Source organism: Anabrus simplex, chromosome 1 (genome assembly GCF_040414725.1).
Source record: "Anabrus simplex isolate iqAnaSimp1 chromosome 1, ASM4041472v1, whole genome shotgun sequence".
In the NCBI taxonomy this organism is placed as follows: Eukaryota; Metazoa; Arthropoda; class Insecta; order Orthoptera; family Tettigoniidae; genus Anabrus; species Anabrus simplex.
Window position 1 is genome coordinate 889,009,934 of NC_090265.1, and position 144,179 is coordinate 889,154,112.

The 144,179-nt window shown below is 38.8% G+C and overlaps 1 protein-coding gene across 1 annotated transcript; it reads left to right on the forward strand.

Annotated features, from left to right (window-relative positions):
* Positions 1–21,636: 21,636 nt before the first annotated feature.
* On the forward strand, positions 21,637–79,719 carry Sec61alpha (SEC61 translocon subunit alpha). The gene is made up of 9 exons (XM_067136555.2): positions 21,637–21,793; positions 22,105–22,172; positions 22,270–22,335; positions 22,424–22,634; positions 56,565–56,822; positions 57,837–58,003; positions 58,455–58,595; positions 66,271–66,519; positions 78,912–79,719. Exons 1-9 carry the CDS (start codon positions 21,787–21,789, stop codon positions 79,173–79,175), a joined length of 1,431 nt encoding a protein of 476 aa, XP_066992656.1. The 5' UTR covers positions 21,637–21,786; the 3' UTR covers positions 79,176–79,719.
* Positions 79,720–144,179: the final 64,460 nt, after the last annotated feature.

The window sequence follows — 144,179 nt, forward strand, 5'->3', positions numbered from 1 at the left end:
GACGGTTGAATGAAAGTTTTGAATCAAGCATAACACCCAGATCACTTACAAAATTACACCTCTGCAAGATCTCACCATTTATACTGTAGTTATGCACAGTCACATTCTTATTACGAGAAAATGTCATCACAAAACACTTTTTAATATTAAAAAAGCCTGTTTGCAACACACCATTTGTAACAGTTGTTCAGATCGGCTTGCAATTCCATAGCATCATCATACCCGGTAATTTACTTGTGAATCTTTAGGTCGTCAGCAAGGAGTGAGCATTTTGAATATTTTATTACATTCGGTAAGTCATTTATAAATAATAAAAAAATAACAATGGACCAAGGTTTGAGCCCTGAGGGACTCCAGAATTAACTTTGAATTGGAATGAAGTATTTTATGCGTAAGATACAAACAGTTTTCTGTCTAATAGATATGAAAAAATTAATTTCAGAAACTCAGAAGATAAGCCAAATAATGATAATTTACTCAAAAGTACACCATGATCAATTTTATCAAAAGCTTTTGCAAAATCAGTATAAACTGCATCGATAGGAAGCCTTTCATTAAATGAATCAGATATCCTGAATAAAGTTCATAAGATTATTCGTAGTAGAACGCTTAGGGTAAAACCCATGCTGAAATTCTGATACGTATGGTTTGATATGATTAACTATTCTAACAGAGTATTTGTTCTAAGAGCTTCGCTGGAGCGCATATTATTGAGATAGCTCTGTAGTTCTAAATTTTCGAACTATCACCAGATTTAAGGATCGGAGGTATTTTACTTATTTTCCAAATCTCAGGAAATATTTGCGTCTTTAAAATTAAATTATATATGGCATATAGTGGAACCATTAGCACTTCTGCACATCCTTTAATAATGTAAGGAGGTATGTGATGAATTCCCGACGATTTATATGCCTTCAGTTTTGTTACTGCATCTTTGTACTCAACTTCGCGTATAGGACCCATCTGCAAACTGTGAGCAGTAATCATTGATACTGACTCAGAGGCTATATATAAAGAAGGCTGGGGTGCATAAACAGTTTGAAAATAACATGCAAACGCGTTGGCTATTCCTTGCGCAGTTACCAAATGGTTTCCAGCATATGTCATACACTGTTTGAACAAACTAGTACTTCGTTTACTTTTTATGAAACCCCAAAACGTTTTCGGATCATTTTTTATATTATCCTGTGACTGTAAAATATACAATTTATATGCCCTTGCAATAAGTGTCCTAGGCTGTTTTCTTAATTGTTTGTACATGTGAGCATTGTATTCAGAATGCTTCATGTGCTTCCTGTGAATCTCCTTTAATTTCAACATTTTAATTATATCTAATGTAAACCAACAAGGGTACATTCTTTTATTATTCACTGTTTTTAGGACCATATTTTGTGAAAAGGTTATTAAGGACTTCATGAAAATAACTTACTGCATTATTAGGGCCTGCACTCAATTGTAACTGATTCCAGTCATATTTTTGTAACGATGCATACAACTCATAAAAATCGGCCTTCTGGGAATTGTAGATGCTGACAGGTAATATTTTTACTCGCTCAATGTTAGTAACCAGTTCGAAATATAAAGCAGAATGATTAGAATCCTCAGGCACAAGGGGCTAATCTCTTCTGAATTCATTAATATTTTCTACATAGTTGGACAGAACTAAATCAAGTGTTTTACCACTGGCATTTTTTACATTAATAAATGAATTCAGATTGAATAAAGCAACAAAATTAGCCAGAGCAAGATATTTGGTCCACAGTTAAGTAAATTACTCTGTAACCATGATCACGTCATAATTACTAGCAAGGACACTTGTATATATGTCACTTATTTTGGTGTTCAGCCCTCTAACATTCTAATAGTAAAATGATAACTATTTATCCCTTAAGGTCGGTCTCCACTGATTAACTTTTAACAACAACATGTTAAATGTTAAAAGTGTTAAATGTTAACAGGTGACAACATCAGCATGTTCAATGTTAAATGTTGAATACTGTTTCATTTATCATTGTGTTCACACTTAATAAACATATTAAATGTTAAACTTGAATTTCTTTGATTATATATAGGCCCTACGTAATTCATCATATCAATTTGTGGTAATACATTTAGGTGGTGTCTAGTATTTTCAAATAAGGACAATGGACTCAGATGAAGAGGATTTGGCCCTTTGTTATTGCCACTGTTGCTTCTTGTTATGACTTTAGAAAAGCAGTTTTATTAGACACATTTCCTCCCCCTCATCCTGCTCATTGCTTCAAAAGCAAACCACTTTGAAGTATAAACTTCGTCCGCTCCCGCACCCGACTTCTGATTTTTTTTTGCAATACTCGACTGTACTGGGAGCGGAGGGACGCTAGGTTTTTTCAATTCACTAGCAGGAACAATTATAATAATTTAGAGTTCCTGGAAACTGTCGGCCTTCTTCTCTTTATCTCTGTATTCCTTTGATGGGACATCCCATAAACAAGGCCTTTCTGTTATATCATTAATTAAGACAAAGTAATCTTGCTCCACTCTATTTCTGTCTATAAATATGAGTATAGTGCAGAGAGAACGACACACGTGCGCGTACCAGTACTGGTACTGTATTTGTAGCTTATAACAAAGAGAATGAGTGTTGCGGAGTGTTGTAACTATAATCCTGCCTCACGAGAAGCACGTCGTTTGGCTATCTGTTAACATGGAAACGGCAAGGAAGTTGCCAAAGCTGTGCCAACTTCTCACGAACAACGAATTGACTTGACATGTTTTCCACTTGGAGCGGAAAACACGCCAACATGTTAAAAGTGCTAACCTCAACATTCTGAGTTAACATGCAAAGTCAATTGGAAGACTCAGTCACAATATACATGTCAATTGTAACATGTTAAATTTAACATGTTGGTGTTAAATGTTAATCAGTGAAGACCGGTCTTTACAGCCATCTATATCATGCCAAATTCTTAACATCATCAATCGTTCCAAGAGTATATACATAAGTGTCACTTGCTTTCTTCCTAAGTTTAATATTTCCTGCATTATCCACCCACAAATATGCAAAATCTCTCTCCCTTTTCACCTTTCTCGCTTCACTGAAAATAATCCTTCTGTTTAAAGTGAGATTTTGGTTGACCCCAAGATGTAAGTCCAATGTCAGCACAGCTCAAGTTACGTTTAATCTTACGCCTCTGGAGAAACATATCCCTGTCAAATCTAACAAATTTCTAGATAACTCCTGCGTGAAGTTGACTTACTGGCTTTTTTAACCTATGATATGTGTCAATCATATTATCAGTCACAGTAACATCTAATGCCTGACCTACATTTTTCACTAAGGAGATCACATCTTCATTTGGCGTTTCAGGAATCCCATGTATGTCCAGTGTATTCCGCCTTCCATATTGGTCTAAGTCATCTATTTGTTGCTTTAAGTTGCTGATCTTGTTCTTTAATGCACAGTTCTCTGATTTAAGGCTCTCAATAACTTCCTTACATTATTTCAGTTCTTCTCCATGACTCGTGAGTAAAATAAAGTTTTCCTCCAGTTTCTCATGAACCGAGTTCAGTGATTTACCGAGCTCTACCTCAACATTCTTACACGATTCCTTAACTTCTTTACTAATTGAAAGCGGAAGTCGATATATCTAGCTTACAGTCGGTATATTTTCTACAACTTTACTGCCCTCCTGACCACTCACATTACTACAGGCAGTTTTCTCACAATTACTGCATAATCACATCTCATCATTTGATCGCACGTTTTTCACGTACTCTTCCGTAAGATTTAAACATGCACTATGAAATAGATTACTGCATAACTTGCACTGAATTTTTTCATTTATATCCTGACGTGCCACATCTTTTGAACAATTTCCGCACACACCCATTTTACAACCCTACTTGTGCTCTGTACAGATAATCTTTCGTAATGTTGGCAGTACTCGTTGTAATCGATTCAATACAATACACTTTTACTCCTTGTAAACATTGAACATTGAGTTTGATAGCAGTTTGTAACAATCGATAGTTCACTTGACGCCACAGAAATGTCAACACTCTATGTTGGTAGCAACTTTGTAAACACTGTTATAGATTGCACTGAATCTCACTACAGTTTAAAAACTGATTTAAAGCACTTAGTTGAGCTACAATTGAAATGTTTTTACGTCAGTACTTACAGTTTGAAATAATTGCATCCTTTTCAGCCAAACATCACTATATCCTCTATAAAATCTTGAAAGCCTAGAGCACAAGTCACTGCCTGTCTACCTCGCAATTACAAACATTTATTTATTTGTGATCCTAGTTACCATGCGCTGACTGCGAGGGGTGGAGCAGGCAGCGGGTACTCCCTTTGGTTCCTGCTCGGGTTCCCAGTGCGTGGTCTTTGTGTCCCTTTTGTTGCATTTGGTTTGGGTGTTGGTCCTGCTTTGGTTGTTTGAGACTGGATTTCTGTTGCCCGAGGGGTTGTTTGAGTTTGATCCTCGGGGTGTCTGTTTTGTCTTGTTTGTTTATTTTGTGTCTTGCCTCGGCCTGAGGGACCTGTTCCATTAGCAGGGCCTCGATTTCCTGGTTGGCCAGGTTTACTTGAAGGGCCTGGTTGGCTAAGGGGACTTTTGTTGTCTGAAGGACGTTTTTGAGCCTCAGGGTGGCCACGCGGTTGTTCTCTTCCACCCTTCGGTCTCTCAGCTCTGAGGGAGCTTTCGTAGTCCCTGCGGCTCGGGTATTCACTGTAGTTGGCCGCGTGTTTCCCCTCGCAGTTACAACATTTACCATATTCCCTGTCTCCGCCATTCGGACAGTCACGGGAGGAGTGGGACCCAGCGCACCACCTGCATCTGGGGCTAAGCTTACACCCCACTTGAGAGTGACCGAACCTTTGGCACACTTTGCACTGAGTGCACGTGGCTTTAGGCCGGTAAAGCTCCACCTTCACAGCCATGCTTAGGAGGGTGCGCAGACTGTCCATCTTCTCCCCTCCCGACTGGTGCGATAGCGTGACAAGGTAAAGTGGGGCTTGATTCCTCCCCTCCCTTGTTCGCATCCGCTGTACACCCAGGACTGGCATTTCCTCAGCAAAGATGGCGTCTGTAATCTCATTGAGCGTGTACTCGTTTACGGGGGTTCTGAGTACATATCTCTTAGTCCTCCCGTAGTTGAGCAATGTATACTGAATTTCTTGCCCGTCAAGCGCGATAGTTGCCAGGTGATAGCTTTTTTCTGAATATAGTATCAGCTTGTCAGCTTCGTGTGAATCGCTCCAGGGTTTTACGAACTTGTAGTTCCTTTCGCTGTGCGGGAGGTATTTGAGCAGCGCAGACTCAATTTTCATTAGGTCGCTGGAATATATGGTGATAGTGTGATTTCTCATGTTGTTGTGGGGTCTCTTGGGTTGCTGTACTGTTGAGTTTAGGGATCCTTCAGAGCGGACAGGGCCGTTGGGTTGATCGTTAGTCTAGGTTTCCTTACCCTGCTTCCGCTCCCTCTGGCGTGTCCTTCTGCTCTTGACTACTGCATAGCGCCCCTGCTGGCTCTCCTGTTCAGGGGCCGTGGCCTGCGCGGTGGGCGCCATGAGCTCACGTACTGCCCTTCCCCCTCCTTCTCAGATGTTTCCTTGGTCTGGGTGATGAGAGACTCATCTATCACCAGCCTCGAATTGTCTGAGTTGGAGTCCGTGGCTGAGCCGTTCCGGTCTGTAGCCTCCATCGATCCCTCTAACTCTTCTCCTTGGAGAGGTCCGGCTCATCTGGGCGTAGCCCTGGTTCCCGTTCGCTCTCCAGCTTCACGTACCACTCAGTTCCGCTTTCCCTGTGCAGCGCACTTCTAGTTCGGGGCTCTGCTATAATGCTTGCCGGCCGGCTAGGTACCGCTTGCACTGGTATGTGCGTCCCTGAGGTTACGGTTGTGGCGGGGGTTGTGCGTGTTGAGGTGGTAGTGACTGTGTAGGTTGTTGGTGTGTGCTCCATGTTTGCAATGTATCGCCCTGTAAGATGGATATTCTGTTCCAGGTATAGTGCCTGCCCCTCATCTGATGTAACCGGTGCCAGGTTTGCTATACCTGTCCGCAGTGATTTTTCCGATCTCGTGCGGCGTTCAGTGTGCGTCGGGGGCTGCCCGCTATGCGGTACACTCCCCGTGCGTGCCGCAGTACTGCCGTCTGAGCGCGCGGCGCTTAACGGTGTACTTGCAGCCTGGGGGGTAGCCGGCATAGTGGCCTTTCTCCATTTTAGAGTCTCGGTTGTGGAACCGATCACCGGACAATTGTGTTTAGTGGGGGGGCATAGTTACACTCTGACAAGTGCGCAGCGGCGCTGGTCTGGGTGGCTACCAGCTCTTGGAGTCCCTGCAGTTAGAGAACAGCGCTTCGTTCACGACCGGCGAAGTGACGCCCGCTACTTGGATGGGGTGCTGTGATAACAGCTGCTCCGCCCTAGCGTCCATCTCTGGAAGTTCTCGGCGCTCAAAGTTTGTCTGTGAGGTATCTACTGCTTAATTGGCTTGTCTTGCATACGACTGGAGCTCATGCGCCATTAGATGTCGTGATTCTTAAAAAGTGGAATAATGCGAAAATACCTGGGTGAATTTGCTTGAAACTTGCTATGGTGAACGTTCACATAATTCCCTACAAAATGACGTATCTCTTGAGTTGATACGTCTATTATCACATAAGTTCTTGAAAATTTCCGAACCGAGTGTCTGGAAGGCATGACGTTTATTCTGGAACACTCGTCCATGTCGCGTGGCAAGTAGCTGAGCGGGCGGGTAGCCTATCTCGCTCCTGCACCTACGTCTCTCGCAACTGTTTGCGCTTCATGCTGGCTCACTCTGCTAAACGTAGACCACCAAGCTTGCAGTTAATGATGCGCGTGACGATCAAATACCATTCATCTTAAAAAATACAGCATGTACCGTGCGTTCCTGGTACAATACCTCACGTCACCAACTATGTTGGTACATATACCAGTTTGCCTTGCGTTGTTGGTGTCAACGTGAAACACTACCACGTCCTCCTTTCCTACCTCCCTCTCTTCTACTTCCCTTAACATCTGCCTTAACCTAATTCCTCGATAACACTCTGCCCAGATTCCGTTTCCTCCACACATTTCTCCCCCGCATGTCTAACAATGGAATCCAACATGACCAGAGCCACAACACTACCGGCACCCACATCATTTCATCCCCTCCTCTCCTGGTCAGTCCTATCTTTCCTAACTGGTGCAGAAGCTATTTCCTCCCTTTTCTCCCGCCCATGACCCTTTTCCAACTATCTTTCTTATCTTCTGTTCTACATTTTCCTTTCCTTCCTTTTCCTTCCCTCCTACTTCCAAACATCTCAGCAATATTTCCCTGTTCCTCATTTTCCCTCTGTTGTTCTACCTGCAGTGATTCGTACCGATTTCTCGCAGACACCTGTCCTAAATTCTGATCCTGAATAGAGCCCTTATCCTGCAATCTCTTTGACCTTAAAACATTAGATCATCTGTCTTCTACAATTCCCCCTTTCCTTCCCATCCCTCTTTTCCACCTACTGTATCCTGTACATTGTTTGAGGGAGGCCTACTTTCCTTCCTGTACACTGAGAGAATCCTAATTATCTTTCTCAAACTCTCCAATTCCTCCCTCATACTCCTCAATGCCTGCCCATGCCCACAGATCCTACACTTGGACTCCTTATCCATTCTTTACAAAATAATTAAAATAAAATAAAAAGAAATAACTTCTTCTGTGCGAAATAAAAATGAAAAACATTGCCTAGGATGGTCCACAAAAATCACATGACTCTCTCTGTAATTTTGTGATTAAATAATCCAACCCTCTCTACCAATAATTTTGATACTGAAATGAATGAGTAGGGTATATTGCTGCATGACCTAACCCATCACTGTCATTAACAGTGATTTCCTATGAATCAGAATCTTACCTGTCACTACCAAAAACCATGGGGGGAGGGCATTAGGGGGCCTATGGCCATCTAGGAGACGTTATGACTACGGTAACAGTAATATTTGACTACAGTATGGTTAGTGCTCTATGCATTTGTTACATATACAAACATGTTGAACCATTGTCAGCGCCCTGGGCGGAGACCGGTACAGTGTGATGATAGCTTGACATCAGTATCATTATGACAATACTTTACTCTTAAGTTCACAGTACACAAATTATCAGGGCTAATTATCATGAATTTCATATGTTAGTAATAGAAAAATCCTATTGAGTTGTGAAGCTTTGTAAGATATATATATATATCTTACAGCTGACTTCAGTCCAATACTGGTTATGGGGAAAAGGAAGCGAAGCTGCATTGGATATCCGAAAATCTCTGTTATAATGTTACATTTCTAGAAGATATCATATTTTTTAAGTATTTCATCGCATTTCCTATTCTCTTTCACATTAAGGACCGCTATAACAATCCCTGATTTGTTTTCTTAGTCAACGTTTAGATTAGTAATCTTCTTATTTCGAAATCAAGGCAGCAAACAGTTAGATAGATAGATAGATAGATAACTTTTTATTGCCACCCTAGTTTGCACCATCGGTTACAGACAATAAAGAGCATAAAATACACATGAACCCAAAAAAACCAAACAAAACAATATAAACCAAACAAAACAAAACCATATAAACTAACATACTATTATATATAATATAAAGCTCTAACTATCTACACTAAAACTATTAACTAAGAACCCAAAAAAAACCCGCACAAAATAATATAAACCAAACAATACAATTACTATCTACTCTACTTATTTAGTGGTGTCAATGTCGACGGAATCCAGCCTAACACTGCACCAACTTGTCTAAAACTATTGAGATGCCTCTGGTATGCGAGGAACTCCTCCGCATGTAAGGGCATCCCCTATCTACTCTCTACAGCTAACTATACATAAAAAAATAAAATAAAAAACCTCGGCTGCATGCGGCATTCCCTGTGAGGAGAGAGCCATCCCACCCTGGCCGCTTCAGCCACTCCTCCCGGGTTAGATATTACCCCCACCTATAACTCGTACTTCTCTCCTCATCTTACGTGGCGAATCGTAGAGGCGGTTTCCGGTCCATCATACGATCCGTCACGCATTTATCTACTGCTCCGCCTATAATCGTGTCGTCTTACTGCCACCATCTTGATTCACTTGTTATTCTGTGAGCGGACATGTTTCCTCTTTCACCTAGGAATGGGACTGTACCATCCCACCTTTCTGTCTCTTATACCCCTCCCCCCTTGCATCCCCAATCTTCCCCTCTTACTCTTCCTAGCCTCTGTCCATCTCTCTTATAATACTTATTCGCTAACTACTAACTACTTTCCACTATACCGTATAGTTAATATTTATACACTATATACAAACGCACTTGTTGACAATTTCCAGTTCCTTGCTCATCGCTTTTCTTTCTTATTCTTGCTACTTCCTAATTGCATTTTTTTAAATAGTTTAACTTACATATTAAACCACGGAATTGCCACAAAACAAATCTGTCTTTTCCTTGTTTCCTCACATCACTTATCAATCCTTTCCATCTCTAAACAGTCCAACAGTTCCTCTTCCTTACGACCACTCATTACTTCTTAAAATTTTTAAGCCAGAGTTTAAAATTATCTACTATTATGTTATCCAAACACCTTTTTTTTGTCCACTAACCCTATCATTCATATTCTAACACTGTTTACAAATGTATTTGTTGACAATTCTATAGCTCCTACGAGTCTTAGACTAAAACTAAAAAACTACTCTCTAATTTTTTTTAAACTTAAATCTTAAACCATCGAATTGCCAAACAATCAAACCTGGCTTTCCCTTATTCCTTCTCTTTCTTCCGCTTATTTCCGTTTCTAAACAGTCCAACAGTTCCTCTTACATCCCTCGTTGCTTTATTATTATTTTTTTTCTAACATTAACTACCACCTCCGTTTTCTCACACATGCAATCCTCTCCAAATATATACAAATCTTCTTTTCATCATACAATCAGATTGTACTTCAAACTCCTCTTATTGTATTCAATTTTTATATAACCTAGCAGTTTCGTCTACCTCCTTCCTCTCCTTCCTCTGTAACCCTCTTTTACCCCTTATTCTCTTAATTTCTTTATAAATCTCATTCTAACCATATTTAAATACTTCGAAATATTTGTTCCTCTTCCCCATTCTCTGGCCAGCCAAACCGTCATCTTTTCAATTTTTTCTACTTTTTCTATCTCTTTTTTACTCAACACTTTCTTTTTCAACTCTTCTAACTCCCTACATTCGATGAATATATGTAGGTCCGACCATTTTTCTCCACACAGAATACATCTACCTGCATTTTCTGTACCTATCCACCCCCTGTTTGTAGGAGTTCCAAAAATCCACCAGTATAGACCTCTCTTGCCCTTCCGGTCCTCCATTTCGATTATCGGGTTCATTATTATTGATTTAAGCCCACTAAGGAGCGCTGGTGACTAGTTCTTCCTCGATGCTCTTCTTTGTTCCCAATATCTCTTGAGCCCTGCTGATAATTTCTCCTTTCTCTCCTGTGAAAGGGGCTTCCGACTTCTAGGAACTCTAGGTGGTGGGGTCCAAGACTGTACCATAGCACAAAATTTGGAACGATCTTCTATATCAATATCTGAAATCCCAGCCGAATCCAAGTCCTTCTGTACTTCATTAAGCCACAAGCTTCCAGTCTTGTAGCTTTTAACCAAAGAAAAGATCTTCTTGGTTCATGATTTCTAACAATTTATTAAATACTGATAGTGAGGCTCTTTCTCTACATTCCATTATTAAACTCTGTCTCTCTATATCGGCAACTCTCCTTATAACCCTTCTCCATACCCATTCTTTCTTTTCTCTCCACCTCTCATATCCTATATCTCCTAACCCCAGTTTTCGTAATTTATTTTTGCACTTATTTACCCAATACCTCTCGTTCTCCATATTTTTCTGGAACCTATATGTGTCTTGTACTAAATCCCCTCCCTTCCCTTCTTCCAATCTCATCCAATACTTCATCACCCTCTTGGCTATAGTAGTGTCTATCGATTCCTTACATACTAATCTAGCCCCCACATTTGCAGTACAGTTTGGGACTCCCATGATAATCTTACTAAATTTCGCCACTACCTGGTTTAGTTCTTTTCTATTTTCCTCTAATCCCCATATTTCTACCCCATATAACATTTTTCCTTTGACCATTGATTGGAACACCAATCTCTGTATTTTGTACTTTATATCCGGAAATTTATTTTCTAATATCCCCACTACTGCCAGTGCTCCCCTCCCTTTATATCTGGCTCTTCTAATCTGATTTTCCCACGTGCCGTTACTACTAATTATAACTCCTAAATACTCCATTTTTTCTGGTCTGATTTCTTGCTGCTCGACTGTCCAGAATTTCTTTTCTTTTTTGGCTTTCCTCTTCCTACATATCATTATCTGCGTCTTCCGTACATTTATCTTGAGTGCCCATCTTCTAGTATATTCCACTACCTCATTTAGTCCTTCCTGCAACCCCTTTGCTGTTAATGCCAAGATCAATAAATCGTCTGCAAATAGCAGCCCCGGTATCTCCCTCTTCCCAATCCAAGGGCATTGCCATCTCTCGCCTCCATGTCTATCCAATATATTATTTATAAACAGTAGAAATAATATGGGTGATAGCTTACAACCCTGCCTCACACCCCTTTTCGATTCCATACACTTACTCAACCCACCCCCTTTTAGTTTAATCATCACCAATACTTTCTCATATATTCCTTCTATTGCCATCCTCATTTTTACCGATAACCCAACCTCTCTTAATCTAGTAAATAACGCCTCTCTATTCACTGCATCAAAGGCTTTCTCTAAATCTACTGCTGCTACATATAATCTCTTCCCTGCTATTTTCACATACTTCGTAATTAAAGTATCCAAAATCCATATATTATCCACAGTATTTTTCTCTTTACGAAATCCATTTTGATAGTCCGAAATCCTTCCATATTTCTATGCCCAATTTATAATCCTATTAGCTAAAATTCCTGTATATACCTTCGACAGCGAGTCCAGGAGTGTTATCTATAGTTGTTTGGATCACTTCGACTTCCTTTGTTCTTATATATAGGACAAAGTACTCCTTTTCTCCACTCGCTAGGGAATTTATTCGTTTCCCATATCTTGTTAAAAAATTTCACCATCACTTTCAACATTACTTCATTTGCTCCTACTTCCTTCCATATCCTGTTGGTAATACCATTTGCCCCACCCGCTGTTTTGGTTTTTACTTTACTTAACACCCTAACTATTTCCTGACTTGTTATCTCCTCATCTAGTAACTGTACTCCTGTTTGTACTTCCTTTACAATATACGTCTTTTCCATACCCCCCTGACCTTCTCCCCTCCCACCCAAAAGCTCTGTAAAATATCCTATCCACTCATTTTCTGTTATCATTGTTCCTCCCCCTGTCGATCTAGTTCTCTTTATCTTATTTATAGTTTCCCAAACCCTATCAAATCTTTTCTCTTTGCAATACCTGTTCACTCTCTCAGCTTCCGCCTCTTTCCAGCACTTTTTTTTCTCATTTAGTAACTTCTTGTAATCTTAATTTACAATAATCCTCTCTTTTCTCTTGTTCCCCTCCGCTAGAGCTGTCATTACAACCATTCGTTTCCTCTTACACTCTTCATCAAACCACCCCGCGCCTATGTTTCTGTCTATCTCTTCCCTTATTCTCACTTTTTTACCCACCTTCCATACTGGGCGTTCTATTAGTTTTAAAACTTCATCCACATCCCCTCCTTCCAACATCCTTTCACTTTCAACCCTTATACTTTCTTCACTCTCTTTTAACTCTGTTCTCAATCTCTCGATCGTGATATCATTCCAAATGTACTTCCATCCCTCCTTATATCTATCTCTTTTTCCTACCCTTCTCTTCACTCCATCATACTCCCCCCTTAATTTTATCTTGATGGGCATATGTTCTGTTATCACACATTCTGTCACCTCAAACCTTATTATCTTCTTTAGAGCTATTTCCGTGCTAACTCCTATATCTACTACACTCCCGCCCTTCGATGAGATGAATGTCAGTTCACCATTATTATCTCCCTTCATCCATCCATTTAAAATATATAATTTTTCTATAGCACATAACTCTAATAATCTTACCCCATAGCTATTTATATCTTTGTCTTTACTATTTCTTCTGTACTCACTCACTTCCTTATCCTCTCTCCCATAATCGGGTAACCTATTACTCACTCTTGCATTCCAATCCCCTAACAATATCATTCCATCTTCCACATATAATCCTTTCATTTTGTTTATTTCTTCAATCAGTTCTTCAAAAAATGTTTTATTAGCATAAGTTGAGTCTTTAGGATGGTTGTATAATAGAGCCAGGCAAATTGCCTCCTTCGCTTCATTTCCCATTTTAATTCTCAGCCATACCACCCCTTCTACCTCATTCTGTATTCTCTCTACTCTCTCTACTAACTCATTTTTTATTAAAACTGTTATCCCACCCGGATGTCTTCCCATTCTCCCCCTTTTTTCTTTTATCACGTTGACTACTCTATACCCATCCCATTCAATTTCTATCCCTTTTCCTAACCACGTCTCTACTAGGGCAATAATCTCATACTCCTTTACTGTTTTCTCCAATTCTTTATTCCCTATTTTCCCCATCAACCCCTCAATATTCCACAACCCTATCGTCATCTCTAGTTATTTATTCCCTCCCACTCTTTGCACCTGTGCTTCTCCATTTCCACCTCTACTCCTTGTCACTCTTCCCTGTGAGTCCTCTCCAGATCTCTCCTCGTTCTCTTTTCTCCCGTCATCCTTCCCTTTCTCCATACCTACGCCTTTTTTCTTTCCCCACAGATCTTTCAAACTTAATGATCTTTCCTTATTTAGCGCCTGTCTTTTTTCCATTTTATTTTCAGTGTTCCTTTTACTCGGAGAGGATGCATTCTTACCCTGCCTACTGTTACCTTCATTCACAATTTTCACTGTACTCCTCACCAGTTGTGGCACATTACTTGCTTCCTCCATCTCTATGTTGTGATGACTCTTCAAGGACTCTCCATTTCCGCCCACCTGGTTGCTGGCACTGCTGTTCAGCACATCCCTACTTCCCGCACCTGATGTGATGTGGACTTCGCTCACTTCCGTAATATCACTCCTTTCTACGTCACTGACCTTCCTTGCTACTTCCACTGTTGCCAAGGACACGTTCTGCTGCTGTTGGTGTTCTTCATCAAGTTTTTTCAGCCTTCGCGCCCCCCACACTCGATTCCACCTTCCATTTCCAACCACCAGCTGCTGCCCTCTAATATATGCCTTAAGACCTTGTTTTCTTGCCTCTCTTAAATGTTTATTCAGAATTCTGTTCTTCTCTATGGCTTCCCTGTCCATCTCCCGTTTTATCCACACTTTCTCTCCTTTCAGATTACTCGAATTTCTTATTACAATGTCCGCCATCAGTGTCGATAGTAATTTCACTCTAATTGGTCTCTTACCTTTCACTCTCCCCACACGCTGTACATCGTCAATATCAACTTCACTGAAGTTGATCTTCATCCTGTTCTGGATAACTTCTACCACTTTGTACACTAGTTCAACTTTAGACTCTCTTTCTTCTTCTTGGACACCGTATATGAAGATATTTTTTCTTACGTTGTCTTGTAAACTCTTCTCGACTGCTCTCTTCGTTTCTCTCAGGTCCCACTCCAGGCTTCTTACCTTCTGCTTCAATAGGTCTAATTCATCTTTATTACACCCTTCCTCTTCCAAAAACTTCTTTACATCTTCTTTGACACTCAATTTTAGGTCCATAAATTCCCTGGATAACTCTCGGAACATTTCTTTTATTTGCTCCGTCTGACAAGCCTCTCTTATCATCTCTCTAATCGCCTCGTACTCTTCCCATCCAATGGAACCTACTGGACCTGGGCCGGGATTAATCTCTACTCCTCCTATTATCAGCAACACCATCACCACCGCCGCCACCAGTAACGTAGCCACCATCTTCCTTTTTTCACCCTTTAACTCCATTCTGGTTTCCATTCTGCTTCCCTTTTTACAGTTCCATCTGCCGATCGCTATCCTATATTGTGTCAACGTGATACCCATTGCTCCGCGCTCCACTCAGCGCATCCGCTCAGCTCACTGTCTCACAGACGACTGAGCAAACAGTTACTTGGATTTATTTCATCAGCTGAGAACATTCTAATCCGTGGTCTGCAATAGAATACTTTAAATGTAGATATGTAATGAAATTTTGTTGTGAATGAGTGTGGACTTACACATAGGCCTAGTTGAATTCCAAGTTCCAGCTCAGTATTCAACAAGTAATGAGACTCCCAGTGTGAGCCGTAAGTTGCTCGGGATACTGGGATTTCAACTTATATAAGGCCTATTTAAGAAATTTCAGCTCAAATGGTCCGATAGTTTCCGAGCCCGTCCGGAACAAGCAAACAAACAAACAGTCATAATCACATCAACTCTAGTAGTGTTTGTAGAGATTCAGAGTCCGGTACACAAGCCGACTATCTCCAGTTTGGGTCTCAGAACTTTTTTAACCTGAAGTGCGAATTCTGTCATATCCAAATAATTTAGTCGGGCATGCGCAGTAGCAAAAATTCGGACTTAATTTTTGGATATGCATTCCTTGACTCTCTCTAAAACCCTATGACGTGAGATATGTCATCACCCCTCAGGTATTAACTAAATATGGTTGCTATGTACTCTCCTAGTCATATATAGTGTACTGTTCTGTCATATATGTCAGCTAATAGTACACAAAACCAGTGTGTCCGCAGCTCTACTCCTTCCTTGTACCCTAATGAATATATCTAATAGTATTTGACGGCGCCATGAAGTGAACTGGCGACTGTCGGCTTGTGTACCATAACCGAGATTCAAGAACAGTTGTCATGAAGGAAGAAGGCCAACAGTGAGAGAAACATACCGTAACTCATACATAAATTCATCTTCGTTACAGACTGTTGTCTTTGAGTGCTCATTATACGAGCATCAATTAATTTAAAACATCTCCACAATCCTCCATTTGTAACTAGCACTGTGGCCTTGTTTACTTCCATACATCTTATCTTTAAATCGTTACAAACTGACAAACTGACTGTAACCTTAATCGTCCTGATATTCCTCTACTTCTCTTACTCTCCACGACAGAGACCATTATTCTCCTGTGTAGTCTATCCTCCATTCGCCTCACATGACCCTGACACGGAAGTCGGTTTATCCAATTTAATCTCAACCATTGATTGAATATCTTACCGGGTATAATGATCCTAAACCTTCTTACTGTCTATTGTTTGGAACATTTCACTACTTATATCCATGTTCTTCTGTATACGAGGGCCATCCGGAAGGTAGTACCCGTTAGCGCCGCATGAAGCGCTGACGACTCGGTTAGCTGCTGGGCAAGCTCAGATCCGTTGCCTACGCTATACTAATTATAACGTAGGCAACGGCCAGACCGCGTCAGTGGCTTGTCTGCCTGCTCTGTGCGAGGTTGCGTGACGATAGCATTGCCTGTGTTGTGTCTGTGATCGTTTAAAATGTTCAAAAAAATTAAGAAATCCGCCAGTTGTGAAGTGAGGGCCGTGATTACATTTCTTAATGCACGAAACGTTCGACCTTGTGATGTTCATCGCCAATTAACGGAGGTGTATGGAGACAATGTATTGGACGAGTCGTCTGTTCGGCACTGGTGTCGCAACTTCAACCTGGCGAGGGGGAATACACGCGACCGAGAACGTTCAGGGAGACCATCTGTCATTACAGACCAACTGCTGAGCGATGTAGACGACTGCGTGAGGAACGATCGGCGCGTCACAATTGATGAACTCCGTGAACATTTTCCTAATATGTCTCGAACAATTGTTCATGAAATTGTCAAAGACCATCTGCATTATTCAAAAATCTGTGCAAGGTGGGGTCCCTCACATGCTTACAGAGGAGCACAAAACCAAGCGTATGGCTGCAGCACTGACGTTTCTGGGACCTTATTCCGATGAAGGAGACTCTTTCCTGGCTCGCATCATTACTGGGGACGAAACATGGATTTGGTATGCATCACCTGAGAGTAAACGACAGTCAGTGGAGTGGCATCATGCTCATTCACCAACCAAACCAAAAAAATTCAAGCCAGTTCTGTCCACCAGGAAACTCATCGCAACCGTTTTCTGGGATCGCGAGGTGTACTGCTCATTGATTTTATGGCCCGTGGAGACACAATTAATGCTAATGAGTATTGTGAAACATTAAAGATTTTACGGCGGGCAATACAAAATCGACGGCGAGGTCTGCTGTCTGCAGGCGTCATTCTCCGTCATGACAATGCCAGGCCTCATGCAGCTGCGAAAACACAACAAGTTTTACAGCAATTCAAGTGGGAAACCTTCGACCATCCCCCGTATAACCCGGACTTGGCCCCTTCGGATTTTCATCTCTTTACGAAGCTTAAAGACTTTATGGCGGGAAAAAGATTTGACAGCTATGAAGAACTTAAACGAGCCATGACTACGTATCTCAATACGCTGGCGGCGGAGGACTATGACGCTGGAATACAAAAACTCGTCCCACGTTATGACAAATGCCTAAATTTGCTTGGAGATTATGTGAGAAGTAGTGTAAAATATGCTCTTTCCAATAAAAATGTTTATATTTGTTAATATTTACTCCTGTGTCTTTATTGAGCAAACGGGTACCACTTTCCGGATGGCCTTCGTAATTTTCTTGACGAGGAGATTCTGTACCCTTATTTGTCTCTGGACAGAGTTCACTTTCTCTATAATATGGCTATCCTAGGTAACAAATGCTGATGTTTCTACAGGTCAGATAGTGGTGTGTATCACCAAGAAAAATCTAAAGAGAATAACTAAAGGATCATCCATGCACCAAGATTTCTAGGCTCACTTCACGACTACGGAATGAATGCGTCCATGTCCATTCTTTAAATACTTGTCTTTTGGGTTGGTGCACTGTATATTAATTCTTATTCCATGGTTTCCACTACAGTGATAAACTCAAGAGACGGATGAAGCGGGAAAAGGTCTTGCCAGTGCTGCAGATGTCAGGCCTTGACCATAAAGACATAGGTGCTCCCCGCAAGAAGGTTCTTCTGAAGACTGCAGAGCAGTACTGTGAACAGACCTGGAGAATGGCGCTGAAGGTCGATAAAATGAAGGGTAATTGCAAGGGTCTTCAGGAGATGTTAAGAAGAAGAACGTTGTGGACATCGAGGAATTTCTGTCACCTGGAGTGTAGTTATTGATACAGGGCGAGCTCCAGAATTTTTCACGACAGCCATGTGGAAGGAGATGGTTTTCTCAACAGGAAGCTTTACTTTGGCAGCGTACAAGAGGAGTAAAAAAATGTACCAATTCCTTCAGTGCATAATGACTCTACCCAGTGTACAGATACTCTTAATGAACACCCCATTACATCTAGGTTTCAGTGAAGTTCTACTTCAACACCTGAAGTGTTTCATGGAGAAGCTCCCAGAAGACGACACGAAGTGTATACTGATGTTTGATGAGGTGGTTCTGCAGCCTTGGTTGTATTACGGTGACAACAAGGTATATAAGGGAATTAAGAGGGGAATTCCTCAAGGCTGTATTAATGGACCCTTATGTTCTCTTTTATATATGTAATCAATGGTCTGAGTAAAGAATTGGAATCAGTGATAAGGCTTTTTGCAAATGATGTTATTCTGTAAAGAAGAGTAATACGTACCGGTAAGTTACAAGACTGTGAGCAAATGCAAAATGACTTCGATAATGTTGTGAGATGGACAGTAGGCAATGATATGATGATAAACAGGGTTAAAAGTCAAGTTGTGAGTTTCACAAGTAGGAAAACCTCTTCCTTTTAATTACTGCATTAATGGAGTGAGAGTTCCTTTTGGGGATCATTGTAAATATCTAGTGTTAATACAAGGAAAGATCTTCATTGGGGTAATCACATAAATATGATTGCACATATAGGATACAGATCTCTGCACATGGTTATGAGGATATTTAGGAGTTGTAGTAAGGATGTTATTAGTCTCTGGTAAGACCCTAACTAGAGTATGGGACCATCACCAGGATTACTTGATTCAAGAACTGGAAAAAAATCCAAGGAAAAGTAGCTCGATTTGTTCTGGGTGATTTCCGACAAAAGAGTAGCGTTACAAAAATGTTGCAGAATTTGGGTTGGAAGACTAGGGAGAAAGGAGACGAGCTACTCGATTGAACAGTATCTTCCAAGCTGTCCGTGGAGAGATGGCGTGTAATGGCATCAGTAGACGAATAAGTTTGTGTAGTGTCTTTAAAAGTAGAAAAGATCACCATATGAAGATAAAGTTGGAATTCAAGAAGACAAATTGGGACAAATATTCGTTTACAGAAAGAGGAGTTAGAGATTGGAATAACTTACCAACCGGGATGTTCAACAAATTTTCTTTTTCGTTGAAATCACTTAATAAAAGGCTAGGAAAACAATAGCTATGGAATCTGCCACCTGATCGACTGCCCTAAACGCAGATCAGTAGTGATTGATTGATTGATTGATTGATTGATTGATTGATTGATTGATTGATTGATTGATTGATTGATTGATTGATTGATTGATTGATTGATTGATATTAGTGGGGATAATTGGAAGGGGCCCGACACTCTAAAAAATGAAGGCATCGGCTAACGATAGACAAGGTTCATGAAAGGCGTGGAAATGTAGGACTCCCTAGGCCTCGACATCTAATACCGTCGGGGTCGCAAAAGAACCAGCGTTGACCGGGGGAGTTTGGGTTTGATTGATCAACGTTAGGAGCATGGCACATGTTGATTCAGTGTTAGAACTCAGCTAAGAGCCGTGTGGTCACCATCCCTCGCTTCCACGTTAAGAACCCCTGGGTCCCCTTTTAGTCGTCTTTTACGATAGGCAGGGTCTACTGTTAATTTTATTCTACCACCCCCACCCACATGAGGTTGCTGTTTGAGAACCGATTTCTTTTCACTGTTAATGTGAGATAGCTTTCTCAAAATGTATGGAACCCATTTCCAATTTCTTCCAATGTTAAGGTGAGATACCTTTCTCAAGATGTGTGGAACTCACTTGCAAGTACCGTAACTGTTTATCGCTGCTTTTTTGAGGGTTGCTGGACCGGTACCTCAGAACCTAGGCCATTTTTGGCACAATGAAGCTATTTGTAAGTGTTAAACACGAGTATACTTTCAGTTAGCTTTGTGCATTATGCATTGCGCCAATGACCTACATGTTAGGCCTCCAACAACAAACCAAACAAAACACATTATGTATTTGTTATACAAAACAATTCTCCCTACAAAATATACGAATCAAGTTTACAATACAGAAATATGTAATATCTTAGAATGTATCGGTGTTTAGTTACCGGTAGGTCAAACTATGTCGTAAATTTAATAAAAACTGGTATTATTGGTTAACTGTCCTGCATAGCCGGCAGCCTATTTGAATACGACTTTCCCAATTGTACCCGTATGTACTTGTTTTCATCGAGCTCCAGCTTCCATCAAAGAAACTTTCGACGTTTTAATTCCTACCACGTAAATAATTAGCGTTTGTCGTGTCATGTCGTATATGAACATTGCGGAGAGTTTTGGAATTTAATACCTTACAGGCTTTTGGCACACAATCTAGTATTTGGAAATTTTGTACCACCACCCTATCCTACCCAGTCGACGGAAACCCCTGTGAGTGGGAGCGGTAGAATAACACCCGCGGTATCCCCTGCCTGTCGTAAGAGGCGACTAAAAGGGCCCCAGGGGCTCTGAACTTTGGAGCGTGGGTTGGCGACCACGGGGCCCTTAACAGAGTCCTGGCATTCCTTCCACTTACTTGTACCAGGCTCCTCACGTTCATCTACCCTATCCGACCTTCCTTGGTCAACTCTTGTTCTTTTCCGATCCCGACGCTATTAGGTTTACGAGGGCTAGGGAGCCTTACATTTCACGCCCTTCGTGTCCCTTGTCTTCCTTTGGCCGATACCCCAATTTTTCTCTGATTAGTGTTATATAGAGGATGGTTGCCTATTTGTACTTACTCTTAAAACAGTAATATCCCACCCACCGACGGACATTCTGACGGTGAATTTTCTTTCCATCAACAGGACCCTAACCGGCTAACCACGCTGTCAGTCCATAAAGACTTGGCGCATGAATGATCATGGTATCGGACGGGCTAATTAATAATTTAAATACGTACGGTACTTTCGTGCAGTATTCTCAGAATATGATTTATCCGGAATGATATACAGTTATGTCTTATTTTCGCCTCCATCATATACTGCCATCGTGTTAATTTCAATCATCATTGATATGCATTTAGCCTGTCGTCCAGGCGATAGTTTCCCTGTCCATTTTTTTTTTTTTTACCTCGGCTGAATCCTTTCTAAAATTATTTCAGTGATCTTCGTTATTTCGTTTACTTCATGTCGTTTAGTGTATTTCAAATAAGTTTGAGGATATTTCAATTATTTTGAAGTGGTCATTGTTGTCTACGTTGTAAACTCCAGGAAAGGGCAGTACTGCGCCGGATGTACGTCAGGTAAGTATTACGGAAGTGAGTTTCTGGCAACTTGCAACCAGCCCAGCCAACATCACCATCCGTCATCAGCTCTCACTTGTCACGTGATCCGTTCTTCTTGTCTTTGGTGTAGACGTGTAATGCCGACAGGTCTGTTTCGGGTTCAGGTAGAGGCAATTAGGTCCTGAACCAGTGTGTGATAGACGATTCCTTTGAGGGAATCGTACTGTGGTAAAGTTGAATTAAACAATTCATCATGGCAAGTAAGTAGTTACAGAAGTTTTAAGTAAGTAATCTCGAAATTTAAGTAGTGTGTTGTGATATGTGAAAGTTTACTTCTTATGTAGTCCAAGTACGTTATATCGTATGTAACTACACTAAAGTTTTGTACACCCTACCTTATTCAACTATATTCTTGCTGTATTTATCCAGGATTCAATCTGATTGTTTGTGTGATTAATATTTGTGAAGATAGAGTTACCCATATGAATCGCGATGTGTATATAAGTAGGTTATATCCTGATATTGGCATTAGCTGAATCCTGATTATTTATGTATGCTTTCCTACTTTCAGTAAAATTCCTTGAGGTTATTAAACCTTTCTGCAGTATTTTGCCTGAAATAGCTAAGCCAGAACGGAAGGTAAGTTACGAAATCGGAGTATTTACTCTGTAGTTGGAGTATTTGTTAACGTGTAACGGTTGCATTACAAACGGGACATTGCTTTAATCTTTTCTAGATCCAGTTTAGAGAAAAAGTACTATGGACCGCAATCACACTTTTCATTTTCCTCGTATGCTGTCAGGTATGTTTCTTTATATCCTGGATACATTTTTCAGAGTAACATCTCGGTTTTTAAGAAATCACTTATTCACTGCAATATTTCCATTTAGATTCCTCTATTTGGAATAATGAGTTCCGACTCCGCCGACCCATTTTACTGGATTCGAGTAATCCTGGCCTCCAATAGGGGTACTCTTATGGAATTGGGTATCTCACCAATTGTCACTTCAGGCCTTATTATGCAGCTGCTTGCTGGTGCTAAGATCATTGAGGTTGGCGATACACCAAAGGATCGAGCTCTCTTCAATGGTGCCCAAAAATGTAAGTATTGTATGGTTTGAGATGTTATTTATTTTTTCACGTACTTATTGAAAACAAAGCTTGTCTTATTTGAGAAGTTACTGTGAAAATTTAATCCTTACATTCTAATGGCCAAAAGTTGTCATAATGAAAAAGAATTAGAATTGGTTTTGTGTATGTTCAGTAGATTGATTGGAACAGAAAATTCTCCAGTGTATTCATTATTTTGTTGGTGCTTCTTACTTGTATTCCATGTTTAAGAGAAAAATGTTCCGAAGTAATATCTGAAGCAACGGATAAGATAGATCCTTCACTTACGTGTGTCAGGGAAACATTAACTTGGCTCTATGAGTGTTCCTACCTATATAGAATAATTGAAGACGAAATTATGTTCATGTTGGCTGGCTGCAATGACAAGTTTCCTATTCTCTCTCATAGAGCTTCCATCACAGCTGGACACAGAGCTGCCACATTCTGTGAACATGAGGATACTACAAAGTTTGAAATTGTTATGGTGTGGGTAGGGTATATTTCTGTTAACATCTGTTTTCATTTTCAGGTATTTTCCAAATTTGTTTATTCATTAATTAGTTTTGACAGATTGAAGAGCCTAACAGTTACAAATCAATTCATTTAAAACTGAAAAAAAAAGTCTTCAGATATTGCAAAATATTCTATCATTGATGTGATTCCCTCAGCATATATTCTGTAAATAGACCAGTGGTCTAAAATTTCCCAGACTAATGGTTTTGTCACTCGCCAGACCTATCCAAAGCAGACCAGTGATCTTGTTATTCAGGATACTAGAGGCATAATGCCGCTTGTGGCCCTCCGTGGGGATCTTGTGTTCCAAGATTCCTTTTGCTTGTTGTACATCTGGAACCTAACCAAATTAATTCAAGTTTTCTCCAATCTCGAACATAGATTGTGCTGCTGTTGCTTTTTTGCTATAGTACCCAGTCTGCTCGGTGCCTTGTGACTTTGTCCGAGCCGTGCCATCCTGGATCTCTACCTTGCCTTTCACAGTCTAAGGATTTTTGTTATTTAACAGTGTGTAGGGTGTATCAGAAATGCTCGGATAAACAGCGGGGATGTGTTCTTCACGCCAACCATACATACATACATCTTCATCAGTGGCGTATGCTGGGATCAAGACGTGGGCTACCACTAGATTTAGGTTACCCCTTTTCGATACTTGGTTTAGTGAACGTCAGGCCTTAAGCATTTTGAGCTGCAGCCGATAGCCAATGGAGAAGCCTGCTGTGTTGTCAAGGCTGCTTCACAAGCTACTGCCCTGGCCTCGGCCACTGCCAATACTCAACACCTGATCAGTCGAGATGGTAGCCTAATGTTTAGCAAATTGAAGTCCGGCTTTGTGGCTAAATGGATGCCTTTGGTCTGATGGCCCCAGTTCGATTTTCAGGATCAACCCTCTCATACTTTTAATTCCCCTGGCTTAGGGACTGCTTGTTTGACATCTTCGCCATTCATTTTATCCTCATAAGGTCGTCACCAAGCCTATACAGAACCGAGCTCAATAGCTGCTGTCACTTAAGTACAGCCAGGATCCAGTATTTGGGAGATGGTGGGTTCGAACCCCACTGTCGGCAGCCCTGAAGATGGTTTTCCATGGCTTCCCATTTTCACACCAGGCAAATTCTGGGGCTATACCTCAAGGCCACGGCCGCTTCCTTCCCACTCCAAGCCCTTTCCTGCGCCATTGTCGCAATAAGACCTATCTGTGTCGGTGCGATGTGAAGCAACTTGCAAAGAAAAGTTTAATGCAGATGCCATGCGCAATTATTATTATAATAAAAATGTTGAATTGCACAGCGGTTGTACCCATAGTTCACTGGTTAATTGGCTTCCTCAGGAGATCAGTGGTGGTGTCTGACCCATGATCATGAGTTTGATTCCAACCGACAAAAGAGAACACTAACCTGAAAGATTGCATTTAATTTTAGCAGGTCTACCTATAAAAATAAAACTATATTACTCCTACAAAAACAGCCCTGCAGTGTCTTCTTACAACGATGTAGAAGTAAACGGGAGTGTAATACCAGCACTCTTATCAATATAATTAAGTCAGAAAAATGAGTTGAGGAGGTATACCAATATAAATGGTCCGTCATTGGACATATTGGACGGTATGCACTAGCCAGCGTATTGGTAGGTGTGCTAGGTACCAACTGATGAGCCCACCCTAGCACACGAGGGCGAAACGCTGGCAACTAAGAATGAGTTAGCTGGAAATTTTATAATGTCCAATGACGGACCATTTATATTGGTATTATAAATTTACTCATTCAGGACAAATATTTCAGATTCCCAATGGGAATCAACATCTATGTCAATTGAGGAGGTATATACGATGAGTAACGCATGGTTGATAGTTAGCAGTGGCGATCTGACGGACCAAAGTCTAGTACACCTATCCTTCCCGGTCCCCGCGCTTATCAGGCATACAGCAGGAAGCCACGTGCCGTGAGTTGAGGGGAGAGGGACGAGAGTCTGGGTTGCAATATCAGTCTCCGAAGCCTTGTTCTCAGAAATACGTGCGTCGTTTTTTCTCATTGCTTTCAAGTTCTGTAAATGGAACAATGTGGCATTTGCTTACATTATAATGTGCTTTAGATTTCCATCATTCTCATTTGAGGTTTGGGCTTCACTGATAGCCTTGGTAGCCCTCAGTATACGCCACTGATCTTCATTATGGGCTGTCTTTCAGCATTCAGTTTGCAAGCCTCTGTGAATTTACTATACTTCACCACAATCCTCTGTTTGTAAATAGTAAATCATTTACTTCTGTACCTCTCATTTTTAAGTCATTAAAAATTGAATTTAATGACAGTCATCTTAGTCTACCTCTGTCTCTCTTACTCTCTATGACAGAGTCCTTCATTGTCCTAGGTAACCTATCCTCCTCCATTCGCCTCACATGATCCCACCATCGAAGCCACTTTATGCATATAACAGTATATCAGTAGACTTCATTCCTAACTTGGCCTTTAAATCATTGAGTACCTTACTGCCATTAGTCCCACCTTTTTGCACCAGTGATCATTCGTGGTACTTTAGTGTTTGTTACTGCTGACTTATAAGATATCCTTAGTCCAACCAGCCTTCACTCATGTAAAGCAAAGTTGGTCTGAAAACAGACTGGTGTAAAGATGATTTCGTCTGGGAGCTGATATGTCTTTCGTACAGAATACTGTTGATCTTAACTGCAACCTCACTGCGTTAGCTTTGTTGCTCTTTGATTCAATCTCTCTCACTGTACTACCATCCTGGGAAAATACAAATCTTAAAAATTTGAAATTATCTACCTGTTCCAGCTTTGTATTCTCAACCTGGCATTCAGTTCTCTAAGGTTTCGTACCTACTAACATCACTTTAGTTGTGTAAAGGCTAAATTTTCATAGCGTGCTCATTGCATGTATTTTAAAGTTCCACTACATTACTATATTAGTGCAAGCTTTCAGCACAATCTGCCATTAAAACCAAGTCGTCGGCATGTGCCAAAATGCTTACTACATTTCCACCTAACTGAATCCCTCCCTGCCGCTTTATACCTTTCTGTAGATCATCCTTGTAAACTATGAACAACAAAAGTGAAAGATTACAGCCTTATGTAAAACCACTAAGTACCTTGAACCATGAACTCATTCTACTATCAGTTCTCACTGTAGCCCAATTGTCAACATACCGGTAAATGCCTTTGATTGCTTTGTAATAATCTTCCCATAATCACCCAGTACGGCTAACATCTTTCTCCTCTGTACTGTCACATAGCTTCTCTAGATCACCGAGTGAGTTGGCCGTGTGTTTAGAGTTGTGCAGCTGTTGGCTTGCATTCGGGGGATAGTAGGTTCGAACCCCACTGGTGGTAGCCCTGAAGATGGTTTTCTGTGGTTTCCTATTTCTATACACCCCTGTGGTTGGGAGATGCAAATGAAAAATACACCCACAGTGTCCCCTGCCTGTTGTAAGAAGCTAAAAAGGAAGCGACCCATGGATGATTGAATTAGAACCAAGGGACTACTTGTGATTAGTACCATCACACGAGGAACACCATGGGTCAACTTTACTTGCAAATTGTACCACTGTGAGGTACACAATAGGTTTGTGATTAGTAGCAATGTGGGTGGATCCCTATGGTTTTACAGTACCCGTAATTAGTACCACTATATGCGGAACACCATGGGCATATGTTGCATGTGATTAATACCATTATGTGAGAAACACCATGGGTCTGGGCATTCCCTGTGATTAGTACCATTATATCAGCGACACCGTGGGACTACGTTGCCTGTGATTAGTATCCACTATGTGAGGAATACCACTGGATAGTACGGGTAACTGTGATTAGTACCACTGTGAGGAACACCATGGGTTTGCTCGTTGCCTATGAGTGGTGCCGTTATGTGAAAAACACAATAGTTCTCAGTTACCTATGTGTAGTCCATTACCTGTGAGTACTACCACAATGTGTGGAACACCGTGAGTCTACGTTACTTGTAATTAGTACCACTATGCGAGAAACCATGGTTCTACTGTTCTAGCAATAAGTACCATTGAGGGGGCGTTGACCTGGATTTTGGACTTTTAAACATGAAGCATCATAGATTCAGGATTGTGCTTTGGAAGCAGCTCCTTGGTCAGTATATACCATTGTTTTAAGTTAGTTCCTGGGAATGTGGTGCATTGCAGGCCAGATTCACTGATTTAAGTTTATAATCATTGTTCATCATCTTTTTGAATTCTAGTCGGATTGATTTTGGAATTTTTAACTTTCAATATTGTGAGTTGGATCTGCTGATAATTTTAAATTCACTTTCATCCATTCATTCTTAATCATCAAGTTTTGAATTCTGGTCAGTGGATGAATTTTGGAATTTTAAATTGTCATTACATTTTGTCTCATTTCATACCATTAGGGGTCGATGACCTAGATGTTAGGCCCCTAACAATCATCATCACCATTTTTATACCAGGCAGATGCCATGCTGCACCTTCAGGCCACAGCCACTTCCTTCCCACTCCTAGCCCTTTCCTGTCCCCCGTCGCTATAAGAACTATCTGTGTTGGTGCGATGTAAACCATGGGCATATGTTGCATGTGATTAATACCATTCCAAGCATTCCCTTGATGTTTCTACTACAGCATACCTGTATGCCATTCTTTCTATATCTTGAATCTGTTTACTTTCTATCTTGAAATTTTTGCTAATCATATCCATGTACTTCCATCTAATTTCCTCATCCTGGAGATTTGGAGTAAATTCCTGGCGTTCCAGGTATAGCTACCTCACAGAATATACGGTACCTACTTTCTGAAAGCCTCTCTTCAGGTCACGAGGAAACTTGTCAGCATGGAAGGCGTGTAGCCGGGTGCGCTCTGGAGTTAGCAGATCAAAGACAAACATCAGAAAGCGAGGATTTGCCTGCAATTCCACGCTATGCAAATGCGGTGAAGAGCAGATCATGAACCATCTTGTCAGCAAGTTGTGCCAATTACATGCTCTTGTCAGAACCTGATTGATCCCACCAAAGAAGCGTGCGAATTGGCTAAATACTGGTCACACTACATTTGAATTTTGCATAGGTTAGGCCTCTATGATGTGATGTTACCTTATTACTAGAGATGATAATATCCTTGTAAACAAGTAAAATCCCTCTATTTAAAGAGTCGTATTATGTGTCTCAAAATATTCCCGGGCAAGATTGGTATATGAGATGGCAAGGGAACCTTCCTTCATCGAGGATTTGAGATATGAGATGACGTTGCCATGTATATGAAAAGAAGAATATTCCTGTAGAATTCTACGCAACAGAAGCTATGGCATGTATTGAATGGAAAAGCACTACCGTTAAATATGAATTGAGGCATCCGATTACCTGTTTTGCGGTACATGGATTTCACTTCAAGGTGTGTACAAATATAAAATTCCATGACCCAACCTCAGATTGCAAGTGTAAATGGTGTGGGGGACAATGTGACAGATATCGCGCTCTAGTATGTAATAAAAGGACTATCTCATTAAGGCAACTTTGTAGTGAGAAATAGCAGAATTGCATTAATATGTATCATGCACATTGTGCGCTTTCTATTTAATAAAATCATACCCTTGTAGTACCAATTTTTGGATGTATTTTATGTTATCTTCTAATATCTTTGTTATATGTTATGTTTGTGACATATGGTTAGCGTGTTGCACCTGTAATCCGAAGGTCATGGGTTCATTCCCAGATGGGATCGGTGATGTTTGCACGGTGCCAAAAACACGACGAGCCATGTCATACTTTTTTTAATAACCGTTAGATTCTTCAGTCTGCTGAAACTAATTTTGAATAATAAATTTAATTATAAACCACCTGCAAGAAAACATGGTAACAGTATTATACTTGAAAAAGGAAAAAAATTAAAACAGTGTTAAAATTCTGGAACTTGTCTTAATGAAATCTTGTTTCCTCTCCACTACAGCATAGAATGCGAGGTGATGAAAAAGCGTTGCTCTGTCATTGGCATGATTCCAGCTGTTCAGTTCGCTGACCTTCCACCCTATCACTCCCCCGTGGATAAGTCAATAACACCCAGTGTTTTTTACATTTAAAAGTTTTATTTTTAGTGCTCTTATTATTATTGCCACTGTTGCTATTAAAAAAATAAGCAAAAATGACATAATGGAAAATCAGTTGCAATAGGCAGACCAGTAGATGATCATTAAGAACTTTTGCTTGGTTTACAAAAGAATTGTAATATAATAATAATAATAATAATAATAATAATAATAATAATAATAGCAACAGAGAATCTTATGGATCCATCCAAATTCAGACCAATAAGCTTATTAAATGTGGCAGGGAAAGCCTTACAGAAACTATTAATAAATAGAATTAATCACTACCTCTATACTAACAAACTACTGAACGAAAATCAGTACGGCTTCACACCCCAAAAGAGCACTACTGATGCAGCAATGGCACTTAAAGAATTTATAAACGAGTCTTTTACGAATGGTCAAGTCACAGTAATTGTTAGCCTTGACATAAACGGAGCCTTTGACTCTTCGTAAAGCTTTTCAGTGTGAGAAACTTCTATTACCTTACTGAAAACTACTTTAAAGAAAGAACAGCCTTTATGACTATGAGCAGCATCCAAGTTGAAACATTAGTTAACAAAGGTTGTCCCCAAGGTTCATGCTGTGGCCTGGGGTGTTGGAATATTCAATATAATAAACTACTCAATCTAGATTGTGGGAAGAACACCCAAGCCATAGCGTTTGCTGACGACCTCATAATTGCAGTTAGAGCTGAAACTGAAGTAAAAAACTTCATGAACATGCATTAACAGAAAGTTACAAAGTGGTCGATAGACAACAAAACTCACTTCACTGAAAGTAAGTCGAAAGTTATATTAATATCAAGGAGACAGAAAGGAAGGAAGACAATTGGTATCTATATGAATCGGAAACACCTTGAACAAAGTTGAAAAGATGGTATATTTAGGAATAACAATTGACTCCTGCTTCACTACCATATCCAAAAATTTACTGAAAATGTAAATTAATAAAGGGTTTATCAAAATCAGCTAGAATAGGGTGGGGTCTAAAACACCAGGCGAGTAGGCCATACGGTTAGGGGCGCACGGCTGTGAGCTTGCATCCGGGAGATAGTGGATTCGAATCGCACTGTCAGCAGCCCTGAAGGTGGTTTTCCATTTTCACACCAGGCAAATGCTGGGGTTGTACGTTAAGGCCACGGGTGCTTCCTTCCAACTCCTAGGTCTTTCCTATCCCATAGTCACCAAAAGACCTACCTGTGTCGGTGCGACGTAAAGCCACTAGCAAAAAACAAAACAAAAAACACCAGGCTTTGGGAGTAATCTATGAAGGAGCAATGTTACCAATGTTATATGCTGCACTAGTCCGGATAGAATCCCTGGAAAAGAAATGCAACATAATTAAATACATGAAAGTGCAAAGACTTATCCTGACGAGGATAGCAAAAGCCTATCGAACTATATCACGAGGCACTGTGCGTCATTACAGGAATTACTCCCATGGACATAAAGGCAAGAGAGGTGGTTGCTCTATATAATATAAAAACAGTGAAACAGCTGCAGATTATGTAATACATTGCCCAGAAAAACCAGCAAGATGGCTTCACCTGGCTGTGTTTCTAGGCACAGAAGACCAGAAAATATAAAAAAATGACAGTAGCCGTTGGCAAATCTATATGGATGGAAGTAAAAGCAACTTAGTGGGAGCAAGAGTAGCTATACACAAATCAAATCAGTTGATATGCCAACTAAAATTTAAACTCCACCGTAGATGTTCGAACAATCAGGCGGAGCAATTCGCCATAATAAAAGCATTGGAATCCTTAGAAACATGGGTTGAGGATGACAAAGATAAAAAAAGAAACTATACACATGGACAGTAGAATAACAATTGACTCCATAGTGGATTACAAAAACCATAACCACGTAATTGAGAAAATAAGGAAAAATATAGCAATACTTAAAATAATTAATTGGAGCATATAATTGAAATGGGTTAAGGTACATATATGCGTACAGGGCAATGAGCTGGCTGATAAACTAGCAAAGGAGGCAGTAAAATTAAACAAAATAAGTTATGACAAATTATCCATCAACACAGTTAAAGTAACCTCAGGAGGGAGCCTATGAGAAGAAACTTCAAAAGGTACAATCACAGAGGAATTCTTTCCAGCAGTTGAAGGTAGACAAACAACCAAAATCAATCTAACGCCAAATATGACAACAATAGTAACCAGCCATGGAAACACTGCGTCGTATCTGCACAGGCTTAGGATTGTGCGCAGTCCCGAGTGTTCCTGCAACAGAAGACCCCAAACAGTAGGCACTTAATATTCGAGTGTAGTGAAGAGAGAAATGTTAATAAACAGTGGTGTTATGGTAGGCAACTGGCCAATGCAAAAGTCTGTCATAATCAAAAAGTATTGAAAACCATTTACAAAATTTGTGAACTCTTTAAACTTTCAAGCATTGAGACAGACTCAAGAACAATAGCCATCACCAAATATGTATGCTAAAATTAAACAATGTTTTTCACACAAATATCTAAGATTAGTTAAGTGCATGTAGTGGAACATACAGAGAGTATATATAATTTTAAAAAATAGCAACTGGTGGCAGCAGTAACATTAATCGCTCACTCCGTAGGCTTCTGAGGCACGTGAACTTCCCGTGCCGATCTCCCAATCCTCTTCCATCCTTTTTGATCTTGAGCCTGCTCTTCCCTGTTATCAATTTGGAGGGTCCGGTATACCTCGTTGATCTCCTTCCAGGTGCTTCGGGGTCTTCCTGAAGGTCTTTTCCCATTAAGAGATCCCTGGTATAGATCTACTGGTCCTCTGTTATCCTGCATCCTCAGTACACATCCAGCCCAGCACAGTCTGTTGGATTCTATCACACCCATTATAGTGTGTTGTTCAGAGAGGGTGTACATCTCATAATTACATTTTTTTGCTTGGCAGAGTGGCTCAGATGGTTGAGGCACTGGCCTTCTGACCCCAACTTGGCAGGTTCGATCTGGCCCAGTCCGGTGGTATTTGAAGGTGCTTAAATAAGTGAGCCTCTTGCCGGTAGATTTACGGGCATGTAAAGGAACTCCTGTAGGGGCAAAATTCTGGCACCTCAGCATCTCCGAAAACATAGTTAGTGGGATGTAAAGTTAGCATTAATAATAATTATTATTATTATTATTATTATTATTATTATTATTATTATTATTATTATTATATCTTTTCTGCCATCTTTGAGAGATAGGGTCGAACCATGGGCCAAATATTTTTCTATAAACTTTATTCTCAAAGAGTTGCCTACGAGAAGTACAGGCCTCTGCATGCACGGTGTTTTCAAGCACTAAATTGACAGAGCCGTAGCAGATCAAATACCGCCGCTAGATGTCAGGCGAGCCCTCCATTCTTTAGCACGATCCCAATTGGCATTACGAGAATAACTTGCACATAAAAGCACATTACGGAGGTAAAATATTGAGTTTCGAGTAGAAAAGCGATATTTCTATGATATTTAATAAATAAAAATAAATGTATTATTCAAGAAGAGCTCATACGAGTCACGTCGTATAATTGCGACCAGACAGATCACATCCAAGTAGAAATGAAAATACTCCACTGTATATTTAAAACCACTTCAGTATTCACATAGCAGGATTTAATATTATGAAAGCTTCACTTACCGATATGTTTGTTTTGGTAATTGTCACGTCGGTGTACATCTACAACTTCAAAACTTTCCTGTTGAGTGGCTTAAAACTGTACTTATTCGCACGACGGTGTTTGTCCGTCACTTTTCTGCCAACATTGTCCAATAGAGGATTCAACAACTTGATGAGCAAAAGAGAGCAAAGTTTATCATTGTCACATTCACTGCATTTCAGTTCATTAAAAAACCTGGTTTTACAGTACTTAGCTCTAACATTTCTTCTCGGCAAAAGTGGAATAGCATTAGAGCAAAAATCCACAAGAAGTAGCACCAGGGACACAAACGATGGCTTAGGGTATCTAAGTCCTCCCCTATCTTGTCTCTGAATCAGCATATTCAGTGGTGCATTTGTGGTGATTGTTGTGAGCATGTCCAGGCAGTGATCGCAAGTTGTGTTCTCTTCAGTCACTCTTACGAGATAACCACATACAAACGTCACAGATGCTGCTTTCAGTGTTGTTGGACAAGCTGAAAAAAAATAGGAAAGAAAACTTTTGTTTCAAAAAACATGTTAACATTGGAATAAATATGATGTGATTATTCGTACATACTACTTAAAGGGCGCATTAATATTTTCATCACAGCATTTGGTAGCTGAATTTCTGCCATCTCCATCCGAGTCTCTTTATGCTGAGTTCCGAGCCAGTTTTGTGAAAAATTATCAGGATTCATCTCGACATTTGCATGCATAGGTGCACGAATGATTCCACTTTTCAGCGTGGTCTCAATTCCATGCGTACAAGCACGAGCATCCATCATATCATTAAATCCTCCCAATTGCCTGAGGTAACTAAAAAGCAGTTCAACATCGTCACTGGAGAAATTTCGCATTAACACATAGTGGAAGCCCATAGTTAACAAGTACTTGATACACGCAATCGTCGAGTGTGGTAATGACAAGAGCACGGTAAGTCTCCGTACTTAACGTCTCATTTTTGTTTCTTCCTGTACCCTAAAGTTTCTCAATATAAGGCGTATCAGTTAGCCATTCAAGTCTTTCATCACTAAGGGAAAAGAAATGCAACTTACCAGAATTTTGTAAGAATAGAGCACGAGTTCGATTGCAAACATCGTGGATATCGAACCACTTGCAACAGAACTACAGGTTTCCAGCACAGCTGTAATTGAGGCTGAAAATAAAAGTTTTGCACGCTTAACGTTCATTTTCTCAAAATTGGAGGGGTATACCATCTTTCTGGTCAAGTAGCAAACTGGAGAAAAAATTAAGTTCCTCTGTAATCTGTACAGAGTTTTTATGTGCTTTCCTGAGATTTCTTTTCCGTCGTCTTGAAATGACTTTTCTAGAAACCGTGACACCGAACATTCTTGATTATGTGACTTTGATCATAGCTCAGAAATAGTTTGCGAGTTTCATCTAAAGGATGGGCCGTTTCTGGTTTAACATGCCCACCACATAACTTTTCATACATAGACACATTCACTTTGGCATTATCGGTCACGATTCTCAACACCTTAAATCCTATTTCTTCTACAGCTGCTATTTCTTGCAGCGTTCTTCTTTGGAGCTCAGTTCCGTCCAAATTACAGCAAAAGAAAAACACCACGGGGATACGAAATCTTGCTGCCAGACCTCTGAACATAAAGCAAAGCAATCTGTTAGCTAATTCTCCTTCCGTAGCAAGTTCATTACCCCCATGAAAGTGGTCTAATTGTCGATCATATATAAGTTTTGGCTGTATTGCCATTTCGTTGATAATAAGAGAACCAACCTTTTCCTGTTCTGTAGAAAGTGTCTGTAATTCTGCTTCCAACCTACCTTTTATCTCCTTTGTAACTCCTGTTTCTCCAGATGATCTGCCAATATATTTCATTAGTGTACTTTTGTGTGGCAAATGCAATATTTCCATCTGCCTAGCTAATTCGTAGCCTTTTGGCGATTTCCTCTACCACAGAACTCAAATTTTTATAATATCTTCTGTATACTGTATCTTTTTCTTCCCAAATGCCTTCAGTTGTTGAAGTAAAAACGTAGCTTTCAAGTCCTTCGCTTCACTAGAAACTTGCAGTGTAGCAAAGAGTTTTTCTTCATACAATTTTCTCTTTCGTTTCTTCACTTCGGCAAGCAACTACCTATTCTTGCACCTCAGTTGCTTTATGATAAGGTTTTTCCTTTTGAGGGTACTCGATGCCAGTTGTCTCGCATTTACCTTAGTTGTGGAAGTTGACTGTACTTTATACTGGGCCATGTCAACTTGGACTGAACGTTAGATGGCTTTTTCGTCTTCTCTTCGCTCTACTTGTACGTCATGTGAAACATTTGTACTTGCCTGCGTGAATGCATTTTCATAGCTTCGTTTCTTGGGTAGCTTGCGCGTTTTATTAAGCCTACTCTTGTCATGCAAATACGATGGGTACCCTGAAAAAAGCGTTGGAATTGATTTTGGAAGAAGGCGTCTGATTTTAGTAGAAATGCTGAAGCACGTGCTTTCAAAATGTTCACTGCACACTACAGATTTCGAGGAAGGTTGCCACATACTATTTTTCTCGTCACTCGGACGAGATATAACTTTGACCCATTTTTCTCGTAATTCTGCATTTGCTGGGAACTCTTGGAAAGAAATCCCACTACCTTTCTGCAGTTTACTTTTGCAGAATGGAACACAGCAATAAACCATTGTTTATCACGTGCAATAAACATCCTGTGAATAAAATATTTACGATAAATAACTCGGCGCCAAATACAGAACCTTGTATATTCATGAATATGCATAAAAAATTATCTTAATTTTATGTTTAAATAGAAACTATGTACTCACCACAAGCTGAATACACAAATCAATGCCTTATATAATCAATTTTAAGGCCTATATCACCTAAAAACTCACTAACTTAACTTTTTGTTCACTTTTTCCGTATAAGTCTATGTTAAGCAGTGGAGGAGTAACATGAAGTCTAGCGGCGAGTCTGGAACTAGAACGTATTGCGCACTGCATAAGCTGCCACGTGGAGGCCTTATTACTAATCACGTAGGCAACGCTCAGACTTGCAACTGCTGCTGCTCTTTCTTGGTTATACTCTGTGTCTCTTCGAATTATTGTATTGTAGATAATCTTTTTTGCATTCCTTGTTAAAAATCTTCGAGCCTAATATGGGGCTCATAGAGTAAAATGCCTTATTTGCATTCTTAATTCTAGCTTGGTTTTCCTGTTGCCTTCGGTTTTGCTCATCGATTAATACACCAAGGAATTTAAACTCTTCTGCTCTTTTAAATATATATTTCCCAATTTTCAAAGGCAATCTGTCAACCTCCTCATGATTCGGTCTCCGTAAACTATGGTAATGTGTCTTTTTATCATTTATCCGTAAGCCAATTTTTGCTGCCATTTCCTCTAGTTCCACAAATAACTGCCTAATTTCTCATTAATTGCGGGCAATAAGAACAATATCATCCGCATATGCAAGGACTTTGTTGTCTCCCCAATATGATGCCAGCAGGTATAAGAGCTAATTTTCTGCAATGTTGAACAGAAGAGGAGATAGTACATCCCCTTGTTCAGACCAGTTTTATTCTGGAAGGAACTTTATTTTCTGCCCTTCAGCAAAACACAGCTAACATTACCATCCATACACAGTTTGCATATGTTAATTTTATGGGAAAGCCAAACTCCATCATGATGTTCCAACAAGGGGTTGGCCTTATAGGGGTATAGGAGACAGGAAAGATTTACTTATGTAATCATCTACAGCCTGTAATGATACACCATGATTACAATTATACTTTCTGTGTTACCCTTTCCTTTAATAAATGTGGACAGGTTTCCTCTGAAACCATCTCAGGAATCTCCTTAGCAAAGTCGCCTTCAGTAAGTGGCCATAGTTTTCTGGCTAAATGTAAAACTATTCTACTGCTGAGACAAACAGAAGATTCATGGCTTCTGTAGCCCTGAAGATCAGAATTTCCCTTCAATTTTGTTAACAATAATTCTTCAAGTTCACGTTCCTCTCCCTGATATTTGTCATGTTCATTTGCATGACAAAGAATAATGATGTAAATTAAACTTGATGAGCTGTAGTTTTGTCACACTAAACAGCGCTTCTCTGCTAAGAAAAAAAGGATTTCCCATACAGAAGAAAATCAGATGCCTGTGATTTATTTGAAGTAGCCATTGGTATACTAAGATTGATGCATTGAAAAGTGGACTGTGTTTAAAAATTGCCACCTGGGTGCTTTGTAGTACATAAAAATGACTCCTTGTAAAAGTAGCACACTAACTATGCAAATGATCAAAGCACAAATATAAAAAGTCAGACAGTAAATAATAGAATGGTAAGATGTAATATACTGTCCCCTTTGAAAAAAAAAAAAAAAGTGTCAGCGAAGGTAATGGTAGAACTTTAAACCAAAATTACAAAATTTACAATAAAAAGAAAGAAAAATGCAAATTTACAAATACGAAGCATTAAATGACACTGTTCACCTTGCACTTCACATCAGAGTTTTCATTTTCTGTATTTAATCACAAATTGAACTCTTACAAGGTTGAATCACAGATGAAGTCTGGGCTGGTGATTTCTCAGAGTATAGAGGAAAAACCCACCTTTGTGAGTGATCTGAAGTTACTGCTGCAGGTCTGAATAGTAACCACTCGAACATGTCCATCCCTCCCTGGAGGGAGTTCTTCAATCACCCCTACACACCACTGCGGAGGAGCAAGATTGTTTTCTCATAGAACACTTGAAAGTCCTTTAGATGGTGACCGTCCTTTAGATGGTGACTCCTGTATTGCCTCTTCTGGACTGAAGACAAATTCCTTCAAAAGTGCTGATTTCTACCTTTTTGTTGTTTCCATCTGCTGAGAAGGTTCATATATGTATTAGTTATATCAACATAAGGTAATTACGTTAGTAGTTCACCAGTTGAGAAATAGCCTGGGAAAGGTAACAGAAGTGAGGGTTGTTAGGAATAGCATACAAGGGTCTTTTGAGTTCATACAAGCCTCTATTTGAGTGACTAAAGTGCACAGCTATCATGATTTACTTTTTTTTTATTTTTTATTACCCGCTACTGTTCTGAAATGATCCTTCATAGCCTTGACCACAGATTCCCATAAACCACCAAAATGACAAGCGTGTGGGGATACAGCCATCATGTGAAAGCCTATCTTAATACTCTCATGGTCCCCTTCAACTGCATCAACTTGTACAATCCATTTAGTTGGTTTGCTGCACACAGGAAATTACTTCCATTATCAGAATGAATTTCTGATAAATTGTCTCTACGAGCAATAAATCTCTTCAATGTTGCAAGCAAGGCTTCTGCTGTGAGTAGTTTTGACTTCTAGATGCACTGCTTTGAACACAAAACAAAAACTGCAATGTTTCCCTTCAGTGTTGTCTTGTGTGGTCCAACAACTCTCGAAGTGATTGGTCCAGCATAATTTACTCCTGTTCTGAAAGGACAACTTGTTTGAAACATGGAACCTTGAATAGAACCCGTTAATTGCATAAAATCAACACATCACAATTACTCCGTACATCACAATCTTCAAGTCCGCCAAGAGCAGAACAGTAACCTAACATCTAGCGGCCAAACCGTGAACATGGTCGGGCCGTCTTTTCAGCGGCAAATTAGTAGCTATGTACCGGCCTTGTATATATCGTAGGCAACGGCCCAGGACAGGCCCATCGAGCCATTACTCCTAATGTGATAGGGTGGATTGATGGCCTTCTCCAGGAAAACAGACTAATCACGGAGGAAGAAATTAGTGGGCAGGTCGGCATTAGCCATGGCTCCGTCCATGCCATTATCAAAGATCACTTTCATTTCTGAAAAATTTGCACGTAGTGGGTTCCGCATCAACTGACGGAGGGACAAAAGATTGACAGAATGGCGTCATGGTCATGTTTGAGTCATCTGCAGTGGTGCCTCAAGGAAGAGTTAAGAGTTACTGTCCCGTATTGTCATGGGACAAAATGTGGTGCCACAATTTTGAGCATGAGAGCAAACTGCCATGACAACCCTGGACACTGAATTGATTATTTTCACCATGTTGGTCCGTATTGACTTATATTCAAATTTCTGTAAAATATTTTCACCACCTTGTCAATACTTATACATTTTATTTTATTTAATTACCGTACATGTACATATTTCGAGAGCCACCGCTCTCTTCTTCAGTGGTGCTAAACATTAATTGATCTTTGGACTATGGTACAATGGTATAATATAAAAAGTATATATGAATTTTGAAAATTGTTACAATTTCTCTTAGTTTCACCTTTCCTATTTACTATGTCATTTGCTGCAGATTTTACTGGAAATTTCCTAACTAATGTAATCTATTAAATTAATCTCTATATGTTAATTCATGTCCTTATTTACATCTGAAAGAATAATTATTTCTTCTTGTCCAAATTTAACATTTACTTGTCATTTAGTGGAAATCCTTAAATCAATTTGTAAAATAGATAACATCTATAAATAGTCTTTATCCTAAAATCGTAAAATCATAAATAATAAATATCAATTCGTAAAATAATAAGTAAATAACATCCATAAAATTAGTTATCCTTTAAAATGTTTCTGCTCTCTTCTTTCTTCTTAAAGTCTGCTATAATTTTCTAGACCTGTCATATTAGAATATCTTCTCTTAATCTTGTCCAATTCTTCATTCCATCTAATTTATCCAAAAATTAAAATGTGATATTGGTCTGAACCCAAACAATATATCCTCCTTCCTCTGACCAGAGAGCAGAACACGTTTGTTTATTCAAACTAGTACAAGAATACTTTGGTCAAGGTTAAATTTTGGCAACCAGTCGAGCTGAAGAGTTTGACAGTTAGAAAGCGACCGTCATGGTCATCGCGTGACCAGTAGCAGAGTAGCAAGTTGACAGCAAGGAAGGAAGGAGGACATATTGTTTGGGTTCAGACCAATATAACATTTTAATTTTTGGATAAATTAGATGGAATGAAGAATTGGACGAGATTAAGAGAAGATACTATGATATGAGAGGTCGAGAAAATTATAGCAGACTTTAAGAAGAAAGAAGAGAGCAGAAACATTTTAAAGGATAACTAATGTTATAGATGTTATTTATTTATTATTTTACAAATTGATATTTATTATTTATGATTTTACGATTTTAGGATAAAGACTATTTATAGATGTTATCTATTTTACAAATTGATTTAAGGATTTCCACTAAATGACAAGTAAACGTTAAATTTAGACAAGAAATAATTATTCTTTCAGATGTAAATAAGGACATAAATTAACATATAGAGATTAATTTAATAGATTACATTAGTTAGGAAATTTCCAGTAAAATCTGCAACAAATGACACAGTAAATAGGAAAGGTGAAACTAAGAGAAATTGTTGTAACAATTTTCAAAATTCATATATACTTTTTATATTATACCATTGTACCCTAGTCCAAAGATCAATTGATGTTTGGCACCGCTGAAGAAGAGAGCGGTGGCTCTCGAAACATGTACATGTACGGTAATTAAATAAAATAAAATGTATAAGTATTGACAAGGCAGTGAAAATATTTTACAGAAATTTGAACCCTGGACACATCGCAATTCTCCCCCGCCAAAAAAAAAAATCAAAAGCTGTTCACTCAAGTTCCGGTTCTGTGACTGGAGGGGCCCTCTGCTTGTAGACTTCCTTGAGCTTGGAACCACAATCAATGCGCAGTGCTGTGAAGAAACTTTGCATAAACTGCAACACGCCATAAAGTCAAAACGCCCTGGAATGCCGTCGGATGGAGTCATCCTGTTGTATGATAATGCTTGTCCTCGTACTTCTAATCTGGTGAAGGCTATGCTTCAGAGATTTGGTTGAGAAACACTTCAACATCCTCCGTAGCCTATAGCCCGGATCTTTCACCCTGTGATTTTGACATTTTTGGCGACCTGAAGAAAGACATTCTGTGGACGTTGGTTGCATTCAGGCGAGGAAGTGTAAGAGTGGGTGCAGTTGTGGATCCGTCAGTGACCTACCTCATTCTACAAAACTGGAATTGAGTCTTGTCTCCCAGTGGGATGAATGTATTAGTGCTTTTGGTAAATACTGTACTTTTGAATAAAACCATTCCATGGTCACATTGTAGCGGGTGTTGTTTTCATTTGACTGCCCTTTATAATATTTTTTTGTGTTCATCTGTAAGAATGAGTTTTGTAAGATGTTTGTAGGGCAAAATTAATTTATGAATAGCATCATAGGTTAAGTCTACATGTTTGTTCCAATCTTCCACCTTATCTGAGTCCATATCAATGAATGAAGGGTATTAAACTCTTGAGTTGGCAGTATCATGTTATTTTTTATATGCCTGTATGTCATGAAGGTAACGTGAATGCTGTGCAACTACAGGGTGTTTCTAAATTCCCATTACAGACTTTGAGGGCTTGCAGTGGGGATGAAGACGGTTAAATTTATCATAGGAATTTGTGTCCGGAAATGTACCGTCTTCCCGCTATCCGCACAAAATACACGTTCACAGCTCCTGCACTACTTGTTGTCTTGGTCCAATTACAGGTCGGGCTCGATGTGACGACCACCGACGTCAACGCAGACACGGTACCTACGTATCACGTTCTTGTACTTACGATAATCAATACCTGGTCCTCCAACATCTGCCACAGCCATAACCCACGCCATTAGATCTCCCTCAGATTCCGCAGGGGTCTGGTAAATCAAGTTTGCATGTGACCCCACAGTTAGTAGTCTGCCGGTGTCAAGTCGGGTGAAGGTGCGGGCCAAGGAATCGGGCCACCACGACCTATCCACTATTGCTGACATCTTTGGTTCAGATGAACTACTGTACGTACAGCTTACTGCTGTGTACGTAGTAAAGAATTACTGCTGTACTGTAGTATGAACAAAGATCACAAACACAACAGCAGGTACAACACGTCTCCGTGTGGATCACACACTCAACTGAATGACATGGAATGTCAGCAAATCTGTAGGGGTACGAGACATCACGTAATTGTTCACTGACGTACTTACTCTAGTCAGTGGCGCCAACAGTGCAGGAGATTTGAACGTGTGCTGTGGTGATTTTTTACAGGTAGCGGGAAGACTGAACGTTTCCGGACACAAGTTCCTATGCTAAACTTAACTGTCTTGGTCTCCACTGCAAGCCCTGTATAATGCAGGTGATGAGAGCATTGTGTATCTCGCTGTCTGTAAAGGATGATGAGCTGCTTAAATTTTTATGTTTTGCAGTTGTTTAAAAATCTGACATAGGCTGTTACCCCTTACCAGTGGTGACAGTGTTGAGTATTTCATCATCCAGTCCTCATTTCATCTTGGTTATCAGAATAGTAGGTCTAACAGGAATGGTTTCTTGTAGTAATTTCACCTTTAGATTGGCCATGTTGATGGCTCCTAACATGAAGGACCTGTTCTAATGCCTCTAAAAATCAAATCATTGGGATTCGAAGATGGTGGGGTATGTCGCTAGTCTGCAATGGCTGTGTTCTCTTGAATTATGATGACTTTGTTGTTGCCTATGAAGGGCTTCCCTTTAATTGAAGTGCTTAATCTGTCCTTAGAAATATTGATGTTAAGTCATGGCAGTAATGCTGTTTTCTTTAATAATGTTGCTAAAAGAACAGTTCCATATGAGGAAGAGTAGTGTGTTTGGTGCAACTCTTGTTTTTGAACATGTGAAAAAAGAGACTGTCTTACCTTCTCCATCTCTTGAAGATGTTTTATAAGTGTTAGGTTCTTCAGTCTGCTGAAACTAATTTTGAATGAATAAGTTTAAAAACTACCTGAAAAAGAAAACATATAGTAGGGGCCTAATAGAATTGTACCTGAAAAGAAACAACTGAATTCTGTTATAGTACATCCACAGTTTTTAACCAGGTTAGCTGAAGGTTTCTTCATAGTTCTGATAGTATATTTCTAAAGGATTAACAGTTGTACAATCCTCAGTTTATGTTTACATATTTGTAAAAGGAATTTTTGAATGTTAAAATTCATAAAATCTTCATACCTAGAGGTCTCAAATATGAATGGATTTTGATGGTTCCTTCACCAGCTTGTTGAGCCTTCTGTGTAAAAGTTGTGAAGCAGAATCATCATTAACTTTTTAATGTAACTGAACTAAGTTTTTTTTTAAATTAAATTTTTTACAGTATATTATTTTACGTTTTACAGAAGGCTGTGGATTGATTTCAGTCAAGCAATGTCAGTAGTGAAATCAACCAAATTGTGCTTGTTTTGAGGTTCACCGACTGATTGCGAAGTTTTTTAGTGTGTTTTACATAGGTGATTGTGTTATCTTCCGTGGCTGAGGTTTTTTTATGACAGTGTTTCCACTAAATTCTTAAGTTCATCTGTGAATAAGACGACAGTCATCTTGTTATAGTTTCTTGTTTGTCGTTGATTGTAAAATTTCTCCTTGACCTTTTCAAAAGGTATATTATGTTAGTTAACACCACCTAGGTGTCCTTTACACTAACTAAGGAACGGTAGCCATATCTTGTTAGCATTCAAGCGTCGTGTATTTCCAGTATGATATTCAACGTTTAAGTTAGTTATTCTCTGTTATTGTGAGTGTTAGATAGAAGATAACGAACAATTGCCTGTCGTCTATGTAGGAAATCAGGTGACGCAAGATCCAGTGTGTTACTTCTATGTGAGATGTTATTCGAGGCTTCACGGAATTTGTGCTGGCATCTCCAATGTGGAAGTTCAGGTTATTACTAGCGCTGCTGACTCGCGGATGTGTCTGTCATACGAATGACTAATAGATTCGCAAACTTCTTCCAAAGTTGGCGCTGAGTTAATAAAACTGACCTCTGCGATAAATTTGTTAAAGGTACGAGAGGTCTTCGTATTCACTGATCCCAAAATCATCCCGATAAGCCTATTAAAGGAGATGGTATGACGACATCACAGAATTCTTTTTATGCGGAACTGGCTTCGTGTAAGAATAATATACATATGTTATGTCATATTCCCAGATGTGCTAGATATTTCGTCTCCGAAAATTTGTCACCTAATAGAGCGTTGCATTTAAGATAATGCTGAGGACTGCTCTAGAGGTCTGCTGCTTTTAGCTTATATTGCTCTTCGGGCCCCGGATAAATCCCTAAATTATAAAGCTCCATCTCTTGTAATAAATATTAAACATAACTTCAAGGGATATTAATTGTCATTTCACATAAAGTGATACTGCTAATCAAAAATTCATATTGTAGAATGTTTTATTGATCGTATCTACGCTACAGTTCATTTTTTTGAAGGTGTGGGCTGCGGGTTAGAATTCACCCACGGTAACCTCTGCCTGTTGTAAAAGACGACTTAAAGGGGACCGAGTGGCCCCCCTCAATGTCGTCAACAGCCTCCTCCGAGGGTCGATGAACGAATTGAGGTCAGGGCACTCTCTTGTCCTTGGGGTGAGAAATTGCCCCTAAAGGCAGATGAACCTATACATATTGGTCAACGGCATAGAATGGAGAAGGCAATGGAAAACCACTCCATTGAAGATCCTAAGGATATTCCAAGTAGAATGCAACCATGTAAGCTGACATTAATGAAGAAACGTTAATTACTGATCATGATTTCGGAACCCAAGATCTGGCAGGAGAGGTAAGACGGGTTCTCAGGTCATTAGCAAGCGAAATCCCTCTAAAACCGCCATGAAGATGGGAACATGGAATGTACAAACGCTATTGAAAGTGGGAAAACTGGATGAAGTGAAAGTCCAGATGAGGAAGAATGAGATAGATATATTAGGTGTGTGTGAGAAGATGGGAAGGAAATGGAGACTTTTACAGTGATGAGTTTAGAGTAATTTATAGTGGTGGAGAGAAAAGAGGAAAGCATGGAGTGGCAGTTATAATAAGAGGAAAATGGTCAAATAATGTTTGCAGTACCTACCATGTCGGCGACCGGTTAATGATGGTGAAAATTAATAGTGCACCTATGGACTTAGTAATAATTCGGACATATTTCCCAACATCGGCTCATGACTTGGAAGAAGTGGAGACTATGTATGAAGATATTGAAGAACTATTAAAACTAACTAAATAAAAAGATAATGTTGCAATAATGGGTGATTTTAATGCAATAGTGGGATTCCATACAGGCAATAAGACAATAGGAAATTTTGGTCTGGGGGAAACAAATGAGAGGTGAAACTTTGGTAGATTTCTGCAGTGAAAATGATATGGTTATTACAGATACATTATTTAAAGTTCCTCTTAGAAGAAGGTACACATGGGAGGCGGCAGACAAAAGACGATTTCAGTTAGATTATATACTAATGAAGCAAAGATACAGGAATCAGATAAAATCATGCCACAGCTGTCCAGGTCCTGATATAGATTGTGACCATACACTTGTGTTAGCCAAGTGCAACATTAGATTTAACCAAAAGATCTATCAAAAAGAAGTGAAGACTAGAAGGACCGAAAGAAGCAGCAACAAAGGCAGCTTTTGAAGAACGAACCAATAAAGTAGATAATGGAAGTGATGAGCCAATGCAGTGGAATAACATCAAGCTAAGGATAATTGAAGCAACAAATGAGTTTTCAGAAAAAAGACATTTGAGCCCAGAATACCTTGGATGACAGAAGAAATACTAAACCTAATTCAAGAAAGGAATAAGCTCAGGAAGGAAAACAATGTAGATGACTACAAAAGGATTAAAAATCAGATCACAACCAAATGCAGAGAAGAAAGAGAAATGGACCAAAAACATTGCTGAAGAGATAGAAGATATAAAAAAGGGAAAACAAGTTCAAGTTTATAAGAAAATCACTGCCCTTCAGTACAAAAATAGAACAAAGTCTGCAGTAGTAAAAAATAAAGAAGGAATGTTACTGATAGACAACGATAAGATATGTGCTCGATGGAAAGAATACATAGAAGAACTGTACGATGATAAGGACTTCAAGAATGACAATAAGCTAATTGAAGACATCAATGAGTGTGGAAGAGAAATTCAAGGTCCTCCAATCATGAGACATGAATTTGAACATGTCCTTCAGAGTCTGAAAGAAGGAAAAGCAACCGGTGTAGATGACATCCCAGCAGAATTACTAAAAAATGTAGGTATCAACATGAAAGACCAGTTATTCAGAGTAATAAATGAATGCTACGAAAGAGGAATCGTGCCAGAAGACTTCACAAAATGCAGAACCATTACCATACCTAAAATAGGAAGGGCAGTGGACTGCACCAATTATAGAACACTATATTAACACATGCCTCCAAGATACTCCTTAACATAGTTAAGAACAGAATAAAAGGAAAAGTATGTTGGAGAAGACCAATTTGGATTTAGAGAAGGCAGAGGAACAAGAGAAGCAATTCTGGCCTTACGCATGTTATTGGAGAGAAGGATGGAAATGAATAGAATGACTTACCTTCATTGACTTAGAAAAAGCTTTTGACAATGTGAACTGGGAACTACTGTTTAGAACTATGAGGAAAATAGGACTGGACTGGAAGGATAGAAGAATGATTGATCAACTGTATCTGAACCAAAACACAAAAATAATCATCAATGAGGTAGAAGAAAAGGCCAGGATTAGGAAAGGAGTTAGACAAGGTTGTCTCCAATCACCGTATTTATTTAATATGTTCATTGAGGAAGCTATTCAAATCATGAAGAAGACAAACGGAATAAGTCAATGGTGAAAGGATACATTGTATCAGATTTGTAGACGACATCGTATTAATTGCAGACTCAGAAAAAGAAATGAATAGAATGCTGAAAGTCCTCTCAGGCACTCTTAAACTATGGAAATTACCGGGCGAGTTGGCCGTGCGCGTAGAGGCGCGCGGCTGTGAGCTTGCATCCGGGAGATAGTAGGTTCGAATCCCACTATCGGCAGCCCTGAAGATGGTTTTCCGTGGTTTCCCATTTTCACACCAGGCAAATGCTGGGGCTGTACCTTAATTAAGGCCACGGCCGCTTCCTTCCAACTCCTAGGCCTTTCCTATCCCATCGTCGCCATAAGACCTATCTGTGTCGGTGCGACGTAAAGACCCTAGCAAAAAAAAAAAAAACTATGGAAATTAAAACTAAATCAAATGGAAAACAAAAGTAATGATAGTATGGAAAAATATGGAAGAAATTAAAGCCAGTATAAAAATTGATGACGTCAGAATTGATCAGGTGAAACAAGTCTGTTATCTTGGTAGTGTGATAACAGAGGATAATGGGTGCTTCCTGGAAGTAAAGAGAACAGCATTATCAAAACAGGCATTTATGAGCAAGAAAAACATTTTAACCAGCACACACATGAATAGAGATGTCAGAAAATCCTTTGCAAAATCATTTGTATGGAGTACACTTCAGTATGGAAGTGAGAGTTGGACTCTGGGTGAATTAGAAAGGAATCAACTTGAAGCTGCTGAAATGTGGATATGGCGGAAAATGGCCAGAACGAGCTGGATGGAAAGGAAAACCAACCTGGAAGTCTTAAGGGAAGTTAAAGAAGAGAGAAGATTTTTAAACAAAATGGAAAACAGGAAATTAAAATTCATTGGACATATCATCAGAAACAATACTTTCATCACTAACATACTTGAAGGGAAAGTGCTGGGAAAGAAGGGGAGAGGAAGACCTAGGATGAAGTATTTGGACGACATCAAGAAGAGGTTAGGTTGTGTCAACTACATGGAACTGAAACAAACAGCCAATGAAAGAATAGAGTGGTTGCATCGACAAGGCATTAGCCTTTAGAATATTGATTTATTATTTTACAGTTGCCTCTATCTTCCGTGTTTTAAAATACATTTCAACAATTGAGGAGTATAACATACCCTAGTTCATGCTCTTTCATAATAATGTTGATTATGCTCTTTGCTCAATTTATTCTGACATCATTTGATTTATAAGTCAGGAAGTTGCAGTAATTTCTTACATCTGAAGAAACGTGGATTGAACGTTGGTAATAAGATTGTCAAGTCCCTGCTCAACTTCAAAGCCTGGAATTCTCCTGCTCCATAGGTTGGGACCTCCTTTTCAAGTTTTTTATCCTCCTATAACTTTCTCCTTCCTTTGAGGTACTGTCTAAGCAGTTTTAAAAAAATCAAGTATTTACTCCTACGTAAACGGAGTTTGTCTTCTTGGAAATACTCCAGTCATAGTATACTTTCTAGGTGCAACCTTCATTCTTCTCAGGACCTCTACTCTAATTTATTTCCACAGCTGAAGTGGAAAATTGCATCCATAACACCTAATTTCATTGTGATCAGCTCGAAACTTCTCCTTTGTACATTGTTGCCATATCAGTCCATTGAATGATTCTTCCTTTCACGTCAAACCATACAGACATTTGGATAGCATGTTTACCCCACCTGGGTCCAAGTCAAAGTGAAGATAATCCCAGCAGCATCTCAGGAAAAAAAATTATTTCAACAATAATCCATTTAATTATCGTAGGTTCCAAGAAGGATCCCCTTCCAGTCCTCTTAAGTATCACTCAATCATATTCCTGCCAGTGGACATCTCCATTCGACATTCAGTATCAATAACCCTCGACGCAAATGAATATGTGTAACTCCACATATCTTATCCTATCTTACAGATATAATAAATCCAACTTATCATTTATACTAATTTATTAGCATGCTAATCTGAAGAAGAGTTAAATTCTGATAACCTGCTTCTATACAAAGTCAAAAAAAATTCTGGTGATCAACTGTGATACCATCTTTCTTATTTACATTATTTTTCTCTGGCAATGACTCATAATTGAAATGGGATTTTTTTTAGGATATAAACTTAACCATCCAATACTGAACTTCATGACATTGAATTATATAATACCATCTTGTAGCATCTAAATCATAATTCGACTTCTCTGTCAGGAAAAATTAAGTTTAACGTTATGAATAAGATGCCCTACTGAAAATATAATTCATGTAGTTTGGTTAGTTTTCATTTAACTTCATTCATAGTTGACCATCCTGATGTCCCTACACAACCTTCATCTTTATTTTATGGGAATTTTCATATTTGGAGCCCTATCATGTCCAATTTTATTATTTCACATGTAGTGTTCGGATTTCTTATGACTTTGTTTTAATTGTGAGATTCGAGATATCTGGCAAGTTTCCGTCATATGGTCAAAATTGGTTGCCATACCTTCAGAAATGTTATTAGAAATTAAATATTCATTTCTCCTATATATTAAAATTCATCAGTGATATTAGCAAATATGAACAAGCTAAATCTGCCTTTCATTAATCATCTAGTATAGTAAATGACTGTATGTGCCAAACAGTCATATTATCATTCCACCATCAATAATAATCTAAGCTCATTTCATATTCTGCCGTGCCATTCATTTCAATTAGTTTAATATCTCAATCTACAGATTGTCTGGGAAAGAAGGCCCCTAAATATGCCGATTACTCTTATTATATATCCTTACATCTTCACCATTATGCATGCGGAGGCTAACTACTACTCTTAATATGTTACTATGTGTTTCAGATTGACATAAAATCAGTTGGTCTCTTGCTAATACACTCTTAACATGAGCCTAACCCTATAATAGTTATCCAATATGATCCTCTATCTATATATATCATATAACTTCGTAATATCTTCTTGTTACATATAACCTCTCGAAATACAAACACTTCAATTTTCAATATTTCCACTAATGCACAATTCAAATCTATCTCTTCTTATCTTTCTTCTCATTTCATTATTCTTCCTTATAACGTCTCATTTGTTACGATAATAATCCCCCTCGACGATATTACTTCTGCAATACTCGTGTAATTCAGGTAGGGTCCATCTCTTCCTTTAATTCTTATAGGCGTAGTCATGTTTGTCAAAATAATTGCCGTGTAGAGCTTATCTACGTCTTATATAACGTGCATTCTTTCCGATGTTTTCTGAATCATAACTGAATAGCCTTTTCAAGTAGATTGGTATCATTTAGACTTTCACGGCCTGTGTAACTATTCATGAGTTATATTTTTGTGCTTATGCCGTGTAAATAATTATAAACACACTCAACGTTTCAAAAGGAACCTTCCCTTTCTTCATCAGGAGACAAAAGAGAAAAGAAACGACGTATTGATGGTTGCTAGGCAAGGTACCTTTTGAAACGTTGAGTGTGTTTATAAAATATAACTCGTGAATAGATTGGTGTCGTGTATCGATATATTATACTCGCTAAAAGAATCAACATAGCCATATCACTTCACATGTTAGTATACATTTCAATTAGAATAAATAATATTCATGGTTTTTATGACCAAGATCTGCTATTGATGGTTAGAATTTGGCACATGGAATAAATCTGACTGAGAATTTTGTTGAAAGAAAATATTTCTACCTAATGATATAAATACCTTTAAACAAGAAACTTAGCTCGTGTCTTGTCACTCCTGTGGAACTGCCTCCTCCTCAGATGTTACATGTGCTCCATGTGGCCGGTTACCGCCTCTCCGGACGTCATCTGTGGTCCCAGTGCATTGATGCTGCTATGCTTCGTTATGGCATCCTAGGTAATCTTCTCCCTCAGCTTAAGCAGATTCCATGGTGTTAGTTTTTCATGAAAGTAGAAATCAACATTGGATTGGCAGAATACATATTTAAAATACTCATTTAGCCTCTTAATATATTATTGTTACTACTTGTAATTGCGTATCTATAACTATCGGGGTACAGCTAATATGGATTTCAATTGCTAATTCAATGTCTCTTCTATGTACTATATTGCCTGAAGTACAGAATTTTGCCCTCTCGCTTCTTCTCTACAGCGGTCTCGATATCACCTTCAGCCAGTACTTAAATATGAAGATATCGGACCTTTTCCGTATTTCAATTTCCTTTTCTATGCTATATAGCACACAATTCTTCTTCAGTCTTATATTTAAATTGTTCTTTCGATCTGCAGTGACGACGGATTCAGTCTTCCTTCTTCAATGGTTTTTTTTTTTAAAATTCGTAATACAATCTTTTTTTTCTTCCCGTAAAGAATGGATTAGATTTCAATTATTTTTAAAAACAATATCTGTTCCATCTCGACGTTCCCTTGTCTTCTAAACTTAAGTTGATCTGAGTTTCAGTGACATTTTTCATATGTTTATTCTGCCTTAAGTTGCTGTGTGCCATTTTGCCTGTCCCTTTTTCCTTCGTATTTGCATCTGGACTGTAACGTAATGGTACACATGTTTGTGTCACAAAATCTCTCGTTTATGAGTTTCACAGCATGGAGAACTTCTAATGGTATCCCAGGTTTATATTTGAAGCTGTCGAGCTGGTAGACACTAGCTGTACTTTCTTGGGGACATCTGTGATGTGTGTTGTTCTGATGTATTTTGATGCTGATTTACACAGAACTTGTACATTCTCGTGTACCACTACAGGATTTAGAGCCCATGATCAAATTAATTACTCCCACAAACTCGAAAGAAACCTCAGTATGCAAGTTTTTCACCCAATCAAGTTACCAGAAAAACTGCCGTTATTGCTTACTGAATATTATGTATAAAAGACTGAGAACATATCACTGTTCTCAAGTATAATGCTACTGTAATAAGCCTGCTATACTTAACAAATAAACTAGTAAGATCTGAAAGGGAGTGTTGTTCATTTATGGGCCACGCCCTCCCCTTGTCTAAAGAGATGCGGACTGCTCCTTTTAAACCTACTTTAAATGCATTTCTAGTCACTGTAGCCATATAAACCGTACATCCTTTTAGTACAGAGTTCAGGCTTATATATGGTGCTAACAACCTAAAAAGCCAAATTTAGCCCAGAAGTGCTATTCTGAACATACTATACCTTATCATAGCAGCTCCTGAAATTTGTTTCAATTTTCATTTATGCTGACCTGGCATCTTAGAAGGAAATTTTGTGAGACACCTCACATAATTAGTCATCTGATATTTCACTTATTACTCTCATTTCATTTTCCAGGTATCAGCTGTACTGGGTTTGCTCCGATAGACCTTGTTTAAAATTTCCCCCACAATTAAGTCATATATACTGTGATCTGGAGAATGAGCAGACCATAATCCCCCTACTAATTATCCATCACTGAATACATTTGTAATTGGAGCCATAGAATTACGTGCATTTTGAGCCGAGCACAGTCTCTCTGAAATTCGGTTAGCCTCTCACTTCCTCAGTAATGTTAGGAAGGAATGCGAAATAGTGTCCAGGTATCGTTTGCAGGTCAGCTTTTCATGAAAGAATATGGGTCTGATTATTCTTCATCCACTAATTGCGCACCAAGCACCCACTTTCATCTCATGAAGAGATACCTCGTGTATCACGTGTGAATTTTCAGTGTTGTGACTGAAAAAAGTGCCTAAATAAATTAGCCAAATAAAATTATCCATATTTAGGAGTTGCAAGCACGTGACTGTCACTAGTACATTCACAGAATTTGGGTCTGTTTTCGATGAATATAATTTATTATTTATTTATTATTTAGCGTATGGCTAACACATCACATTATAGATACAATAATAATAAATAATATTTACAATTTGAAGTATTTACAGGTTCAAATTATTTACATATTCAACACACAAGGGTGAGAGCAGAAAAAAGTCTCTTGGGTTTCCCTGGTAGGCAGTGAGAGGACACTGCTGCACAATGTGCCGAACTGTTTGCTTCACAGCACCACAACTGCACGCTGCCGAATTAAGTATTCCCCATTTATGGAGGGAGTCGCCACATCTGCCATGGCCAGTACGAATCCTGTTGATAGTTGTCCAGGTCTTCCGTGGAAGATCAAAACCCTCTGGTTTGTTTTTCAGCCATGGTAGATAGTGATATTCTGATGGAGCACTGGATATCCATACTTGCTTCCAGGCCTGAAGCAGATTAAAGTTAGCGTCTGCTAGGTTTCTGGCTGTTCTAACAGGTGGGCGTCTTGATTTTAGCCTGTTAATAAGAACATCATTCATGTCGCCATGAATTGGCAACTGACTGTTGTTAGTTATTTTCTTATAATCTCGTAGGAGAGCATTTTCTCGGCGGAGGTGAGGTGGTGGAATATGGGATAGAACAGGTAGCCAGAAAGTGGGAGTAGATCTAATTGTCCCTGATATCATACGCATAGTGTGATTCAGCTGAGTGTCAATTAATTTCGTGTGACTGCTGTTCAGCCATATTGATGAGCAGTATTCTGCAGCAGAGTATACAAGACCAAGAGCTGAAGACCGTAGGGTAGATGCTAATGATCCCCAGGTGGTTCCACACAGCTTCTGTAAGATGTTGTTTCTTGATCGTAACTTAGCAGCCGTATTCTGAAGATGTTTCTTGAAGGACAGAGTTCTGTCAAGAGTAATCCCTAGATATTGTGGATATCTGTTGTGGGCAAGACAAGTGTTCTCAAACTGAACCTTCAGTTCACTATTGGCCATTTTGTTGCTAAGGTGAAAACATGTAACTTCACTTTTATTTGGATTCAGTTGTAATCTCCATTTGCGAAAGTACTGTCCCAAGGTGGTAAGATCAGCCGTCAGTGTTTCTTCAGTGTTTTCCATGAATTTATCTTGTACTGCCAGAGCCCAGTCATCAGCATATCCGAATTTCCTAGAGCTAGTTTCAGGTATATCAGCTATGTACAGGTTGAAAAGCAGAGGAGCTAATACAGAACCTTGGGGAAGGCCATTGTTTAGAGTTTTCTCACTGCTAGTGCCATTTCCCAGTATTACACGAAACTTCCTCTTGGTGAGCATGCTATCAATAAGTCGTGCAATCTTCTTACATGGCAAAACACGTAATAGTTTGTAGATAAGTCCTTGTTTCCACACAGTGTCATAAGCTGCAGTCAAATCAATAAATGCCACAGAAGTTTTCAGTTGTTTTTGAAAGCCTGCCTCAATAAATGTTGTTAGTGACAAAACCTGATCTGTACAGCTGCGGTTTGGTTGGAACCCTGCTTGTTCAACAGGCAAATTTTGAAAAATTACGGAACTAATTCTGTTATAGGTTAGCCTTTCCAGAAGTTTGTATATTATGCTCAGAAGAGCAATTGGACGGTAATTTTTGGGTTGATCGTTAGATTTTCCTGGTTTTAGGATAGCAATGATCTTCGTCCGTTTCATAAGCCGAGGGATAGACCCTCTCTGCAGGATGTCAGAGTAGAATTTAGCAAGCCATATTCTAGCATATTTTCCACAGTGTAACAGAAATTCAGGGTGAATGCCATCAAACCCAGGGGCTTTGCCTGACTTCATACCTTGTAAGGCATTTGATATATCTTGTGGAGTGAATGGTTTGGAATAAGTACTCTCTTCTGGAATGGTTGCCCTCAATGTTTTCAGTTCACGTTTTATCCGTGTAGTATGATCCCGATCTTCTGGAGCTTGTGAATTGTTCACAATCTGTGCTGCAACCATATCCGGAGTTACTGGAGACCTAATTCGATCTATCCGACTCCCCTCTCCTAGCTTTCTTAGAATGGACCATGCTTTTCGACTTGAGCGTTTGAAGTCAAGGTTTACAACTGTTTCTGTCCATTTCTGCCTGCGGGCAGCATCCAGACTGTGGATTAATTCATCTGCTATGCACGGGTCACCAGTTGTAAGGAACTCTTGGTAGAGAATATCACTGTTTTCATTCCAACCAGGGATATATTCCTTTCGGTAGCCTCTAGGTATAAACTTCTTTGCTGTGCTTTTTATAGCACCAATAAATCTCTCATAGTTGTCTTTTACAGGTGGAATCCATCCTAGGCACTTATCAAGGTGTTCAGCATAGCCAATCCAATTTGCTCTCTGAAAGTTCCAGCGTGGATGAGGAATTGAGGATACTATTGGAACTTTAATTCCAATTTCCACTACAACTGGTCGATGTTGGCTATGGGGAAAATCAGGGAGAACTCTTCGCATGGTTGGTAGAGGAACAGTATTGCAGTCGGTAGACACATAGCATAAATCAGGATTGTACTCTCTCCTCCAAGCAGCTGATCTGAAAGTACGCCGATCTTTAGAGTCATAAAGAAGATGGAAATTGTGCTCCTCAGCCCACGAAGTCAAAGCGTCTCCATTGGAATCAGTCACAGAATATCCCCATTGCTCATGGTGACTGTTAAAGTCACCTAGATAGACAGTTGGGTGAGGGTATGGTTGAATGACATGTGCTGGCCAGATGGTAGCAGGAGGTTTATAGATATTGATGACTGTAACATCTCCTATCTTGATTACAATGGAATGGACATCATCTCTTGTGCTTGTAGAGATCAGGGAAGCATTCTCTACTGTATTTCGTATATATGTTGCACTTCCATAAGCATGATGGAATGTTGCACCTAGAAGTTCATAACCTGGTATTTTACCTCTGGTACGCAATTGGTCTTCGTTTGCTACGTGAGTTTCCTGCAAAGCAATCACATCAATATTGTTTTCCAGAGATAATCTTGATAAAAACTGACACTTTGATCTGCTTAGCCCTTCTATGTTGATCTGCATTATTTGAATACTTCGACCTAGTCTCCTATATTGTTGTTGTTGGTCCTTATAAGGACCGTTTCCATGAAGTCTTGCCATTGTGATATGTTTTAAGCCAGGAGATCCCAAGGATTGTCTGGCTACCAATGTTGTTGCTTTCTTAGCACCACCCAGGGGTCACATGTAGGGCACTTTGAGGTTAAACCTACGGACGTGAAGCAACAGCGTACCCCCGATGACTATAATTGTATAACATTACTGACAATGATAAGTTGTTTACTTTGTGAAGCAAATTTAGTTATGTTAAAAATAAACATGTTTTCTCTAATAGCTTTTTTTTTTCTCTCCAACGTATTGATGTCATTCAATATGATTGTGCAATCCAAATGACCAAAAATTTTGCAGGGCTCATTCATTTTATGGTTTGTAAAGAGCAAGATCTCTTGAGCAGACCCCCTGGTGTTATTTGACAAGGCTTCAACGCCCTCATCCGATGGAAAATTCACTATCAATTGCATCATACACCCTCAATCCACATGAACATTGTGGAGAGGTTTGGAATTGAATCCAGGCTTTTGATACACAATCTAGTGATTATAAATTCTATACCACCACCTCTCCTACCCTGCCAGCCAACATTCTGATGGTGACATTTTTTTCCAACAGTGGGACTTGAACCAGCTAACCATGGTGTGAGACCCTAAAGCTTTGAAGCCTCCAGGCATGCTTGTACCATATTTGCTTTTATGCAAAAAGTCATGATTTGAACTGGGCAGAATTTCTGAGTTTTGGTATGATTCATATTTCATGGCCATTTGACATTCGACTGCATGTTTTTGAAATTGCTAGAAATAGAACATTATGACATGTTGCAAAATCTTACTTACGAGTAAGAACGTGTCAGACCTGTGGTCATTAGCACAAATCTGTATTATTTTGGTTTTTTCGTTTGGATTGGTTGCATAGATTCTCTTACAACATGTTCACAGATGATCAAATTGTGGTTAAGAAACTCTGGTTTATTTGGATCAGTAAAATTTGGAATGTTAAATACCTGATGGTCTTTTCTTCATGTTGTTTTTTACCTTATCCTCCAGTACTGAAGTGTTGGTGACAAAGCATGCTTGTCATTAGAATGCTTATTCAAAAGCACAAGTATATGTGAGTTTTACAATTGTTGTATAGACTTAAGTGGAAGGGATTCAGGCAGGTGTATGATATTTTAAACAAGAAATATGCTAATCCTCAATAGCCTATTTTTCAGTAGAATTAAGTTTCTTATGTAAATTTTGTTTTTATGTTTTTAGTGTTTGGCATGGTGATTACTGTGGGTCAAGCCATAGTATATGTCATGACAGGCATGTATGGAGATCCTGCCGAAATTGGTGCTGGTGTTTGTCTGCTAATCATCATTCAGCTCTTTGTGGCTGGATTGATTGTGCTTCTGCTTGATGAACTTTTGCAGAAAGGTTATGGTTTGGGATCTGGTATCTCACTCTTCATTGCAACCAACATCTGTGAAACTATAGTTTGGAAGGCATTCAGCCCTGCTACTGTTAATACCGGTATGTCAGTGTTATTTTTTTCTATATGCTAAGATCAACACATTACTGTAGATATGGGATCAATTCGTTACCTGTTAGAGAGACTAGTTCAAATGGTACGGGTGAGTTCATCATAGGATAGTGTACAGTAGATACATTCTTAGCATTGTTACCATCAACTCAGTTATGACACATTGGATTTTGCTTGAAATACATATGCTACAGTAGAATATACAGAAATGTGAAGATGTCTGGATTCATCCCACTTGTGCCAAAAGTGGTGGTAGACTTTGTTTTCCAGTCAGTGATGAACAGAGGCTTATTTTATTAACTGTAATCTTTTAAAAGTTAAGATTTGTCTCTGAACGTGAATATGGCTTTCACTTTAAATCAGACTGTTTACTTGAATGGGTGCTAGAGATGGTTCAAGCCCAGATTCAGTCAATTGGGATGGTTTGTGAATGGGAGAGACCTGTGTAAAAGTTGTTTATTTATCGTATGCTAGCTGTTTAATATTGCAGAAATACAGGTTGGTTTATGGTGATAGGAAAAATAGCAGTATAAAGGTTGAAGCCAAAGGCTAAGATTTTTACCACTTTTAGCCACTTTCTTAATACTGTGCAAATGTTTACTGTACTGTCCCATGGTTTCAAAAGTCCAGTTGCTGCTAAAACTTTGAATTTCTATTGGGATAAATTGTTCTTATAAACAATCTGTTAATAGATGACTATAAACAGCCTTTAGAAACTGGCGTTTCTCTGATTTTGAAAGAAAATTAAAGTGTAATTTAATTCAAATAGTTTTATATCACTACGTAGGGAATTAATTCTTTGGATCTGTTTAAAAGATATGTTTTGTGTACGCAAATAAATCACTGTTAAATTATGTGGAACTTGCATTAAATAATGTAACAAGTAATCTACCTTGTTAACTTCTCAAAATATGATGATCCTTGCTTGTAAAGATTGTTTATTTCTATTTACTTTGTATTCTGTTTTCTTAAATGTTCATTCGTTGGCTTTATTTTAATTTTAGGCCGTGGAACTGAATTTGAAGGAGCAGTGATTGCTTTGTTTCACCTGCTGGCAACCCGTCAGGATAAAGTGCGTGCCCTTCGGGAGGCTTTCTACCGCCAGAATCTGCCTAACCTCATGAATCTTCTGGCTACCATCCTGGTGTTTGCCATAGTTATCTACTTCCAAGTAAGGAGATCCTATATTTCAACAGACTACTTTTGATGCAGAATGTGATTTCAACTGCAGATTTAAAATTGTAAAACCAACATTTTAATTTATTTTCCCTTGGGATCCTTTATTGTTTGCAAACTGCTACATCTCTTTTCTGGGTTAAAAATAAGTTCCCTAGAATTTTATATCCATAAAGTTATTAGTTCATTGAATTGAGTAAATCTGTAGCATTGATCACTGAAAGAATATTTCAGGTTTTGAAGTTGTGTAAAAGAAAAGTTGGAGAATGTAATTTTAAAATATGTTTTATTTCTATACTTGAATAGTATTTGTCTGTATACACTCAGTATAAGTTCTATTAAAATTACTGTGTTGTGAATTAAATTTCTATTCTTTGAATATTCTCAACACACTTCCTTATAATAGTAAATTTTAGAAGGTGGTACAGACTTTTGTTTTTGTTTAGGGATTCCGTGTGGATCTCCCAATCAAGTCTGCTCGCTATCGTGGACAGTACAGCAGTTACCCTATCAAGCTGTTCTACACATCAAATATTCCCATCATCCTGCAGTCGGCACTCGTCTCCAACTTATACGTCATATCACAGGTAACATCAGCATTTCACTTCATAGCTTATACAATTGCTCAGAAAAGGAACGAGCACATATATTGCGTAAGTTCCTGGCAGTTACATTTCTCTCAGAAACAATTGAATCTGTAAGTTAAATACGTTTGTTGTGGGTTTCCACAGGGTTTGAATCTGCATGGGAGTTGAATTATATTTTGATAATTAAACTTAAGTCTGATAAAATCTTCAATGTTACAAACATTAATACACCATGCGGTCATTCGTTTTACTAAGCAACTATACTTCATGGGGACAATCCACTTGAGAAGAGAGATAAATTTTTACCTCTCTTAGTAGGAGTGGGAGTCAAATATCGTAACATACAGTAATATATCTTGTTCCATCACAGTAAGCTATTCCAGAAATATTATGTTCCACTGGAGACCTTAATACAAAAGTAACTTTCCCAGTGAAAGTTACGAAAGGGAAGCATGTTTTTGATGGCCAACAGCTCCGTAGGGAAGCACGGCAGCTGTCTTTAAGCGTGCCCTCCTGCGCTGGTGCGAGTGATGCGTAACAGTTGAGGCAGTACTGACGCGCCTGTTCTGTTACTTGTCGGCTGGTTACAGATATTCTTTAGTTATTTAAAGTGCGTTTTATTAGGCTTACTTTTGGTAATACATTAGGGTAGTTCCTAGAAACAGTTCCGTGTGGTCTTTTCACTTTAAATTTCCTTTTTCATGCTGAGTTGTGGACTATAAGCATATAATGTAAAGGTAAACATTTTATTTTAAGAAAAGAATTGGATAAGGTACTCAATAATGATGATGATGATAATAATAATAATAATAAATAATAATATAACTTTTTAAAATATCAAAATTCTACCAGTGCATTTTCTGATAGTGTTCATGGTACTCAAATGTCCTGAAAAGTCATCACAAGTGCCATCGTATGTGCCTCTCCCTCCTAAATCTTAGACATCTACTGCAACCTGTTGGGCAGTAAAGCAACAGTTGCTATCATCATTTTTGCCAATACAAGAGAAAAATGTTATACAGAATGAAAATGGACAAGCCATTTCCACGGTTGTTTACCTCAGATTTCCACCCTATCTGTAAGATTTTGTAGCCTTTCATTCTGAATTTACTGAGTAACTTAGCAATTAATTTGCATCACATTTACTTGCATTCGGAAGATGGTGGGTTCGAACCTCGTTAGCTGAGGCTGGCAAGTGAGATGTGCGTCTAGCAGCAGATGGTTGTACCTGACGCTTAGTAACACTTTTATGGACAGCAGGAATATTTTCCTGATGGATTGTTGTACTGTAGGGACGTGGAACGGGTACTGTACAAGAAAGGCATTCGTATGATTTCACACAGCACTTTTTAAGCCTGATCTGATTTTGAAGGGAAATCCAAGACGGATTTGGAGAAATATTGTAATATAACAGTGGGGCAACTGCAGATAAATTACACAGAAGACGTGGGTTTGTGGGTTATAAGGGCCAATAGGGGACTTCCACCCGACTTCAGCAGCTAGTGATATAGCCTATAATGAAGACTTGGACGTTGAAGGTCAAAGAGTTTATTGCATCATGGTATTGTCCTTGCGTTTTTCACGCACGTACTTCACAATTTAATCTTAGACTTCTTTAAAGCATCCTTGTTGCAGGCCACTGAATGCCTTTTTTGTACATCGTGCATTTTTAAGCTATCTTTGTCTTCACACTAACGCGGAATACTGGCTTTAGTTGTGCCGTATTTTCTTGTAGCTGCACAGTTATTCTTTTTCATTTCCTCGTGTTTAATAACCATTGACTTAAATTGGCATCACAATATCGACAAAAACCCATTGAAGATTTGCCACCAATACTTGTTCTACGTGTTGTCACAATATGACGATCCATCATGAAAATATTCCTGCTGTCTGTAAAACTGATAATTTTACTGTCAGGTACCTACAGTAGACTCATTATAACTCTGCCACTTAGTAGCCATGGTCTTTCTAAGAATTCGAAGGCTCGCATGTTTTGATGCCATTATGCTGATTTGAGAAACATTTTTGTAGAGGCTAATACAGGGACTTTTTTAAATCTATTCAGGGGATTGTTGGTCACCCGCCTTGCGAGGCTGTCTTCTGCCAAGTAGAATCAAATACAGTAGAGACAATACGCAACACTGAACGAGATATCGAGGGACAGCTATTGGAGCTCACTCTAGCGGATAGACCTGAACGGTACTGATTCTCTCATAAGAGCACGTGTATTTTTGTGTGAAGTTTTTGGTGTTATTTATGAGTTTTTCAGTGAGCTGACATAATTAAATAGTAGCGTGTGTCATTCCTTGATATCTCCTCTCAACACGAGGGGAAAGGTATGTGCTGTGTTTGGCTGCAGTAACTACGAAGTAGAGAAAAATGCGCGGTCGTTCTTCAGATTCCCTCGTGACAAGAACATGTAAGTAATATTGTGTTTGCATATATATTCTTCCAGTGACAGAGATTTTTATAGTACTTCATAATCATCTGACCTGCTCGACCCATATTTTAACTGGGATAAAATGTAATACGCATATTTTATTGTATAGTGCAGCAGTTAACCTTCAATACCGATGTGTTGTTGTAGGTGTGATCTGTGGGTTTTGAAATGTCACAGAAGTGATTTGGATAAGGTGTACAAGAAGGGACGTTATGCTTATATAAGAATTATAAGATCTGTTCAGATCATTTCCAGGCCAGCGACTTTAAAAATCCTCGACTATACAGCCAAGGGTATGTTACATTTTTACTCTTAATTGTACGTAAATATTACTCAAAGCATCACTATCGACAACATTTTCATACTTTTCTTTCTTTAATCCATCTTCTCGGATTAAAGCCGGAATTTTATAGTTTTCCTTTCTGTTAGTAGGCTTTATGTTAAGAGGAAAATTGTCCAGCTTTTAAATGTTAATTCATTGCATCATGTGTGTAAGGAATGTGCCGATATTTTTATTGACAAGTGTCTTAATGTGATCATACAATGTTTTTTAAATGAGAAAAAAGACGAATCCAACCGTAAAAGCTCAGGCAGGAATGCTAAAGCTAAAAAAGTAACGCATAAATGAAAGATCAAGCTATTTCACAGCAGCCCATTTCATATCTTGTTTGTGTGTCTAATTTCAGTCTTTGAATAATAACCTTTTAAATAATTCTTCATTCATTTATCCAGAATTGCTTTAGCAACTTCGAAGTTTATATCTCAATACCACTTTCTTTCTAGACGTAATTTATTTATCCACTTCCGTATATACATTTCCATTGATATTTGAATTTAGCGCGATTTGATCAGGTCAAGTCACTAGGAGCGCCACCGTCGAATTGTCTCCCATTTTAGCAAGGCGAAATCCGTAAGTGTCGTGTATTGTCTCTACTGTATTTGGTAGAATGTTCCTCTCTTTACTAGTTCCTGAGAACCAGTGACGTTCGTAGAGGCACTTACAACCGGTTGCCGCTGCTAGTGATGTAGCCTAATAAAGGTGCGGACATTGAAGATAGTTTTATGCGCGTGCGGTGGGGGTGAAGGGAAGCAGTGTCATTACCGTGGTAGTGCCAGTGGTGTTGATTACTGTTAGATCGCGAATGCAAGACGTCCTTTTCTCAGAATCTCGTGCGATTTTTCACATGAGATTCTGAGAAAAGGACGTCTTGGATTTGAAGAAATGCGGTAATTGTCTTGGTAGACATGATGCCAGATCTCTAAATGTGGTGACAATACAGAAAAAATTGTTTCTCCCTGTCTTTTACCTCCCCCACCATGGATTCATGGCCTCATCAAATGATATCTCCTGTGTGGATCTGAAGGTCTGAAATCAATCCACAAAATATTGAACAGGTCTGAGCCTAATGAAGCCTGTCTGCTGTATCATCATGTAATAAATTATTCGAAAAGTGCCATGCATTACGTATTTGTTCCCAACGTTCGCGACTCGTAAGCTGTTGAAAATAGGCATCTTAGTCAAAGGGTCTGTACTCCAATAATCCTTGAAATTGTTTTTCTTAACATGTCCCATCGAAATGATGATCGCTAAATAAAAGTTTCATTTCAATAACTGAAATGTCAGTCCCCTGTAGTGTCTTCGTGGATGTTTTATATTCATGCACATTCTGACTATGATACGGGTTAGATTGTGTTACGAAAATGTTGGTCAACTAGTCATCAAAAAAGCAATTTATATCATGAAATACCACAAGGATCATCAGGAACTAACGTTGAGGCCTGGCTGACCTTCAAACCGTTTCACATTTATAGCTGGATTGTCTATTGTGAAGCCACTGCTTGTACCCATTCCCAGTAAACAAACTTAATCATCGCTGCTAGGATTACTGTCGCTCACCAAAATGTGAACGGTTTCGATGATTATTCAGTGTCAATGGCACAGAATCACTGTCAGTAACATTGTGTTCACTATCTATGTCACTAGACACCTGAGATAATGAATTTGCATTTAAATCATGCAATATTTTGTCACAAGGCACTTGGGCATGGGCACACCATCTTGACAATTGTCTTTAGGTGCATAAGATCACCCGTGTATATAGGTTGTTTTCATGGTTACGGTTATTGTAAAACTGGAAAAAAATATCAGAACCAACACCAATGATACCTCTACTCCTCGACACGAGGGAAAGTAGTTTAAACTCTAGCTAACAGACAGTGTAACGAGCTGAATACTAAGGCAGTTCATAAAAATGGAGATCTCCGGAGCCCATCCACATCCGCTGGCTGCAGTAATACAGAGATCTCTGGGAACAGTCTTCAGTGTGTTATTAGCATTCAGTACAAAACATGTTTTGCCAGAAACCACAAGTTAGTGTACGATGTGGTCACTGACCGCAATGGAACGTGGCCACTGAGATGAATGCATATATTTGTACATGTCTTGCAGGCCTTAGGGGATATAATCAGTTTCAAAGAAAAAGTTACTGTTTCTTAAAGTTACCACTGATTATAGGTGGCTGTTTCAGCAGGCTTCACGATGTATCCAATAATGAGCTCTGTTCATTGTAGGGCAGAATTGTACATGTTTTGTGAAATAACCCTAAGTTTGCTCAGTGACACGAGACAAAATGGTTACCAACTGGGCAAACTCTTTCTTGGTGTTTTAGTTACCATTGTAACCTCTAAGCAGTTAACTTCATGATATCTTTTAAATTTTAAAATAATTAAAGCATGGAACAATAATTAAATTTAGAACGATGAAAAACAAATATAAATCAAGATAAAACATGGTAAAAAAGACGCTTAAGATCAAGGCTGTGGACAGCAGACGGGTCCTACAAGGTTATGGATCGAAGGGTTTTCGTGAACTGATGTTCAATAAAGAGTAATTCAGTTAACCTTTTCTAAAATAAATTATTAAATATCTAGGACAAGAAAACAAACATCACAGCAAATACAATCTGTAAATAAGATTGCACGAAAACTACATCTGTACATTGAACACGTGCACCTTGGTACTAAATAAAGAAAACTAAATATCCTACCTTGATGTTTTACATTGCTGTTGCAGTGGACTATTCCCATTCTAACAGACATTTGTTTACCGAAAGATGATTAAAGGTTTACGTAATAAATATAAAATATACAAAGGTACACTGTCGAAGAGAAACCACTTTTCGGACGGATGAATGAAATACTATTTTCAGTCAGTGACTCGGAAATTAATGGAGGCAAAACATGGGATTAATTAAGTTAATGTTATAAAGCAATGTAGAAAAAGGTTTGCCTCTAACAGAAAGCTGAAGATGTCTCTAATAGAAAAATTACTAAATTATGAAAAATCAAGTTAACCCTCCAGTTTCATTGTTAACCAATTATATAGTTATTTTGTCCAGTTGAATAGTTCTTCTATCTTACTAAGGCTCATTAATTAGAAAAGTTCTGGATAGTCCAATCTCACAAAACAGGAAATATCGCTTCTATAAAACTGCGGATGTACTGCAGGGTGAAAGTAAAAGGTAAAAATTTAAAATGCACATTAAGATGAGAATTTACAATACAATCAAATAAATGAGAGTTCAGAAATTATAATTTAGAATTGCAACACTTTCCCACCATCTCAACCATGAATCGAGTAATTCATTATTGTTCAATTTTCTGCAGTGAACTAGTTTATTTTATGAATTGTGTTGATAGATTCATGCAGACAGGAGTTCTACAAAATAGATGCTTGGGTCCATATTTTGTAACTCTTGTCATTGCTAGATTCCAGTGTTCAAGAAGGATGTTTTAACTTGTCTTATCAGACCCGTATGTTATTCTTCTTGAATACAGTACTTGCAAGTGATTATTACTCAGGACCTTACAAAATTTATACTCCTAATTAATAATTGAGTAAATTTCTGTGGCTAAACTAACTCAGGCACGGGTATGCTGTAGATTTCATGTCTGTAAGTCACAGAAATTCACCATTGGTTAGAGTATGATAGTAATTCAATAACCCCAACTGCCCAATGACAATTATTTTGTGTTTTCAGTTTCCAAATTTTTGTTTCACGTTTGCTAACATGGGCAATTTATGAAGATCTTCCATTGTTAACTTTTAACTTACCTTTATTATGTAGAATTGCATACGGATGTTATTTGTTAGTTTGTACGCCCAGTTGTATGAATTTTAAGAAACCAGTATTTTTTTTTTATACTTCATGGTGCATGCTGTGTCTGACTGACAGTTGCATATTTGGTTTGTCTTTTGCCTTTTTTATTCATCCTTTGTATCTTCTGGTTAGCTGATTTCACAGCTAAATAGTTAGTATGCCAGCCTTTGGTCCAAGGGGTCCCAGGTTCGATTCCTGACCAAATCTGGGATTTTAACCTTAATTGGTTCATTTGTCTGGCTCGGACCCTGGGGGTTTGTGGTGTCTTACCTAATATATCATCTTAGAGCCCCATCCTCACAGACAGGCTGGTTGCATGTCGTTATTTTGATCCAATTAGAAAAAGACCTGCACCAGGCCACTCGGAGGCCATTTGCTATCATCATCAGTTCTGTTATCTTGGCAGTTCAGTATCAACAGACAGCCGAACATTTTCAGAAATCACTAGTGGAGTACATAATGGAGCAAAATTTTATCATCTTATGAGGAAACGTCTTTGGGATAAGCAAGTTCCATTAAGATCAAAGTTAATACTCCACAGAAGCCTTTTTGTATCGGTTATCAATAGAAATATCAGCAGACTACAAGCGGTGGAAATGAACTTCTTAAGAACTGTGATTCAGAAAACAAGAAAGGACAACATAAGAAACGATGAGATATGCCATCTTGTCCAAGTGAAACAACCCCTTAGTGAGGTCTGTGTTGAAGCCAGGCTGAAGTGGTTTGGTCATCTCAAAAGAATGTATGTACCCACAAAGAACAGCTTAGGTGTGGTTTGAGAAGGAACTCGAAGGCAAAGGATCAAAAGGTCGGTCAAGGAAGAGATGGATCGATCAGATTAGAAATTATCTAGCTGGCCGAGGTCTGGATTTGCAGCAGGTTATGGAAGAAGACACCTGCATGGATAATAATGAAGAGAGCACTCATTCATTGCACCCGGGAAACTGAAGCTGGTTCAAAATGGTGATGATTATCATCTTCCTGTTCCATGTATATGTGATTTATTTATGTAAAGGGCAAACAATTAAACATATTCCTCTACAGATATTTTGAAAACTACTTTTTATTTTTACAGATGTTGGCAGTAAAATTTACAGGCAACTTCTTCGTCAACTTGTTAGGTGTTTGGGCTGATGTAGGAGGCGGTGGTCCAGCTCGAGCTTACCCAGTAGGTGGGCTCTGTTACTACCTCTCGCCGCCAGAGAACCTAGGCCACATTTTGGAGGATCCTGTCCATGCCGTGCTGTACATTATCTTTATGTTGGGCTCCTGCGCATTCTTTTCCAAGACCTGGATTGACGTGTCAGGATCATCGGCCAAGGATGTAAGTTACTCATTTTCACTACTATCCAAACATTCCTATAGTTGTATAATTTTTTTTAACAATTGTGAAATATTGTCATATTCTAGAATAGGTCTTTTTTATTATTCAGTCCTGTCACATTAAGACGGTCTCTCTAGCTACTGTAGGGCGGTAGACTTCTTTGTGATGTCGTAGTTCACGTTGTCAACATTCACCTTGTCCATTGTATTGCCGCCATAATGAATTCTGTATACAAAGACTGGATGTAAATTGGATAAAGGAGATATTGGGTGATTACAGTATATATGCGAATAATCCCCATGCCCTAATTTTAGGAAGAAAAATAGGTTTCCTCGTTTTGTAATTGATGCATTTATACAGTGTAACACTGATTTTGCGTGATCTTAATTTAGTGTAAATCCGCATTTAACGGAAGAAATTTCAAGTCCTGAAAATTGTTCCATAAGCGCAATGCAATTTTATTTTCGATTTATTGTGATTCACATTAGGGCAAAACCTGCATTTAGCGAAAGGAAACTTTTAAATTCTCAAGTATTTATTTCTATTCTGGTTATGGGACATTAAGAACCTATGAGAAAGTCGTCACAAGCTTGCTAAGGATGATTTTTACAATCTGCTTTACGTCGCAATGATAGGATATGAAACGGCAAGGCGTGGGAAGGAAGCAGCCATGGCCTTCATTGAGGCACAACACCAGCATTTGGCTGGGGTGAAAATGGGAAACCATGGAAAACCATTTTCAGGCCTGCCGACAGTGATGTTCAAACCCATTATCTCCCGAATGTAAGCTCGGAGCTGCCCCCTCCCCCCCGTACCTGCACGGCCACTTGCTCGGTGAGGATGATTCAAGGTAGAAGAGGAATTTAGAGTGTGGGCGCTTAGTGCTAAAGTGAGTGTCGGGCTCACATTCACATCCAACCGCGGCCACTGTAGTACAAAAGAGAACCACGTTGGAACCATAATATTATGCCCTTCAGATATCCCTATATTAATCGTTGCAGTGTCTTTTAGTTCAATAAGAACCCTCTTTCTGATTCATCCGTTATTACGAACAAATTTGGTCATGTTAGTTTTTCCGTTATCAATATTTATGCACTCAACTCCAGTGTGTATATTGAATATGATCGATGATCTTTCATATTGATTCCTCACTACATGAACGAGCAAGCTCTCCTCAAAATTCCAACTTATTGTCGACGTTGATTATTAATAATACATCACAACTCTAGTATTAAAAAAAACCATTGGGAGAACATGTTTTTGTAATAAGCACACAAATATGTGCACTGACAGCAGCTGTTAACTCCTTAGAAATAAAGGCTGAAGTAAAGGATTGCTTAATTTTAATACTAGGTACTGAAATATGCAGCGGTGTGCATAACTGATTTCGGAGCTTAGGTTATATACTCTAGCGTCTGGTTAAATTTCAAAGAGGCTGTTCCAGTGGAAATTTATAATGTAAAGGTAATCATTACTGAACAGGGTGCTTGAAATACCTATGTTTTCATAATACATGCTTGGTAAACCTAGCTTAAACTCCGCACGGCCTTACTTCTAAATTGAAGTTTTGCAAAACAAATGAGCATCGCCTTCCCTCTGTTGCCAGCGCGCTTCTGCCGCGGGAACAGCTGATGCAATACAACCGCGATAAACAGCCCTTTTAAATTGCAATACAGTACTCAGAAAAACGAATGAATATGGATTGAAAACAAATTCACAAGAACTACACTTTCTGACAATATCTGGCACTAAAAGAGAATATATTATTAACAATAAAAGAGAATGAGGAAATAACACATCACTAACGGCTAATGGCTGGCACAGAAAGAAGGTTATAGCCTACAAAGGGAGCACTCCACTGATCTCATTCACTAGAACCCTCCAACAATATGAAGAACACACTAATTACTGAAGGAAAATGCAAAAGATCGCGAACCGTACCGAATAGCATAAACGTTGAGCGAGATAGGTTAACCACGTGGTAAATGTAAATATTAGAGTTGGCAACTAAGTTTCGAGATCGTGCTCTGCCGATATAAATCGATATGAATGGCAGCTTGGGATTGGTTGGATGTCTATGCTTCAGCGCATAACCACCAGGCAGAGCCAAAATCTGCTAAAACGTCAATTTAGAAGTAGAGCCGTACGGAGTATAGTTAACGCAGCTTAGAGTACGAAAATGGAAATGTTTGCCACAGAATCCTATGGAGTGATGCTATTACAATTTTTAAGAATGAAACTGAACATGCGTGTTCAGACTATCAAAATTAGAAAATACCGTAATAATGAGTAGGCCGCTGTAAGGAAAATATCCGCTAAAAGTTTTGAACAAACCTGATAGCTTTTTTCATACCGATTTTAATGTGTTTTTGTGCGAGTATGTTATATTTTTTGAATTTGCAGAAAAATCTTACCTTACAGCAACCATCTTAAACCGAAACAGTTTTGCATTCACAGACAAAATATTTTGTCTAAAGGGAGGATTAACCACGAGCTCACCAGTATCAGGAATAATATTATGTATTCGTAAATAACATTGAAAACAATTTCCTGACCAACTAAGATATGTAGGGGGCGACCAAGGCGATCATTTTTAATAGGTGTGGAACTAAGAGGCTACAGAGCTGGTTACAAGTAGAGGATTATGGAAGCACTTCGTTAATTCAGAGGCTTGCAGACTGAATGCTGAGAGGCAGAACAGTGTACAATGAAAATATATGAGAAGATAAATGATTCATCAACTAGGAACCACATTTCCCTGTGTGTGCACTGAGGATCATCCATAGCCTTCAGCAATTATTCATTTGGGATCTGCAAATAGCATATTCACTCATTTATTTATTCAAAGAACACTCTTGAGCGGAAGCTAGTTTAGGTGCAAAACGTTCTCTTGCTTTAGATAGTAAGGGATGTTTAACACAAGAGTAATCTTAAGCACAAATGGTGCAAAGTTGTAACTACAGTATAGTGTGTACGGTAGATCTCTCCTTGTTTTATTGCTGTCATTGTGCATATAGTGTGTGATGGTGTAATTCATGTTAATACAGGCAAGGATTTCTGTAAAAGGTGTGCTTTCTACTGAAACCTTGAGTTAAGGCTCCCATTTAACCCATTGAACTGCAATTTTTCTTGAAAATAAACATACATTGATTGTGATTTAATCTGGCTTAAAAGAGAACACTTTTGCTACAGCAAGTTAACACACTGAAAGACAGTTCACATTCTAACAGTAGTTCAACACAGTGTGGTAGATCTTAAAACACTCATATACTTACATTGCCACCTTACACTTATCACATTCATAGCGGAATTCACCCCTGTTCTTTCCCTTGGGATTTTTTCCTCTGCAGTCATAGCAGACCTCGCACCTTCTTGGTGGAGATGCCTTGCTTGCTGTTGCTGTTATTTTGACGAAGAAGTGACTGCAATGTTTTCCTTGTAACCTCACTAGTGTACTTCCTGCACTGGGCCGGCCTTCGGTTGCATAATCAGGTACTCAGGCAGAACACCCTCCAAAATTTGCTCTGCAACATCACCCCTGAAACTGGAAAAGCTGGGCCTCCTTTTTACAGGAATCAGAATGTGATTAATTACTTCAGCCTTCCCTGAATTCTCACCTGATCGTCTTGCAACCACAGAGTTCAGTTCTCCATCTATAATACACCACATTATGTGGTACATTGTCTGTTTTTGTACACTTTCAGTCTTCTACGTTATGCACACGCCCACCTGCGTCCCCGTCTTCATTTTCTTCAATAATGTCATCTAATTCTTCGGAATTACTAATGCTAACGTCACTCGAAGGTAATTCAGTATCGCTTTCCTCCGAAAAACTGCCACTGACATAGCTTTCCTCCGAAAAACATAATATTCTAGCTTCATCTGACTCGGCCATGACTTTGACTTTACCTTCACTACAGCTTTACGCGGCAATTTACTCTTATCGTATTTAGACTCTTTGGCGACGAAATACATAGCTGAAGGGCAAAGATAGCTGAAATACGATTACTGACATCTCGTAGACATGTTGGGATTGCAAAGAAATATCGATATGTATCCGTGGAAACCTCAACAAAGCAATAAAGAGGGTGGACGGAGATATCCGTCATTGCATTTATGGGAACCCGCGGACAGTGACGGAAATTTCCGTCATTGCAAGGCAATGGGTTAAGGTTTAAAATGTTCAGTTTCCTATAAAAACGCTAGATAGGTGGTGTACTGTAGCTTTGCTAAATATTAATACAGTAGATGACTGTTATAGCAGGAATGGGCAGGAAAAAAAAATAGTAACTTGGAGATTTCAGTAAGCCTGTACCAACCTTGGTACAAATAATACCCCACTATAATTTTGAGAAAGATATGTGGGGATTATTTGCACGTGTGTTGTATGTTATCAAACATGCTGCATCTAGATTGTGATAATATGGACATGCACAGAAATATGGAAAATAAATGCTCATATCCTAAACCTTAACTCTTATAGGTCAAAATGAAAATGTCTATGCCCATTCATACAAGAACAACCAGCTGACGATATATCGTCAATAGCTACACTAGTTGTAAAGATCAGCTGGTCTTTTAAAGTAGTTCTTTTATTTAAAATCTCTTTTCTGCATTTCATATGAAAAAGCATAGCTTTCTCTAAAGTTTGGAAAAACAGGAAGGTCAAAATCTTAATTACAACAACCGAGCAAGTAGTCTTTGTGGTTTAGGTCACATAGCTAACAGCTTGCATTTGGGAGATAGTTGGTTCTAACCCCACTGTCGGCAGCCCGAAGGTTGTTTTCTGTGGTTTCCCATTTTCACACCGGGCAAATGCTGGGACTGTACCTTAAAATTAAGACCACGGTCGCTTCCTTCCCTCTTCTAGCCCTTTCCAATCCCGTTGTCGCCATATGACCTATCTGTGTTGGTGCGAAGTAAAGCAGATTGTAATTACAACAGATTCTGTTAGGTCATCAGCCCAGAGGCTGGTTGGATCCTCAAATAGTACCACCAAGGGCTATGCCGTTATAGGAAAACCACAAAAACCAATGGTAGTACCAAAGTGAGGCGTACTAGGCAAGACAGGGAGTAAGGTAGTTTGCCATTGCTTTCCTCACTGGGTGAGACAGTGCTATTGTAGCACAACTAACCCTATGAGAAGTACCTTTCATGACACTCGCACACAGATTGTGCTCTGAATGTCATTACTCAGCACCACCCATACCCCAGCAGCTTCCATATTGTCACAGCCATGGATGAGACTGGATCTTCAGTGGAAGCTACACATTGCTCTGGCCTGTACCAAGAGATGGATGCAAAAGTACTGTGCAAACATGGCAGTGCGAATCTTTCCTCAACTTCAAATTCTAGTATATCGTTAATGGACAATAGGAATAAAATCGGTGACAGTTGACACCCCAGTTTCAGATCCATTTTGGAGATAATCTCTCTTACTACTACTACTACTACTACTACTACTACTACTACACCTTCTTCCACTCTCACAGTACACTTCACTTCAGCATACATCTTTTCTATAGCTCTTATCATTTTACATGACACTCCAACCTGTCTCAGTCTAGTAACGACTGCCCCCCTGTTCACAGTAGCAGATGCTTTTTCTGAATCTATTGATGTTATATAGAGCTTACCTCCTTTTTTCTTTACATATTTGTCAATAAGCGTTCTCACTATAAAAATATTATCTAGTGTTTTTCTCCCTTTTCGGAATCCACTTTGAAATCTCGACAGGATTGAATGTGTCTCCGCCCAGTTCCTTTGTCTATTTGCTAGTATACCAGTATATACTATCCCCTTCATTTTTGTATAGAGGGCATATTATCCCCTCTTTCCAAGCTTTCGGGAATCCCCCTTTCTCGGAGATTTTATTGAATATCCTTGTCAAAATTTTCCACATGCCGTTTCACTCTCCCACCTCTTTCCAAAATTCATATGTGATACCTGAAATAGCTCCTGATTTCCCTTTCTTAGGTCCTTGCAACTGGTTCATTATTTCCTGAGTCGAAATAGCCTCATCTAATTCAGGCAGGTGACACTCAAGCCCCCCCGAGACAATAATCCCCCCATGATGCGCTCTCCATTTGTCTTCTTTATTCAATAATTTCTCGAAATACTGGACCCATCTACTATGACTTATTTTGGACCCCCTGAACCTGATTTCTTCTTGATCATCTGATTTATTTTATCCCATACTTTCCTACTGTCATTTTCCTTATACTTTTTATTTATGCCTGCAGCCATCTTTTGTTGCCATTCCGACTTCGTCTTTCTTAGCAATTCTCTGTATTCTTTCCTTTTTCTACAAAATTTGTTTCTAGCTACTTGACCACCATCCTCCCTGTATCTCCTAAGTCAAAAGTACTGTATCAATCAAGAAATGACAGCAGACAGACAACAGATCAATAAAAGAAAAACTTCAAAATATACCTTAGTCTTTTTCACCACACATCCCCGGTAAACAGCTGGTCTTCCTTAGTAGTACTCTTCTGGAAACAAGCCTTGTCCTAGGATGGTTCAAATGTAGGTTATTTACAATTTTTACTCGCAATGTTTTTTCAATAGTTGACATTTAGAAAGACTTGGGTCCCATATACCGTAATAATATCGAAAGAAATAAAAAGAGCAGAATTTTTTTTTTCATTGAATTGCGTGCCTAAGACTCCACACCTTTTACTTTAAAGCTTGACATTGTTAATGTACTGAATTTTGCCATGGGGCTGCTTCTTGGGACAGATAGAATTACTGTATATTCATAAATAATCCCTGCACCCTAATTTTAGTATAGGAAATTTTGAAGAAAAACGTTTATTTTGTATTTGTTGTAGATATTTGTATTGAAAACTGTAAATACTACAGTATGGTACAATACTTTGTTTTTAGTATAGTCCTGCAGCATTTCTCTGTATATTGATGTCTAGTCTGCAGTTGCATTTTCAATTTGTGAAAGTAAATACAAATTTCTCTGGTGCAAACCAGTAACATATCTGTGGCAATTCACAATCATTTTTTCATAATCGGCTGGAAGACATTGCATGGTGCTACTTTTCTTTTGAAAAAAGTGAGCTATTTATGGCGAGCTTTACAATCCATAATTTTTAACTCTTGCTATTGATTTTACAAATACATTTCACTTTACTCCACATCCACAGTGATGAAAAGCTGGGAAGAATTCACCCAGGAAATCAGGGAGAATTTAAATTGTGGGAAAAAAATTATTTGGAGTTGTAAAAAATAGAAGGAATGGGAAGGTGAACACTGGATTTGTAAAAAAACAGAGGAGGAGAAATATTGACTAAACCAGAAGAGATAAGACAGATGGAAAGAATATTTCAGTGAGCTACTAAAGGTGTGACATCAGGTAAGTGGAGAAATTACACAAGCAAACAAAATTGAGGAGGAAAAAATAAAAGAAGAATCAGGCATTACAATGGCTGAAGTGGAATGGACAGTTAATAAAATGAAGATGGGATAAGCTTTGGGAATAGATAAAGTGTCAATAGAAATGATCAAAGCAGCAGGACCAGTGGGATTGCAATGGACATACAGACTTCTCAGATGTGTGTAGAGAGAGAAGAACGTTCCTGAAGACGAAAAAGGGAATAATATTACCAGTATTCAAGAAAAGAGGTAGGAAAATATGTGGTAACTACCGAGGAATCACAATCATCTCGCATGTGCCAAAGTAATGAAAAGAATAATAGAAAAAAGAATTAGAGTAAAGGTAGAAAGCCAAATAGAACAATGGGAAACGATGGAAAACCATCTTCAGGGCTGCCGACAGTGGAATTCGAACCCACTATCTCCCGGATGCAAGCACACAGCCACGCGCCTCTAACCGCATGGCCAACTCGCCCGGTAATGCACAAACTACCACGAATTATCTGCAGTTTTTCTTTTAAGGGGACATGGAACGAAAAAAAATGAAAAATAACTTTTTATTATTTTGAATTTTGTATCTGACCATTCCCCTTTCCAATGGTGTATCAATTTTGATAATCCTCCTTCTGGAAGTATTTTTAATTAATTCTTTTATAATATGATGCATAGGTTCCAGGCTCCCGCAAGGCAGGTAATATGACATTTAGACTGATCGAAGCAGTATTTTTTATATATATGCCAATAGAGTGGTAGATTTAAGTAGGTGAGGGAAATATATTGCTGTGGAATTTTACTGCTGGCAGCTTGTCATGGATTTGGTTGTTGACGGTCATTTGTTTGCTTTGTTTATGGTTGATATGATTACATGACATGTGTTTCTGTTTACTTCGGTGTTCTTACTGTATTTTGATGATCCAGTATGCCTCATGTTAATACTAGTGTTCAAAAAGCGTGTTCATTCGAAGAAGACCAGAGTTGGGGAGAACTTTGTTGCTGACCGTTTAATAACCAGTCCTTCTACTAGTAATGTTCTGTGATATGTCATCAACTGATGACAAGCTCCACCATGGACTGTGTCCACAGGGAGAAGACAGCTGATGTAAGTTCAACAGAGGAATAGAGACAGGAGAAACTTAGTCATCCTCACAGTCTGCCATATGATATTATGGAGGAAATACAATCTATTTTCAGGGATCTGTCGTACATTAACCTTTTGAAAAAATGCTTCCATGAACGCACACAATATACTAATGAATATGCAAATAGCATTATATGGAGCCGTTTGCAAAAAGCTGTGTTTGTGTCAATAAGGATACTTCATTTTGGTGTATATGATGTGGCATCATTTAACCAGGGAAATAATCACAAAATGTGAAGTGCTGCAAAGACTGGGGCTGGGCATTGGCTCTCATACCCGTGACGCCATGCTGCAACTCGACTTGGAAAGACTGAGATATGCTGAAATGGCTGTTAAAAACTAGCACCAGAAGGTCAGACAAGTCAGAAGAGCTAGTAAGAGAAGCCTAGAAGATGAAATGGAAGAGGATAAAGATAATCCAAGCTATGGAGCAGGCATGCACTAAAGCTGTGACTTTGAAGTCCATTTCCTGGAAGTAATTGTTTTTTAATACATAAGGAACATTTTCTAAGGTTGTGTGAGATACAGAGCATTCAAAACTTCCAGGGTTACTTTCTAATGTTGCTGTGCACATGCTGAAGGAATTATTGTTGTTGTAGGTCAGATACTAAGTATTTTATGAGAGTAAAAAGTAGCAAAAAATTGCCAAAATTTGTAACTTCCAAACTTAGAAAGTATTTCATATTACCCAAAACCAGTTATTTCAGTACCAAGCCAAGATATGTAGGTACATGCTGTGTAATTTTCAAATTGATAGCTGTAATAGGTTTTTATAAAAATATACCTTTGTGAAGCATGATTTAACATCATAAGCATAGGGCGTTCCGTGTCCCCTTAAGCCTAATAAAAACAAAGTCTTAGGTTAAAATATTGAAATGTATGACAAACAAAAAAAGTAATAACATTTTACGCTATATTGCAAGACACAGTAGAGGAAAATGAATATATCATGGCAAATATACAAGTTTTACAAAATGCATGTGGATTGTGCCAGCAATACCTATTAGTTTCACTTTTTAACTTACAGTTAACCTTTTATATTTCATTTTACAACTGCTCATATTGAAAACTTACACAATCACAAATCACAGTTTGAAACACTCGTAACTAAACTGTTCGAAAATTTAAAAAACTTTTTGTATTGAATAGGTGGAACCTTTTTTTCAAATTTTAACATTGTACGTTCACACTTCTCAACTACTATATGAATTGGCTGTACTGTTTGCACATTCGCCCTTCGCAGCTAAGTTTAGAGGTGGTCATCAATCCTGGAGCGTAAGGTAGGTAGGCTAGGCTCCAAGTGAAAGTGCATTCCTCTCAAATTATCTCGGCTTTGCGGCAACATACTCTGTTTCCAAGTTTGCAGCATTCTTGTTGCAGTGTGCAAGTATGCCTACTGTAACACAGTAAAATTCCTTTAAACGATGCAGATATATTATTTTACTACATGTGATGAATAGTTGCTATATACTGTAAAAGAAAACACATTTTTGAGGCCTGCAAATTAACTGCAAAGCAAATTATCCACACATGAATTACTGGGAGTCCATTGTAAGCAGTTAGTCACAGGTCCACTAGAATGCATCAGAAAGCTAAAGATATGTACACTCCAGTGGTGATAGCAGAGACTTCATGAAATTACATTTTTAAAAAGAGAACTATTCACCAGACCCATGTCAGCATGGATATCAGTTGTAAGAATGTAATTTATACCATCAGTTTACATAAGGAAACAACCTGTAGGGTGGCGTGCACCAACCAAGAGTAAGGTCTACGTCCGTAGTAAAGTACTCTTGAACTCGGCGTTCGGCGACTTCCATACGAGAGTAAATTACTTCTGAAGTATTTTAGTACTTTGAGATACTCCTACAAGAATAAAATGTTGAAGATCACTATCTTGTAGTATATTACTAAGAAGTAAATAACGCACAAATATAGGTTAGAATTTATTCACATCATGCATGGAGTAAACTAGGATCAGACTTGTTAACTAATTGAATACCGTATCGTACACGAGAGGAAGATATTTCAAATGTGGTTATGGATTACGTGGATTATATTGACGAATTTGACGAAGAAAACTACGGGAATGTAATAGCAAAACAATAAGTTAAATTGTACAAGATCCACCTTTTCAATACAAGATGAGTTGGTTAAAATTACAACCTCATTTATTTATGGTACCGGTTTCAACATCCATGGACGTCATCAGCCAATTAGGGTCATTATACAAAGATACCCATTAAAGTTAAAACACACAAAATTAACCCTCATAATTAAAACTGTCTATAACAAGTTAAAATACAAATCATATTTATGCTAAATGTCCAGGTTTGAATATGTAATTAGTACAAGATTGACAACTTGTTAGTCACAAATAAAAAATTTAAAAAACTGAAGCTGAGAAGCCTCGCAGAAAAATAAGTTCGAAGTCTTTAACAATCTTATAATTTATAGCTTTGGGTGCTTTGTGCAGCATTGGCAGCCAATGTATATAGAGAAATGTATGTTGAGTGCGATGCAGTAATGTTAAATGCGTTAAGAGTGAATGGTGTTCCTCTGTGAGCATAAAAACAATACAAAGTCAATAGATAATACATTTTGAAAACCATCTTCGTAAAATACAATGTCGTATTATACTGGAGCGAGTGGATCTTGTAGACAGAGCTGTGTATTGAAGATGTTAAAAGATTCTCGATTCAATGCGGGCCTGTAATATGAAAAATAAAAACAAGTTAAACTCGGATAGTGGAGTTGGGGGGGGGAAGTAAAACTTTATGAAGAGATTCACCTCGGTTAGCTGGTTGTGTGTGCTACGGAGTTGAAGAGGAACTGGCAAGGGAGTCGCGTGGACAGACTGGAGAAGGAGAGAGGGAGGAGTGTGTTAGGAAGGGGGAGAGGCTATAGACGGGGCGGGATCAGGGAGTTTTGGAGGTAGGAGGGGATATCGCATCAAAGAGTTAGGTCCTACCTGAAAGACTGAGCTATTTTCTGGAATTTTAAACATAGTAAACACTGCAATGAGAACATCAAACAGGATTTTTGGTTTCTCAGAGATGTCATTTAAATTAAAGTTTGAATAAGTGAATGTAACAGCTTTTGGTAGTATCTAAAAGAGGGCCCTTGCTAAGCATATCAAGGATCTCAATATCCTGGTCTATTCCGTAAAATTTTTGCTTAGCGTCGTGTATATGCTGCCCTACCACGGAAAATCTATTTACCTAACTGCATTTGTATGTTACATGTACCTGATTTTTATACTTCGGCCAGTTTGCCCAATATATGAGCTGCTGCAGTCATTGCATTGAAATCTGTATATCCCTGATTTTGAGAAAGGGTTGGAACTATTGATCATGTTGGAATTATGTAGAACGTCCAAATTTCTATTGTTTGTTCTGAAAGAGATGTTATTATGCTTCTTAAATATATTGGTAACTTTATATATGGTTTTATCAAAAGTGAAAGTCGAAAACAATTTTGGTTTTGATTTATGCTTTATTAAATTTGATTTTGAGCGATGCTTAAATTTATTGATTATGCGTTCAATAAAAGTGTTGTTATAACCATTGAACAATAGCATGAATGATATTCAATTCTCTACTTGGATCCATTTCAGACATGGGGACTTTTAAATGCACGGTCCACTAAACTGTTGTAAGTGGCGCGTATTTGAGTCTGATGATGCTTTGAGTCTTGTTTTATTGTCATTGCTGTTTGGGTGGGTTTTCTGAAAATTCTATATAAGAAAGTGTTACTTGAAAGGGAAGGAGTGATTTATTTTTATTTGCACTTGATTTTAACATGCAGTAACTTGGCTCTTTCTAAGATTTTATGAGTATTTGAACAAGCAAAATGTAATGCAATGTTTTAGGTTGCAAAGCAGCTGAAAGAGCAGCAGATGGTGATGCGTGGTCACAGAGATAACTCAATGATCCGTGAACTCAACCGCTACATTCCCACGGCTGCAGCCTTTGGTGGACTGTGTATTGGTGCTCTATCAGTGTTAGCAGACTTCCTTGGTGCCATTGGCTCAGGTACTGGTATTCTGTTGGCTGTGACCATCATTTACCAGTACTTCGAAATCTTTGTCAAGGAGCAGAGTGAAATGGGGGGGATGAGCACACTTCTGTTTTAGGAAGTGTCCCTTGTGTCCTGTTGTTTTTTTTATTATTTTTTAATGGGAAATAAGCATAGCATACCCATGGAGTCCAAATTATACAGTTTCTTTTATAATTCATAATTAAAATTGAGACTTATAGTATTTATAAGTGAAGTGTTTGTTACTGAAGACTTTTACGTAAAATATTTGTTGGTTACCTTTTAATCTTCTGTGGGCTTTTTACTGCTGTTGTAGCCTAGTACAAAGACTTCTCTGCAAGATTCTTCTTGTATGTATACAGTAATATGAGCGCTACAAGTTACTTGTGTCTGGGTGTAAGTTTACACACTGGATATTACTGCAAGAGATTTTTAATTTAATACAAAAAGTTATGTTACTATTGTTTTTTATTATTTTCATACATAATTGAATGCGGTATGAGATCTATAAAGACTAGAACCAACATTGTTCGAATGTCAGCTGAGAGGTGCTGGGATTAAATTACTGAATGAGTGTGGAAGAAAGATGTACATTTTATATTATGTGTGTGATTGACACTAAAGATGATGTGTCCCGACTAGTCTGAGTCTTATTTTTTTTTACACACATCCTCATTCCTTTGTGAGCTAGCATATGTTATCTGTGTACATTTTTCAAAATGCATTAATCTACTCCCAAAGGCAGGTGCTATTTGAAATGTATATAATGCATGTGTATTTAGAATGAAAAATCATGCCACTATTGTTTGCATTTCACCTTTAAGTTGAAGGTTCTATGGTACCATATCACAGACTACTTCAAGTTTACATATTATTATTGCAGTATTATCCCTCTTTTTAGACTTCAAGGGATACTGATGCATACCTGCCAACTTTCCCGATTTAGGCGGGAGACTCCAGATTTTCAACAGTTTTTTCCGGACACCTGATTTTTTTTTTTTTTATTTCTCCAGATTTTAGCTTATTTTTTGGTGAACGTAACATTTGATTTCAACTTTGTACGCTCATTGCCTGCTTTCAAATGAAATATTGATGTTTATTGAAACCTGTATATCGTGACATGTGTATCGATTGTCAATCTCGCGTGTTATGTTAGTGTTCCCTCACATCAGTCTAGTCTATTCTAGAGACTAGTCGCTAGATTTGGAGGGTTTTTTTTTTAGTAATTCAGTGACAGAATTTCAAAGATAGTGACTAAAGACTTGTCTAGAGTTTTTAGGAGCCATTTGTAGACAACTTTGGCAAATTTTAATTTATTACTTGATAAAAATAGCATTGCGCTTTGCATAAACGCGTGGGCGTGTGATGCAATATATTAATCTACTGTATGCATTTACTAAGTAATGGACTCTTAAGTGCATGACTGATTAACACATTGCACCCTTCTACTCATCGGTGACACAAACACACTACACTGTGTCTTCAACAGGTTGTTCTTAGTATGAGATGACATCAGGTAAATTAAATGCTTCAGCTAGCTAGGGTGCCCAAATGGTGAAAAAACACGTTTATTTACATTCCTGTATTGATTAATGGTGAAAATTATTATAGCAACGGATCACGTTGAGAATCCTATTGGGCGATCGCAATGTCAAATTGAAGATTTGGTTCATCAAACTAGTTAAATTGGTTTTGTATATTATCCAATTTCAAATCCACTGTTGTTCAGTTAATATCCCACATAATCGCATATAATTTGGTGTTCGTTTTATGATTATTTAGGTCCATTAATATTGGCATTGCCTTATAAATAATAGTGAACGGAATGTCAAAATAAATTATCAGAGGTGGTTGAGAATGTTTACGTTACATTGATAACAACTGAGATATCCTGGATAGGAATACATTTATTCAAATAAAAATCCCTAATAAGTTTAGACGAAACCAAGGATCAATATGAAATCTAAATATATAAGAATCAAAACGTTAAGATTGCAGTCGGTTGTCAGTTCAAACCTATCTCAAAGTAATGCAGTGAACGTTATACATCATCTACAGAGTTTCAATTATCATATTCATTTATACGAACACTAGTTCACAATAATCATTAATATTATTCTTTTCAATTGCCATGGATATGATGTATAATTTCGTCAGATATGAACAGACCTAAATATGATAACCTGTTTCTCAATGATGATTACTCAAATTCAATAACATTCCGTTGCATAATCAAGACAATTTATATGTATAAAATTTCTGGTGGCAGACATTTGCTTTCGATACATGATCCTATTAATAATGTTCTTTTGCAATTGAAACTCAAAAATGAAATAAATTCCGAATCACCCTATTCTGAAATAAACTGTCCTGAAGGTGCTCGCCCAGACACAAGATTAGACATACAATAATCTCCACATATACCTTTGAGGATCTACCCTATTGATAAAATAATGTATGACATGAAAGATGAGATGGTATGATACAATAACAAAATCATATTTAAGAAATAAAATCAATAAATCACATATCTAATCTACAAATCAAACTATTATTCAATCCGTAAACTACTACTACTAAATTACAGTGAAACTCTGTTAAGAAGTTTTTCAAGGAACTGCAAAAAAACCTTAAGCAGGAGAATTCTTAAAAGGGGTAATGCCCAAAAACTTATTCTGTACTTTGAAATACACGTGAAACACACAGCCAACAGATTTCTTTGTTTGTGAACAATACCGAAATAGGCTGATATGTAAGAGCTGCTAAGAGAAAGCCACAGTATAAAAATTCGATTATCATGACAATATTTTTAGAGATAAAGTAAAATAATTGAACATATCGTATTATAAAATATATTTTACTTAATTTTACGCCGTGGCAAGATTCTCCCTTCAAAACTAGAGACATATCCAGAATAAGCTGGTAAAAAAATGCAAATTCATCGAGATAAAGTTTCAAGGTTTTCTTATTTTAGCAGGCAGAACCATTTCCTTCCACGCTTCCGTTTCCTCCGCAGCACACACACTCTGCTTCGCCATAAATCGTTTTGTAAACGATGCCGGCTTGATTTTTAAAGCAGTCCAGCCACCCGTTCGATACGGTAAAAGGTACCCTTAATTTGCATGCAATTTTTCGGCTTTCTCCTTCACAATAGTTGCACTGAAAGGTATATTTAAACTTCGCTGCTGTGTAAACTGTATTAGCAGAGCTTGTTCTATTTCGAGTGATGGGCAACGCTCTCGCTCGAGACTCTCGAGACTGACGTCACAGATCTTGAGACCGATTCTCCTGTAGCACAAGATGTGCGACGTACCAGTAACTACGACTGTAAACTTGATAGTATATCATTGGCAGTTATTGCGTGAAATAACGCTCTCTTATGAAAAGCTTGGAAAAGTACTGCATGTTCAACTATGAACCCCTTAATACCATTAACTAAAGTGGAAACAGAATGTCAGTATCTTAAACTGTTCAAGACTTTGGGGTGGACATCTTAGGTGAATAACAATGCATAATTCGTGAATAACTGTAGATAGGATGTCCACCTACTTGGATACTAGAGGCGTGCATTATTCGAACCCGAGACGGGGAAGATGTGCTTTGCTACATATGCAACCCCCATTACACGAGTGGAATTTGTGATCTAAAATGCCCGACTTTGCTCCAGTTCTTTCAGCAGGGGTGATGGGCAACGCTCTTGAGACCGATTCTCGTGTGCTGTGAGCTGTGCGACGTCCCAGTAACTACGAGTGTAAGCTTGATAGTTATCAGCATTTCTTACGTGGAAACGTGTGTGACGATAAATTTTGTCAAAATCCTAGGATAGCACTGCATGTTGAACTATGAGCTCCTTACCATTAACGAAAGTGAATATAGAATGCCAATATCTTAAACTGTTAACGAGTTATGTCAGGTGGACTTCTTAGCTGAATAACCCGTATAATTTGTTAATAATTTTTATTAGGATGTAAGCCTACCTGGATGCCTCACAGTCGTCGGCTGTGATTCAGATCGGGCCGGAGGTGTTTTGTGACCATTCCTCTTCATTGATTTTATGCGTTTGTAAGTGCCGGATCATCCCAGAAGTATTTCTGCTGATGTATTTTACTTCTTTTGAATAAGCAACACAGTGGGCTGTGCTATGTGACATCTCTTAAAAATAACTGATATCCACGACTTGCGTTGCGTTTCGGACACCGTCTTCGAGTTGTCGCGTACAATTAGACACAGTTCACATTGCACTGTCATATTTCGAAGTACCTACCTAATTATGATGCGAATACTCTATAGCATTGTAAATAATTTGTTTCCTTCTTCACCAAAATATCGGTAAACACAGGCAGTGATCATATGTTATTGAATGCAGGATCTGATAACGATGTACACCTGCTTGTCGGAAGAATTGGAGCAAACTGAAGCAATTTAGATTGCACATTTCACTCATGCGTAATGGTGGTTGCACATGCATCAAAGCGCATCTTGCCTCGTCTCGAGTTCGAATAATGCACGCCTCTAGTGTCCAGTTACGTGTACGTACAGTAGCCGTCAGGTTCTGTACTAAAACCACTTATTCGTGTACCTACCAGTGCATACAATGCCCGAATGCATATCCTTTATAATTGTTATACTGCGTCAAAATAGACCTTGGTAGAAATGAACGCCCTAGTCGCTTGTTGACACGTATTTTCGAAAACGAGAAGGCCTGTGGTTGGCTATTCAAATATTCGGAACAAACAACATTCAGCCCCGACTAACTGTAGGTCTACAACACACTGCTCGCCGCACAATGTGGGGACAACGCTGTCGAGATTTCTCAAAATTTCTCGTGAGAAGTAATGCCTGCGCTAGTCTCGAGAAATCTCGAGACCTTGTTTCAGACTGCCCATCACTATCTATTTCATCGTACTTTTCAGATTTAAATTCCTTGCAATTTGCTCAAGTATTCCCTGCAGAAGCAAAGATCTCTTCTTTCTTGGCTATAATGCCGTTCAAAGTAGACGGCGGCATCCCCAGCTCCTTTGCCAAAGCAACACGGAAAAGTGTAGATGACTCCACTTTCCTTATAATCTCCACTTTGTCTTTTATTGTTAGTGCCTTTCGCTTGATCTCTTTCCTCTGAGTTCTGCTCATTTTCACTTAAAACGTTTGTACGTTGATATTACAAGTACAACTAACTTTGCGACTCCTATTCATACTAATTACGACGCTACACTATGCTTGGCAATCCGTAGCTTAGGCTTACAAGGCGCAAATACAAGACGTGTAGTACACTTTGTTAGCATGTGCTTTCTATCTTCCTCACACCCCCGACACCTGCTTCAAGGATAACGGCAGCAAATGGGAAATCTGGCAACTTATTCTTAGGCCCCATTCGCAATGCAAACGTAACCGTAAACTTAACGACGTAACGTAACCGTTAAATTAACGTAAAATTTGTGGTATTCACAATGGAGGAACGTAACATTAACGTAAAGAGTACACAGCAGCCAATCAAAACACTGCCATGTTATTTAGTACGGAAGTCAGGTTTTCGGCTATCTCGCAGTTTTATAATTCAGTACTTCGTTGGAATCAAACAACGTGGTAGCGGAATTCATATTACTTCAAACATCTATTGCTTTGCTCCTGGGAGCTGTGTAGGCCTACGGTGCCTGAAAAAGGCGATGTAAACAACGGTGCAGAAAATGGGTTCATCCCTTGAATCAAAGGTTATCTCAGGGCGATTTCGGTAATCTACTGTAAGAAATGACCCTCATCAGTTCGTGTTGGACATGCGGATGAAACCTGAACTGTTTGCCTTTCTTACGATTTGCGTCCCCTTTTGTAATAAAAAGAAATGTAAGGTCTCCTTTACCAACATCTATGACTCTATCTACCACACCCTGATGAGATGTTTGGATCTATTTGTTTGGATGATATCGTTTTCGTAAAATAGTAGTCCGTCATAATGTTAAGAAATATACAGGGACACTGTTTTATTTATGACAGGGATTCTCTCTCGTCCGTTTGCCAGCGCTGCGAGCTTGTCTCCCGCCATTTATTGTCAGATTTCATTACTACAGGATATTAATTTCCACCAATTATTTTTCGGTACAGCGTATTTGTAATTCTTTTTCCTTCTATCATACATAGCCTATACACAAAGATTATTTTGAAAGAGAATTACAAGTGTTTCGTCGAAAGAAGTCATTATATCGTGCACAACACACAGTGTTTACCTCTGCTCTGATTGGCTGGTTCTTAAAGTTAACGTAAAATTAACCGCAAGAGCTTGGAGTTTGCAATCCCTTAATTTTACGGACTCGCAGTTAAGTTTACGTCGGCGCATTGTGAATGGATCCATTAGAAAAGATGGCCGGTAACTTCTAAGTTAACGTTAATTTTAAGTTTACGTTACGTTACGTTTGCATTGTGAATGGGGCTTTAGAGATTCTTAGAACCTAGGCCTAAATCGCCCTTGCATTACTGCTGGTTGTCACGGCAACGGGTGTAGTTTCTGGCTGTTTCGCAAGTACCGCACGGCCTAGCCAGTATTGAGTTTATTTTTCTGCTTCAATCCTCTTCATGCTATAGGTAATGAAGAAACACAGGTTCAAAGTTGCAGAAATGAGTGCATGGAAAAGTATCTGGGGTATTACGTGGGAGTGATAAAGGCGCAGTAGCAACACTAGCACATCTAAACATGAACATTTTCTATCCCCGCGAGAATTTTATTTCATGTCTCCTCATCCTTGTGCTACATTCTAATAATGCGATGTAATAATTACAAGTGACACGATAATACAATGTTTAGCTGTTCTAAAGGTAAAAATAACTTTCAATTTTATTCCAACACGAGGTATTGCAATGCCTCTGTGTGCCTCCACCAACACCCAGTTGGCTATAAACATTCGTTCAACTTCGTAGACGATCGGGATCTTTCGGCCAGCTGTTTGGCGGCATCTGTATCAGCTGGTTGCTGGCAAGTTGGCTGTTTCCTGCATAGAGTCGGGAAGTTGTTTTCGTTCACCTCACTAATAATGGACACGGAAAATCTTATCAGTTTAGTTCAAAAATATAATTTCCTCTACGACAAGACCCGTAAGTTTTATTGCAACAACGTAAGAGAGAATGCCTGGAAGGAAATAAGCAAGGAAATGAAAAATCAAACAGGTTAGAATATTCAATTTTGTGGTAGATTAACAGTAATGTGGACAAATACACTTTACGGTTTTTAATTAATGTTTAGGCCACCTCGATTAACGACTTACCCTGTCACGGCCCGCAAATTACTGCATTAAAGTTTTATCAAACCTTCCATTGCGTGCTTTGTTTCCCACGTAGAAACCCGTTCGATTCTATTCTGCTAGATGGAACGGTGGAGTGAACATTTCGACTGATGGGTTCGATTCGATTGCACAAGGTGAGAGTGAGCATCTGGTGTCCGTGACGTCATGCTATGACAACGTATGGCTTTGGCAAGCCCGCACAGGTTCCGTGACACCAGAGACACAAAGCGAGCGCTGCTTTGAGCAGACGTTTTCTATCTCAAGAGGCTCTAAAATCTGAACTGTTTAACCGGGAAATATATTTACAACAGAACACTTTAAACGAGAAAAATATATATCTTAATGCAACTGATCAAGGTACCAAGAATATCACACTTCTTATGGGGGAACTTCTTAACCGAGTTTCACTGTATATTTAAATACCATGATGACTATCCTCGTAGCTAGATAGATAGATAAAAGCCTTTATTTTCTGTGGCGAAGTTAGGGTTCTTGGCCCTTTCTTACACTTAACCACACACATATTCTTATTTGTTAATACAATGACACTGATTAACTTAAAATACTAAGAACTACAAATAACACTAATTTTTAAGACAAAAATATGAATATATATACACGCAAAGTTGAAAGAAAGAAAAAGGAACTGCCTACATAATACAGATTCGAACAAATACTCATTTCAATACACAACGAAAGAAGTACAAACGTAAAAAAAAATAGTAAGGTTAATAAAAATTTTAAATGAAATTCAACTAATTGTATACTTGCAATACTACATCTAAGTTATATTCAGTTACTACTAGCTATGTTTAGACTACTTCTACTTTGGAAATACCGTACGGATGTTTCTAATTTAATTTAAATTATCATATTAACCCATTATCTTATTTTAATGTACAATAATCTCTTATTTTCACGCACAATCACTCGTTCCACTCATACAGGTACCTTGCTGGAAGCACTTAAGCATTAATGACACCGCATATATCCCATCTTAATATCAATCACTGTATGCAAAGTAAAACGATGCAGATCATTCACATGAAGATCAAAACCTTGCTAGTAAATATCTACATTATAACTAACGATAGTTCATGAGTAGTAATCACAACATTTAAGAAATCGATGTTCCCATAAACATGCATAAAATATGTATTGAACATGCACAATATATACGAAACGTATGCGTTTTATGACAGTCTTCATCATTAAATCTCATCAAATCTGATACGAATTCGAATGACTTCACTTGCACAGCGTATCTCATAATTAACATATATTAGACACATTTAAACACACTACACGCCTCTAATGCATTTCATAAAATAATTCAGTATCAACTCGACATTCACTATCACTTGTATTGACATCACCATCCATTGATAATTGTCACATATTACCTCGACGTAAACCAATTAATATAAGTGTACATGTCTAATACTAACCACAAATCAACATCAAATGCACGACTTACGTGCGTAGTATGTACCGTATTTACGCAAATATTCCTCGCATATTTAAAAAAAAAAAAATTCAGACACGAAACTGGGATGCGGGTTTTATTTGCATCAAGGTTGCCAACGTGCATCTGGCTCGCCTAGTTTTCGATGCTGAGTGTACAGTTATGCTTTGTGCAACCGTAGATGGAAGAAAACTGTCCCCATATGTCATATTTAAATGGAAAACAATTCGGATTAATTCTAAACTGAGTTTACATTTTTTTTTTCTAATAGTACCATATTTTACAGAGTAATTTAAATTCAAAATTTTTCTGCGTCACGATAGAACTCGTCTTCCGGAACGTGCAGGGGTAGCTTTCCCGTCCCTTCAGTGTGTCTATAGTGTGTTTCATAGTTGAAAATAGTGAAATCTTAATTCTTTTTTATTCAGCATTTTAAGGAACGCCACAATATCGCGTAGCAGACAGTACGCGGAAAAGCAGAATCCGTGAAAACTGGCGTGGGTTATCTTTTCTGAATTACAAGATGGCTGTTAATTCAAAATCACGTAATTGGAAGTCCGATTTCTGTATTACAAAGACTTTGAATTAATGAGGGTTTACTGTATCGCAAAACTAATATCAGATTTCGCTGATGAGTCTATTTCAATTGTTTACATTGCACAAAAAGAATTATTCACCACCGGTCGTGTTCCTGTCCATTAAAAATAGACCCTGTGTGAGAAGTGTTTTAGACTTGGAGTGTGACGAACTTGTAACTAATTTAGGAGAGGATTCTAGTGATGCAAGAGACAACGAATCTTCCCATCTACAGGGAATCGAGCCTATTGCAAGTTCAGATTAATGAAATACGTGTCACATAAGTAGGCCTACTTGCTCATTTTCATAGAAAATATATTTCATAGCAGTGATGATGTATTTTTATCATCTCGGGCAAAGCAGCTATATTTGTAAATTTACATGTTCATGTTTGCATGAAGACCACGTGGACCTCACGGAGTGATATGAAATGTTTGTTTATGCCTATGATACTCTTTCGATGGAAGGAATTTTTTTTTTCCAAATGAGCCTTCTTAAAATGAGGGTGCGGGCATTATTCAACGGCAGGGATTATTCGGGTAAAGGTAAATACGGTATTTAACACCGTGTACTGTGCGACACTTGACATAATTATTTCATTACAAGCCATGCCTTTAACAGTATTAAATCATTAATTCGATAATTCAGTTCTTAGCATTCGTATATAACAACTCGCATCATCATTTCCACCCTTCTTAAAGAGTATCAATATAAATGATCGCCAAATCTCTGCACATCACACGTATTTACGTTGCACTGTTCACCAAGAAATAATAATACTAGCCAATATTAAGACCATCAAGGTTGGAACATCTCGGTAAATACTCCCGCACATTCTGATAAAATATAAATTTAGAAATTCCACGCTGGAATATGTATACGTGTCGCAATGTGTTAAATTATAATAATAATCGCCATTACTTATGTGTTTACTCCGTATCAGATCAAACTACTTTAGGACATCTAAATCTACTTGAAATTACATAGTATATCTATGAAAGAGAAAGAAAACTACAAGAAAGAACATTATTTTACATTAATATACAAACTGACTTGTGGACCAGAGTTAAGGTTGCGTATGGTCCAGTGTTTCCTCTTCGTATCCACATGATTTACTGCGGTCAGGGCTTACTCTTACATATTAACCCTCCATCTCTTTACTCTTGCTTATTTTCCAAACAAACGTGTGTTCTTCTTCAGTAGAATGAACCTGTAAACAATCTTGATTGAGATTATTAGACTTATATAACATTATATTTTACTGGACAATTCCAACTCTTCTGCTTGTCATTAATCTTTGCATTGCCAACTCGAAAGCCTTTTCTCTATCTTAATAATCGCTCAGTATCATCTACATTACGATTTTTCATCCTAACAGAGACTTGCTATGGAATCTTTTAACTCCATAACATCTATTACTATTTCAAGGAATACAACTTCGCTACTTACAACATAGATATCGTCACCATTGTGCTTTCATGACATCGATACCTTACCATGTGTGACGTCTATTTCCATTGGTTTTGTCTTATGAAAGAAACGAATTACAGTACATATAACATCTAAGATTACAACTACAAACTAATGTTACACAATATTAAATTTTAAACTGTTAATGGAGTCTATTTCTCACGGTTAATGTTTTCTAATCATGATATATACAGGGTGTGTGGCAGAAATACCTGATTAATTTCAAACTTAAATAACCCGACAACGCAACAAGCCATTTAAAGATTTGTTGTACAGTTGGAATGAGTAGTGTTTGTCATTTGTGTCACATACACATGCACACTAGGTTCTATCATCCAAATGCCAACCAACCTGTTCGATGCACCTCTGAAACCTCTCCCTGAAGTTCTGCATGACTCGCTTGAGCATGTCTTGTGGTATTGCCTCAATTTCTCCATGGATGGCAGCTTTCAGGTCTTGTAGTGTTCACGGCTTACGTCAGAAGACTCAATCCTTCAAAGATCCCCAGAGAAAGAAATTGCATGAGGCGAGGTCAGGGGAAGGGGCTGGCCATGGAACATCACTCCGTAAGGAGATGAGACGTAGTAGAAACATTTCTCTGACGAGAACCTCGACACCCTGACTTTGTGTGCAGTGGCACAATCTTGTTGGAACCACACAGCAGGATTCCCTAAGTTGATGAGTGTCGTCTGCAGGAAATAGCGTAACAGCTGTACGTAACGATCCGGTGTTACTGTTATAGTTCTGTCTTCTTCAAAAAAGTAAGGGCCATCAATTCCGAAATCTGCGACTGTGCACTAAACGGTAACATGGTCGCTCATGTAGCTGTTGAGGATTGGTTGCGGGCCAATACCGAAAATTTTGTATATTAATGTAGCCGGACAAATGAAAGTGCGCTTCATCACTTGCCAGGACACTGGTGTCAGCTGCTACAGCTTCCAGGATAATCTCACAACACGCTCTGCGGTTGGTCCAATCACGTTCGCTGAGTTTCTGAACACCCAACATTTTGTACAGATGGAACTTCATGTCTGCGTGTAAAATCCTCCTTGTGGTGCGATCCGAGAGTCCCATAGCAGGTGAATGCCTATGCACCGAACGTTAAGAAGATTGTGTAACAGCGTGTCTCACTGCACGGATGGTCTCTGGTGTTCAGACGCTGCAAGGCCTGTCAGGCGGCTTCGTTTTCACACTCAAACCACTTTTTCTCAAACTGTTCACCCATAACAGAATGGTGTTCCTGCTCGGAACTTTCTCATGTCTACCTAAGCTAAAGTGTCTGCGAAACAAACACTGTGTTGTGGTAACAGAGTCTGCATTTTTTAAATTAGCCTCAATCACGAAACCTTGGTGTTCACCACTCCACGCCATGCTAGCAACTGGCTGACTGACTGACTAGCCCGGACAAGACGATGCACGTGTTCTCCCAAGGCCAAGACCGTGCGCACCATGACAATAACAGCTGTTTGAAAGCTGTGGCCAATACGACCTTTATTTCACTCCAGTCTACTGTATGTGACATAATGGCAAACCCTGCTCTTTTAAACTGCGCAACAAAATTGTGAATGGCTTGTATTTCTGCCGCACCCTGTACATATTGACATATCAAGGCTACTCCAGCGCTATGTTGCGAGTCCATCAGATCTTGGTTCCATGCAGCAGTACTTGTGCTGTTTTTCTGTGATTATTTTATATCATCATCATGTAAAAACAGATTTTTATCTGGTTATCTTTCGTAGAATTATCGAACACACACTAAATTTTCTTTCTCTGGATGGAACATTTCAATTACAGTACTACTATTGTACTTATTTACTAACATTAACACACACTTATTCTAGATGGAAAACTACATAATCACTGCTTTCTACCAACACAGTCCAGAATCGATGTGTTTATTCTTATATCTAACATCCTCTATTAGTTTTTCAAGTTCATAAGGGTTATGAAAATTATTTCCCCTCCTCTCTATAGATGACAGATATCTACATAAAGTGTTCACTGCTGCACTTGCCTCAGCACTGGTAGGCATCACTTCACTGTGCTAATCTTCTTCATTGTCACTGGTGGAGACCCACCTGCTGTTTGTTCCACGGCCAACTCCTCCACAATTCTTTCCTCTGCATTTATCACAGAATTGTTCACCCGAAGAAAGTCCTCAGTAGTGCAGTTTGACTGTGACATTCTCCATATATCGGGAAGTATGCTTTCTTCTTCTTTCTCCTTCTGCTGGGCTGAGTGGCTCAGATTGTTGAGGCGCTAGCCTTCTGACCCAAACATGGCAGGTTTGATCCTGGCTCAGTCCGGTGGTATTTGAAGGTGCTCAAATACGTCAGCCTCGTGTCGGTAATTTACTGGCATGTAAAAGAACTGCGGCATGGGCGCCGGCAAGGGGTAGTGCTTGGCCTCCCCCCCCCCTCCCGGAATTCTAAAAAGGTTGATGTTCAATTGTGTAATATCATACCAGATTATTTCATAAACTGAACTTACTGACAGTCATCTAGCATGTGTTATAACCGGAAATTTCTGTAAACAATTTAATGTTGCTGATGTTATATTGGTTTTTGTATTCAAGAAAATTGTTAATGTGCCCCCCCCCCCGGAAAAAATCCTGCGGGCGCCCATGTCCTGCGGGACTAAATTCTGGCACCTCGGTGCCCAAAAACCCTTTTAAAAAGTAGTTAGTGGGACATAAAACCAGTAACTACTTCTTCTTCCACTGGTAGGCAAGACCTGGGATGATTCTTGAAGAATCCTGCTTTTAAGAAACAATTTGAGATCGTAATCTGCTTCACAGCTTTCCAAGACTTCGTACTGAAGTGAAGTGCATCCAAGATTGAAAGTTTTAAGTGATAGAACCTTTCCAGCATCTATAAGGAATAAAATATGCATCACCAGGTTCTTCCTATAAAATGAGTATATACCCTATTTTCTTCCGTAATAAACGCACTTTTTTGACGAAAAATACAGGCGAAAACTTTGGATGTGTAAATTATTCGAGGAATTCAGATATTTAAGAAAATATTTACAGTTCGTTTTCATTTGAAAGATACATCAAATATAATACACACGAAATTGGTTCAACTCACTTGCAGGTAATCGTCATTTGGTGTAACATTCCGGCGTAAGGTTTTTTTTCTGAAAAGTCAAATAGGGTACATCAGATAAGTTGGACACGTGGGTTTGAAGTACCGACATGAAAATATTCTTCCCGTTGCGAGCTGACAATACGACCTGAAGTGAAATAAACGTGTACTAATAAAAGTGTAATTCATGTAAGTACATAATGACATGCCGGCAAAAAAAAAGAAAACTGTCCAACACGTGGAGGGCTGGGCATCGAAGGAGGGACCCCTGCTATATTTCCCCAAACAGTTCGTATCCAATCTTGTACGAGTGACGTGTCCATCCACCCTTTTTCTTGGATATGAACGTGGATTCCTCGCGGAAATTTTACTTTAGGCATTGGTTTTCGTTTTTGAACAGCATAACCTGCAAGCTTTCTGCCATCACCTGTTACAACAGACATTGCCAAGGGGAATAGCATTGCGGTACGTAGTGATGGGCAACGCTCTCGCTCGAGACTCTCGAGACTGACGCCGCAGATCTCGAGACCGATCCTCCTGTAGTGCAAGCTGTGCGACTTACCAGTAAGTACGACTGTAAACTTGATAGTATATCGTTCTCATATGAAAACGTGTGAGCCAATACATTTTGTCAAAAGCCTGGAGGAGTACTGCATGTTCAACTGTGAACTCCTTAATATCATTAATACCCTAGTGATAACCGAATGTCAATATCTTAAACTGTTCACGGCTCATTTGAGGTGGACATCTTAGCTGAATTAGCCTGCATAATTTGCGAATAACTGTAGATAGGATGTACACCTACTTGGATACTGGAGGCGTGCATTATTCAAACTTGAGACGGGGAAGATGTGGTTTGCTACACATGCAACCCCCTTTGTACATGAGTGGAACGTGTAATCTAAAATGCCCGACTTTGCTCCAATTCTTTCAGCAGGGGTGATGGGCAACGCTCTCGATACGGATTCTCGTGTGTTGCGAGCTTTGCGACGCGACGTCCCAGTACTACGAGTGTAAGCTTGGTAGTTATCAGCAGTTCTAATATGGAAACGTGTGTGACGATACATTTTGTCAAAAGCGTTGGAAAGCACTGCATGTTGAACTACGAGCTCCTTACCATTGACGAAAGTGAATACAGAATTCCACTGTCTTAAACTGTTAACGAGTTATTTTAGGTGGACTTCTTAGCTGAATAACCCATATAATTTGTTACGAACTGTTACGAATTAGGATGTAAACCTATCTGGATACCTCACAATCGTCGGCAGGGTAGCTTCTTGTGATTTAGACCGGGCCGGAGGTGTTCTGTGATTATTCCTCTTCATTTAATTTGTGTTTTTTGTGTCGGATCATCCCAGAAGTATTTCTGCCGATGTATTTTATTTCTTTTGAATAAACAACACAGCGGGCTGTGCTATGTGGCATCAATTCAAAATAACCGACATCCACGACTTACGTTGCATTTCGGACATAGTCTTCAAGTTGTCGAGTACAACTAGTACAATTTCACATTGCACCGTCATATATCGAAGTACCTAATTATGCCGGGAATACTCTATAACATTGTAAGGAATTACATCCTTCGTCACCAAAATATCGGTGAACACAAGCAGTGGTCATATGTTATTGAATGTGGGGTCTGATAACGATGTACACTTATCTGTCGAAAGAATTGGAACAAACTGAAGCACTTTAGATTACACATTCCACTCATAAGTAATGGTGGTTGCATACGCAGCAAGGCGCATCTTGCCTCGTCTCGAGTTCGAATAATGCACGCCTCTTGTATCCAGGTACGTGTACGTACAGTAGCCGTCAGGTTCCGTACTTAAATCACTCATTCGTGTACCTGCCAGTGCATACAGTGTCAGAATGCGTATTCTTTATAATTATGTTATACTGCGTCAAAATAGAACTCGGTAAAAATGAACGCCCTAGTCGCTTGTTGACACTTATTTACGAAATGGAGAAGGCCCGTGGTTGGCTATTCGCATACTCGGCACAAACAACATTCAGCTCCGAATACCAGGAGGCCTACGACACGCTACTCGCCGCACAATGCGGGGACAACGCTCTCAAGATCTCTCGAAATTTCTCGCGAGAAACAGTACTTGCGCTAGTCTAGTTCGTCGAAGAGAAAGTCCATTTCTCTTGATAAAATTAATCATCAAGCCTTGGCTAACCGTCAAATCTGAGACACTGATTCCATGTGCAACAGCTATTTCTCGTCCTTTAAAATACAGTATTTAGTGAGAAACGGCATATCAAACGTTGCGTAACGAAATCACATATTTTAGCAGATCCTCTCCTACTTTCGGAAACTTGCCGCTTTTTGGTCCGCGATATGCTTTGAGAGACTTGTTGGTCACTTGACGTGCACTTATCTGTTACCGCGGTAGCGCACGTTGTATTCCTGACACTGAATACTTGCAGCCCACTGCCCTATTCCCGTATGTTTCGGCGTAACTAATCACCGCGAGTTTATATGATGCAGTATTGGTCGAGTACGTGCTCACTGTATACTAACAAACAATTTTGAGATCAGAGAAAACGCATGTCCCGTACCCGAAACACTCGTAAAATACGTTTGTACCAGACTGGAAAAGAGGGTCACTGGCCACTTCTGCGCTGATTCTCTCACTGAACTAGTGCAATGCTATTTCTCACCGGCTGATACCAGCACGTTACCTGGTATTTGGAATGCCTGGTTTCGCAACAGAAAGGCTGCTATCTGAGTACCGGTAGTTGACATTTATTTCGAAACGCATCCGGAACTGCCTGATAGATTTTCAAAGAAGTGGGTTCGTCAAATACATGAACATTTCTTTTTCTCCTCTCTGGACCCAAAAATATAGGGGAGCGTTAATTATGCGAGAAAATACGGTAATGCTTATATCCATGGGCTGCATGCAGCTTGCTTGTGCAGTTAGCAGGCAAAAATTCTAACTACACATTCCTCGAATTAACGTTCACAGGATGTGCAGGACAATGGCTGATGAAAGGAAGGACCTTCCTATTTTGGGCACCCATTTTTAATGGAGAACAGCTAACTGCTGTCGAAAAGGATCTGGGATCATCAAGGTTTAGGGGGTGGCATCATAGTTTATAATCAGCTCATTCTTGAAACAACAAGGCTGTTTAGATTTTCCCATCACAAAGGGATGACGCTTCTCAGAGGCATCAGTATTGGCTCCCAACATCACTGTGAGCTTCATTTTGCTGTGTTCCCCCACCATGCCATTTATCCCCTTTGAATCCCAAAGTCTTGCTGGGCAAAACACTGAAAAAGAGCCCAGTTTTGTCTAGGTTTAAAATGTTCCTGGTTTTGTACTCGTTGGTCCACTGGTTCACTCTTCCACACGTTCATCGCAAACTTCATTTGATTCCCCACAGTTTTATAGGTAATGTTATGCCTTTTCCTAAATCAGTCGATCCAGATATTGGATGTGCTGAAATTTTCAGTGCAAAAAATATTCGCCACTTTACGCGTATTTTACAAAAAGGCTTTTCCGTGCACCAAAATAGCGTCGTATCTTGCAACCATATGACTTACACCAAATACAGTAGAGATAATACGCGAATGGGAGACAAGTCGCAAGTGGCGCACCTAGTGGCTTGACCTGAAAATTCGCGCTAAATTCCAATATCACTGGAAATGTATATACGGAAATGGATAAATAAATTACGTCTAGAAAGAAAGTGTTACTAAGATATTAACTTCAAAGTTGCTAAATCAATTCTGGATAAATGAAGAATTATTTAACAGGTTATTATTTAAAGACTGAAGTTAGACATATAATCATGATGTGAAATGGACTGCTGTGAAAGGGCTTGATCTTTCACATCTGCATTACTTTTTTAGCTTTAGAATTCCTGCCTGAACGTTCACGGCTAGATTTTTTTCACATTTAAAAGCATTATATCCTATTAAAAAAAACGGCACATTCCTTACACACATGATTCAATGAATTTATATTTAAGAGCTGGACAATTTTCCTTTTAACATGAAGCTTACTAACAGAAAATTATAAATTTAGCCTCAAAAATATTCAAACTTTCCCAATAAGCAATACTTGCCATAATGCCATCACATTAGGGTAAAGAAAATTTGCATCATATTGTTTCAACAAAATATGTACAGCCAATCACCCATATTTTTTTCAGCGCTTGACAACGCATTACGGCATTCCAAATGGGGTGACTTGGAACACAACCAGCCACACTCATATGCATATGTATTTTCCTGAATTAAATCAAACCCACAGATCACACCTACAACAACGCATCGGTATTGAAGGTTAACCGCTGCACTATACAATAAAATATGCGTATTATATTTTAAGCCAGTTAAAATATGGGTCGAGCAGGTCAGAAGATTATGAAGTACTATAAAAATATTTGTCACTGGAAGAATATTTATGCAAACACAATATTACTTACATTTCCTTTTCACAAGGGAAACTGAAGAAAGACCGTGCATTCTTCCCTACTTCATAGTTACTGCAGCCAAACACAGCACTTACTTTTCCCCTCACGTTGAGAGGAGATATCAAGGAATGTCACACGCTACTATTTAATTATGTCAACTCACTGAAAACGCATAAATAACACCAAAAACTTTACACACAAATACACGTGCTCTTATGACAGAATCAGTAGTTCTCGGGTCAATCCGCTAGAGAGAGCTCTAATAGCTGTCCCTCGATATCTCGCTGAGTGTCGCGTGTTATCTCCACTGCATTTGCTTACACTGGTTCCCTGGTTATGTTGTCGGTTTTTTGTCCACGCTTATGTAAGAGGCCCCCAGCCCAAAACTATCCATGTTAATATATATAAAAATATTGTACCCTTTGGGGTCGGTTATGTTCCAAATTGGCGTGGTCCGACTGCTTCGCAAAGCCGGTAGAATAATTAAGATCTCAGGGTAGTTAAGGTATCGAACCGGATGGTGGATGTTCATAGCTTATCATCTACATATGATTTTACCCAAGTCAAAAAGATTGCAAATATCACGATTGCAGAGTAAAGAGCCATGTATCAATGTACCTTGATCCTCAATTGATGTTACAAAGTATTCTTGGAAGAACAAATTTGCATATATATCATCTGCTCGTTATATTATCAGTGATTATATGAAATTATAACACCAGATTTTCCTAATTCTTAGATATTTATTCAAATGACGTAGATGAAAAATAAACATGAATTGAGTATCAATCCATATCGAGAGAATGTTTAATTAATCATTGAAAAAACCTTAATTCCTGTAGTTTAAATCAAGTAAATGTCGTAAATTCGAGATGAATTGGCCTTCTCATCTTAGTGAATGTGAAATTGCATGCATTCATAATTTATCATTCTTAGACTATCACCCTATTCAACAGAAAATGGAGAGAGGGAGTGTTTTCATCTCAGTGGCGTGAGGGAATTGTGATACCAGTTCCCAAGCCGGGTGAATATCAAAAACTTCTGGAGAGTTATAGGCCAGTATGTCTTACGAATGGTCTTTGTAGGCTATTTGAGGGCCGATGACCTTCGATGTTAGGCCCCTTAAAACAACAAGCATCATCAGTAGGCTATTTGAAAGGATGGTTAACCGACTTCTTGTGTGGGCCGTGGAAAAGGAAGGCCTCATGAGTAACTACCAGTGTGGTTTCCGCTTTCATCGGTCTGCCACCGCTCATCTGGTCGGACTGGAGAAAGCCATTCAGAAGGCCTCTCTTCGGAAGGAACACCTAGTCGCCGTGTTTTTTGACCTGGAAAAAACTTATATTACTACCTGGCGTTATGGGATTCTCTCCACACTACACCAGTGAGGATTTCGGAGAAATTTGCCAAAGTTTATTGAGAACTTCATGTTGCTCAGGGTATTTCTAGTCCGAGTAGGGAATGCGTTTTCTCATTACAGTAAAACCTCGTTAATTCGAAGTCGTTGGGATGCAAAAATCGGACTTCGAGTTACGTAATTTCGAATTAACCGCCAACTCGTAATTCAGAAAATATTCTAAGACCAATTACTGCATGCAGTTAACCTCGATTCACAGCCATGGAAAACATTATTTCAAAAATATATCCATCCAACAAGGTGCCTTAACAGTGCACTTTGATAACTCATTTGCGAACATAACCCTACGCAGTGAAATAAAAAAGGTAAGAAAACAAAGACGAGAAATCTATACTGGCTCCCCTGTGCAAGTGCTTTATCACTTGGATTACTGTACTGTATGCATTTTAGATGCCTTGTACTTGCACGAGAAGTACCAGATGCCCTTGAAACATGACTTATCGAACTTGCGTATGACGAGGGGAGAAAGTCTCTCGCTTCCGCCTGCATTACAACACAGTAATGTGACTTTATCCTTGTACGATCTCCCGCTATGGCACTTCTCTTGTAATTCATAAATGCCAACGCTTGACGCGTCACAAAATAGTCTAATATATGCAATCACCTTGATTCTCAGTTTAAAACTTTCAAATGCCATGGAAAGCACTATTTCCCAAATGTATCCAACAACAAGGTGCATTTAGATTATTCAAATAATGTAGTTGGACAAAACAATGGAAAACATAAACTCGCGTAACGAAAACAAAAACACGATTGGAAGACGAGGATAAATTATGCTGGCTCCGCTGTGGAAATGCTTTATCGCTTGGATTACTGTACTGTTTGCATTTTTTTATGCCTTGTACTTGCACGGAAAGTGCCCGACGCCCTTAAAGCCGTGGCTTATCCAACTTTCATATGACGAATGAAGGAGGTCTCTCGCGTCCGTGTGCATTGCATTGCAGTACAGTACAGCGCAGAGTCCTGCAGCCAGACCCACCGCGCAGCACTTCAAACCCACGGACTCCGGCAGTCCAGCCCGTGCAGTGCCGTTCTCTTCTGACGCGGCAGCGTACTGGCCCACAGCACTGGGCGGGCTCAGTAGAATAACCTTGAGTACTTCTCCACAACAACATGTGCGCCGTGCACAACGAAATGTTTACGTCACACTACTATTCGAATTCTCGTGCGCTAATAACGTATTTTAAGGAAGGCTAAGCGCATTTGAAAATTAAACGGTAGAGATTTCTCCTACACTGTAATAATAATAATAATAATAATAATAATAATAATAATAATAATAATAATAATAATAATAATAATAATAATAATTGAAAACAAACAGAAACTTTATTATGAACTAATATTCATTTGCAATTGACACCAAGTTAACTGAAAATGAATCTAAATAACACGAAACATATTCATAGGACTTCATTCGCGTTTACCTCAAAATAAAACACAAACAGAAATGACGTGCAATTTGCCAGCAATAAAAACAAACCTGAACATAGCTTTTACTTAGTGAGCGTAGTTTATTGGTCATTGTTAATGGTGGTGGAATGGAATAAATGTCGTATGGCTTTTAGTGCCGGGATATCCCAGGACGGGTTCGGCTCGCCAGGTGCATGTCTTTCTATTTGACTCCCGTAGGCGACCTGCGCGTCGTGATGAGGGTGAAATGATTATGCAGACAACACATACATCCAGCCCTCGTGCCATTGGAATTAACCAATTAAGGTTAAAATCCCCGAGCCGGCCGGGAATCGAACCCGGGACCCTCTGAACCGAAGGCCAGTACGCTGACCGTTCAGCCAACGAGTCGGACGGTGGAATGGAATTACTGTGAATGAAAAGAAGAGCATCAGCAGTTGTCTGGTTGTAGAAGAGAATGAAGCCCGCTGGACGGAAATTTCTCTCTGAAGCTGAACTTGATGCTTGCATACATATTACTTTATTGCCGATCTGGTGAAATTTTGAATAGTGTTGTCCGTTTGTTCTCCAATAGGACGCTATATCCATCTTCTTCCGTTCCACAATTTTGCTTGAAATATCTTTCCAGCTCATCTGTTGGAATAGGAGCATCATGAACGTCAATCCACGAAAAAACTTCATTACTTTTGCAGGTTGTGACATAGTCGTGGAGTCCAATGACACGGAAACATTAGAATGCTCGTCATTCAAGCACACCTCGTTCATCGTAAGCTGTATATCTAATCATAAAAAGACAAAATCAGTCCGACTCCTTTAATCTATACTAATATAATAAGAGAGAGCACGAATTGTGTTAGTTTGTGTATATCTGGAGGGTAATCTCAGAAACTACTGGACCGATTCAAAAAATAATTTTACTAATTTACATTATCCCTGAGAGACATGGGCTGTATTTTATTTCAATTCGAGGAGGGGGGAGGCGGGGAGATATAAAATAATAGGCGAATATAAGCGAAATATCGTATTTGTCGTGCAAGGACGAGACTAAGCTCATTTTAAGCTCCTCGACCCAAAGAACAAATCTCGGTAAGCCCTACGGGCCCGAAAACATGTTTTAAGGCCCTAAAACCGACCGTTATGGAGATATTGGCGCCACACTACCCCTGCTCTCGGAATCGGATAAGGAAATGAACTGCCGTAACCATGGCAACGCCAGCTCCAGGATTCTACAGCAGCGAGATTATGCGTGTACGTTTGGGCATAGCTGCCAATCAAAATTTGTGCACATAATCCCTGAGCAAATGTACAATACATCTCGAAAACTTAACAAAATGTTACAGACGTGAAGTGGTATGTATAATCTCTTTTAAAACTAGACATGCATTATTTTGTTTTCGGAAAAGACACTTAAGGAGGGGGGGGGGAGGAAGACTGAAATGTTGGCTGGCGAGAATTCTTAAGATGAACATATCTACAGTATATCTCAAATACTTAACACGTTACAGATGTGAAAATTGATATTTTTAATATTTTAAAAATAAAAAACAGGTATTATTTTGTTTTTTGAAAAACCACTTAACGTGGGGGGACTGAAAACGGGGTTGAATTAATTTTATTAGGGTACTGATATCTCAAAAACTGAAGTTGTTACAGACGTAATTTTTTTTTATTTAGAGTCTCCTTTAAGAAGAAAAATACGTATTCTTTTGGTTTTGGAAAATCCACTTAAGGAGGGATGAAAGGACTGAAATATTAGTTGAATTATTTGTATGAGGATACTTATATGTAAAAAACCTTAAGATGTTGAAGACCTGAAAATGAGTATTTGAAATCACCTTTAAAAATAAAGACACACCCATTTTTGGGGGTAAAATTAACTTCGGGGGGGGGGGGGGCGTTGAAATAGGTGTTGATTTCTTTTCATGAGGATACAAATATCTCAAGAACTGAAGATGTGACAGTCGTGATAATTGGTATTTGGCAGCTCCTTTGTCAATAAACACGTGTTTCTTTTGTTTTCGGAAAAACCACTTAAGGGACTGAAAAGAATTGAAAAAGCAGGTGAATTTTTAAAATGGGTACCGGTATATCTACAGTGTATGTCAAAAACTTTACATAGTACAGACATGGAACTTGGTACTTGGAATGTCCTTTAAAAATAAATAAACATGTCACTCTTTTATGTTTTCGGTAAATCCACGTAAGTGGTGGTGGAGGAAGGGCTGATAAAGGGGTTGAATTCTTTTTATGCGGATACATGTATATCAAAACCTGAAGATGTTACAGATGTGGAAATCTGTATTTGTAATCTCCTTTAAAAATAAAGGAGCTTTGTTTTTACTTGAGAGAAGACGTTCTCACGTGTACTACTCTATGTCGCATGGTCACCTCAGCCCCAAAAGGCAATACCACGCATTTGGATTACAAAGAGTTTCTGGGGTAAATGAAATTCAGTTTTTCAGTGAGGTCTTATACTTCAGGGATTTTCAGATAATGTCTTAGTACAGTACCGAGGAACGATTACTTTTATCAAATTACGAAATCTACGCGACAAGCCGCGGGTAACTGCTAGTGTGTACATAAAATTAACGTCTTTCCCATCACCGTCAACTGCAAGCTTGAATACCAACCAAATACGACGTTTAATTCTAGGATCCGGTTCAGAAGTCTTGTATTGTGCGGTTTTTAGTTCGTTTGTTCCTTCTTTTCTTTACTTCACGATTTTCTGCCACGGTTACCTTTCTTTTGGAACTACAGTCCACATTCGTTTCCGATAACAGGATAGACAGAGAAGTCAAACTGAAAACCACAGCAAATTTGATCGGCTCCACTCGACCGTAATGCAACGCACTCCGCTGACACGCAGTATACTGTACACATTGAAGCAGTCAGCCCATAGAACTACCACAGCGCTGCCCTTGGCTCACCGCGTACGAATGACATAGCGCTGGCCAAGACCGGCCCGTGCGATGAGGTCACGGGCTTCTTATGTTCGAGCCTTTCAAAGCCCATTGCAGCCTACTGCCGAAGCAGCTCATGGGCTGGGCCTCTCTGCAGGACTCTGGTACAGTAAAAAAGTAAACTCGTGTCCTCATCCTGAGGTTGTGCAGCTCTTTTCAGGCACACCCCCGTTGGAGGTGAGCTGCATGTACCATTTTAACCACATACCAGCCCTCCTGCCATTCTTAAATTCTTAAATTCTTGGCAGTACCTGGAATCGAACCCGGACCCCCGAGGACGGCAGCTAACAACACTAACCGTTACGCTACGGAGGCGGACTCTGGTACAGTGACCCCCACCTTTGTACGATTTCCCGGCTGATACTTCCCTCATTTAAAACCATAAGTCCGTTTGGGCTTGACATAAAAATAAATAAAAAACAATGCAGTTTCATCGCCATTGACAATATTGTTCGGTGCGTACGAATTGACTGTATGAGCCACGCTTTTACCCCAACTGTCGGCATCGCCAGCGTTTACGGATTCTGCTTCCCTGCACAACGCCTGCTACGTGATATTGTGGCGTTCCTTAACACATACAGGCCCACCATCTGAGCGGGCTATTTAAATTGCTGGCCCAGCTATTTGAGCTGTTAGTGGCACAGCAAAAGACGAAGAATTATTTTCACAATAAGTTCTAAACTAAACAAGATATGAAAAAAAAATTGCACATACCTTAAAGGTCACCTAGTATCTCTGGTGGGTGTGATAGCTAATGTCTCACTTTCCTGGGCGAATGGGAACACCGCGCTTTCCACAAAAATAGCGTGTTTCACTCATTTGAATCACACTTTGCACCTTCTTGAGGGGAACTGTACTTTATTTGATGGTGGTAACTTCTAGAGAATATTGTCTTTTCTCTTTCCATCTAACCTAAATGGTGGATCCATGGCTGGTGTCCTTCTTGACAGCAAAATTGCTGGACGTGGACTTGGAGCTGATGAGGGGGAGAGTTCTGAGGTGTCGGAGAGAGGTCTGCATGAAATTCAGGATTGTTATTCGTTTTTGAGGGTTTGAGTTCCAAAAGAGCCAAAGTGCATTAAAAAGTGAGCAGTAAATAAACAGTAAATCAAAGAAAAATTTTCTGGCCTATTTACTGTTTTCCTCATGAAAAGATAGTGCCAAGTACCTGTCTGCAGTATCAACAGTATGCATGTGTTGATTATGGTCAGTCACAGACTCTGGGTTTTTTTTTAGATTTGTTTGTTTCAACCATTTCTGCCGAGTGGATGGTTGTTACCATAGTTATAACCTTTTTGTCCCTCCAAAACACAAGCAATACATCCTCGTCTCTGCTGAAAGTCATTTCGCCCCGTTTGAGAATTGCCTAGTGTTACTTTAGATCTTTCGGTACATCCCTCTTTGACCATATTGTTCCACATCCGATAGTGTTCTGTTCCCATAATTGTTTCGCAAGTCCAAAACTGTTTTATCCATATATACTGTATACCTCTGCCTGCTGTCATTTCTTGATGGATGCAGTACTTTTGCATCCATCTCTTGGCACAGGCCAGAGTAAAGTGTAGCTTCCACCGAAGTCCCAGTCAACATCCATGGCTGTGACAATATGGAAGTTGCTGGGGTATGGGTAGTGCTAAGTAATGACGTTCGGAGCACGACTAGTGCATCTGAGTGTTATGAAAGGTGTTGCTCATAAGGTCAGTCGTGCTGCAATAGTACTTTCTGATCCAGTGAGGAAAGCAATGGCAAACTACCTCACTCCTCATCTTGCCTAGTACGCCTCATTTTGGTGCTGCCATTGGTTTTTGGGGTTTCCTTATAACCGCATAACCTTTGGTGGTGCTATTTGAGGATCCAACCAGCCTCTGGGCTGATGACCTAACAGACAGACCCCTGACCAAGGTAATTTTCGAGCAGCTGAAAACTGTGCTTTGTAAATTAGCACCACTTGCATCATATATCGTGAGTTTATATATATATACCCCGTGTTAGACTTACAAACGATCCTCACTAATACCCCACGTTTCTTTTACCGAGGTTGTATAGGCGGAATATTAGGCTAGCATTCCCTCATCCAGAGCAATTTTCTGTTTGGGAGTATAAAGCTCTGTAAATCTGTCACAAAGCTTATGTAAAATGGGTCTAATTTTATATAATCATTCAGTGCTGTGCTCGTATTCGCTGCTGTCACTAAAGATATGACAGGATACTTTCGAAACGATTTCGTGGCATGGTTTTTGGGAATATAGAAGTGGAGAAAATTTGATATTTTGTCCAGTACATTGTGAGAGGTGATTTTTAAAAAATGCTATTTGTTCGGCGCGTCGACCCATGTGGATCATTTGCCCCTACTGGCACCATATTGTATGAACCTGCGTGTAATTGGAATGGCGGTAGTGTGAATTGTTTTGTGTGAGGAAAGTAAGATTAAGGACGTCACATGCGCCCAGTCCCCAGGCCAGGGTTATTAATCATTATAATTTTAAAAACCCTAATCCGGCCGGGAAACGAACCCGGGGCCGCCGGGTGACAGGCGCAGCACTGATTACCTGACTGGCATTCAGGTTTGTTTGCTCGCGCAGGTATTCAAGAAATTCAGCTGTGAGTAATAGCTTTACAAACGATATTTCGTTAGAGTTTTCTGTTTCAATATTTAGACCTGGTTTAGCCGTAAATGGGATAGCAGGGGGACGAAATAATGGCGAGCCTTCAGATACTGAGCTTTCTGTCACGTGTCCAGGAGAATGTTCTTCACTGCCATCACTTTCACTTAGTTCAGGAATTAGTTCATCGCCTGAGACTTCATTGAATAGGATATCGGCAATTTCGTCAACACTTACATTAATACCCATATAGATGGTCTGTTATGGGACACATTTTCCAGCTATTTCGTTCCCGGTTGCCAGCGTTGCGCCCCAGTGTGCTAAGTTGGGCGCATCAGTTGGTAAATAGTACACCCACAAAGACGCATGGCTAGTGCATACCGTGGAGGCCATCACGTAGGCTACTTGGAGCCACCGGCAGTGCCAATGTACTATGAGAGACTTTGTATCATTACCAAAAATTGATGCCTCTCTGGCCATTAGATGATACAGATGTTGATTCCCATAGGGAACCTGAAATATTTGCCCCGAATGAGTAAATTTATAATACCAATATAAATGGTCCGTTATTGAACACTGTAAATTTCCCACGTAACTCATTCCTGATTGCCAGCGTTTCGCCCCAGTGTGATAAGTTGGGCTCATCAGTTGGTAAATAGCATACCTACCAAGATGCATGGCTAGTGTATACTGTGGAGAGGTGGCTCCAAGTAGCCTACGCAGTGGCCTCCACGGTATGCACTAGCCATGCGTCTTGGCGGGTGTGTTATTTACCAACTGATGAGCCGAACTTAGCACACTGGGGCGAAAGGCTGGCAACCAGGAATGAGTTAGCTGGAAAATTTATAATACCCAATAACGGATATTGGTAGGTATTATAAATTTACTCAGGTTCCTTATGGGAATAAACGTCTATATCAACGAGAGCTTCTTCGAATTTGGAGATGTGGAATTAACCAATTTCGAATTATCGAGGCTGTATAGTGTTATGTTCAGGAAAATGTACTCATGGAATCTGTACCGAGTGTCAGGCTGTTAGCAATCGCCATCAATGGCATAATTGCAGCTGCTGGGCCTACAGTCGTTCCGTCGCTGTATAATGACTATTTAGCTCTATATTACAGCTGCGGGAGGATGGTGTTTGCTGACAGACCTCTACATGAAGCTATTAACCGCGTCGACAAATGGGCCCTACAACATTTTTTTTCACCGGCGAAAAACTCAGTTGCTCACTTCTGTCAACGTCGGCTTGTGCATCCTGAATCATAGCTCTGCTTGCGAAACAGTGTCTTACCAGTGGTAGACACCTGCAGGTTCCTGGTTCTCCATTTTGATAAGAGACTAATGTGGCAGCCCCATATCAGTCAGCTGACGGTTGCGTGCATGAAGAGAGTTAACATGCTTAAATTTCTCAATGGCACTTTGTGGGGGGGGGGGGGGGGCAGACCGTGCGGTGCTGCTACGTTTATACAAGACTACGGTCTTCTCCCGAATAGACTGTGGTAGTGCGGCGTACGGTTCAGCATCAAGATCTACACTGAACCTTCTACACAATGTTCAACATAGTGGAGTTAGGCTGGCAACGGGAGTTCTCCGTACTAACCCCATTCCTAGCCTACTCGCTGAAGCGGGAGTTCCATCTTTACGAATATAGAGGCAGCAGTTACTCCTCACATACGCTGCGGAAATTTATGAAATGCTGCTACATCTAAGCTATCAACGCAAGACCAGCCGAATGCCAAACGACCGGTTGGGATTTGAATCGATAGCTTGGATCGTGAATTAGATGTGGCTATCGGTTGTTGTCTTGCGCGGACTTTTAGATAGGTACCTCCGTGGACCCAAGGAGGACATAGATGCCTCTGTTCATCGAAGGTATTTCCAGGACTTCGTTCACCAGTTTCCAGCCACGAGACAAGTTTTCACGGATGGTTCTAAGATCGGAGTAAATGTGGGTTGCTATTTCGTCATCGATAATTTAAGCATGAAGATCTCGCTTCCTAGTGTATGTCGAGTCTATACTGCGGAGCTTTACACAATCTTAGAAGCCCTGCAGTTTTCACTGTGTGACGAATGAAATCTTTTTCTCGTGTGTACAAACTCATTAAGTTCTCTGCAGTCTATTGACACCTGATTCCCGCAACAGCTACTGGTGCAGCAGTTTCATGACCTTCTAGCTAGGTTATGATGTTGGCACCCGAATCACTTTCGCGTGCTTCCAAGCCATGTTGGGATTGCGGAAAATGAACTTATGGATGAAGCTTCAAACGAAACGGTACTTTTACCTCCCAAGGCCTATGAATGTACCTGCTAAAGATATATGTTCTCAGCTACATCGAACCATCTTGGCGCCCTGAGAATCGGAGTGGCTAGCTATCCAAACTCCGAACAAGATGAAAGCAATAAAGAAGACAGCTATTGTGTGGCGGCCCTCATTCCGGCCTTCACGGAGAGAAGCCATGGTATTGTGGTGGGCTGAGGATAGGTCACGGAGATCCACGCACTCACCTAGTAAAGAGGAAAGAGCCCCCAGTATGTTCTTGTGGTGCCGACTTCTCAGTGGCCCACAACCTCACAGAGCACGCCAATTTGTCTGGCCTAAGAGCCTTGGCCTGCAGCAGACGCTCAAACTCATACAAGCCAGTGACACGAATATTGCTGATATCGTCATCCGCTTTATCTGGGAGAGTGGGTTATTCAAGATTATATAAATTTCAAGTGCTCGTTAGTGATATTTTCAGCTTAATACAATACTTTTTTGTTTTATTTTGTAATTAATTTTGATATTCCTTTGTTGAATAAATAATTTCATTTTAAATTTATTTTTCACTAATTTGTTCACAAATCACCATCACCACCACTTATAAACCACGTTGGAGAAAAATCTTTTGGATAATGAAACTTATAGCAAGTCATATTTCTTATTAATTTATTTTATGGAATATTCACATTCTAGGAAAACATGTTCCATATAATTAAATGTTCTCATCCATTTGAGTACTTGTTAATGTATTGTATTCATTCTTTTAATATTACCCTTTATGTAAAAGTAATAATAAGTTATTTAATTAAATAAACGAAGAACAGTTATCCCTTGTTATAGACGTTCTCACTTTACGCGTTTTTGCAATAACGCGATTTAAAAATTTGCATAATTATATACGATATATAAAAAATATACAAGTCAGGTCGTGGATTTACAATCACGCCATGACGAATATAAGAACAAGTGTCAGAACTCCTCGAGTTCAAGCGCGCCCCTCCAGGCAGCGCTAGAGTGGGCAAGCTTCACAGTACCCATCAGCTGGTCTGAGGAATGATGCCAGAGGAATGTAACTGATAAGTATATACAGCGTCTTTTAAAAACAATGGAGATCATCGTATTCACAAAGATGAACACACGAGATGCTGTTAATTGTGTACACGGTTTTATTTACAAATTATATACACATTATGTCTTGGCTGGCGGGACCTAGTGTTCACAGTGCACTATGTCTTCTGGTATAGGCTAAAGCAATTTTGTTACTTTCATTGACCTGCCTGTCTTATCTTTGGATTTGACAATGTGAAAGTGACTGAAGTATGAGCGATGCTATTAATGCCATTCCTAATGCAGCCAGTCCCTGCTATGAATGGTGTGAAAATATTGCTCATAGGGTCAGTTGATACGTGTATTTCAGTGAGCTTGGCAGACTGACATGTAATAGCACCTTCTGGCTCGGTGAGGAAAGCAACGGGAAACTACCTAACTCCTCATTTCCCTAGTACACCTCTTCAGTGATGCCTTCAAGTTATTCTGTCAAGTCGAGGCCTGTCTCCTGAACTCCGGTGTGACGAATTAAACGAAGATGAACTCCGGTAGATTAGTCCTTCCCAGTAGATTGACCGATTCCTCGACGAAGCTATTCGGACTCTCTTCCAGTCTCCGGTGGAATTCCAGAAGGTACTCTTAAATCGCCTTCGGATCTAGGTGTCCTGTATTGCCGGTTAGGTTTGAGGGGGTTGAGGGCATGGTGATAGGTCGTGTTCGATTTAGTCTACCTTCTACCACATGAAGGATTCTCTCTCTCATATTCTGAACATCTCCCTTGATGGTCGAAATCCGGTTTTCCAACCTTTCTTCAATGGCAGAAATATGGCTCCCAAAATTTCCCTCGACGGTAGAAATTCTCCCTTCAACCTGTTGTTTGATGCCGGAAACCCGGAATTCCACCTCCTCCTTGAGGTTCGAGATGGGCCCTTCCAGCTAGCTGCGTTAATTGATTGAGGATTGATTGGTTAATTGGTTGGTGACGTTGCTAATTTGGAATTGATCTGCGAAATTTTATCAATTAGGTTGAAATTTGTTATTCTAGGCACTGTTCTATATTGTAAACCTGTGTACACTTGAGATATTTGTCTGGTTAGAACTGTATTAGCTTGAGAAACCTTGTCATCTACCTTCGAAATTTGATCGGAAATCTGTTCTGTTGAGGAAGAATTAACCTGTGAAATTTCGTATGAAATGTTGTCATTTATGTTCGAAATGTTGTCGGAAATCTGTTCGGTTAAGGCGGAATTACCTTCTGAGATCTTACTATTGAGTGTCTGTATCTTGCTCATTATGTTGGAACACATCGTGGCCATATTTACCTCATCTTCCGATGACGCGTACAGTTGTTCGTCCACCTCGATAAAAAACCTCTTGGGACCTTTATCGTTTTTAATGAGGTCTCCTTGTAACCGTGTTTTCAATGTTCACTTACTGCTGTTCGTCGGAATATTTCGTTTTGCGTGTTTGTTTTGATGGTGTTTTACAGACATGTTTTAAGTATCACATCCATTTTCTTCTGATTTCCACTTACACTCTAATTCACTACCGAAAATTGTTCTTCAGTCCTATCACACGGTCGCCACTTATCGTATTCACAAAGATCCATACACGAAATGCTGTGAATTGTGTACACTATTTTATTTACAAATTATATACACATTGTGCACATACATTAATGAACCGCCATCTTGAAATGAATCGAACAAGAAGACTGCCACATTAACATGTCAACCAACTACAGAACACTACCAACACAACATGAGTTGACATAGGCCTACTTAACTCGACCAACGTCTCTTACTAACAACTCGACTCCCAAGACTGCCTCTTTATATACCTTGCCTGATCAGGCTTCTAGGAAAGTATGACACAACATCTTCCTCGTATCTTCTCGAGTGTCCAATATCTGATGCAAGTGTAATGAACTAGTATAACTTGAAAACAATGAATCAATCAATACTGATCTGCATTTAGGGCAGTCGCCCAGGTGGCAGACTCCCTATCTGTTGTTTTCCTAGCCTTTTCTTAAATTATTTCAATGACGTTGGAAATTTATTGAACATCTCCCTTGGTAAGTTATTCCAATCCCTAACTCCCCTTCCTATAAATGAATATTTGCCCCAATTTGTCCTTTTGTATTCCAACTTTATCTTCATACGTGATCTTTCCTACTTTTAAAGACGCCACTTAAACTTATTCGTCTCCTTATGTCATTCCACGCCATTTCTCCGCTGACAGCTCGGAACATACCACTCAGACGAGCAGCCCGTCTCCTTTCTCCCAGTTCTTCCCAGCCTAAACTTTGCAACATTTTTGTAACGCTAGTCTATTGTCAGAAATCACCCAGGACAAATCGAGCTGCATTTCTTTGGATTTATTCCAGTTCTTGAATCAAGTAATCCTGGTGAGGGTCCCATACACTGGAACCATACTCTAGTTGGAGTCTTACCAGAGACTTATAAGCCCTCTCCTTTACATTCTTACTACAACCCCTTAACACCCTCATAACCATGTGCAGAGATCTGTACCCTTTATTTAAATCCCATTTATGTGATTACCCCAATGAAGATCTTTCCTTATATTAACACCCAGATACTTACAATGATTCCTAAAAGGAACGTTCACCTCATCAACGCAGTAATTAAAACTCAGAGGACTTTTCCCATTTGTGAAACTCACAACCTGACTTTTAACCCCGTTTATCATCATACCATTGCCTACTGTCCTTCTCACAACATTATCGAGGTCATTTTGCACTTGCTCACAATCTTGTAACTTGTTTATTACTCTATAGAGAATAACATCATCCGCAAAAAGCCTTACCGCTGATTCCACTCCTTTACTCATATCATTCATATATATAAGAAAACATAAAGGTCCAATAATACTGCCCTGAGGAATTCCCCTCTTAATTATTACAGGGTAAGATAAAGCTTCGCCTACTCTAACTCTTTGATATCTATTTTCTAGAAATATAGCAACCCATTCAGTCACTCTTTTGTCTAGTCCAATTGCTAATCACAAAATTTACACACGGAGTAATTTTAATACCACCTATTCAATATAATTTATTCCACTGTTGTGTGGTCAAATACACATAGAAATTGTCAGAATTTTAAAGGTACATGTTTCGCCCACTATTTATTGGGCATCATCAGCCTCATTCAATCTTAAAACACACACTGGTCTGAGGAATCTTAACAATTTACATAAAACGTATTGATGAACATTTACAGTGGTTGCATAATGATTACAGCACAAAAATATTGAATAAAACCGAACATATACTAAAATCACATTTAAAAATTGAATCGTTCGTCTAAAAGTAATTGTCACACATAGTTTATTTTTTAAATAATCCATGTCTGACACTGAAATGGATCTTTTTAATAAAAAGCTTGAACAATATATATCACGTTTGGAGAACAGAATATCAAAACCAAAGCTTCACAGGATAAGAGCAGTACAGTTAAAAGATAAAGTATTTGATCAGGTTAAAGTCTAATATTTAAAAATAGGAAGAAAATACGTAGTCGAATTGGAGGCGGTATAGAATAAGACATCTTGGAAAGTTGGATAAAAATCGTAGTATGTCGAGAAGCGCTAAAAAAAACATCGAAGAATTTGCCGAAAACGCTGCTAAAATTATCCAAATAAAAGAAGGTAGGTCAGATGACAATTTCATGTAACCAGAAATTGCCTCATGTAGATGTGGATGTCCGTAGTAAACAATGTTGTTATTCTGGAATGAAACGGAAAGAGAACTTGACGACGGGTAATTAGGTCGAGAGTATATCACTGAAAACTATATGTTGAATAATGTGTACTTACTCATTCTCGAGATGTAACTTATGTCCTAATGTATCTGCAGCGTTAGTCTGTTTGATGTTCCTATTTCCAATGTAGGATCGAAACGGTTGACGTGCTGGGGAATTCTGAGGAGAAGAGGGAGTACCGGTAGGTGGAGCTTAACGTGTTATTGTCAGTATAGGAGGGGCGTTATTTGAATGAACACGTATGGTGTCGGTATTTAGCGAGATAGAGGGAGATATTAATTCTAGGGATTTAAATATCTGATGGACTTCACTATGGTTTGGATGACCGTATTTAATAACTTAGGCGTTAAAATGTGTAGCGGACTTCTGACTTCCGTGTCGTCATTAAGATTACGATCTTTATTACTTCATATATGTCCTGTCCAAGAAAATGTAAATACTCTCTAATCCATTCAAAAGTTTACCTTTGCCCGTATTCCTGATTATTGTGAGATCTTTTTCTATTGAAGTGAAACGGTGTCCATTTTCCCTCATGTGGGTGCTCATTGCCGAGTATTTATTATGTTTTTCGGCATTGCAATGTTCCATGTACCTTATATAAATGCTACGCCCTCTCTGTTCAACATATGATTTTCCTCACTGAGTACATGTTAATCTGTAAACTCCTGAACCTGAATATCTATTATTGTCGTAATTAATCTTATTGAAAACCTACCACCTGTTTTCCAGTCATTGACCGGGTCAGGGATGGAATGAATGAAGCAGATATAAGCTATTAGTACGATGGGGTCGCCACTCCCAAAGTGATTTATTAATGACTGATAGATGCTATGAAATGAGAATGGAGAGTGTTGCTGGAATGAAAATCGACAGGGAAAACCGGAGTACCTGGAGAAAAACCGGTCCCGCCTCCGCTTTGTCCAGCACAAATCTCACATGGAGTGACCGGGATTTGAACCACGGTATCCAGCGGTGAGAGGCCGACGCGCTGCCGTCTGAGCTACGGAGGCTCCAATTAATCTTATTATGATTTAAAAATATGTTTTGAGTTGTGTTAATCGGTCCTGCGGCAAGAGCTCTTCCTAAGGTACATAACAATGATATTCCAATGCGTCCTATTATTAACTGCCGCAACAGTCCAACTTATAAACCCTCTAAGTACATCCATGGCTTTCTTAAGAGAAATTACGTGTTTAATAACAAGCAGCCCTTAATGAATTCAATAAATTTTTGTGAGATTTTAAGCAAATTTAATCTTCAACCAAATCAAGCAATATGCTCTTTCGATGTGATTAATATGTACCCAAATACTCCGATTAGTGACATAGTTAACATCATCTATGATAGCATCTGTAAACATACTGGCCTCAGTAGAAAGGAGATCGATGAATTCATGAAACTATTGAATTTTCCATTTAACAAAAAAAAATATAAACAGAACGGTTTAGCAATGGGTGACCCAATATCGGGCATGGACTCAATTGAATACATAAAAATAAAAACTAATATTAAATGGATTTGCTTATGGTTCAGATACGTGGACGATACATTCGTAATAATTGATAAAGATGTTACCAATAGTAGCAAGATTTTCGAAAAATTAAATAATATCGACCCTAACCTGAGTTTTACTAAGGAAGATGAACACGAGGGTTCCTTAAATTTTTATTAGACATAAAAGTTACACGAACCAATAACACTTTTGAATTTCAAATACAGAGAAAGCCTACGCATTCTCCGACAACTATAATTGCTCATTACACCCTGGCTCCCAAAAACAAGCATCTTTTCATAGTTTAATTTACAGAGCACTAAGGATCCCTCTTTCCCCTACCAACTTAAGGAATGAGTTGAACTACGTAAGAAACCTAGCCAGACTTAATGGGTTTAAGGCCGAGATGGTAAACCGCTTAATTCACAAAATCAAAAACAAGTTATCCACGAATCTCATACCCGACAAACCAAAAAGAACTAAATACATCACTTTCACTTATAGTAGCCCAGTAGTCCACAAATTGCAAATACTTTCAGGAAATATAATATGAACACAGCCTTTCGAACGATCAACTACCTTCTTTTATTTGGATAACTAACTGATGTACCCGTGCTTCGCTACGGAATTCTGCATTGCATACGAAATTCTAACGTACACGTTGTGAGCAAGATTGTATTAAATTGCATAGCTCTTAACGTTACCCTAGAAACGCGATCGGGAAGTCACCAAACATCTTTTCCCATATGAAGACTAAGTTAGGGAATTTTCACTGTAATGTTAGACCCGCTTGCATACCATCAGTCACAATCAGGTTGGATAGTTTTCATTATAATGGTAGACACTAACTCTCCACCTGCCCTTTTTACATCCTCAGAAAGACTGTCTTAGTGGTTTTCCGAACTGAAAATAATATATATTATAATGACGTCAGAAGGAATGGCGCGATTAAAAGCAATGCTTTCATATGAAACACTCGATCAAATGAAGCATCACATAGTTTCTCACTTTTAACGAACAGAAATACACTGCCAATCTAACAGTCCAAAGTTTCAGAGCTGGAATGACCAAGTCGCAGACAGCCGTGATTCGTGAACACTCTTCGTCTCTTTTCGGCGGGGAGAGGGTCGAATAGTGGAGACTCCCAGGGCAAAAACTATGCCCTTTTACTAATCTGTTGCCTAGGGGTACCCGATGAGTCGGAAAACATCAATTCATTACACTGGCGCCGGAAAAATCTATCTGGCTTGGAGGCAAATTTTCCCTCCAAGCCAGAGGAGAAACCCCCTCTTCACTGATAATTTGGAATAAAATGAATGTAGAATTTAATGAAGGTGAAGAGGAAGAAGCTTTTCCTAAGAAACGGCTCTTTTCACCGTTGAATTTTGAATTGTGGTGCTATAATTTGGAATAGGTCTGAACTGGACCAGGCCATACTACCACTATGACTACTAAGTCAGCCTCTGCCTTAAGTATCTACACTGCTCATTCAAAACAGCACGTCAGAATGGATCGAATAACTGGAATACTATGATGAAGCAGTTTGGTACGTACCAGCAGTACGGTATCAGAAAATTTTTGAACCAGAGGAATGGCATGCCAAAGAAGAAAGTTTTTCTAACTCCTCGGCTATTTCCCGCCAATATTCAGTCAGGCTATTCTACTCGGAACGCAGCAGTAATCCTATCTATCGGAGTTGAGGGGCAACATAAGAGACAAATAACATCACAACAAATAATGGTCAATGTAATGTTATTGTTGATCAATGTTATGCGCTTTCGATATTGTAGGCCTTCACATTTAGTTTTCTTCCGACTCTGAAATACCACTCTGATCATAGTTGGTACCGTAAAACTGAATAATACACAAAAGATCGGAAATTGTATTCTGTGTAATTTTTGTTATATAGTACTTTTCGATAGGACCAAATACATAGGTATTTAAAAATTAAATTTTAGGCGCCCTCCCCTAAACTACAATTTTCCAGGGTGAATGAAATTGTTTATATCTTAGACTGTAGTTTCTTATTCCCAGACTATATATACCGAATTTCATTAAAACATGTTAACCCCTTTTCTCGTGGCTCTGCGTCGATATGCACTCAGCAACCAAAATACAAATTCATGAATATCTGTGTTATCATAGCCGGTACGGTAAAAATGTATAAGACATAAATGGTCGTAAATTTAATTCTATATAACATTCGTTATGTAGTATTTGTCGATACGACCACTAATAATGTACTACTCCACCAGGGAATTGTTACCGCTAGACATGGAGCGCGGCTGTTGTGTATACATTACGTCAGCTCGCCACAGTAAGGCTGCCGCGGCCGGAGAGAGGCAAGAGGGGGAAAGCATTTACAGCCATACAATGAGAACAGTACCACTAACCTGCTTGAAGTTACATTGTACTAGACGATGATGGTCCTGCACACAAAGGATAGATACCAGGTTCTTCATCAGCTGTGTCGGTCTCACTATTCTCACTATTGTCCGTACCAGGTTCACTTGCAGTATCAGTATCCATATCACCTTGTTCAGTGTTGTCACGACACTCATTTTCATTTGTATTTTCATCATCACTATCGTCACTGTCAAGGCCAACATTTATGATGATATTTTCTATGGCTTCCTCCATTAACCCATCCCTGTACCAATAATCCTGTACCAATAATTTTCCTCAATTGTTCGTACTTTTTCGCAAGCTTTTGCCCAGTCCTGCTGAGTGATTTCACGTAAAGAAGTGTTGGTCAGTTCCTTTAGGGTTTTTAAGCTAATAGCAGAGACAGTTTTAGCAGGGATCTTTTGTTTTAACAAATTCCAAATAAGTTCAATCGGATTAAGGTCACAATGGTATGGAGGGAGCCTTAAGACAATAAACCCCTTTTGTTCTAACGTTGTATCCACTCTATATGACGGTTTTGGCTTATTACGTGTTATAAGTTTCAAAAGTTCATCTCGTCTCCAAGTGGGATCACCATACATGTTATGCTGAGTAAGCCAGTATACGATTTCAGCCTTACGAGATGCATTAGTGGGGGCTTTATTGACTTGCGCAGTATGATAGGGCGCGTTATCGATAACAACTATGCTCTCGGGTGGAATATTTGGAATAAGTTTATCTTCTACACATTTCTGACAATTGCAGTTATTCATTTCATTATGGTAATCTTGTGATTTGGATTTTGAGTTATAAGTTCAATATGCTCCCTCCCGCATGGACAACAATAGCTCGTTGTCCTGGACTGTGATTCGTCATAACCCCTACGACGTCTTCATGTTGCCAAACTTTTTTTACAGTGTAGTGTGTATGAACCCACGTTTCATCCGTGTACACTACTCGTTTATTTGGACCCTTCGCGTTATTTCTTATAGCTCGTAAGTAGTCACCACGTCTAGCAACAATGTCTGACCTTTCCTCGAGGATAGTTCGTCTATTTTTACAGTTCCGGAAATAAAACCCAATTTCCTTTACAATTTTCCCGAAAGTTTCATTTCCTCCCTTGAACTGTATTTCATGTTTCGCAAATACAAGCAGTTTCCGCAGTGTTGGAATTTCTTTCTTTTGTTCATAATGCTCTAGGAATTTTCTACGAATACGACATTTATCAAAATCATCAATAGAAATCACTTTTCTTTCAGACCGTTTTTTTTCGTGGTGTTATAACCTTTTCGCCGGTTTGCTCCGCCTTTTCAATGTCTTTCAAAATGTTTCTTACCGTTTTTCCGGACTTACCAACCATATGTGCCGCTCTTAAAATTGCTTATTGAAGAGGTATAATTACTTTGTTCTCTTTTTCTCTTGCTTACAAAACCGCTCGACATTGTATATCGTTTTCTTCTCCGCGAATGAGTCCATTTTCCCCTTTTTCTGTTTCGACGTTTCCATTATTATTATTTTTTCTGCTAGTTGCTTTACGTTGCACCGACACAGATAGGTCTTATGGCGACGATGGGACTGGGAAGGGCTAGGAGTGGGAAGGAAGCGGCCGTGGCTTTGATTAAGGTACAGCCCCAGCATTTGCCTGGTGTGAAAATGGGAAAACACGGAAAACCATCTTCAGGGCTGCCGACAGTGGGGTTCGAACCTAATCTCCCGAATACTGGATACTGGCCGCACTTAAGCGACTTCAGCTATCGAGCTCGGTCCATTATTATTATTATTATTATTATTATTATTATTATTATTATTATTATTATTATTATTCGTACTATGTACTATTATTATGTTAAAATACATCTACTCCACTGCTCAACGAACATTATAGTCTATTAACTGTTTTCACTTACGTACGTACTTACTTACGTACACGGGTTCACTAATCTACAACGCACAATGCACGATCAAGCACGAATCATTCACTCACACGACATACGATGAGGTTTTGCTGGCGACAACTGCACTTCTATCGCAGGCGTGTAGCTGGGCGGAGCGCATTAGTTCCGATTTCCGCCACCGGCTACAATTCGCTGGCTGAGTAATAAATATTTGAGAATTAAATATTAGGCCTTCCCCTAAACTACCATTTTTTCAGCGTGCATGAAATAACTTGTAGCCTAGATTGTACCGACTTCTTCTCTGACTTCGTATACCAGTTTTCAATGAGATACAGTAGGACCGCTAATAACGTAAATATTTAAGAATTGAATTATAGGCCTTCCCCTAAACTACCACTTGACTAAGCGTGAATAAAACTATTTATAGCCTAGATTGGAGCGACTTATTCCCCGACTTCGCATACCAATTTTTATTAAAATAGGACCACTAATAACATAAATATTTGAAAAATTAAATGTTATCCCTTCCCCTAAACTACCATTTCTATTAGCGTGAATAAAATTATTTATGGCTTAGATTGTAGCAACTTATTCCCCGACTTTGCCTACCGATTGTCATTAAATTCTCTTTAGCTGTTTCCTATTGATGCGTGTACATACAGACAGACAGAAATTACGGAAAGGAAGAAAGTGCACTTCCTTGTTAACTGTGGACATGACCGATACAGAAATGCCATTATTTTCAAATTCTGAGCAATGTACAGACAAAACTCTTATATATATTTTAGCAGCGTTTCCGGCAAATTCTTCGATGTTTTTTAGCGCTTCTTGACATACCGTACTACGATTTTTATCCAACTTTCCAAGATGTCTTATTTTATACCGCCTCCAATTCGACTACGTATTTTCTTCCTAATTTTAAATATCAACTTTATCCTGATCAAAAATTATCTTTTAACTGTATTGTTCCTATACTGTGAAGCCTTGGTTTTGATATTCTGTTCTCCAAGCGTGATATATCTTGTTCAAGCTTTCTATCAAAAAGATCCATTTCAGTGTCAGACATGGATTATTTTAAAAAAAAATGTGTGACAATTACGTTTAGACGAACGTTTTAATTCTTCAAAGTGATTTCAGTATATGTTCTGTTTTATTCAATATTTTTGTCCTGTAATCATCATGCAACCACAGTATCAACACCTGTAAATGTTCATCAATACATTTTATGTAAATTGTTAAGATTCCTCAGACCAGTGTGTGTTTTAAGTTGAACGAGGCTGATGATGCCTAATAAATAGTGGGCGAAACATGTACCTATAAAATTCTAGTAATTTCTATGTGTATTTGACCACACAATAGTGGCATTAAAATTACTCCTTGTGTAAACTTCGTGATTAGCTGTTTTTCAATACGGAATAATGACGAGAATAATGGTTTGTAGTCCAGTTGCACTCCCATGATCCACCCTATCAAATGCTTAATACAGGTCAATTGCAATTCAGTCCACTAGACCTCCAGATTCCAAATAGACCTCCAGAATCCAAAATATCTGCTACATCTTGCTGGAATCCTACAAGTTGAGCTTCAGTGGAATAACATTTCCTAAAACCGAATTGCCTTTCATCGATCCAGTTATTAATTTCGCAAACATGTCTAATGTAATCAGAAAGATTGCCTTCCCAAAGCTTACATGCAACGCATGTCAAACTTACCGGCCTGTAATTTTCAGCTTTATGTTTATCACCCTTTTCTTTATATACAACGGCTAGTATAGCAACTATCCAATCATTTGGTGTAGCTCCTTCAACAAAACAATAATCAAATAAGTACTTCAGATATGGTACTATGTCACAACCCATTGTCTTCAGTATATCCCCCGAAACCTTATCAATTCCAGTTGCTTTTCTAGTTTTCAACTTTTGTATCTTATTGTAAATATCATTGTTATCATATGCAAATTTTAATACTTCTTTAACATTAGTCACCTCCTCTATCTGGACATTTTCCTTGTAACCAACGGTCTTTACATAATGCTGACTGAATACTTCTGCTTTTTGAAGCTCCTCGCATACACACTTCCCTTGTTCATTAATGATTCCTGGAATGTCCTTCTTGGAACCTGTTTCTGCCTTAAAATACGTATAGATACCCTTCCATTTCTCACTAAAATTTTTATGACTGCCAATTATGCTTGCCATCATGTTATCCTTAGCAGCCTTCTTTGCTAGATTCAATTTCCTAGTAAGTTCCTTCAATTTCTCGTTACTTCCAGAGCCATTTCTAATTATATTTCTTTCCAATCTGCACCTCCTTCTTAGTCTCTTTATTTCTCTATTATAACAATGGGTAAATAATGGGAATATCGAGCTCGATGATGATGATTATTATTTTTATGTCTTGTGAGGTGTGGCTATGAAGTTGTTTACATCTATTAGTATTATTATGATTTACGTAGTTATGTACGGGCTTCATGCGGTATAAATCTTGATTTATTATTCGTGAGGTATATCATGAATCATCTGCTGTATGTATATTAATACGAGTTTATTTAATGTAAGGACACGTCATTAATAGCATTGTGACGATATTACAGTAACAAATAAAATTGGGATCTGACTATTCGAGAAGCCGTATAATTAAATTACGTGTGTGTATGACATGGATAATCTTAAATGATAAGGCGCATGGTATATTTATCTGTGTTTCTCCTGCTCATTACGCATAAGACTATTGTAGCATATCGTCATCATGTTATTTTGAAACATGTCTCCGTGAGGCCAGTATGTGTTGTGTATGAGACGGCAAAGCGAACTCTGACGCCCCCTGTCAGTGACTTGTATAACTAGTCTTGTGTAAAGCGCGCAACGATCGCCAGACTTTACCGGTCCCGTGCGGGCTACTTGATAAAGTGCAGGGGGGTGACACTTCATAGGGAGCGTCCGAAGCAGTTCTGAGATGGGCCAATCGATCTCCGCCAACTAATGAAAACTAAAATTCTCTTTTAGAGGGTTAATTTAGAAGGCAGAGGTTGGCATTACACATTCAGTTGCGTGGTACAGCAAATTCAAAACACAACACCGTTATCGTTGCGCGCGAAGGGACCTTGTCGTACGGTATGTAATAGTGCTTGTTAGACGAAAATTTGTTGAGATTCTTTCACATTGAACGAGATTTTTGATCCAGTTTTTTGAGAGTATGGTGTGAAATTATAATTATGCGCGTTCTTAGTGTTAAGAAATAGTATTATGATCATGAACGTACTTCACATTGAACTACCTAGCTATTGCGCGTAAACGTCTGTGTGATTGTGCTTCTTACCTGCTGTTTGGAATAAATAAATTCAAAATATAAACTGTGTGCATTATGCTGTATTTTACTTTCATCCTTTCCTTCTCGTGTTTTCCATTCCCATACATAAAAGTCGTGGGAGGGGTTCAACGAACGAAAGAATGAGGTTATGTTAGATCGTGATTTAGGCAAGTATGGACGTTTTGGGGTTTTATATGAATTGCATTAACATTTTCAGTAATCAATGTTGCATTTATCACTTAATAGATGTAAATTTACATTAAAATTCGAACGGTGAAACAACGATACAAGCTAGCGTTATAACAGTATTGCCAACATACAAATACGGTAATTGCAATATACTTTTCACGTAAAAGACACGAGAGAAGCTTTAGATACAACTTTCCTACCGAAATACATCATTATCTCTATCACAATTAAAATTTTAACAAAGTAACAACTATCATCATCGTGTTTACTACGAGGTACTATCGTGGGATTTATTTCCTTATGTTGGCAGAGAGAAAGTGGCCATTGTAGCTTCCATGAACTGTTTTCTCAGCAAACTTTATTATACAGGAGTGACGGATCTATTTCTCTTACATGATCCTTGATAAAGTGTCTGCCTGCTGTTGGAAGTGATCGCGTGTGGACATTTTGAGACGATGTGTCTCTTTTCATCTGGCAATATGGAAGATTAGCCGACTGGTATCCATAAAAATGTACTACTATATCCCGTTTAGGGATTAGTTTTGTTTTTTCCTATGCTAATATCGTAAAGTAATAAGTACTATTTAATTTGTTTTAAACTTTCTGTTTTGGGGTTTGCCTGTGCATAGGTCGATACCGGTAAGTTTGGATATCTCGCTACGATGTAAGTACTCATTTTATGACTGTTCATGTAAATTTAACTTTATTTGTCATTTAATTTATTTCGTATGCTTCTTGTGGTTTGATTTTCTAGATCGGTATTCTCTTTTCTGTATGCCGTTTATGCGCCATGTTGGTACTATTTAAATGATATTGTATTCTTTGACCGGTAACTTTGAAATTTTCTTTAGCTTTCAGTTTCATGTGTTTATTGGTATCATTTACTTGATGCGTGTGGTGTTGCTATTTATAATTGGTTGCGGGTCGTTGCTAGGTACTGCTTGCCCGCGGTTGTGCTAATTTTCATTTTGTCATTCTATTCTGGATTAGTTGTTATATATTACGTTGGTTTCGATTCCGTTGTGACTGTGTGTTGACCTATGCGCTGCGTAATCACCAGTTGTCACCTTTTTTACTTACTTAATATATTCTTATTATTATCAGTATGTTAGTTTCATAAATGTTAAATTCGTTTTGACCGGGCGAGTTGGCCATGCGGTCAGGGGCGCGCGGCTGTGAGCTTGCATCCGGGAGATAGTGGGTTCGAATCCCACTGTCGGCAGCCCTGAAGATGGTTTTCCGTGGTTTCCCATTTTCACACCAGGCAAATGCCGGGGCTCTACCTTAATTAAGACCACGGCCGCTTCCTTCCACCTCCTAGGCCTTTCCTATCCCATCGTCACCATAAGACATATCTGTGTCGGCGCGACGTAAAGCCATTCGCAAAAATATCGTTTTGGTAATTAATTCCTAAGTTAACTAGGTTATATGGTTTCATTATCACTATTATTCAGCAGTTCATGTTTGATAAGTTCTTATTTACCCGTATTATTTTAAAACATGAATTACTTAAAATTTTGTGTCAAACACAAATATTACTTTCCAATACGTAAATAATTCTTAAATTGTGTACCTACGTACTATTTATTTATTTATTTATTTATTTATTTATTTATTTATTTATTTATATTTTATATTAAGTTGTTTATTTCTAGGTTATATTTAATAGTGTAATATTCTAAAGTGGCAGTTCTTTTAAAATTATATTTTTTCGTCGTAGCTTTTGGACAGTCCTTAGTGAAAGGTTTCTATCGTTCGCTGTCCTTATATTTGTCACATTGTTGTATTATCTTATCTCTTCCTTGCCCAGTTACGTAAACTGTGTCATTGTTGTGTTATCTTGGGCTTTCTTATTTGTTCTTGCGTGGCGTCGGTAATGTTATGATTAATTGTTTTGATCTTGGGGTGAGATCGTGTCTGACTCTCCGCGTGTGCTGACGCCTTGGGTTACTGGACGTGACTTGTTCACTAACTTATAGACTATGGGTTTTAAATTTGTTGATTTTCTTATCCGTTGGTTTTTTTGGAGATTTATGTTTAAATATTTGTGTCTGATTTATTTTATTCTAAATATTGGGCTGTTGTGTGTTAGATAATTTGGGGTCGTAGATTTCATGCGATTACTTCCTGGACTATGCTTCCGACCATATTTCTGATGTATGATTCCTTCACTGGGGATTGTTAAAAGCCACTCGCGGTTATTCAGTCTGCGTTTCATTCCTCATAAAATTTGTATAAAATTAATGAATTGTCAAAACTTGTTAAATGAAAGTTAGGCAATGGTGCACCATTTTATTTGTTAATAGAGTAGATTTATTTTAAAATTACTATATGTATTATAATTTCATTCATCTAGTTGTTAAATTTTGTAAGGTTTTATTTATATTATTACTGTTATGTTTACTCATACGGTATTTAAAAATTACCCTTATTTTTCAGAACAGTTTAATGATTTTCAAATTTTATGTAATGTAAATTGTAAAAAATATTAATATTAATTTACCTAATGTATACTGGCGTTATTCTTGATGCCTAACTCAGCATTCCCCGGCGATCTTAGCCTATTGTTTTTTTAATGGGAGGGTTTTCAGCGCAGATTTTTACTTCCAATTATGTATGGCAATTTATTTACCTGAAGTGCTGTATTGTACTATTGTTTTTTTCCATCCTTGTCGTGCACGTTACCCTATGGCTTTGTTTTGCTTGACGTCGTTCTTTGTCATCTCGGGGTGGCGTTGTAGCATATTATTTATTATTACCTGTATATATGATGTATAAATCCAATGCAATATTGTGCAACACACGGTAATAGTCCAGACAACGTATCTTTGGCAGTAGATGGTTACAGAAAAAGCTATTCATTGAAAATAAGTTATTGGAGCCTCAAAATTAGAAGCCTGGCCAGGCAACGTATATAAATAGGCAGTCTTGGGAGTTGAGTTGTTTTAGTGAGAGGTATGAGTGAAAGTCAGTATCGAGTATGTGAATTTGTTATGTTGGTGGTTGGTTGACATGCAAGTATTGCAGACTTCTTATTCTTCTTCGCAGCAGTTAAGTGTTCAAAATGGTGGTTCATTGATGTATGTAATGTGTAAATAAAACTGTACACAATTGACAGCATTTTGTGTGTGCGTCTTTGTGGTAACAACATTGGCGACCATGACAAGGACGTGAGAATCATACTCGGTAGTGAATACAAGTGTATATACATCTGAACAAAATGCAACTGATACTGGAATATATGTCCGTACAACAACTTAAAGACAAACTCGCACCGAGAAATATTCCGATGAACGGCGCTAGGAAATCATTGAAGACGCGGTTACGAGAAGATCTAATCAAAAACGGCTAATATCCCCAAAAGTTCAAATCAATCAATCAATCACTACTGATCTGCATTTAGGGCAGTCTCCCAGGTGGCAAATTCCCTATCTGTTGTTTTCCTGGCCTTTTCTTAAATGATCGCAAAGAAATTGGAAAATTATGGAACATTTCCCTTGGTAAATCATTCCAATCCCTAACTCCCCTTCATATAAACGAATATTTGCCCCAATTTATCCCCTTAAATTCCAAATTTATCTTCATATTTTGATCTTTCCTACTTTTAAAGACACCACTCAAACTTATTCGTCTACTGATGTCCTCCCACGCCATCTCTCCACTGACAGCTCGGAACATACCACTTAATCGAGCAGCTCGTCTCCTTTCTCCTAAGTCTTCCTAGCCTAAACTTTGCAACATATTTGTAACGCTACTCTTTTGTCGGAAATCACCCAGAACAAATCTAGCTGCTTTTCTTTGGATTTTTTCTGTTTCTTAAATCGAGTAATCCTGGTGATGGTCCCATACACTGGAACCATATTGTAGTTGGCGTCTTACGAGAGACTTATATGCCCTCTCCTTTACATCCTTACTACAATCCCTAAATACACTCATAACCATGTGCAGAAATCTGTACCCTTTATTAACAATCATATTTATGTGATTATCCCAATGAAGGTCTTTTCTTATATTAACACCTAGGTACTTACAATGATCCCCAAAGGGAACTTTCACCCCATCAACACAGTAATTAAAACTGAGAGGACTTTTCCTATTTGTGAAACTCACAACCTGACTTTTAACCCCATTTATTATCATACCATTGCCCACCGTCCATCTCGCAACACTATCGAGGTCACCCTGCAGCCGCTCACAATCTTGCCACTTATTTATTACTCTGTACAGAATAACATCATCTGCAAAAAGCCTTATCTCTGATTCCACTTCTTTACACATATCATTGATATATATAAGAAAACATAAAGGTCCAATAATACTGCCTTGAGGAATTCCCCTCTTAATTTTTACAGGGTCAGATAAAGCTTCGTCTACTCTAATTCTCTGAGTTTTATTTTGTAGAAATATAGCCACCCATTCAGTCACACTTTTTTCTAGACCAATAGCACCCATTTTTGCCAGTAGTCTTCCATGATGTACCCAATCAAATGCCTTAGATAGGTCAATCGCAATACAGTCCATTTGGCCTCCTGAATCCAGGATATCAGCTATATCTTGCCGAAATCCTACAAGCTGAGTTTCAGTGGAATGACCTTTCCTAAACCCAAACTGCCTTTTGTCAAACCAGTTATTAATTTCGCAAACATGTCTAATATAATCAGAATGCATGTCAAACTGACTGGCCTGTAATTCTCAGCTTTATGTATATCACCCTTTCCTTTATACACAGGGGCTACTATAGCAACTCTCCATTCATTTGGTATAGCTCCTTCAACCAAACAATAATCAAATAAGTGTTTTAGATATGGTACTATATCCCAACACAATGCCTTTAGTATATCCCCAGAAATCTTATCGATTCCAGCTGCTTTTCTAGTTTTCAATTTTGTATCTTACTGCAAATGTCATTGTTATCATAGGTAAATTTTAATACTTATTTAGTATTACTCACATCCCCTATCTGGACATTATCCTTGTAACTAACAATCTTTACATACTGCTGACTGAATACTTCTGCCTTTTGAAGATCCTCGCATACACGCTCCCCTTGTTCATTAATGATTCCTGGAATGTCCTTCTTGGAACCTGTTTCTGCCTTAAAATACTTATGCATACCCTTCCATTTTCACTAAAATTTGTATGACCACCAATTATACTTGCCATCATGTTATCCTTAGCTGACTTCTCTGCTAGATTCAATTTCGTAGTAAGTTCCTTCAATTTCTCCTTTCACAGCCATTTCTAACTCTATTTCGTTCCAACCTGCACCTCCTTAGTCTCTTTACTTCTTTCTTATAATATAGTGGATCTTTACCATTCCTTACCAACTTTAAAGATACAAACTTATTTTCGCATTCCTCAACAATTGCTTTAAACCCATCCCAGAGTCTGTTTACATTTTTATTTACCATTTTCCGGCGATTTTTAAAAACTCCCTCATGCCTGTTTTATCAGCCATATGGTACTGCCTAACAGTCCTAATATTAATACCTTCCTTTCTTTCAAATTTATTTTTAACTACGACAAAAACAGCTTCGTGATCACTAATACCATCTGTTACTTCGGTTTCTCTATAGAGCTCATCTGGTTTTATCAGCACCACATCCTCTAGTTGGTTCCATCACTTTCTGAATCAGCTTCCCTTCCCATATCAATTTATTTGCCATTCGTTGTTTATGCTTCCTGTCGTTCGCATTACCTTCCCAATTAACATTTGGTAAATTGAGATCACCCTCTACAATCACGTTCCTTTCCTTATCGTTTCCCACATAACTGATTTCCTTATCAAATAATTCTGAATCAGCGTCAGCGCTACCCTTTCCCGGTCTGTAAACTCCAAAGGCATCAAGTTGCCTATTATCTTTAGAGATGAGCCTTACATCCAGAATTTCATGTTTTTATCCTTAAGTTTTTTGGTAGCTAACAAATTATTCTTGCACCAGAATGAATACTCCTCCTCCTACCATTCATATCCTATCTCTGCGATACACACTCCAGTTCCGTGAGAAAATTTCTGCATCCATTGTATCATTTCTGGGCCCAATTCAACTCCTATTACAATATCTGGTAAGCATATATCTATTAAATTACTTAATTCGATTCCTATGTTTACAATGCTTATACAACTGAGCACTAACATTTTTATGTCATCCCTACTTGACTTCCAGTTCCCTGTTCGCTTAACACCGCTCCCTAGGCCACCCCGTTTCCCTGAATGTACCTGCCTATAACCCTTCTAAACAAGTTTCCTAACTTATATGTACCACTGCGGTTTAAGTGAAGGCCATCTGAGCGTAGATCCCTGTCTCCTACCCACCCATTAGGATCCAGAAATCTCACTACCAGTTTCCCACATACCCACTCCATAGTCTCATTTAAATCCCCAATCACCTTCCAGTCAGTATCCCTCCTACACAGTATTCCACTGATAACAATCTCCGCTTCCTTAATCTTCATCCGTGCTGCATTTACCAGATCCCACACATCCCCAACTATGTTGGTACTTATACCTGCTTGCCTTACGTTGTTAGTACCAACGTGAAACACTACCACCTTCTCCTTTCCTTCTTCCTTCTCTTCTACTTTACTCAGCATATGCCTCTACCTGATTCCTGGATAATACTCTATCCTGGTTCCCTTTCCTCCACACACTTTCCCCACATGTCTAACGATGGAATCCCCCATGACCAGAGCCTCAACCCTACCCACCTCTTTTGAACCCCTCCCCTCTTGCTCAGCCCTCTCTTCTCTCACTGGTGCAGAAGCTACTTCCTCCTCCCTTTTCTCCCACCCCATGGCCCTGTTCCACCTGTCTTTTCCTTTCCACTACACTACATTTCCCTTTCCTACCTGTTCCCTGCCTCCTACTTCCACACATATCAGCAACAGTTCCCCGTTGCTCATCGTCCCTCGGTTATTCTACACGCAGCGACTCGCACCGATTTCTCACAGACACCTGTCCTGAATTATGATCCTGAACAGAGCCCTTAGCTTGCAATCTCCTTCAACTTAAAACATTAGACCACTTGTCTTCTACAATTCGCCCATTTCCTCCCCCATCCCTCCTTTACACCTACTGTATCCTGTACATTATTTGAGGGAGACCTACTTTCCTTCCTGTCCTCTGAGAGAATCCTAATTTTCTCCCTCAAACTCCCCAACTCCTCCCTCATACTCCTTAATGCCTGGCCATACCCACAGTTCCTACACTTGCACTGCGTATCCATTATTTACGGAATAATGGGAAGAAAAGGAAAAATAAAATAACTTATTCTGTGCAAATAAAATTGAAATGAAATAAATAATGCCTATAAAATGAGCGGAAAGAAATATTGTCTACTATAGTTCACAAAGATCACACAACAACAAGGTAATTAATATAAGCTACTATTACACTACAATACTACTTAGTTGTACGATTTTTTCTACAACATCCTGACAGAATGAAAATTGCTGTTAATTACTGAAAACAGCAAGTAATACACAAGAATTTATTAGGTCTACACAGTTCTAAACTGCAGTTAAGTCTACACTAATTACTGCAACAGAATTCTAGTAAGAGAGTTAATACAGATACAACAGATACTATAGATACTACAGATACTATACTACACAAATATTTTACAGTAATAGAATAAACACAATAATTTATAATAAGATACCTACTATAATACACTACAATGATTTTAAACTATCTTCAGACGTATCCTAATTATAATACAACAGGTATTACTAAGCACAATATAACATGGAAATTACAATTAAAGTTTGAAATACGCAAGACTACTCAAAATAATAGAATAAGCACTCTAATTTCTAATACGTCACTACAATACACAACAACATTTTAAAAATTACGTTCAGACGTATCCTAATTACAATAGGTTATTATTAAGCACAAATAGAATGGAAATTGCAATTAGGCCTAAAGATTGAAATTCGCAAGAACTACCGTACTCAAGGATTACCAACAAAGTTAAAGGCGTAGACAGAAGATTATTTCTTTAGTATTACTTCTCCTACTATGCTCTAATAGAAATTAAACTTTGCGTTTGGTTTAATGCTTAAGTATCAAAAGGATTGCCGTACACAAAGAAAAACACGAATATAACAGGCAAGATACTATCTAATATACCGTATCTTCACTACAATGCTCAAATGAAGTGTGGTTATGTGATTATTACAGCTGGTGAATTGCTATTATTTCCCTACTCCACGGGACGGAGAATGAAAGTATCCTTAATTAGGCCTACTGAAAAATACGAGGTTGTCTACAACAATTTCTCAAGAAGATTTCTGTCAAAACTACGCCTACTACTCCAGGGACTTGAATTGCAATTATTGGGATATATGAACTTTATTATTATTAGCTAACCGCTCATAAATACTGAAAGATCGAGAGAGAGAGAGAAATATAAATTACGGATACATTAACTACCTACTCAGAACTACAAATGATTGGAATACAAGATCAGCTGATTTTTATTTATATTTACTTGACTACACTATTTTATACCCCCTTTGTTCACGACTTAGCCAACAATGCAATATTTGAATATGAAGAGTGACAATAATCAATAACAATATAACGACTGTTAACTATTACCGTGTAATCTTTTTAACTTCTTTTTAAATGGAAGTTCACAGGCGTATCGTGCTTTTTAATGTAGTAAATTATTACCTTCGCGGTAGTTTGAACAGATATCTATACGAAATACCGGAGAAGTTTCGGCGTAAGTTACGATATATTCCTTATGAAAATATGCCTTTGTAAGTATTATACCAACGAACCTACAGATATTTACAAATGTTTTTAACGTTAATATTATTACCTAAAGTATTTCCAAAACCTAAATTCGAAACAAGGTACACCTAGCTAGGCTACTTAACCTAGGAAACGTAATTTACTGAAGACCAACTGAATTTCTACCAATTCTACCAATAAGCAATAAACACCACTATATAAATAGCACTGAATGAATCATAAATACACAAAATTAAGCTATTTCAGTAGGTTTTAACTATTTATCACTACAATAATGGAGGAGCTCTCTCAACAGCCAACCGTTCTCAAGCGCATCCAACAAGTTTCTTATCGAGGTGGACGAACATCCATTCTCGTCATCCGAAGAGGAGATAAATGTGACTACAATGTGTTCCACCCTGATGAGGATGATACAGACATTCAATTCCAACTTATGAGGCCAAATTTCGAAAGTAAATGACAAACTTTCAGACGCCAATTTGGGCCTAACAGAACAGATTTCAGAACAAATTTCGAAGGTATATGACAAGATTTATCCATCTAATACAGTTTTAACTAGATAAATATCACAAGTGTGCACGCATGTTTACAAAGCAGAACAAGGTCAACAGTAGATGATAAAATTTCATCCCAAATTAGCGACGTCACCAATCAATTAACACAGCAGGTATCGGACATCACGTCAAAACTGGGACAGGTTGAGCAAATCGGTAGTAAGTTAAGTCACCTGGAAGGGGACATCTCGAACATCAATGAGGAGGTGGAAATCAAACTTTCCAGCATAAAACAAGAGGTTGAGGAGAGAACTTTACCGTCTAGGGAAATTTTGGTTGCCGTATTCCTGCCGTTGAAGGAAGGTAATAAAACCGGATTTCGACCATCAAGGGAAATGTGCAGAATATAAGAGAGAGCATCCTTCACGCGATAGATTAACTCGAACACAACCTATCACCGCTCCTTCAACCCCCTCAAACCTAACCAGCAACCCAGGACACGTAGACCCAAAGGTTATTATAGACAGCCGTCCGGATTTACACGGGCGACTGGAAGAGAACCCGACTAGCTTCATTAGGGATCGGTCAGTCCACTAGGAAGGACTAATCTACCGTGGCACATCTTCATTCAAATCAAAACACACCCGTCAAAGGTGGAATAACTTGAAAGGAGTTCAGATTTAAACGGAACTGATTTCAAGAGGGAATACTTTGTTAGGTTTAATTCCGAAATGGTGACCTGTGAGAAAAGGAAGCTACTGACTGATGCAGAACCCACCGGCATGAGAGCTGACGTGTTCGTCCTCCAGAAGTACCAGCTCTCCAAGCGGCTGCACCCGGAAAGAAGCGAGAACGAGAGCTTACCAGACAGGGTAGAGCTACTCCACGATAAGATTAGACCCCTAGTGAAGGTATCGCAACCGAGATCCTTTGAAGATCTGCGTAGAATCATCGCTCAGTTGGAAGAAGAACACAAGAGTAAAGCCACGGAAGAGACCAGTCGGTTAAGAAATGCTACCAGTATGGAAGAACGGGATACCTGAAGAACAAATGCCCAACCTTGGCGTCGTAAAACTATGTTCGGCCCTTTCTGGATTGAGGAGGCATGGGACCGGGAACAGGAATGCGGCTCAAGATCCTACAGACAAGCAACTCTGGTCAAGTAGGAAAGGGACTGGTCAGACTGTGAGCAGAACAGGCCAACCTTGCCCAGCTATCATCCTGAGGATAGGCAACGATAATTATTCAGCCACACTCGACAGCCAATCAAGCCATTCATGTGTAAATAGGACTGTTGCCAGATTATTACCGCCTATGATGTCTCACCATCTCAGAAGGGAAATGGGAGCATCGGACGGGGTAAACTATTCCATCCAAGGACAAACTAACCTAACCGCTGAATGCACGGATCTGCCTATTTTAATTAACGTTGCAGTGATTCAAAAACTAATACCTGACATCATATTAGGTCATGACTTTCTGGCAGAATTCAATGTGATCCTAGACTTTGCAGCTCACTAAGTCTTTTTAGGAAAAGATAGACGTTTGAGAGTTGCCTGACACGATGGAAATCTCCGGACTCGCAAGGATGCGGAAATCGATGTACACCTGGGAGGTATCCAGTTAACGAATCTTCAACCAAGTGAAGAAGAGGAGCTGAGACAATCCTTAAAGGATTTTCCAGAAGTCATCACAAAAAATAGGCCGGACTACCTTTGTACGCACACCATTGAATGCAGCACTTCCTCGCCCATGAAGCAACCCCCATATTCATTCAACCCGGATAAGCGCAACCTCGTCATTCATAATATTCAAAAGATTGAAGGGCAATGACTGATAGAACCCTCTACATCCTGTTGGGCTTCGCCTATCATCCTACCGGAATAGAAGAATGGGGAGAATTGACTGTGTGTGGACCGCCGCAAGTTGAACGAGAAGACCGTTAGTGTCGCCTACCTCATGCCCGACCTTGAAGTCTCGCTGAAACATGTAGGTGTGTCTAGGATTTTCAGCACGCTGGATCTCAATTCCGGATACTGGCAAGAGGAGGTCGCGGAAAGTTCTATACCACTGACCGCCTTCATGACAACGAGAGGTTGTAGCAGTTTACAGTAATGCCTTCTGGACTGAAGAATGCTCCAGAAACTTTCATGCGACTAATGGATAAGGCATGTACCTACATGGACCTTTATGTACACTGAAACCTGCCTTTCGACGTCCTAGTACATCTTCAAGCTAAGAAAATTATGCGGCCAACAGCGATCAGATTATTCTTCAGTACCGCATGAATAATATACCCATGAAGATCTTTACGTGTTTTTTTAAGCTTTATCATACCAAAACCCAACTTTACAGAAATTGCCTCAAATTATGTACCAAACAATATAAGACTATTACGCAGGCAACGCGTAGCAACCCTTATATATTGTATATAAACTATTTTAAAAGTGTGTCGTTACACGAATTTTACCAGTGTATGTATATTGTTGCTACATGTAAATTTATTCTCTTGCTTGTTTTTACGAAAGGCTGATGATCACATTGATAATATGTCGAAAGCAGTACCTTCATTATAATAAAAATGTTGTAGTATAATTTAAGTTCAACAGTTATGTATGTATTGAAAAAGTGGAATTACTTTTATTAAAATTATTTTTGTGATTCTCCATTCAATACGGAACACGTATGAAGTTTTTAATTTTAGAAGAAACCACTGTCTTAATTTAAGAATGAAATAAAGGAAGTCTGGAGATTCTTAAGATCGGTTTCCATGTCAGACTACAAGTACCACCATAATGAGCCGTGATGATAAAGCCCCCTTAGCACGAGCTTTGGGCTCTTGGTATAATTAAGCCAGTCCAATCGGTATGTGCCACATAGAGGTTGTACGGCATGGACACTTAATTTAACCGATGTGACCTGCGACTATGTCATGGACTGACATCCAACATTGTGATTTACGTTTAAGTCATTGTGGATGATGACCGCAAGGAAAATGATGCTATAATGGCAGATGGCCCTAATCTAAGTCACTGAGGTTGATGACTCCATGACCATCCAAATTTCTAAACTTAAGTCTGAACACAATTAAGTTACAGATGTTGATGACCAAGGTTTCCACATTCATAAATCCCCAGCACATCGGATACTCAGCAAATCAAAAATAATAACAACAAACACTCACAACACTTGTGGCAGTAAAGTTCCGTTGCCATCGGACATGTCCCCTTTTTAATGCTATTTGTTCGTGGCGTTGATCCCCGTGGATATTTTTCCCCTACTTGCACCATACGATATGAACCTGCGTGTAATTGGAATGGAGGAAGTGTAGAGTATTGTATGTGAGGAAAGGAACATTAAGGACGATAAACACCCCGTCCCCAGAACAGGGATATTATTCATTTACAATTAAAAATACCTGACCCGGTCGGGAATCGAACTCAAGGCCGCAGGGCGACAGGCGAACGCGTTGTCCTCTACACCGCGGGGCCGGACACATGTCCCCTTAATCGTTACGTTAATAAGTTGAGATTTCCCAGCAAATAAATGTAAGATTTCCAGAACATATTTTCAATTTAGTCACTTGGTTTTAAGCTATTTCTCAAAATACGATTTTACTGAATTAAATTAATAAATGAAGTAATCTCATAATCCTGATTAACAACAAATTTTATGTACCCCCGGACGAATGGTTTCTTTTAAACCCCTAATTATTTAATGACATTCGTTGTAACTCGGACCTGTTTATCAAAACATTCCTCTGACGAAAATATTGATCTAATATTGTTTATGTTCATACGTTTCTTTATCGCCGCTGGAAACGGGATACATTGTCATAATTACCAGTACTATTTATATCATGACGTCATCAACAAGCTTACATTATATCACTAACAACTATTAAGAAACTAGCTTGGATAATCCTAACATTTAATCCTATAATCTGCATACATTTACACAAAATTATAAATAAAACAACCAGTGTAAAATCGCTTATAACGCCTACGGTTATCCCTTGGACTAATTTCGGCATCTTCTTCTATTTGGTTTCTAGGCGATGAGACTGTTACGTCGCAATGCACCTCATCCAACTCTAGGTTGGATGGACTACTGCACCCCATCTGCTCCACGAGAGCGATTTCATATCACAAGAACCTATATTTATGCCTTGGGAACCAACAACACAACACAATCAACCAACACGGACTCTATCGATGGACAGCTATCGTGACATCAAATAGAATTTTGTACAACCCTCAATAACATTGGACAACATCACTACCGATTCTCAAATTTCGACATCCCTGAAAATGGTTATTACCAACATATCGTACCATCGACTCATTTCCGTCGCTTCGATAATGATTTCAAATTTCTACTAAAACGAGTCTCTTCAAAATAATGAAATCTAATTCCAAACATTTTACTAGAAATGACACATCTCAGTTACACTTTATTTCTAAAAGTAAGCTGGCTCGACCACCAAAGAGCTGGCTGGAATAACGGGAACCCGAGCTCTGCCCCCGATATCTCTAAACAAAATAAACATGTTATCTCAACTTGCATCAAATAAAAACCTCGCGTCGCTGGCAATTCACATGAAGTATAATTCTTGATCCATACAGAATATGCGAAGAGGTTTAATTTTAAATGACACTCTAATATTCTTTTCCATCACGGTCCTACGGTTTCACGTGGAATCCGAACTATGGACTAACCCTATTTCCATATCATTACATTTCAGAAAATAACTCCTGGGATTTCCTACACTGAAAATTCCGGCACCAACACTACAGGATTTCAACAACCTGATCCACATTCCTATATTCCCTCCCATTTTCGCAAGACTTGAAACACTATCAGAAATTCTCTGTACGACAATAATATGGAATTTCTCTCTTGGGTGACCCACTATGCTGTTACATAAAACACTCTGTGACAACTAACCACCTCTCCTCGCATATCTGAAATAATATTTCCAAACCGAAACCCACAACTTGACTTACACATTTTTACCTTTATTTTACTCTCGTCAATTCTACACAGATTTCAACAGACTTTCGAATAGCAATCCCCTGTAATGAATTTTACCGGTCTCGCCTCGTAACTTCCCTTGACAAAATTTCCATTGCCGAACACAACGGTGCGCCTCCCGCACCAGCTGACACTCCACCAACACTGCGAACTCGCTCTAAATGATAAACCACATGCTTACATGAATTTCATCTTTACACTAAACATAAGTTTTGATAAATTAATGTCATAACTTTGGCAAACCACAAGTAGAGAAAATAAAAGTACGGAAATTATACTTTGCTTTAGACTTTGTATTCGTTTCTCAACCATCAAATCTGCTACTAAACACTTCACACGCTAGTTTCGCGACTTTCCCGATTATCCAAGAAGCATAAAAATGACATTTTGTCATATTTCTCTGACATTTTCACGAAATAAAAGGATGACTAAAATGCATCAAATATACACACAAAAAATGGTGATATCATGAAGTAAATAAAAGTACTTTATAATGGTGGTAATTCACATACCTGCAGCCGTACGTCGTCTCCCATCATTACAGGCTCACCAGCCTCTCTCATTCTTAATTTAGCCATCTCGATAGATACTGGCTTTACAAAACATATTTTCCCCCTTTTCTGCTGTGGTATTATTCACCTGAAAAAGGCATGAACAAAAAAAATCCCTTCACAAGTTCTCGTCTTTGCGAACCGAACACGTTCGTCAAAACACCGATCTGCACACGCAACGAAGTTAAATAAATAAATAAATAAATAAATAAATAAATAAATAAATAAATAAATGTTAGTTAATTTAAATTCTGGACTTCGGCATTACATTGACCGTCTATTACCTGGACGTGAATTTACATGACGGTACAACATGGGAATATCGTTAACTTGAATGACAATCTTTCTCCACTTGGAGATGATATTAGATAGCCTCCTTTGGCCAAACTGCCCTCCCTGTGGGGACTAAATCTGCACAACCGATTTTTACTGTTCTTCTGAGTAGCGTGCGGTCGCTTTAAATTCTCTGAACACAATGCGGGATTGCAAAATGGCGCATTGTTCTTTTATAACCTTTACTCCCACTCTCATGCCATCTGCATTTACCGCCAAAATTTGCTTAGTTTAGTAGTGGTGTTGATGATAACAATTTAAGGGTTTCTCTTAACCAGCTGAATTGCTAATTACCTCATAAGGTAGGCACTATATTTGGTCGATGTAACAGAGTTCAAACGAACAGGTGCGTCTTTCGACAATTTTCCCTCTGCAGCTATTTAGTGGTGCAAATCCTTTACCATTAATAACCAGATTGATTCACTTACAATTTCCTGACGTTTACTACGGCAGTTTCGTTGCAACCCATCTTCAAATTTAATTTTATTAGAAAAATAATCCCGACATATCCCTGCGCATTCTACAAGTGCGGGTGGCGTAATTTCTATAGCGTGAGAATGAGAATCACCACATGTTTCTCCACGTGCAGTCTCTGGTCAGAGATAAAAATGTAGTTAGAGCTCATGACTTGTAACTTATATGGGACCTCATGTAATGACTTTAGGTCTTTGGCTCCTAATGACACAAAGATCATGGGTTCAATATGATGTATAAATCCAATGCAATGTAGTGCAACACACGGCAATAGTCCAGAACAACGTATCTTTGGCACTGGAGGGTTGCAGATAAACCCATTCATTGTAAACGGGTTATTGGAGACCCTCGAAATTACGAGAAAATGTGTTGTATTCTTCTAGAATCCTGGCCAGGCAACGTATATAAAGAGGCACTCTTGGGAGTTGAGTTTTGTTAGTGAGAGGTGCACCAAGGATTGGCAGCGATATGGAAGTAAGGAAGGTGCGGGCTTTAAGACCGAAGGCTGGATAACAGTAACGAGCAAGGGAAGCGATAACACAGCCAGCGAAAACCGAGTCGTGTGCAATGCTGAACATTTATTACAGTAGTAAGTGCGAACAAGAATAAAGTTCGTATTCATTGGGGGACCTGCCCTCCGACAATTCAAACACTACAATTCTCGATTCTTAGCAATTACAGGGGTCTTAGGCCACATACAGATTCAACTATCATGAGGGCTACACTCATTTTACCAAGAAATCGAGGCTCAGCCTCGGGAACAATGTCCTTTAGTGACAACATACTGAATTACTTAAGAACCAAGTTAACACATTAGCTTTCTCAGAAATAAGCCCTCTTACTATTTACTGAGGCTCTTAGCCTCTACTGACAAGAGAACAAATATGTTACATTCTGAATATTAAACAACTCCCTCCCTAAGCCTAAAGTAGGTTGACAAGCATTTCTCCTACCTCCACGCTTACGGCTAGGCGACTAAGCAGCTTGCTCGCTCCAAGCGAACTGAACCACCTGAGAACTACCCAGCACCGCGCCCTCCCTCTGCAGGGGAGAGGAGGGGCAAGGGGAGACAAGACGACAAGTGCGCAGGGCGAAGGAAGGCTTGCCAACATAAAATGGAAGGTGCCACCAGGGCGGAAATAATTTTCGCTTTTCCCTGGGGCCATAAGGGGGACGGGACAACATGTGTATTTATTAAGATACAAAGAGAAAACATACTAACTACAAATATACAATATACGCAGATCGATCTGTATAAATTGAAGATTTAAGAGATTACGGCGAAGGAGAGTTCCTCTTGGCACAAGAGGTATGAGTGGAAGTCGTTAATCGAGTATGATAAGTGTAATGTGTACATAATGTGTAAATAAAACTGTACACAATTTACAGCATTTCGTTTGTGCATCTTTGTGGTAACAATATATCCTACGTAGAAATGGACAGAACATTCAGTAAAACTCGAGTGACAAAGGTGCGTTGTTCTAAAATATTACCCTGGGTTGCACAACATTACATCAGATTTATACATCATATTTACACGTAATAATAAATTATATACTATTATTTACGTGTTCTTACATTAAATAAAGTCATGTTAATATACATACAGCAGAAGTATCGTGACATAAGCTGAGAAGTTTTGTTACACAAGACAGGTCATGTTCTTCTTCTCCTTTTCTTCATGGGGCCTCTAAATATTAGTTCATAATTAGCGTCGACCTCTAAGATCTTTTGCTACCATGTTTTTCCTTAATTCTCACCTAAATATACCTGCTCCCTTCACAAACCTGCAGGTTGTTCTTATTGGGTCTTGTTGGATTTTTTCTCTCTCTTCACCTGGTAGTCCTAGAGTAGAGAATCTGATTCTGCCCAGCGCCTCAATTCGAAAAGTATGTGTTCGGCTGATTCCTCTGCTTCATTGAATTTCCTACATATTGTGCCATTTCACTCTTTTTGCAATGAAGTTTATCTGGAGCAAAAATGGTGACTATGCCGTAAGAACGCCAGAAATAAAGCGTCAACGTGTTCATAAATGTTTAGAGAGTGATATTTTCTTCAGGTAAAAGAAGAGAAGAAATTATAGAAGGCGGTGAGAAAAGACGACGTCAGAATATTGTCAAAAATTATTATTGAGGAAAAAATTCGCTCGCTAGCGATCCCTCCTTCTGATCTCATGCATGAAGTGCGGGCTATATCGTATCAAAAATGGCAGTCTGATTGGAATGAATCGTCACGAGTAAAGGGACATTTTTATCATCTATTACAATCTGTTATCCCTCCTAAACCGTGGTTTTAATATGGCACGTATTCTCGGCGCCACACCACATCTATTAGTCGTCTACATTTTAATCATGCCCGTACTCCCCAATATAAAAATCGATTTCATCTTTCTCCCCCAACTTCCTGTGTTTTTGGCTTGCCTGATACCGACAGTAATCACCTCCTGTTAAAATGTCCTGCTTTTGATGTTCCCCGCCAGAGCTTCCTATCCTCTTTGCTTAACATGAACGTCTCCTTCCCCACAAGTATTTTGTGTTTTCTATCCTCTCTAACTTCTACTCTTGTTAACAGCATAAATCAGTTTCTTGAAGATGCACATATTGTATTATAATCCTTTAAAATCCTCTTTGTTCTCACTCTTCCATTGCAAAATGTGTGTCATATTTTTGGTGGGATATAAATCACCTTAACCTGTGTCCTATGTGAGGTAATCATGTTTTTGTGTGAGTCCTATGTTTTTTTCTATCAATTATACCTTTAACATTTCACTACGAGTGATATATGTGTCAGTGTTGAAGTTATTAATCTGGTTTCCTGAATGGACGATACAAATGAGTCCAACCACACCATTCAAGAAGAAGAAGAAGAAGAAGAAGAAGAAAATTATATTTCACTGAAGATATACCGGCAGAGCGCTACACGAATGAACTAGAGAAGAAAGCTATTTGAGAAGAAAGAAATATATAACTAGAGAGGAATAATAGTAAACATCTACACGGGCCGTACAAGTCATCGGCGATAGAGAATTTATAGTACTTCGTAATATAACACTGCACGTGCTAAATGGCAGATTACCTTAGTGCTACGTTACGAGATACCGGCAAGACGACGTACATAATGAAAGGAATTCAATCTTAAGAAGTTGCGGAATAATAACATCTGTTGCGCAAGACATAGAAGGATTATATTACGGTTAAATTGAAGTCTTGCTAGACATATTGAAAGACTCGAAAACATCATAATATATCATTATAAGAAGCAGTAGTTACAGATTATCAATAGATCATAGTAGTTTTTGTATCCAGAAGATGACGAAAATGACCATGTTGATGCGCTTTTCTATTTCCACTGCGCAAGAAACCAACTACGTCATGTGCTTGAAGTGCAGAGGCGGAGGCTACCTAGATGACAGAGATACGAACGAGAAGTCGAGCCCATGAGGACCGGAGATGAGCAAAGACCATCCCTAATCTTTCCGAGAGGCTGATACGATGCCGCGAAACCGAACACCGCATGTGCTAGCCAGCTGGACGTGTGTCAGCGACAACGCAAGCAGGAGGAAATGATACGTTTATAAGATCATTCTTCTCGTAAGTAATGCAGATAATATTTGTTTTGAAATTGCCATTTGTATATTTATGTTCCTTACTTGAAAGAGTTATATGAAGTGCTATTTTAAGTTTCCTAAAGGAGTGATGTTACGTGAATAGTCAACTGAATTTACAGTATCATAGGTTATTAGGTAATCATCTAACATGAAAAACAAGTCCATTGACATAGGAAGTGATTAACCAGTGATGATTTAATTTTTGCATTCGTAATGTTGCCAATGTTGAATGAAAAGAGGCTAATTGGTGTAAATGCAATATTATGCGATATTGTGGTTAACATTAGGTTTCATTAGGGCATGTACTGTTAAGCTGAGATGAAATGAGATCGTATATAGGTTATTATAACGTCGTAGGAAGACAAAGTAAGATAATTTATGGAATTTGAAGAAAATTTGAGAACAAAATAGAATATTTAGATGGATGATGAACGATGAGAGTGTAACATGCGTCAAGTTAAAATGAATGATTATGTTATGGTAATATAGGAGGAGATATGAGATGTGTAATATGAAATGGATGGTTTATATATGAAGAATGGTAGAACCAATATTATGCGGAATAATGTTGGCGATGATTATTGCTTCGTCGTAAATGAAGAGATAGATAATTTTAGCAGTGAAATTAGGTTAGTTGACGCAATTCGTTGTAAAGAATAGTTATAATTGATTCTCAAATGTATGTTAATTCTTCAGGAAGTCTCATATATTACCACTTACGATCCATATACGTGCCGATCTTAACAACTACTTATTTGATTATCGAAAATACGGTAATTCTAAGTAGGGATGATAGCACAAATGTAACCTAATCCTGTATGAATTCCTAACCACAGATATGTTCATTCTGATAAGACAAGTGTAGAAGCTTATTCATTCGTATTATATGATATCACTGGTGACATTTGCATAACTGAAGGTTCTTACAGACCAGATTATTTAATATCTAGTTGAATTGCATTATCTACTTGTCAGATGTTTGTGATAGCTGAATATCAGGGCATGTGTAATAACTGAACTGGCACTTAATTTTTTTGAAATTAATATTAAATTTAATGAGCAATTCAACTAATAACACCAATGACATTTCGGTCATTTACTTTTAAATAGAGGATGACATAAACAGTTATCTTTTCTTCGAACAAGTGAAATACATTGAGAACATGGACAAGTTTAGAACATGTGAAATGTTTGCGACATTTGAGGAGAAGGTTTCTTTAACAAATAATATTTCCTGGTGACTGAATGTGTTAGCTACTGGCAAATGAGTTTATCGTACTGTGAATTGATTAGGGAATACTTAATTTAACCAAGTGAAAGTTATTTGAACCAAATTATATGATTATGAATGAAAGATATAAAAGAGTGATTTTCATCTTATCTACATTTGAATCAATGTAAATAGATTGCGTCTGACATTTTCTATAGCTCACAATCGAGACTGTAAATATTTTGAACATGTTTTCTTCTTATTAATTTGTTGGAGGCCGCTAATTTAAAATACTTGGAAAGTAATCGATGAGATGCGACGTCAGTTGATTATTTCTTTCTTTAATGGTATTCAAAATACTTAAACTTTTTTTCAAGATATTCTTTATTTTAATAAATAGTATTGTATAAAATTAAGTATATCTTTCAGTGACTTCCTCGGATAAGTAACTTACTTAGTTTTTAAGTGAATGTAGATTAAGAATTAAGCCATGATATTCGGAAACGCGTCTAGGAGACGTCCGTTGCGTAGGTTTTGTTTGTCCGACAGTCTACCACGGCTGTGTTTTCTCTCTATACGGAACCCATAGCCCGGAAATTCGTCTGTATTTGGAAACATGTTAAGTTCGAGCTAGTCTGGATCTTACGCGACTATACCTGGACGCGGGAACAGCTCACTATGTTGTCTCTTATTACTCCAATTCTATGTAGGTGTTTTTTCAGATGGCAGTGTCCTGTCAACAGTCCTACTACACATCTCATATTTTCTCTGCTGCGTTTCAACAGTTATTTAGTATGCTTTTTGTTCGGTCCTTTTATCAGTTCCTTTGCAAGCCAGCATCCTGGAGTATTTTTTCAGTTCTCCATTTGTTTCTTTTGTACCCATTTTTCGATGTAATGCCGGACCTGCCCATAGGAAATCCCCAATACAGTTTCTGCGCCAACAAAATGTGTTTCTGCCCCTTTCCTGGACAGTTTATCTACCTTTTCATTTCCTTCTATACCTGCATGCTCTGGTACCCATATTATTTGGCAATGTTGTACCTTGAGAGCTTCAGGAGAAGTGAATGGCAATACCAGACAATTCTGGATATTATTCGGACTGCTTCTAGTGCCTTAATGAACTAATGGCTGTCCGTAAAATTGAAAATATTCTTATTCCTATACTTCATTTTCAGACGTTCTTCAAGACATGTTGTGATAGCTATCACTTCCGTTTGAAAAACTCTATAGTGTGTTTGCCCAGGCTCATCTGGATTGATCTCTCAGGTCTTCCCCCCTTCCGCTGTTGATCCCTCCTCCTGTGTCATCCCCAGTCTTTGAGCCATCAATGCACCACACTATATCTTCTTTTTCAGTATTCCATTTGTTGATATTCCAGTCTTCTTTTTTATTATCTGGGTCTCAAATGGTTTTTAAAGTTGTACTTTGGTATCATATGATCAGAAGGCATGTGTATAACTTCCTCTGTTATTACTCTGTTAACTTTACAATGTCCTAGATCGGGTCTTTGTGCATTCCAGCACTCTGATTGTCAAAATCTCAATGAACTCATTCTAGCCTGTCCTTTTATGAAATTGCATAGTGATG

Excerpts from the sequence above, each read along its gene's own strand:
- Sec61alpha (XM_067136555.2), top strand. Across the intron at positions 22,173-22,269 it reads TAGCTAAGCCAGAACGGAAG|ATCCAGTTTAGAGAAAAAGT; the intron begins GTAAGTTACGAA and ends AATCTTTTCTAG. Across the intron at positions 58,596-66,270 it reads ACTTATACGTCATATCACAG|ATGTTGGCAGTAAAATTTAC; the intron begins GTAACATCAGCA and ends TTATTTTTACAG.